A 135,523-nucleotide genomic window follows, 5' to 3' on the forward strand; every position below is an offset into this window, starting at 1 on the left:
GAGCCATGAGTTCTTCCGTTAGGGTCAACGTTGACGGTGACCGCGACCAGTTCAGTTCATTGTCATAATTACTCCATCCGTTGCAAATTGTAGTTCGTTTTTGCAAATCTAGATGTATAATTTTTACCTCATATCTAAATATAGTGTTAGATTAATGGCAAAATCTATGTGTCTAGATTTGTCAGATGAATTTACTATTTGGAATAGAGGGAATATAACTAAAGGCTTCTCTACTGCCAGTTACTTCACAGAAGTATATCACCATGGAGCATAAAAAAAGGTGTCATTGTGATTGCCCGTTAATTTGCACTAGGCACTTTGGCTCGTGATTCGGTATGTTCTCTCTCTTGATCTGTACAATTCTGCAGTAAACTTTGGATATGAGGAAAAAAATTCTGGTACTGAAACCCACGAGGCGTCGTGCACGGGCAGTTCGTCCATGAGTGAAGATTCATGAACATTGGCACTTGGGAGTGAAAACCAGCTACAGATAACAGCAACTAGCCCTGTTTATGAACTGACACGACTGAAGAGTATTTATGTTGGGAAACAGCAACTAAAGAAGTTAGGAAACAGGAACTAAAGAAATCGGGAAACAGCAACCAAAGGAATGAACATTTTTTGAAATCGGGCCAATTGTGTTATTGCCCATGTTTTGAAGTGCAACTGTAAATTTACTCTCATTTTCTCAACTTTATGATTCTGTCTTTTTAAGAACGAGATTTTCATTGCCCCTGGTTTGGGTTCCATCAGGTGCAACCGGATTAAATGAATTAAAAGAGAATCGAAATGTGGAAGAAGGATTAAACTGTCCTCCCGTTCACCTTTCACCCATCTGCTCACCTTCTCTACCTCAGTACCTCGTGAAGATGCACCGGCCAATGGTCGAAATGTGGAAGGAAGGTTAAACTGCTCTCCCCTTCACCTTTCACGCTTCTGCCACCTTCTCTACCTCGTGAAGATGCAGGGGCATTGGCTATGGTGTGGATGAGCCATGTCCTGAGTTGGGTATTGGCAAAGCAGCTACATCGGGTTGGCGCAGGCTCACTGTGGCCTGTGGTATGGGGCAGGTGCAGTTTTGCCAACCCAAGGCACACAACAATGTGAAAGAGTGCATACAGCAAACACAGAGTGCTAGTACTGAAACTCAGGAAGTGCCGTGCCCTAGCAGTTTGTTCATTAGACTGAAGATACTGATTAAAACTGGGAGTGGAAGCGGGCTAAAGATGGCAGGTAAGTAGCCCTGTTCAATGTTCATGGTACTGACACGATTCAAGAGTATAATAATAGGTTGGAAAACAGCAACTAGGAAATGAACATTTGCGAGTATTATAGTCTTTTTTGCAAAGGTCTGCTACTGCCAGTCTATGAAACTAAATCAACTACACTTATAATGTAGTTTAGGTTGGGGGAAGTAATATTCATGCACGAGAGCTAATAGATCAATTGAAGAATATTCGGTGGAAAAGCAGAAAGACATGAACGGGCATTCATAACTCAAAAGCTAGGTGCTCTCACTAACAAGACAAAAGAAGAGAAATAACATAAAGAACAAGCTTTTCCTTAAACTGGTATGGGACTAAAATATGACCACTACAACCTAGTCATGAAGATTAGACCCATCATAACTGGTCGATATGGTACAAAGGGTGTCACATAGATAGAAGAAAGGGGGTAGTTTTGTAGTCCAAATCATAATCAAGATAAAGTGAATCAGTCTATTGTGTAATAAAAGGAAACCAGCTGTTTGCTGTGGAACATGTATACATTTCGAACGGCCGGCTATTTAGGCGTCAATAGAGGAACGAAAAGTAGCCAGAACTCTGAAGAAAAACATATTGTCTACTCATGTAAACTCTCTACATATATACAACATGAATTCATAGAAAGTTGGTTCAGCTTTTGAGCAATGAATTTGGCATATGTAAATGTTTCTGTTGAGGGAGACATTTAGTCTTAATGTAAGTCCAGAAATTGATTATTCAGTTTCCAGTGAAACAGTACAAACCAGTAGATAGCCTTATTTCATAACATTTATATAGAAACTTCATGAAGCATATTGGATTGCCAATTTAGGAGCCCTTGGAAACACATATTCTACAATTATTATGGTAGGAATGTCCAGAATCTGGAAGAATTTTGTTATCTCAACTATAATACCTCAACATCGATGAAAGAGTGGTTGCTAAGCAGCCATCAAGGAGCTAAAACTTCTCCTAAAAAAAAAGAATCAGCAGCAAAAACATTTGAAATGAGACAAATAACTAGGGACTAAAAAGAGCAGAATAAAAGGAACTTACCGTCCAACAATTTTATAGATCCACCGAAAGAGTAACCAGCTATGGACGGATTAATCCCGAGTCCCATGAAAAATAGAGAATGAACAAGCAAACGCCATATATTTCGTCTGAAATTCCCACTCGCTCATAATACAAGGAGTATGTGATGTCTATAGTCTATCTGTGATATAACTGTTGTATCATCCATTTATTTGCTCCCCTATACTTATTACTGAAATTATATAGTATTTTTCTAGCTACTAGTTACCAGGAATCAGACCAGCAATGGACTAATAACTAGGGACCATCTGATCCTCCCCGTTACCCCTTTTCACTTCTTGATCCGGCGAACCTTCTTGGCGCCCCAGACCTCCATGCGGCCCTTGGGGCAGCCGCAGGGCGCGCGGAAGATGAGCACGGTGCGGCCGTTGGGCGGCGCCATCTTGCGGAGCTCGGCCTCCAGCTCCCGCTGCTCGTCCCCGAGCTCGACGGGGCGCGCCCCCGCGGCCGCGAGCAGCGCCGATCGCGCCGCGGGCCCGGGGCGGCCGCGCACGCACTCCTCCGTCTCGAGCTGGATGTCGAACTCCACGGCCTTCTTGAGGCCCCTGCACCTGGGCTTCCCGCACTTGCGCGCGTGGTGGCCCAGCAGCTCCCACGCGACGACGGCCGCCGCCACGGCGACCGCGGCCCCGAAGAAGGCGGCGGCCGAGAGGCAGGACGCGGCGGGGTGGAGCAGCGCGCCCACCTCGACGAGCAGCAGCCTGAGGTACGGGATCACGAGGAACCCGAGCGCGGCGACGACGGCGAGCAGCATGACCGCGTCGACCACGGCCATCGGGGTGCTGTCGCAGAAGGAGGAGGCGCCGGCGCCGGCCGCGCGGGCCCGCCTGGATCGGGAGCATGCGGAGGCGGAGCTGTCCGCCGCCCTGCGGTGGTGCTCGAACGCGCGGAGGAACTCGATGAGGCTGCGGCACTCCGCCATCGCGGCGACCGGGGAGCTGCTCCCCCCGCGGCGAGCCGGGGCCGGCGGGCAACTCGCCACCAATTTCCGGTGCGAGTTCGGGAAGGGGCCGGGGGGGGGGGGGGGCGACCGGGATCTGTGGGGAATTGGCGGGGGGGATTTGCCGATCGGATCGGTGGTGGGGTTGGGGGGAATGGGGGACTCGGCACCGCGTGCGGACGGGTGGTGGGTTCGGCCCTCTTGGTCTTGGGGAGGAGGGGTGTTTGGCTCGGTCGGCGCCTCGTTCCGTGGCGTACGTCGCGTACTGGGGGGGGGGGGGGGGGGGGGGGCAGGCCGCGTACGGGGGAGGAGGTCACGTCCGGCTGACGTGTGGGGGTGGAGAGACTATGGGCTTGGCATAGGGATGGCAATTCCACCCGCGGATGCGGGTATCCGCGGATTTTAAACCCGATGGATGCGGGTGCGGGTCTGATATTTCATCCGTGGGTGGATCCGCACCCGCATATTGCGGGTGCGGGTGCGGATTTGAGATTCCACCCGCGGGTGGACCCGCATCCGTCCGGGAAAAAAAATCACAACCCAACCTACTTAGATAAGGTCCATCCCAACTATCCTAACTACAAAATAAGCATATAACTTATGAATTTATTGTTAGTTTGTCCTTATTACTTTGAACTAATGGATTTGTTGCTAGTTTGCTCTTATTACTTATAGAAATGTGTTATTTGACTGTTTAAATTGATGAATTTATACATTTTTATTATATCTGTTGTTAGATCCGCGGGCGCCCGAAATCCGCGGGTGCGGGTGCGGGTGCAAAAATGCACCCGCGGGTTTGCTCGCGGGCGGGTTTTTTCCAATCCCGCGGGTTTGCCTGCGGGCGGATTTTCGCCAAACCCGCACCCGCACCCGCGGGTGCCATCCCTAGCTTGGCAGAGCAGAGGGCGGCACGGCGGCACCCCACGGATGACGCAACGCGTAGCCGCCGGCCGCACTGTGGAGATGTCAACGCCGCCGGGCGCGCCACGGCACCCGTAGTGGTGCCGCCGCTGAATTGCTCGGGTCCGTTCGTGCTCTCTCGGCAGTCGGCACCGGGTTTGGTTTTCCCTTGTCCTGCGTTACGGGAAAAAGGCGTCGTAGCGCACGTCTCTGGCAGGAGGAATTTGAGCCACCAAGAATGGGGGCTCGGCGACTTTCTCTGGTTTGGGGGAGTCGTCGTCTCCCGTAGGCCGTAGCCCCATCTGACGAGCAAACTAGCCGCCGGCTCGACGTGTCCCTCGATCGACGCAAATGGGCATGATCTCTGGTGACACTCCACGGTCATGTACGTGCGCGCCATCAATCGAAGATGAGGAAACGGAAGATACCAATGACCAAACGCACCTTCTCTTCTCTCCCTCTCTCCACTGAAACGGGAAGAGTTCGGCTGGGCCTTTCTTTCCACGGTTGGTCAGATGACAGAGTCATGGTGCTGCTGCTGCTGCACATCGTGGAAGGAGAAAATAGCTCGTTGTGCCAGTGAAAATCAACGGACGCGTGATCTCGCATGGTCAAGCAAATTGATTAGTGGAGGCACGCACGACCTCATGACCGGAGAAAAATTCCCGCCCTTTTCACATGACATGGGATCGACCCGCCTTTGATTCCCATCCTCGACCGTGCTTGTATGCTGAATGTAACACCTGACTCGCGGACAGTCCGCTCGAGTCTGGCGGACAGTCCGCGAGGCATCGCCAGATATTTATCTGGACGGATGTGGGACCCGCTGGTCAGTTCTCTCTTCATTCTCATTTCGTCCAGAGCCGAGCGAAGCTCGACCGCTCGCCTCAACGTCGCCACTTTCCCCTCGATCTCCCTCCTCCGGCCATCCTAACTCGATTCCTTGCGTGAGTACCTTCCCTAGCCCCTCCTCCACTTTCCCAAATCTCCAGACCGACTCCTCACGGCCGGAATCCTTCCCACCACCGCCGGGCGCCATTGGAGGTGTTGAAGCTTAGTTCTCCGCCTCTCCGGTCGTCCTCCGCTCGAACCGACCGTGGGAATGAGTTCGTGGTGAGTTCCTTGTGCTTCCCAGTCTTTTTCCCTTTTCTTGGCGTGTCGCCGGCGCCGGAGCACGGCCGCCGCCGTCGCCGCCGCCCTTGCTGCCGCCTGGGGCGAGGGTCAGAGGTTAGGTATCGCGGACGGTCCGCCTGGGAGGCGCAGACGGTCCGCCGGTCGGGTTAGTTTTTGTCCAGAGACGATGTTGCCTCTGGTTGTTTTTGCAGGATTTATTGCGGACAGTCCGCTATAGGGGAGCGGACGGTCCGCCGTTGAGGCTTGAATTTGTTCCAGAGACGATGTCGTCTCTGGAGGTTCGCAGGGGTGAACTGCGGATAGTCCGCCACTTGGGCGCGGACAGTCCGCAGTAGAGTCTAGGAAATTGTCCAGAGACGTTTTCATCTCTGGTGGATTGAGTACTTGAACTGCGGACGGTCCGCCAGGGGTGGCCGGACAGTCCGCAGGTAGAATGAGAAAGAGTTCCAGAGACGTTGTTGCCTCTGACGGGTTGGTAGGATAGTACGGCGGACAGTCCGCCACTTGGGTGCGGACAGTCCGCAGGGTATTTCAGTTAAAGTAAACTAGTTACATTTTTGGGCTGCACTCATTTATTTCATATGCATACGTGTAGCATCCGCTTCTGAGGGCGCCATCTTTGAGGCGATCGCGGCACCACAAGAGCAGACGACACAAGCCCAAGAAGAGAGGTGTGAGCACCCGGCCCAAGGCCCGTCTGACCCCCGTGTTGAGCAGCAAGCGCAAGGCAAGCCCCGGTGCACATCCTAGTATTTTAAATTATGACACCTATGTATGTTTCTACTCCTTGTGCATTAAGTTCAGGAATTGCTTGGAACCATAGTTGCATGATCCATAGGATTCCCTGAGTTGTACTAGTATGTATAGGACGATAGAAGTGCTATGCTTAATGATTCCGGTAGAAGACGAGTGGTCTCCTGCGCTCACGAGATGTAGGATGTTAGGAGTCGAGTAATTTCCGGTTACCCGCGAGATATATATATTCATATTCCAGTACATGAGTTATTGATGTCGATATGGAAAATTTAGACCGGACGGGGAATGATGAGAATGTTTAGGGAGGGCAGCAGGACAGGGTTTCTGGGTGCCTTAGCCCCGTCTGTGTCGTTTAAGGACTGGTCGTTGTGGCAGTGTTGATCGGGGATTGAATTGTACTAACCGCATGCCGGGAGTAGGAGGTAGTCGAAACCGGTAAGCCTAGTACTGCCTTGTTTCGAAAGTACAGGACTCCATCTCACCTCCTGGGGTAGTCGAGTAGTCGCAGAGAAATGGGAATGCATGTATTACTTTTGGTGGTCTCATGTTGAGCTCGGCTGACCATATGATGGCGGGGCGGTCCTGTAGTTCGAGGCGGGGAGGGGAAGGGTTGGTGCGTGTGGTCCGACGGGGCTTATACGTGCCGTGTTGGTTAGGTCCACCTTGCAAGGTTAAATCGGATCGATTCGCCGTGTCTCGCGGTTATGAGGGCCTTGATCTCTTTGTCACCTCGTAGGAATGATTTAGGAGTGTTAGTGATAAATGATGGAACTATTTTGAACCATTATTGTATTGCTCCAACATGATTGAGTAGACGTGCCAACATTAGATGAGGGTCGTTCCATATAAAACTTGTAGCTAAAATATTGAAAGTAAGGATTCCTCCCTAGATGCTTTTTCTGCAAAAATTAACCACCAGCCAGAAGCCTTGCATGTCTAGCTATGTGGGCTAAGTTATACCCACTGGTCGGGTAAGTCTTGCTGAGTATTAGAATACTCAGGGTTTGTTGCCAACATTATTTCAGGACACGCAGACATAGACTTCTGCCCTTGCTGCGCCAAGTTCATCCGCCGGGACGCTGCGGGTTGGGAGGTTGTGGAGCCAGATGATTAGTTGGGGATCTCCCTAGGGCACGCTTATGGTAGTTGTAGGTCCTTTCCTCTAGATGAAACCGGATTTCAGTAATGCATAGTTTGTAAATTATTTAGGATTCGAACTTGGGTTGTAAAACTTAAGATAAAGTCTCATGTATATTTGTTGTATTTTCAAATATGTGTCGTGCTTGTACCATCTGCGCCCACCTTCGTGTGGGTCTTTCGGTGATGTTTCGATCGGGACGTGGGTTGCGAAAGGATCGCCAAATTAAGCCGTTAAGCTAATGAGCCTGATGTGTTCAAGTGACGGCCATTACGCTTAATTAGAGTTTTAATTTGGCGGTTCCGTCACACTGAAGACAAAAACCAAACCGCTACAGCCTACAGGATATGTTTGGCACTTTGGATCCCTTTGGTTGTCACTTAGGCATGTCACGACCGAAGAGTCCATCATCGACGAACACTGTTTTTTTTTTTTTAAGAAAATCGACGAACAATGATCCTCGGATCTTCGTGGATCACGCGGGGCGTGCGTGATCATGTGCGGATCCAGATGGCGTTGGAGCCTTGGGAGACGTGGTCTCTGAACTTGGAACCTACCGTTTGTATATTCTTCCGAGCAGGGTTCTGTGATGGACCCGGTAGTGAAACCGACTCCTCCTGGGGAATGAGTCAGAAACAGAGAATAGATTAGCGTAACCTGCCGTCAAGATCGTCAGTGAAGTTGAAGGATCCTACACCTGAGAGTGACAAAAGAAATGAAGCTTCTCCATCACAAAAGTAATCTTTGGTTGACACGTTACAGTGACGCACGGCGAAGGTACCTTGAAGGCACGGACGACTAGGCGAAAGACGAGCCAGGAAAGCGACAGGGGGAAACACATTCTGATTGTCCCGACGTGACCATTTTTCTTTAATTATTTATCTCTGTTGCTGAACAATGTGTGCGTGAAAAAAAGAGAGGAGAGACTGCTAACAACTTCATTACGGGCCATGCATGTTCACATCAGGCTAGATCCCAACTGCGATCACACCAGGCTAGATCACAACTGCCCCGGCCCGTACCCGTCGCCACCGACTACATGTTCCACCCGTCGCAATGCTCCAACAAGAGCGAAACACGCCTACCACGGCTACCATACCAAGCAGACGAAACAACCAGAAGAGGGCACCACCCCTGATCGATTCCCGTGGCCACACAAATTGGGATGGGATAGGATGGCCACACCCCTGATCGATTCCCGTGGCCAGACGGATCAAACCGGCAAAATCCCTCACGCGATCCGTGATCAGCTGCGAGGGTTTCAGTACCGGGGGGGGGGGGGGGGGGGGGGGGGGGGGGCTTCCCGTTTCCATGGCATGTGAGCTCACATGGGTGGACAAATGGAGTTCGAGGTGTTGATAATGGCAGGTCCAAGGGATTAAGTTTCTTGATTGGGTTTTTGACACCGGTGACGTGATACCCCTGGTTCTCTGGGCTTCTGGCACGCCAGCAGCGGGAGGTGAGGTTTCACGTGGCTCCGCGCCCTGACTGTTGGCTGCGCAGGGAGATTTGGTCCGGACCCGTCGCCAGTCTCGCCATGACCAGTTCGTCGTGGCCGGCCGGGACGTGCCGGCACGGTCGGTCAGAGAGGATGTGGGGGTAGAAAAGGACCGGGTGCTGCCGAGTGCCAAGCGCAGCATGCAGTCAATGGGTGGGAAATTTTGACTGGGTCGAGGCCGGACAGTGCAGCCCAGTTGCACTGAAGTTTTAGCGTAAGATGGTGGGGATAAAGACGTTCACTTGACCGATTTGTAAAGGTCAATTTGTATTTCCAGGCCAAAGAAAAGAAAGAGGTGATTTTTTTTTGTGTGGTGGTTACCCGGAAGATAAACTAGATATATTCCCTCGTGAAAAAAACTGGGCTACCCAGCTCCTGCGAACTGGGCTGCACGGTTTGTGCTGGGACGAATAGGAGTTTGGACTTGCATGCCTCGGTCCGTGAGCGAATGATGATGATTTCACAGATTCCACACAGTCAAGCGTCCGTTGACAACTTTTTTTTTTGCAGCAATAGTTCTGCTTTGCTACAAATTACCCAGCACATTTTGGCAAACGTGCGCCGTTTACTTACCAAATTTTTTTGGCAAAAATTTTTGGCACATTTTTCAACACTAATTACGAGTATTAAATATAGATTAATTATTAAACTGATTACACGGATGGACTGAAAATCACGAGACGAATCTATTAAACATAATTAATCCGTCATTAGAGATTGTTTACTGTAGCACGACACTGTCTAATTATTATATAATTAGGTTCATTAGATTTCTCTCGCGATTTCACCCAGAGTTATGAAATAGATTTTGTCAGTTATCTTGGTCAAACGTGCGAAATTACTGTTGCGGGTGAAAATTTTTGGAAACCAAACGGGACTAGAGTAGCTCCTTAGCCGGGCCCAATAGATAAGGACTGGCTTGTTTTTACATGGATAAGAAAACACACTGGGCCGAGTGGACCCATCGATGCCAGCCCTGCAACTCGCGAACAGTGAAACAGCGTCATCTCCAAAATCTTTCAATTTTTTAAAAATAATACGGAATAAATCACCTTGCCTAACTCTGACGTCGTACGCTGGCAATCAAGATGTCACGAGACGAGGCGAACGTTGCTGACCATCCAGCTTTGATCGGTTTCAAGGACTCTGAACTTACATTGCAAAAAAAAAAAAGGACTCTGAATTCTGAACTTAACTTGGCGAGTTGAACAGTGGAACACTGCCAGACGTTCGAGAACGGTGCATGCTTTACCGGGTAGCCCCCCCCCCCCTCTCCTCTTTAGGGCAAGTTTGGGGAGCTAGATAAGATATTAGTACTTTATTATACAAATTTAATCAAATTTGAAAATATTTTGACTCTCTAAACAAACTTGAACTTGGAGGGAGTAATCATTTTTGGGCGAGTTCACGATCCCCTGGAAATGGAGCGCGGACCCCGGTTTTGATGCAACCACAGGAGCGTAAAGCGAGGAATTTAGGACAGATTTCCTTCAATTTGTCCCGGGCGCCAGCTTCTCTCCCTGGTCGTCCGTACACGACGGTTGTGATGGCAGGATAACGAGAGCTCAACCGAGCCAGTGCAGTGTTAGCCGCCACAAATGCTCCATCAGCTCCTGACTGGCTGAATGGCAACAACCAACAGGATCCGCTGTGCTCAATGTTCTGATCGCCTGTCTCATCATTTCCCAACTCGACGATTAGCAAGTGGGGCGGCCTATGCAAATCAATGCAGGTTTCTCGATATATAGTGTAGAGCTAATAGAAGCTAGTAGATGTTCTAAAAGCAGCAGCTGTTAAAAGAGAGGAGAGGAGAGTCGCACAGCAGTGCTAGTATATATATTAGCACAAAAAATGTCAACTACCCCGTCCCAAATCACGTGATTACTTTCCGGTGCCAATTGTAGGAACTGGACGAATGTTCCCTATTTTTTTTTCCTGCCGAAAACAGCGTCTCGCCATCGTCCCAAGACGGAATAGGTTTTTGTATATGCTTTGCTTGATTGCTTCGTTTGTGGTCGGCTGCCACTCGCCCATCAGACCGATCGATATCCGTGAGTTTCTAGCATCTGGTATTTAGTAACTAGCAAAATTGGCGCGCTAACGCCGCGCCTGCAGGTAATGTGCATATATGGTTATGTGGCTTGTAGAGCTTCTTTGCTGCAGTAGTGGAACTGTAGAAGGAGCCGGACATAGCAAAAGGGATGGTGGGCGTGAGCAATGGAGACGAACTACGTAGAATAAGGACACGGCAAAGCAATAATACATCCGTTCGGCCGGTACATAAGCCGGCTGGTTTTGGCTGGTTCAATAATATTTTGTGAGAGGAAAAAAATTGAAAAAAGAACAACTATAGACCAGCAGAACAGAATGCAAATAGAGTTCATATGTACACCGCATGGTTACGAAGAAGAAAAAAAATCCTTTCTAAACGGGCAGGTGAAATAGAAAAGGAGAGAAAAAATATAGCCAGAAATATCTATAACATAATAATATATGTGCACAATGGAGAATAGTAAAATTTGTTATTGATAACCTAACCTAGAGTGCATACCAGCAAGAGGCTAGAAGACCATAACATAGAGCAGTCGGATGGATCCGGAGAAAGAAAAGGAGAAGACACATATACTCGGCGACTCAACCGAGGAACTCTAGTCGGCGGTGCAGGCAGAGGAAATGGTGCACAAGTGGAAGATGATCGATGTTCATATAGAAAGTATACTATGCCCAGTAGGGATGACAATTTTATCTACAGGTACTGGTACATAATTTTACCCGTGGATAGAATACGGGTAAGAAATCAGGTACCCAACTGCTACCTGGTGATATCCGAAATACAATAATTATAATTATTCTCAAATTTTATGTTGCATTTTCTTGTGATTATATGAACTACATAGACCTGTTAATAAGATTATGTGAAGTAACTTATGTAAAAGTAGCATTGACATTTTGCTTATTGTTTGTATTGAAGTGTATGCATCATTATTGCATTTTTAGATAAAATACCTAGCGGGAACTGAATTCATTTACTTACATACAACTATAAAATAAATGTTGAATATAAGAAAAAATGGTGCAGAATTAACCGTTTGCTTTGCATTCGCTTGTATGGGTGATATAACTACATAGATAGACTGTTAATGAGATTATATGAAGTAACATATATGAAAGTAGCATTGACATTTGCTTATTGTTTGTATTGAAGTGTATGCATCATTATTGCATTTTTAGATGAAATATTTAACTGGAACTGAATGCATTTACTTACATATAACTAAAAAATAAATGTTGAATATAAGAAAAAATGGTGCACAATTAACGGTTTGCTTTGCATTCGCTTGTATGGGTGACATGATAATCTGTATGGCCAAATGACGTGTTTGGCAATGAGCAGCAACACGGACAGCAATTAAAAAGTGCTGAAATATTGGCCAAACAGAAGCACTAAATGGGCACGGCAATGAGCAGCAAATTTCTATGGGTCCCACCAAGCTCTGGCACACGTCACACAGGCACAAGGCAGGAAGGAAATCTGACCACGCAAGGGACACGCGGTGAATTGGCGCAAAAGTGCAGAGGCCTCCGGAGGCCACGCAGCAACGTCCGATTTGGTTGAGCGATATAGATTTACTTACATACAACTATAAAATAAATGTTGAATATAAAAAAAAATGGTGCAGAATTAACCGTTTGCTTTGCATTCGCTTGTATGGGTGATATAACTACATAGATAGACTGTTAATGAGATTATATGAAGTAACATATATGAAAGTAGCATTGACATTTGCTTATTGTTTGTATTGAAGTGTATGCATCATTATTGCATTTTTAGATGAAATATTTAACTGGAACTGAATGCATTTACTTACATATAACTAAAAAATAAATGTTGAATATAAGAAAAAATGGTGCACAATTAACGGTTTGCTTTGCATTCGCTTGTATGGGTGACATGATAATCTGTATGGCCAAATGACGTGTTTGGCAATGAGCAGCAACACGGACAGCAATTAAAAAGTGCTGAAATATTGGCCAAACAGAAGCACTAAATGGGCACGGCAATGAGCAGCAAATTTCTATGGGTCCCACCAAGCTCTGGCACACGTCACACAGGCACAAGGCAGGAAGGAAATCTGACCACGCAAGGGACACGCGGTGAATTGGCGCAAAAGTGCAGAGGCCTCCGGAGGCCACGCAGCAACGTCCGATTTGTTTGGCACGCAAGGCCGATCCTCTTTCCCACCGCGTCAAGCCTTCTGCGTCAGATGCACGTAATGAAATTGCACACGTGGCCAGCAATGCTAGTGAGGCAGCAAGCAACGGCGCGATTGGGCACCAGCACATCACGGAAGCCACGCGGGAAGCTAGGAAACGCCGAGCACTGGATGCTCTCCGTTTGGTTGAGCGATATAGATTTACATATATGCGCGGACGGCAGTCGCGATCCACAGCCACTGATTTACTTGGAGATTCGGAACAGAACAAACCAGCGGATTGCTCGATCACCGCTGCACCTCTAAGATAGGGCGCTGTTCATTTCTCAGGGCATGTACAACCGTGCAAACAGGTGCCGTCTGTAATAGTTTAGAACACCGCACACAGAAAGCTATAAAGACAGTCTGTACAGTGAGATGTCTGTGAGTCTGTCTACGAGTTATTTAATACAAACATGGATACATAACACAAGATGATTTAGTCTAAATTGGATCTTTGTATGTCTTTTTGTTGCATGTATGAAATAATATTTTGTGCACCAAATGAATTGAATTGCGCATGGTTCCTGTGTGGCTAGAACACAAGATGACGCGCACGTCAAACAGGGAGCCTCGCAGGCGATCCCGCAGCGTCGTCGCTCCGAAGAGGCGATGTGTGCAACGCAAAAGGATTCGTCGATTTGTCCTTGGAGCACGGGCCGCGGTCGTCGCCTCACGAGACGACGGCGAGCGCTGTCTTTTGTTAAACCACATCATTAATCGGGAAAAACCGTATATAGACGGTTTAATTAATGGCGTTGTACATGCCTAGGCACGTTTGGAAGCGACATCTATCCTAGCACGTTTTCCGAGTAATTAGACCACTAACATTCGACCAAAAGATGTTTGCTTACGCAACTCCTTCGCTGGCTCGCGAGCCGACACGGTTGAAAGTGGCGTTGTATCCATTTTACAGCGACGTGCCCGGCCGTGCTTTCTACTTTGTGGCCCCAGAAGGTGGCAGGTAATAAGGTCTCGGGCGAGCTTTCTGCAGAGACAATGATCAGACAACACGACACACACTGTAGCGGATAGCAAGGATGTCAACTCGCACAGGCATGAAACAACACGCGGCAGTGCTGCTGCAGTGGTGCCCAGTAGTTCAGAGTGCAGAGATCGCTGCTCGGCCGTGTTTGCTTACACGTCAAATCAAATTTATTCAAAAAAACGAATGTAAATACTAAATGAAATCTATTTCTAAATTTTTTAGAGATATGTGTAATTTTTCGCGACGAATCTAACGATATTAATTAATGATTTGCTACAGCGATGCCACAGTAATTATCTTTTAATCACGCGGTCAAAGACCTCATTAGATTCGTCTCGCGATTTACACGGAAGTAGTGGAGGTGGTTTTATAATTAGACTTTATTTAATACTCGAAATTAATAGTCAAAGATAAAAAAATTCACGAAATTTTTTTCAGGCAAAACCAAACACGGCCTAGACCGATGTGCGTGTGCCGTTGACATCAAGTAGTAGCGCGAAACAAACATGTACTATACGCTGCCAAACAGAGTCACAGACACGGACTTGAGACTTACATCAACACATATGCTTATACACGTAGAAAGACTTGAAAACTTCTTTCTCTTGGGTCGAGATCGAGGTGCAGCCAGAGAGATCGACTAGCTCTGTCCACTCGGTCGACCTGACAGTGGGCGGCGATCGACGACGCCGGCGAGGACCCGGACCCAATACGCTAGCTAGCTCAAGGCTCGATCCATCGCCACCGAGACGTGACGGCGAAACTACCGGACAAGACTCGTTAACCTCTACAGTTTATAGCTAGCTAGCAGTGCTCCTACTGATCGAAACCCCTCAAAACACCATGCTCTCTTTAACTAGCATATTCTTCTTCTTCTCCTTCTTCCCCACGCCGACGCAGAGGTCTCAAGCTCTCCCGGGGCTCCTGGGTTCGTGGCGGTTGTTGGCGCCGGACCCAGGGTAGTCGTTGACCTCGATCGCCATCCTCGCCGCCACCTCGCCGAGGTTTCGCTCCGCGCCCTGCGCACACGGCCGGATTGGGTTTTTACAATGCTTAGGATAGGAAGATTCTATTGCGCCAGAAATAAGCACAAGTTTATGAGATCAAGCATTCGAGTGTTTTTTTTTTCTTTTTGGCAGCTTGCTAGTGAAGTGCTCATTCTTGCACAAACGGGCCGGGTGTGATCAACTGAGTTTTTTTTCTTTTGGGGGAAAGGCGTCGTGAGTGGGGCACGCAGATGCAACTGTGCGCCAGTGGCCATGCATGTGAGCGGCACTATGGCCGGCCGGGCCTAAGCTAGGATTGCATGTGATGTGGGTGGAGCTGAGTGCCGAGGCAACCACCGGTTCTGTTCATGTGCTGTCTGCCTACTGCTCCACCGAGCATCCAAAGGGTCGCAGCAACAAGCTCACGTGCAGCTGATGTAGCGCAAAAAGGGAAGCTACGCACTAGAAGCTTGTAAATCTGTGGGTAGTTTATGTCATCTGCTGAATCGCTTGTGCGCATGCAGAGCTCACTCTAGCCTGTGATGGATGAGTCCTTAGTGGCATGAACTGCGGATGGCAATAGGTATAGTATAGCCTACAGGAGAGCACTGAGCCTGTTAGTGCGCGGAGTTAGATGGTCTGTCCCGTCCTAGTGCCGGCACGGGAGCTGGTGGCGCACGTGCCATGGCACATTGGAATTGGATGCGGCTGCTTTGAGAGGTCGCCACGAACAGGCAAGCGGTTCTTGCATCAGAGCTGAGAAGCACGTGAGCGTGAAGCGTGCGTGGAGACTGGAAAGTGCTATGTGCGGTATGCGGTGAAGGAAAACTTTGAAGCAGATCGATGTCAAACGAGCGAGAGAGAACGAGGCAGACCTGAAGAGGGACCTCCACATCGGCAGGGTCCGGGAGCCGGTGGTTCGCCAAGGACATGCTTCCTGAAAACATAACAAGAAGGGCCGCTACTAATAAGGAACAAAGCATGCAACAGAGAGAGAGGAGGAGCTGAAGAGGCATGGATTTGGTAGCTGCTTACTGGACAGAGGCGCAGCAGAGGAAGCCAGAGGAAGGAGGAGGAGGCAGGAGAACGTGACGAGGACGAGCAAAGCCTTCTTCTTGGGGGTGTGCTCCATCACCACCACAATCACCTCAAACCGCAGTACAGACTACAGAGCAAAGAGAAGAAGAGGCTTCTCCTCTATTGATCGAGCGACTCTCCCACTCTTCGGCAATGGTGCTCTAGCGCCAATGCTATAGGCTTGCAGTGGATGGCCAATGGCCACGCGTGGGTGGGGGATTTTATACACAGGACAGAGCTCGCTCGCCCTGTCGTTTGTTTGTGTGTGCGTCTGAAAGTCAATTCGACACACCTCGTTTTGCTTTATTCAGAGGGAGGACAGACCGATGATGGATGCTCAAGGCTGTGTGTTTAGTTGATGAAAAAGTTTGAGTTTTGGCACTGTAGCACATTTCGTTGTTATTTGACAAATAACATTCAACCATGGATTAATTAGGCTTAAAAGATTCATCTCGTGCTAATCAGTTTGACTGTGTAATTAATTTTTTTAACTGCATTTAATGCTTCATGCATGTGTCCGAAGAACCGATGTGACGGGTGCTGTGTGAATTTTTTTGGAAACTAAACGGGGCCATAGTTTTTTTCTTCCTCCCCGGGGCATCAACTTTTTTGCTCAGTTTCTTGGCCCTTGTTTAGTTGTCTTTAAAATTCCAAAACTTTATAAGATTTCCCATCACATCAAATCTTTGAACACATATATAAAGTATTAAATGTAGCTAAATAAAATAACTAATTACACAGTTTATTTGTAATTTGCGAGTTGAATCTTTTGAGCCTAGTTAATCCATAATCGGATAATAATTAACAAATACAAATAAAAGTACTACAGTACTCTACGCCCTAAAGTTTACGCAACTAAACAAGGCGGTTTCCCTCTGACATCCACCTCGGTCCTCTTCTTGCGCTGCTGACACTGACCCGTGCCGGCGAGGTGTCGCATGCGTAGGCCTGGAGTGTGGACGTGGGCGCGGCTTCGCATGTGTCTACCACTCCCCGCCGCTGGAGCACTGCCGCTGGGCGTTCGTGCGCGCGTGGGAATGGGAACCCCACCACCTACCGCCCGCACCCGGCCCCCGCCGGCCGCCGGTCAACGCCGCAATGAGGGGCGCCCGCCCAAGATCTTGGCAGTGCATGGTGCGCGCTAGTGCTCGGCACCGGTGGTGGATCAGTGCTCGTGTAGTATAGTATCCTGTGCGTGCACCGAGGTGTTCTGGCCCTGGGCTGTCGAATGCGCTGTCTCTTGCAGAGACTTGCACCCGCAAAAGAATGGGAGGAATGCGACGTCTTTTTGCAAGTGAACAATTGGATAGGATTATAGGAACAGATTGGCGTTGCTGCGCATTGCGAACCAACTGTGACGCAGCAGTTGCCTCGGTTAGGTTAGGTATCTAGGTTCATGCCCACTCGCTCGCCGGAGATCGGTGATGTCTTCCGATTCGGATTGCAAAGTTACGTTCCCCGCCGCTGGATCTATCACGGCGGAAAAGGGGGCGATCGTGCATGGAAAACAGAGTGAGAACATGCACACGTACGGAAGATCGATCGTGTGATCCACCCAGGAATTCCACGCCCCGCGTCGTCCTTGTTTTCCCACCGCAGTGCACGTACCTAACCTAGTAGCTAGCTCCTCCAGCGTCGTGGTCGGGACTCGGGAAAGGAAGAGTATATGCTTTCCCTCGCAGAATGAGCTGACGATCCTTCGTGCCGTTAGACGAGGAGAGCTAACCACGACGTACGCTGACCTCGGCGACTTGACATCTGACGAGTTCCGCTGAACCAGGCTGACGTACGTGTTAGAAATTATTAATGTGTGATTAATTAGTTTAAGCACGCGCATTAGTTAGTTAATCCCGTCATTAGGGTCCACTAATGACAGGACGCGTCTGCATATGAATGGGCCGTTCGGAAGGGGCGTGTCCTTCCGAACAGGCGCGTCGGTGCCCCTTGAGCACATATAAAAGTGTAATCACTGTTCAGTTATCATTAACAAGAGAATCATTACATCCAAACCAGATTTCCTTTTAACACGTTATCAGCACACGCACTCGCTCGGTTCGCAGGTTTGGATTTCGCCGAGAACGATGAACAGGGGGAGGCCCTGTGGCCTTCACGAACCGAAGGTGAGTACGAACATGGCGCCTAGAAACTCACCCGTGAATCTTCTTGTTCGAGCCTTCTGCGATGTCCTTCGCCAAGTGCGTCGTCGCCCCGTCCTCGGACTTCACCGCCGGACTCATCCGCTGCACCGTGGCCGCCGCGACATCCGAGTCCAGAACGCTGGAGTCCGTCCTCCACACCGCAGCCATGCCCTGCCTGACGTCGGCAACCGCCTCGCTGGACCTCTGCGCGCCGGAGAACCTCGCCGTGGTAATCGCCGCTTCCTCGCCATGAGCGTCGGCGGTCGTCGTCCACAGCCTCGACGTCCAGCGTCGAACCACGACGCCGCCGGGCCGAGCAACTGGCGATTCGTCGCGGCCCCGGAACCGCTTCCGGTTCCACCGCGCCAGGCCGTCGCACAAGCACCGCGAACCCCCACCGTACCGGACTGCGACGCCGGCGCTACCCACTCCTGCACCGTCGCCGCCGCCACCGCTCCAGGCCGCGGCCCCTGCGCCGGCTGGTGCGTCTTCATCCGTGACGCCGAGATCACGCCGCCCGAGCCCCGAGTACATCCCGGGACTCCGTCTTGTGGCGGCGCGTTCCCCAACTCCGGCACCCCCGGCCTTCGGTGGACGCGGGAACGGCGACGGCGGCCCTGCGCATGGTGTCGGTGGAGAGTGTCTCCGAAACAGAAGCGCACTACAACAGCAGTAATGAATGAACATGTAAAACAAGGAGGAAAGATTCTCACTATTTTATCTGTATCATCAATGGGCATGACAAGAAGTATTTACAGGTGACGTTACAACTTATAGATACAATTATGCTTTTGCACTCTTACAACGGTCATATTCTCGGAATATTCCTAAATGTACATGTAATTTTGCTAGGGCAACATGAGTGTGCTACAACTCAGACGGGCCCGTACTTCCCGCCGGTCCTCTTCGTCCATCTCGTCGAAGGTCATGGAATCCACTTGATGACTCGCTCAGACAGTTTCGTCGCCGGGTCTTCGCACATCTTCGTCTTGCCACCCGAAGATAAGCGAAGATGGATGTCCTCTGCGTTCGTTCCTGGCGTTGGCTTCAACGCATACGCCGTCTGGTCTTCGCGGACCTTCGGCGTCCGATCCGAAGGTGGTGTCCCCAACAGTAGCCCCTCGGAGCCTCGGCCCGGCCTTCGGGAAGGGCACGGCTTCGACCCCGTGGGCGCCATCAGCGCCCCGAAGCGCCACCCTTCGGGCTGGGCCCCGCGATGGTGTCTGGCGAAGTACAGTCCGTGTTACCCTGTAAAAAATGTTATACTTTCGCCGAAGGAGCAAAGATTTCAGAATTGAGCCGTTAATTTGTGCTCAAATTATCGAATTAAAAATTCTTGGCGGGGAAATTTCTCTTTGACTCGTGGCTTTGAAAAGACCAAAATGGCCCCTCGGTTCTCTAATCTTAGACGCGTAGCGCGGGGTACCGCCGTCTTTCCACTTCGCGGCGCCGCGCGTGCTGGGTCTCGCGCTCACCCCCCTTTTAAATAGCGGCGTCGCGACAGCGCTAAGCTACTTCACGTTGCCTTTGCTTTCAAGCCTCCTCGTTTGTCATCTCGCGGAGGTTCTATCGGAGATCATTTTTGTTCGAACTCTATTGGTAATACACTTCAAGAGTGGCGACCGCGGAACAATCTGGATCTTCGGATATGGCTCCGAAGAAGAATCACTCGGGAGGTCCGACGACCACCGTACTTGGCTTGTCGAAGATGACTCCGTCCCTCCTCGATGATTTGGCTCGTCGAGGCTTCGTCTCTGCGGACGATGTCCGCGCTCCTCCGACGGGTGAGACTGTTGCTCATCCCCGCGCCGACGAAGTGATCGTCTTCCGTGACTTGTTCACCGCCGGCCTTTGGATGCCCTTGGACCCCGTGGTAGTGGACATCTTTTGTCTGTTCAAGGTGTACTTGCATCAGATGACACCTACCTCGATCGTGCGGCTGAACCTGTACATGTGGCTGGCGAAGACGTGCCGTCTTTCTCCAAGCGCCGAAGGCTTCGCTCGTGCCTTCAGGGTGCATTATCAACTGAAGAAAATTTCTGTGCAATCAACCGGAGGTGCGGAGATATCAGCCATTCCCCAATATGGCTGTTACACCTTCGCCTTTCACAAGAACCTTCCGAGTCCAGTCACCGCGAGCAAGAACAAGTGGGCCAACGATTGGTCATCGTACTGGTTCTATCACAAGGTGACATTGGACCCCGTCACGAAGACCCATCCCCTCGTCGTCGACCGCATTGCTGCTCTTGGCGATGTGCCGAAAGCCGCCTGTCATGTCCGAGCCGATGATGAGGCTCTTCTCGCCCTGCTGCGGAAACTATCGAAGACCTTCAGCACGCGCGACATCATCGAAGAGTTCGTCGCATGCGGCTGCTTTCCCATCAGGGTCGGCTGGGACATATCCAGCTGGTTGGCCGAGGACCGCTGGATCGAAGGCATTCCGGTACCTGATTTCGTGACCGTCTTCAGCCTTCGAACCGACCGTGAGTTTTCGTGCTTAAGCTCTTGTTATGGATGTCTATGCTTCGCTCTTTTGCTTACACTTTGTGCCTCTTCGGCGATGCAGGGGTGGACCCTGTTGTTATCAAGAGCCGGGCCGACGAGATGGTCGGGTCGGTCTCGAGGGACGAGTACAAAGCCCTTGTCGGGAATCTTAGCGGGGCTCGACGGAATCGGGTGTTCCACGTCTTGGGCCTCGCCGCTCCTCAGCGGGCGCCCGAGTTGAGGCTTGCTGAGGGCCAGGGCGGCCCGGAGAAGGCGAAGGCGAAGGCTTTGGAAAAAGCAAAACTGAAATGGGCGTCTTCGTCCGCAGAGCCGAAGAAGAGAGTCCGGCTCCTCGACGCCATCTTGCAACAGTCTCCCCTGCAAAGCAAGGGGGACTCCGAAGACGACGGGAGCGAAGACAGCAACCCTGCGGCTGCCGAGGCGCCACCCTTCTCTGCTCCTAAAGAGGCGCCACCCTTGAGGGCGGTTCCTTCGAACCTGGACCTTGAGTTCAGCACCGCTCCGAAGAGTGATTACGAGGAAGGCGACGAGGAGGTGAACATCGTCATCGACTCCCCCCGTCGCTCGTCTGCGCCGCGCGAAGTCTCTGCCTCCGGCAAAGATGCCGAGAAGTTGCCTGAGCACAACACTGCGTCCAGCTCTGGGACGAAAAGGAGTGCTGGCGAAGAGTCAAGCAGCACGTCGGACAACAGCAGCTTCTTCGTGCGCAATGCTGATCCCAAAGCTGTTGCCACGGAGCTCGGAGCGAAGCCCACGACCGTGCATCTTGGCGGACCGTGAGCGTGAATTACTGGCGGAGGCGAGTGGCTCGTTTTGCTTCCCTCTAATGGAAAAATACCTGATGGTCTTGGCGGACCGTGAACGTGAATTACTGGCGGAGGCGGGTGGCTCGTTTTGCTTCCCTCTAATGGAAAAATACCTGATGGTGAGTGGACTGACGAACATGCTGGAGAGTGCACAAGATTTGTCGCTGAAGGCCTTCGTGGCTGCGCGTTGTGCCGCTCGACAGTTGGCGGCCGAAGAGAGCTCAAAGGCTGCCGTTGCAGATCTGGAGGCGAAGGTGGCTACACTGGAGAAAGAAAAAGAAGCACTGCAATGGCGCCTCGACAAATCTTCCGAAGAAAAGGCGACCCTCACCACGGAGTTGCTGGCGACAGCTGACCGGGCGGTGAAGGCGGAGGATGCAGCGAAGGCCGCGAAGTTGCTCGAAGACGCCGCCGAAAAGCAGCGGGCTCTTATGCACAAACATTTCCATTCCTTCAAGGAGTCGGTGAGAGCAGGGGAGACCATGCTTTAGAAAGAGCTTCCAGATATCTTGAAGAAGTACGGGCTTGATGCTCCTGATGTATCTTCGGGGGACACCGTCGGGGTGGACGACTTCTTCAAGTGGCTCCGAGTATGTATTGCTATGCTGGACGCTGGGGCTCATTTCAATGAGGATATTAGCACTGTTGTCACCGTTCGCACACTAAGTGCTGCGGTGTACAGCTTATTCCCTTCCGAAGCTGCCAGCGCCAGCACTGTGATGAAAGCCCAGCTCCGTTGCCAGCGCTAGCACTGTGACGAAAGCCCAGCTCTGTTGCCTCTTGCGAAGAACATTGCCAAAAATTTCATGGACCACTTCTTCAAGGGCAAAGGCCACGCGATCGTGCATCACGAAGTTGATCGAATGAAGGCCCAGGTACTTTCATCTTCTTTTTGATGCGCCTTTTCTTCGCCCTGAAATGCATCTTTACATCTGTGGGAATTCATGTTTTTTAGCTTCAAGCCAAAGCCGACGCTGTTGCGGAGCCCATCCTTGCCGAAGCTCCGACTGCTGATGCCGAAGGTGGTGGCGACCACGCCGGCGGAGGCGCTACGCCGCCTTCTGGCGATGATGGTGACGAGGTAGCGGTCGGCGATGGAGGAAATGCCGGCGGCAGTCGTGGGGCCACCGACCGAGCCCCGGCGGTCGAAGACCAAGCCATGGGGGGCTCTTCTCACCCTGCAGCTGGCGAGGTGTGAGGGCCGTGGTTGTGTGACAGTCCACTTTTGTGTTGTAATTATGATTTTTTGGAAACTAACACCTTCGGTGCCTGCGCAGGACCCTGCGTTGGCCCCTGCGCAGGTGACCGAAGGCGTGCTGCCTCGCCAGCTAATGCGAGGGAATTTCTATGTTGCTGGTAAGTCCTGGGCGAAGTTCCATATTCGTTACCCTTTGGTTTCATTTGAAGAATTTTGGGCAGATAGGGAGCGTGTTTACGATCTTCGGAACGCCGATACGAAGCATTTTTTTTGCCGAATTTCAGCGTGATCCCGAAAAACACGCGAAGATCCTTGCTGACCTCATGCTTCGTCGCGAAATAAAACGGATTCTCGATACCGATAGGCCATATAGTGCTCTCGCCGGTCTCCGTGAGCCGAAGCCGGAGCCGGTGGACGAAGATCCCCTGTCGCCTCATGAATTTATGTACTGACTCAAAGGCATCTTCGACGAGAGCTCTAGTTAATTTGCGTTGCCCTCGGTTTCAGGGGACGACTTCGAAGCATTTCTTCGACGGACAGCCGAAGAAATAATAGATGTGGCGGTCCGGGAAATCATATCTGAGGTGGACCGCCTAGTCTTCGAGGAAGAAGCCTCAGATGTAACTATGTAATTTATTTCTTCGTGCCTTCGTGCGAAGTGTATCTTCGCAGTGTAATAAACTTGTATCTTCGCAGTGTAATAAACCTGTACTTTGTGCGGAATAAATTATGTAATTTTTTGGCGTGTATCCTTCGACTGTGCACAAATATATTCTGCGAAGCGCCACCCCCCCTTTTGCGCGGGCGAGGTTACAAACGCCTTTTTGTTCGTTCATCTTCACCGGCGTCGTGTGTGTTTCTTGTTTTGCGAAGCGCCACCCCCCTTCGCTCGACTGGCGGGGATGATGACTGTGAAATGTCTTTTAGCCCCTCCGGCCTCTTGTTTTAATTATGCACGCCTTTGCCTTCGGCTTTGCTCGTGAGGGCTTGCACAGGTTTCTTCGGCTCTTTAGCCGGAGAGGTTCGCGCCTAGCCTTCGGCTTTCGCGCGACAGGACTTTCCACCCTTCGCTTTCATGCGACGGGATTTTGTTAGGGGACCTTCAGCTGTTTAGCCGGAGAGGTTCGCGCCTAGCCTTCGACTTTCGCGCGACAGGACTTTCCACCCTTCGCTTTCATTCGATGGGATTTTGTTAGGGAACCTTCGGCTCTTTAGCCGGAGAGGTTCGTGCCTAGCCTTCGGCTTTGGCGCAACAGGACTTTCCACCATTCACTTTCATGCGACGGGATTTTGTTAGGGGACCTTCGGCTCTTTAGCCGGAGAGGTTCGAGCCTAGCCTTCGGCTTTCGCGCGACATGACTTTCCACCCTTCGCTTTCATGCGACGGAATTTTGTTAGGGGACCTTCAGCTCTTTAGCCGGAGAGGTTTGCGCCTAGCCTTCGGCTTTCGCGCGGCAGGACTTTCCACCCTTCGCTTTCATGCGATGGGATTTTTTTAATTTCTTCGGAAGTGAAGCTAAGAGGAGCGAAGCCCTTAATCGGGGTTGCGCCTCGTGCTTACTTCTTTCAAGCGTTATGGCTTGTACTTCACGCCTATGACTCCCATCTTCGCTTTGACAAAGGGGGATAGACGCTTCGGCGCCTTTGCAGCGTGCCTGTACCTTCGACTCTTTTGTGGGGGCCTTGTTTATATTTTACAAAGGGTTGCATAGGGTTCCGCCTCGTTAAAAACCTCACACCTTCGGCGCCCGAGTGGACACTCGAAAGCTTCCCCCGTGAGGAAAAGAGTACGGGCCCTTCGATACATTGTGCGAATTTACATTGAGAAAAAGGAAAGAATTTGCCCTACAAGCCCCTTCGGTTATTTTCCTCTGGTGGCTTTTACACATTTTCTACACGTAGTACTTCTGTAGCATGTCCTTATTCCATGAATAAGGGTCTTTGGTGCCTTCTAGCGTGCAGAGCCTGCAGGCCTCTGGCCTTGCCATAGATGCGACGATGAATGGGCCTTCCCACTTGCTGTGCATGTTGCCCTTTTGCTTGGCCTTCGGTAATCTTCGAAGCACCAAGTCGCCCTCTTTGATGTTTCTGGGCTTCACTTTCTTATTCTTCCACCTTCGTGTTTCCTCTTGATATTTTCCCAAGTAGATTGCTGCTTGTATCTTGCCAGCTTCGATTGTGTCAATTAAGGGCTTGATGTCTTCTTCGATGTTTTCTGCCCCTTCGGCTGTTCTCCAGGATTTGAGTTTGATTTCCTCGGGTGTTACGGCTTCTTTACCATATAGGAGCTTGAAAGGGGTGAACTTCGTGGTCCTGGACTCTGTTGTGTTATGAGACCATATGACCCTCGGCAGCTCATCCGCCCATTTCCCCTTCGGCAACTCAATGATCTTTTTCTTGATGCCTGCGAAGATGATGTCGTTGGCCCTTTCCACCGCGCCGTTGGACTGCGGGTGGTAGACCGAAGCGAAGCATAAGTTGGTGCCAAGTTGAGTGGTGAACTCCCGGAAAGTTGCGCAGTCAAACTGCTTGCCATTGTCCACTGTAACCTCCTTTGGGACCCCGAAGCGACAGACGATGTTCTGCCAAAATTTTTTTTGTAGGGCTCCTGCTGTGATATCCCTGAGTGCCTTGGCCTCGACCCATTTGGAGAAGTACTCTACCGCCACGGCAGTGTACTTGTAGTTACCTGGAGCTGTAGGCAGTGGTCCGACAATATCAATGCCCCATCGTGCGAGGGGCCATACCGGAGGCAGTAGCTGCACCTCGTCGGGTGGGAATTTGCTGTATGGGGCGTGCCTTTGGCAATTTGGATATGTGCGAACCACATCGTGAGCGTCTGCCACGGCCGATGGCCAATAAAATCTTTCGCGGAAAGCTTTGCCGACCAGGGCCCTAGTTGCGCTATGGGAAGAACACATCCCTGCATGTATCTCTTCAAGCAGCTGTTTGCCCTCTTCACATGAGATGCACTTTAGGAGTGGTGCGCAGACTCCCCCTCGGTATAACTCTTCGCCTATGATTCTGTAATTCCTGGCCCGAAGTTGCCATTCTCTTCTCCTCCTTCTCGTCCTCCGGGACGAAGTGTCCGCGAAGATAGGCCATTATGGCGGGGCCTCCAGTCTTCGCTGGTTATGGCATTGACTAATTTGGCTGGTTCTTCGGCACAATTGACGGAGGCCTCTTTAATGTTTTGAAGAAGACATCTGGCGGTAATGGATCGAACTGCGTTGCTGCCTTCGCCAGTTGATCAGCTTGCTTATTCTTCGTTCTGGAGAAACTACGGATACTAAACCCGAGGAAGTATTTCTCCATGCTTCGAACTGCTGCCAGGTACTTCGCAAATTCTGGCTTGAGAGCCCTATTTGACTTGTTTATTTGGCCTGTGATCCACTCTGAATTAGACCTGATCGTTAATGTTCGTGTGCCCAGCGCTCTTGCTTTGCGAAGACCCAAGAGAAGTCCTTCGTATTCTGCGACATTGTTGGTGCACCCATTGAAGTCAAGTCTGACCGCGTACTTCAGTTGCATACCCGAAGGTGCTGTCAGGACTGCTGAAGCTCCTGCTCCGTCTCTCTGGTAAGCCCCATCACACTCAAGTTGCCATATTGCTTCTATCTTCGGGTGCTCTTGCGAATGTGCGACTGGGGTCCAGTCTGCGATGAAGTCAGCCAAGACCTGTGACTTGATTGCTGATCTGGAGACGAAGTCAATGGTGTGCTCTGCTAATTGCGTAGCCCATTTGCCTATCCTGCCGGAGGCTTCTCTATCCTCGAACATGTCCCGAAGTGGGAAAGAGGTTGGAACCTTGATTTTGTGGCTCTGGAAGTAGTAACGAAGCTTGCGTGCTGCCATGACCACCGCATATGCCATTTTCTCCATTTCTGAGTATAGCAATTTTGACCCGTTTAGGGCTTCGGAAACAAATTATATAGGCACCTGTGTCAATGCCCCTTCGATCGCGCGCTCTTCGATGAGAGCAGCACTTACGGCTGCACCTGATATGGAGATGTATAACAGCAACTCCTTCTCCGAAGGGCTGGACATGACTACCAATTTCTTAATGTACTGCTTGAGGTCTTCGAAGGCCTTCGCCTGCTTTTCGCCCCATTCTAAGTTGCCAGAGCCTTTCAGCGCCTTGAAGAATGGGAGGCACTTCTTTGCTGACTTCGAGATGAATCTGTTCAACGAAGCCAATATGCCTGTTAACTTTTGCACCGTCTTTCTTGTGGTAGGCGGCTTCATCTGCCTAATGGCTTCGATCTTCTCCGGGTTTGCCTCGATTCCCCTTTCGGTGATCATGCAGCCCAATAGTTTGCCTCTTCGCACGCCGAAGACACATTTCTCCGGGTTCAACTTGAGGCCATGGCGACGAACATTCGCAAATGTTTCGCAAAGATCTTGGATATGATCCTCCTTCTTTTTGCTTCTTACAACCACGTCATCGACGTATGCTGAGATGTTTCTCCCCAATTGATCCCCCAATACTTTTTTGATCATTCTGTTGAAAGTGCATCCGGCATTGCGAAGGCCCTCCGGCATTCTCACTTAGCAATATGTCCCGAAGGGTGTGGTGAAACTGGTCTTCTCTTCGTCTGCCTTGTTCATGAATATCTGGTGATAACCTGAGAAACAGTCCAACATACTGAGCATCTCCGAGCAAGCTGCTGCATCGACCAGGGTGTCAATTCGTGGTAGTGGGTATTCGTCCTTCGGGCATGCCTTGTTCAAGATTGTGAAGTCAATGCACATTCGCCACTTCCCGTTCTTCTTCGGTACCATGAAAACATTTGCTAGCCACTCCGGGTACTGGACCTCGCGGATGACGCCCGTGTCTAGCAATTTTTGTACATTGACCTTTGGCCTTGCTTTACTGGTTTTGCCTTTGGGTTCACCCTGAGCTCATGCTCGATGACTTCTCGATTGACCCCTCACAGATCCGAAGAGGACCAAGTAAACACATCTTGATTGTTGCAGAGAAACTGTATTAGCCTGGCCTCTTCGGCCTCTTCAAGCCCTTTTCCGATGATCACCATTCGGTCGGGCACATCTTCGCACAATGGCACCTTCTTCGTGTGTTCCGCTGGGGATACCCCCCTGACTTCTCTGGCTCTTCGCTGTTTACTACCTCATTGTCTTCATTTGGGGTTTCAATGACATGGACATTCTTGCTTGCGGTTGATGCATTGTCTTCACACATTCTTGCATCTTCCTGGTTGCCGAAGACTGACAATTCCTCCAGCCGTAGGCAGCTTCATGCATAGGTACGACTGATGGATTACTGCTGCGGATTTGACCAAGGTGTTCCGGCTGAAGATGGCATTGTAGGGATAGTTAATGTCGACCACATCGAAGGTTATTGCTTCGGTTCTCTGCACTGCAGCTTCGCCGAACGTGACATTGAACTCTATCTTTCCAAGAGTTTTGATTCTCTTGCCTCCGAAGCCAATGAGCGGATACTGTGACTTCTTCAGTGCTGTTTCTGTGAACCCCATTTTGACGAAGCACTGCCACACGAGGATATCTGCAGAGCTCCCATTGTCCACCAAGATTCTTCCTACATCATTCCCTGCGAAGTGCACTGAATTCTTGCCGATGTTTGCCCTTATGATGAGGGGGTCATTATGTGGGTAGTGTTGCAGCCGAAGGTCTGCCTGCGTGAAAGATATTGGGACATGCGACCAAGTTGTTCGGAAGCATCTGCCCTCGCTGACGTGGGAAACAGTTCTAAAGTATTCTTTGCGCTGCTTCTTCGTCTCATGTACCGGTTCGTTGGATCCTCCGGAGATGGCATTGATGATGTTGACCCTGCTGCCGGAGGGTCCCTCGTTTGCTCTTTCTGGTAACTGCCCTGGTTCGAGCTTCGGAGGTGGGGGTAAAGTTGTCGGGTCGTAAGACTGTGGCGTGGAGCTCCTCGACCATGCCTGACTATAGTGCGGAGGTGGTAGCATTGGTACTGATTGTTGCGAAGGTGGCGCATACGGTAGCGGATTGTAGTTGAAGACCGGGTATGACACCGGCTAATTTGGCGTAGGAGCCCAAGTGGTTGCCGTCGTCGAAGACTGAGGTGGCAACTGCGAGGTATGATTGACTGGCTTCGCTGGCTGGGAATTCTGCCGATCAAACTCTTCTTTTCTTTCAATGGCGAAGGGGCATTCATTTGTCCAATGGCCTTTGTCCTTGCCGTGGAAGAAACAGAATGAAATTTTCTCTCTTCGACCGCCGCTGTCTCTTCGGCCTTTGTTGTGTCATTCTTTGCGATGGTGACGATCATCGCAGTTGGATCTTTCTTCGTGGCGGTCCCTCTCGCCTTTGCACCTGTGATGGTGTCTGTGCTCTCGGGAGGGTTCTTCTTCGGACACGTTGTTCACTGTTCTTTTCTGCTTTGGCTCGTCAGCATGTCATGGTTTTGAATGGGACCTCTTGCTGCTTCGCGACTTCTCTTCTGCTCGTTCTTCTCCTCGAGCCTTCTCTTCGCACGGTCGGATATGTAATATTCTTGCATTATTTCGAACAGCTTCGTGACTGTCTTCGGCTTGCACTGGGATATGTACTCTCTGCATGGTCCCAGGTTGATCCCCTTCACCACCGAATCGATGATGCTCTGGTCGGCAACATTAGGTGCTCTTGTGTGAAGCATCATGACACTCTGAAGATATTCTTGCAAGGTCATGCTTCCATGCCTTAGATCGTGAAAATCGCAAGATGTGACTTCATCGGGCCTCACGGCGCGGAAGCTCGCACATAACTCGAAGCGAAGCTGCTTCCAAGACAGAATGGTTCCTGGTGGGATGTTTGCATACCATCGCTGTGCCAAGCCCTTCAATGCGAGGACGAGCGCCTCCTCCTGATGCTTTTATGGTGGCTTCGTATTTGAGGAGGAACTCTTCGGGGTCTGACTCCCCATCAAACTGCGACAATATTGCTGGGTTGAGGCGATGAGGCCACTGCACCTCCTCCAGCTCTTCGGATAATGGTGATATTCTTTGATGCCTTCTTCGGTAATGCTCTTCGACGTCTGACTCAGAGTGGTCAGAGATCTCTTCGACCGGCACGAGCTTTGGGCGGAACCTTGGTGGTTCTTGTTGCCGCGGGTTGACCCCGATCATCTCTTTCTGCGGTGGTGGTGGTGGAGGTGCCTGCAATTTCTCGAGCTGCAGCCGCTGGGCACGGAGCTTCTCCTGCATCGCCTTGCAGCGAAGCTCCTCCTCCCCCAACTTGTTGTACTGCTCTTGATGTTCTGCTTCGGTGAGCATGGTCTGCTTCCCCTTCGCTCTTGTTGTCATCTGTGGCTCCGAAGGTTCTACTTCTAAGGCTTGCTGCTGAGCCCTTCGCGCCGCTTCGATGCGAGCGTCGATGCGAGGCATCGCCGCGATGCCTCTTCAAGCTGGCCATCTGCAAGGGCATTGACGGATCGCCGCGACTGTTTTTCTTTTGTTGTCGGGCCAGGGGTGACACTGTTAGCTTACTGCTAGCCATACAGAGCGGTTTTTTTAGGGAGCCATACAGAGCGTCTGTATCTGCGCCCATAAGCATCAGTCCATTTCCTTGGAACAAAGTACTAGATGGGCTGTACTAATAAGCCTGTAAAAGAACAGTGTGCGTCTGCGTCTGTGTCTGGGCCTGGCACCGTTTGAATCCGGCGTTTTTTTTATTTTTATATTTTTCAAAATCGTTTTTTTACAGAAATATATTTTCGGTTTCATAATTTACAGATTTATACCTCTACCGCCCGGCTGCGGGGCGGCCGGCCCCCTGCCGCCCTCCTGGCGGGCGGTAGGGACCTTAATATAAATAAAATTTATTTTTAATCTCTTTTTGACCCTTGAGGGGAGGCTGCCGCCCAGCAGCCGGGCGGCAGGTACCCGCCGCCCGGTGGCGGGGCGGTAGGCCCCTCCCGCAGGTTAAACCTTGACCGTCAGTGCAGCAGTGCGGCATTAGACACGGGGCCTATGGCGACAGCAGAAGGAACGCAAGGGAAATACATAATCCGTAGCCCGAATTTATCATGTTCTTCTTATTTCTATGAATATTTTAAATAATTTTAACAGTTTACAGGATCGCACCACCAGCTTCTTGATATGAGTCCTTCTTCGTATCCACCACCAACAGATATGTATGATGAATATGTACCCAAATATACGACTTATAAGACGATGATTAAGATATCTTAATAGCTACTGCATAGGAGCCACACAGGATACCTTTGAGGCGAGCTTCAAATACTAGAGTCGGTTATTTTCTACACCTAACCAGCAGGCCGATCCTACCTTCCAGACACCTGTGGCCACCGGACGTCTAGGTAGAGACGTAGGGCCTCTAGACCGACACACCTACCCTACAGACCACGTCCATGCACAGCGCAAAAAGAGGTCGACATGGACGGGGTGGTTAGAAGGTGCTTCTAGTTGTTTCTGTATTTTTGTTATGGACATGTCGTCATGTTATATTTATTTCGTTCTCATGCATCACCTATTTCGTTCTCAGTTGCGTATGTGTATGAATTGCTAAGTTATACTTTTCATATTCATCTATTTTACTAACAGTTTTTATTTCTATCCAAAATATTTAAAATCACATCTAATGCCGCACTGACGGTCAAGGTTTAACCTGCGGGAGGGGCCTGCCGCCCCCTGTCGGGCGGCGGGTAGGCCTACTGCCCTGCCACCGGGCGGCAGCCTCCCTTAGGGGCCAAAATGTGATTAAAAATAAATTTTATTTGTATTAAGGTCCCTACCGTCCGGCAGGGGGCCACCCCGCAGCTAGGCGGTAGCGGTATAAATCTGTAAATTATGAAACTAAAAATATATTTCTGTAAAAAATAATTTTAAAAAATATATATAAAAAAAGCTTGAATCCGGCCGCAGCCTACAGGCTGAAGGCCCAGTTCGGTCATCCAGTTACCGGCGACCACAGAATACTAGCCGTCCGATCACAGGCCAGATATTATCTCTCCAACCTCCGTCCGGCCGTCCGCCGCACCATCGCCGTTCGGCTAAACCCGGCCGCTGCGCCCCATACCCACCAGTCCGGAGCGGAGGCGCAAAACCCTCTCCGGCTCTCTCCATTTCTCCCCGCTCCGGCGCCATGGGCGGCGCCTCCAAGCTGCTATCGTCCCTCCTCCTCACCTCCTCCCCGCTCCGCCTGCGGCCCACCACCGCCGCCGCAGCGCTCTTCCTCTCCCCGCCATACGCGGCTTCGCGCCGCCTGCTCCTGCTCTCCTCGCGGTCCCCACCGCGCACCCTCTCCTCCTCGTCCGCCGCCGCGTCCTCCTCGCTTCCGCACGGCTCCAGCTCCGCCTCCCCGGCGCAGCCGCCTCGAGCTCATTTCCCCGAGTGGTCCCGCCTCGTCGACCGCCTCGCCGCCGCTGGGTACGCCTCCCGCGCGCCCAGCCCCGCCGACGAGCTCGCCCTCGCCTCCGGATGCGGTCTGTCGGACGGCGCAGAAGCCGTTGTCTCCACCTGCCTCGCTTTCGCGCGCGACCGGCCTGACCTCCTCAGGTGAAGTGAATCGCTTGTCCGGCTAGCTGATTGATTGGGCTTTGGCGGGGGTGAGGGAGTTTAGTTGCTCACAAGTTCCGGTGTGTGTCCAGGTCGCTTCCAAGGAAGGATGTGGAGGTTCTGGTGGCCAACGCAGTGCCACTTCTGTTCAAGGATGGGGAGGCTTCAGCGCAGAGGCTGCGACGCTACCTTGCCGGGGAAGAAACCGATGTGAGTTCTTTCTATTTCCTTGGTTGGTCGCATTGCTTCATTGGCGGTCTGCTCTAGTAAATCTTAGTTCAATCATCTATTATTCATCAGTCTGCTCTAACATGATCTTCCTGAACTCTAGTTACTGTGTGAGTAGGGATATGGCTTCTATTGGTTACTACTATGTTTTCAATAAGACACTGAGATGCATAATCAGTTTGCAGCCAGTCCCTGCAAAAAATTCCAAATAAAATTTCTGTATTTTGGGCACATTTTTATTTCCACACCTCGATGTTCCTATGACAGTTGTCTGCAATTGAAATTACTTCAACTCTAGCTTCAGTAAAGATGAAATTTCCCATTCATACTATGGCATCCAATCTAATTTGTTCACAGAAAATATCAACACACTAAAAACACGTGAAAATTTTGCCAGGTCATTGTTTCAGAGAGAGCTGAAACTGTTGATATCTTTCGATATCTGTTAAGTTACACATACAGTTCTTCTGACAGCTACTCAGAAGACAAGAAGCTTATTGATTCAGCTGTGAGAAATATCATGGCTGAGTTAGTAAGTTTTTGTGGTCTTTCCCAGTCTTCGAGTTTTGTGGAATCAACTCCCAAGCAAAGTTCTTTGAGTCAACATGGACGAATTTCCAGGCCTCCTGGACAAAATATCGAAATGAAGCGAGGTGACTGGATTTGCACAAGGTATTCCGATTCTACTATTATATTTGTTATTTTCCAGTTGTGCTTCGCTCATTTCCTTTCATTAAAGCGCCAACCTACGAATTAATTATTTGTAACTAGATATAGACATGTACCTAAATGCGTACTCATATGTTTTCCTTCTACTGTTGCAAAGTAGCCCAGCACAGGTTTGCACCTATACAATCAGTTTATTTTTTACAACATGTCACTGCTCTCACACTAGCTATAACTTTCAACCTGTTTTTCTCTAATTTCTTTACTCTACTAATTTTGTGTGAAAACATTCTGCAACTTTCAGATGCAGCTTCATGAACTTTGCAAGAAATGCTAGGTGCCTTGAGTGCAATGAGTTGCGGCCAAAGAAGTTGCTAACTGGTGGGGAGTGGGAATGCCCTCAGTAAGATCTGTCACTCTAGTTGCTAAGTTTTCTGAGTTATATATCTTTTAACACCACTGACTTTGTTTTGTCCTTTTGGTAAGGTGTGATTTCTGCAATTATGGAAGGAATATGTCGTGCGTAAAATGTGATTGCAAAAGACCAGCAACAATCCCACAAAATCCTTCATCTGCTGGTGCTGGTTTAGGTGGCGTGGCACAGCTTCTTAATGTAACCAATGTTGGTAAATCTGAAATTGAGAGAAAACTTGCTGAAAATGATGAAAAGGCTGAAAGATGGTTGAGCAAAGTCTCTCAACTCAATGATTCTGCTGATTTAAGTAGTCTAGCTGAAGATGAGGATTTTCCTGAGATTATGCCTATGCGCAAGGGGGTGAATAAATTTGTGGTTAGCACCCGCAAAACACCACTTGAGAGAAGGTTGGCAAATGCACAGTACAGTAACAATGGCCCTCAAGCTGCATCATCTGACTCAAAGATCAGTCAAACTTTGGACAGGATACTTGGGCGTTCAAATTCTACTGCAGCCTCAAACAATCAACCTGGAACTGGAGATGCTCTGAAGAAATCAACAGACCAACTTAGCAGTGTTGATCCTGTTCTGTTTGTGCCCCTACCTGCAGATATGTTTGCTAAACCACAGTGTAATAATGGACAGGGAAATCTGGATGACCAAATAAATGCAGAAGCTGATAGTTCCATGGAGAATCGCACAGTGCCTTTACCTGAGAGCCAATGGTCCAAGAAAGTAGCAGAACTTGACAGCATAAATGATGTCCCAAGTGTGACTTCTAATGAAAATGTCCCTGAGATTATGCCAATGAGGAAAGGTGAAAACCGGTTTGTGGTTAGCAAGAAGAAAGACCGCTCACTGACATCACCACAGTACAAAAGGCGTAGTTTGCTTGAGCATGCTGACAATTCTGATTTTATCCCATTTGTTCCATTTCCTCCTGGTTACTTTGCTAAGAAAGATAAGCCGGTAGAGAGTACTGCAGAGACAGGAATAGTGTCAGAAGGTTCTCCATCATCTGAAAACCGTATGGAAACGAGTGCTTCATCAGAAAAGTTCGGAGACAGATCAAATACTTCACAGGTGGTGGGTAGTCAGCCCAAAGGTAACATGAATATTGAGAACTGGAACAGAAATTACTCTCAGCAAAACTCTAGTTCTGGTGTTTATGGTGAAAGCAACAACTATCAGCATCAGTCACAATCTCATGGGGCACAATCCTGGCCTAGTGGTACTGCAAATACCGGTACTTGGAACACAGGCCATTCGCAAGGGCACTTTAATGAGAGCGGAGGTGAATCTACTTACAATGGAGCTAACTCTGCACAGCAACCTTATAATTCAGGTTATAACAACAGCAGCAATTCTTGGAGCAGTGAGAACAATAACAGCAACACTGCTTGGACCGGCAACAGCAATTATAACAACAATAGTGCTTGGAGGGGCAACAACAATTATAACAACAATAATGCTTGGAGTAGTAATACTTCCTATAGCAACAGCAGTACTTGGAACGGCAATGACAGCTCTAACAGCAGTACTTGGAGCAGCAGTCACGGTTATAACAACAATGCAACGTGGAGCAACAACAGCCACAATGCGTGGAGCAGCAGTTACAACAATAACCAGGGTGGCTCATTTGCTGACAATAGCAATGCCACTAGCAGCAGCAGTTCCATGAACGCTAATCAGACAGTTCACAACTCAGGTGGTTATGGAGGAAGCTCAAATAGAGGTTATGCTGGAAAGAGCTTAGAAGGATCCGCTGTGAAGGATCCTGATCCTCTGGACATGTCTGAGGAAGCCAAGGCTGAGAGATGGTTCAGGAGAGCAGCCCAGATAAAGGACATTTCTGAGCTTGCCAACATTCCAGACGAGGACTTCCCTGAGATAATGCCGATGAGGAAGGGGGTGAACAGGTTCGTGGTAAGCAAGAGGAAGACACCTCTGGAGAGGAGGTTAACATCTCCGCAATACAGAAGGAACCTGCCAGTTGTCAGTTCTGAACCGGAGAGGGATGGTAGCTGAAAACACAGACGTCATGACTGCGTGCCTACGTCAATCACGGCCGCCATGCAACTGTGCCATATTTACACCAGGGTATTCTTTGACACCTCTTATTAAAAAAAATTGTTTGACACCTAATCGTGACATTATAAGCCAGTGATTGGAAACAGAGATCGTGGAAAGAAAGCCCAGGAAAGTTTTTCTATAAGGTAAAAATTTTGTCCGCAGCGGCCAGGGATCTGCTGCATTTTGTTTGTTACGTGTATCATTATACGAATGTGTTTTGTACTAATACCTTCAATACTAAGCATGTGGTCTGTGGATGAGATGATCAACGTTTTGGCTTGCCCCTTATAAAAAAAAGGGTTTGGCTTGTCTGAGTTTACACATGTTGTATACTTGCATTCCTTCACTGAATTTGTCCGTTAAATTCGTACCATAATAATGTATTTTAGCTTCTGGTTTGGACGAAGCAGAATATGCCCATCTTCCGGGTACTAAATCTCTACCTACGATTCCTGCACCAAAAGTGGGCAAACCATCGCGCCACGTCACCGTTAGCCCTCTAACCGTTGGATCCAGCAAAGCAAACTTACGATATCAGCCGTCCGATCATCGCCGTCGCGGGTCTCTTACCCGTTATACCACAAACCCGGACGCTCGCGAATCCGCTTGTCCGCCCACCGTCCTCAGCCTCTCGGTCCTGCCGCACCTCCCTCCGTCCTCCGTAGTTCCGGCTACTGCACCGGCCACCGACCGACGCCGCGTCCTGCGTTCCGGGAACGCAAAGACCAGCGGATGCTCGGGTCGTGACCCTGTCGTCGTCCCTGCGGCGTCGCGGTGGGTCAGGACTTATTACGCGGCGGCCGCAATGGCTGATGCGATCCGCGGACAGAGACTGCTCGATTTTCCGGTCAATTTGTTTCTTGGTCTGCGAGGCCGCGCGAGTCTCAGGTAGAGCACGAAGGCCGGCGGCCGGCGGCTGGCTACATCCGGCCGTGAGCACCTGTAGGAGGTGAAGCGGCGGAGGAGTCGAGGACTCTGATTGGAAGGCAGCAGCCGGCCGTGAGCACCTGGAGGAGGTAAAGCGGCGGAGGAGTAGTCTAGGACCCTGATTGGAAGGCAGTAGGCACCATCCAAGGCATTAGATTAAGGATAATTATTAATACTAATCAAGGCATGGTATCTTATATAGTAGAATATATTCAACACTTAAAATAATCATATGATAAACGATCATATTTAGGTGAACCAAAATACCAGTGTAAATATTGTGGAGCTATATTACCAATGAATGTAACTAAACCGAGAGCCGGCATATAGCAAACAAATTATATACACAAACTATTGTAAAAATGGAAAAATAAAGATACCACCATATAAAGACCAGATACCACCATATAAAGACCCTCACGGGTTAATTAATGATAAAAATGGCACAAAATCGAAGCATTTCTTATAAAGAATAAGGCAACACAATAGTCTCTTTGCCTTCACCTCAATGAGAGCAAATATAATAAAAGACATTAACAAAGGAGAAGAATCATATGTATTTCATATTAATGGCCAAATACATCACCTTATAGGATCATTAATTCCAGAACAAGGTCAAGCACCACAATACGCTGAACTATATATTTTTGATAAAAAATGAAATTGAAAATAGAATAAAAGCTTTAGACAACCTAGAACATTTGTACGCATGGTATCACAACGTACATGATGAAATGGTAGATTCTAAGATACCTATCTTTTGAGGAGAAAAGTTAGATTCACTGGTGTTGACAATTTCTCATTTACCACAATGTTATACCTCGCTTCACCAGAGGAACAAGAAAAAAATGAGAGGTCAGACACTGGCGGTGTTGATAATTTCTCATTTCTCACAATGTTCTACCTCGCTTCACCAAAGGAACACAAAAAAAGAGAGGACAGACACTGGCCATAAGCGGCAACGCCGCGAGCATTTCTAGTGTGTTACGATTGTTTGCCAAAACACCAATACGGACAGGAAAAAAAACTCAACTAAAATTGAGAAAAATTGACTTTTTTGGGACGGCCTATTAATGCATGTGGGCCTCATTAACAGGTACAGATAGCCCACTAACCCAAAAAATCCTCTCCCAGTCCACTTCCGAGGTCATCAAAACCCTACCCCTTGCGGCAACCCATCCTCCCCCCAACCCTAGCCGCCGCGCCGCCGCCGCTTCTCCTCCTCGCTTGAAGGTATCTCCCTCTCGCTCTTCCCCTCTCGTGCTGCTCCTCTTCCGTGAGCTCGTAGATTAGGTCTGGCGTCAGTCGATTCCTCCCGTTGCTCGGTACTTCTACGGGTGTCTCTTTTCTTCCTGTGAGTTTCTTGTTAGTTTCATCTGCTGCTAAGCCTCTTCGGCTCTTGACATAGTCTGGGTTTATTGCTGCATTTCTCTCTGATCGTGATACGGTCGTTCATGCCGAAAAATGCTTACTCGCGCATGCCCGTTCGGTCGTTGTCATGGATCTTGGAGTTCTTGTTCGAGTATTGTTTTTGTTTTTCTGTTATCTGCTGCACAAGGAAATCCTATTGGAACTGTAGCTTACTGTATGATGTACATAATCTCTTGCACAAGGACTGAGGTGACGCAGATAGCTCTAATTCTGTGCTGGCCTAATGATTACTGTGCAAGAGAGACACGGGTACGCAGTTTGCAGCTGTTGCTTCTTTGTGTTTCTGCTGCCAGTAGTTATCCAACAATCACCCTGTTTATTGGCTTCTGGTGGTTAGTGTTACTGTGTAGGTAGCTTACCGCTCTGAAAAAACTTGTTGTTTTTACTAGGTTCATTTGGATCAGAGCACAAGTACTGAGGCGCTATTGCTATTTGGATTGCATAGTAGCCTATTTTTTGTGTGTGCTAGAATGACAAGGGAACCCGCTTTGCAGTAGAGATTTTAACTCATGTTTTTACTGCCAGTAGTCGCCCAATAATTACCTGTCTATATCCTGAATTTGCAAAGTTTTAGTTAATGGAGGGTTGTGGAATTGTCCTAGTTAATTGTTTTTTACTCAGTTTTATAGAGATAGAAGTGTTTCTCATGTTTATTTCTTATGGCATCCAAGCAGGAGCTTGTGAAGGGTCCATCAGACTGAGAAGATGGTTCTTAAGTAAGTTATTAAGTTAATTCATTTTATTAAATTGTTGCAATGTGTTTTTCATTGTTGTGGTTAATTAAACACCTTTATTATCCCAGGATAACATAAGTTGCACAACAGCCAATGTTTTTGTTAATTATTACTAGGTGTTACATTTAGCATTATTCTATCTTGGCCACAATGATCTCAGGAATCTCTTTTCTTTGTTTGCAGGACTGAACTTTGCCGTTTTAGTGGCCAGAAGATATATCCAGGGAAGGGTATTAGGTTCATTCGTGCTGATTCCCAGGTACCTTATTTCTGACGGTGGGTTTCGTAACTACCATTACCAATGCTTGGAAGATTATCTAAAAGATTTATTTTCTTTTCCCTTTGGTAGGTTTTCCTTTTTGCTAACTCAAAATGCAAGCGTTACTTCCACAACCGCCTGAAGCCTGCGAAGCTTACCTGGACAGCTATGTACAGGAAGCAGCACAAGAAGGTATTAGTTTTAGCTGTATACTCCTATGTTTATCCTTTTTTTCTAATATGCATTCGATGGATCCATCCATTTTATATGGCTGACATATCATTGAGATGGTTTTGTGGTGATTTACGTTATTCAACGTTTGAAGCAGTAACAAGCTTAATTAGCAATTGAATCATCATTTTGACAGACCTCTGGCATTTGTCATTTGGCATTCCTCCTGTTGGAGTTTTCAGTTGATCACTAGACATGTTTTTTGATTGCCAAAATTTGTTCTTTCTCGGGTGTATTTCAAAAATTAGATATAAAGTTCAGTTTGGTTGAATTTATTTGATGGCTGTGCAATAATGCTGAGTTAGCTGCAACGGGTGACTAGAAACATTGTTTGTTTCCGCCATGCTGTTTTATTCCATAGATGCTGTAATTAAATGTGTAACTGCAGGACATTCATGCTGAAGCTGTGAAAAAGAGGCGTCGGACCACCAAGAAGCCATACTCACGCTCAATTGTTGGTGCCACTTTGGAAGTTATTCAAAAGAAGAGAAGTGAGAAGCCTGAAGTTCGTGATGCTGCTAGGGAGGCTGCTCTACGGTATGTTTTCCATCTTTCTACAGAGCTATTCCTTACAATTTTATTACTCCAGGAATTTTGTATTAGTAAGGCTGGTATTGCATATTGGTCCTTCACCACATCGTTTTAATCCTTGTGAAAAGCTATTTTGCTTCAACATCCCTCTTTTAATGGTCCTGCATGGTATTTATTTGGTGTGTAAATTTGTAGTGAGATAAAGGAGCGCATTAAGAAGACCAAGGATGAGAAGAAGGCCAAGAAAGCGGAGGTGGCGAAATCTCAGAAGACACAAACCAAGGGTGCAGCACCGAAGGTTCCTAAGGGCCCCAAGATTGGTGGTGGCGGTGGGAAGCGCTGAATGCCCATTGCATCATAGAGATATAGTTCTGTCAACTAGCCTTCTCTCCCATCCTATCTTAGACATTGGTCAAATTAGTCTGCTGTCTTGAGTTTTCACCTTTCTGATGAGATTGGTGTCCTGAATGTTTTGGATTGTTTCTTGAGTTGATTTAAATTGGCACTTATGTCTATTGTTGTTCAGCAAGTTTTGTCATTGATTGCCGACAAGTGAGATAACCAAATGATTTTGCATGCCGTCTGAAGACTGATGAGATTGATTTCGTAGCCTGTGTTTTTTTTCTCAACTGATGTATACTGATGGTGTGCAACAAATGATTTTTGGGGAAGAACACAAATCACATGGTTACAATCTGGTGAATTTCTCCAAAACAATCAAACGGCCGTATACTGATGGTGTGCAACAAACGAAGTATCCTGAGTTTTGTCAGAAAAGTAGTGGAGTAGGGGACAATGCTATCTATTCTCATAGTAATGAAATGATGATGCAACCTGAGCTGATTAGTGAATTAAACAGCACTGCAACTCTGGCAATACTGGTCACAGACCTCATAATAATACTAGCACGACAATAATATGCAACCTTATTCCTCAAGCTAGCTGGATCAATAACACTGCAAGCCGGCGTGTAGTGTTGATGGTCAATCACATCGATTATTACTCGCCTAGGTTTTGCTCAACAGCAGCGTGTAGTTCCCGCTGTTACAGGGGCAGGTCACTGAGTTTCTTGGTGACCACCTCCGCAGTACCAACATCACATCATCATTGTGTCTTGCACGCTCTCAGCAGAATTTCCAAACCACAGGGCCAGGAGCAACAGGCACCTCAATGCCAGCTGATCAGCACGGCCGATGAGATTGACCATGCACCCGTAATGCTTCATCTGTGGTTCCAAGTTGTGGACCGATTTCATGCTTTCAAAGTGGTCAAGACATTCCTGAACTAATTGCCTGTTGGCACTGGCGATCAGCACGCCGAGGAATGGAACCTCATTTAGTCTGAGAGCTTCAGTGAGCATACTGCAAAAAATGTTACTGTGCATTTGGTCTAGTATGATTGAGTTCCATGACAGGGTGTCCTCTTTCAATTCTCTGAAGACTTGTAGCACCTGCACGGTGCGCACTCCCGCATTGCATACATGCCAATCAGAGGGTTCTCCACAATAATGTCAGCTTTGATCCTGTTGCTCACATATGAATCCACTCACCAATACCGATTACCGAGTGCACCCAAGTGTGTGCAAGCATAAAGTAAATTAGCAATCACAACTGCCTCTGCTTTCGCCTTGGCGCTCTGCATCTGCCTGAAGCGCTCCATAGCATCAGAGAAAGCAACCAGCCAGTGAGTACGTACATATCATAGAACTCCATGAAATCAAATCTTTTTACAAACTTTGATTGAATAGTTTCTTTGTTGATACCAAACTCCCTCCTTTCGCGTATGTGGTGATCATTGCATACAGTGTCATGTTCTTATCCTTCATGTGAAAGCTGATTGCACCTGCCCACTTCTACCTTAGTAATTGATCAAAGTATTTCTCAGGTACACATCCACCTCAATACAATATCCCTCTATTTGCCTAACCATGCAATCTGCCATGTTTCAATCTCCTAGATTGTTATAAAAAAATAATTCTCCTGGACGAGTGCAAGCTGAAATCTCCTTGATGTATTGACCATTGTAATCTTATCAGCTTGCACTTCATCTTGCAGACTTGAATTGCCAGAACCTCTTTTAGTCTATGTGCTGGCAGTATCCACCTATCAAGGAATTCCATTACACTACATCCTTAACTAGCATCTCAGCAAAGACAGATATATATCTGATCACCGCAAACAGCATATAGATGAATTAGTTGCAACAAAATGTAGAGAGCTTCTTCCAATAATTTGGTTCTTATTAGATTCACAACTGATGTTAACTACCGAATTTCACCAACCAAAGCAAGCCCAGGAACCTTGACGGTTTTCCTCTCATCTAATAGCTTTCGTGCTTGTTCAGCATCGCTGAACCAACCAAGCTCATTAAGCATATTAGACAACACTGCAAAATCACCTCCAGATTCTCTTTCTAAGTTCAGTATCTTCTTTATCGCCCTCTGCCCCATCTCAACTTCTCCATACTTACTGCAACAACCCAACAGTGTCCTCCATACAACTACATTAACCTCCATAGGCAAACCCTCTATTATTTGCTCAGCCTCACTCAATCGTCCAGCCCTACCTAGCATGTCTATGATGCACCCAAAATGCTTGACCTCTGGATTTATATTATACTCATAAACCATGCTTTTGAAAAATGCTAATCCTTTCTCCACCAGCCCCCCATGGTTGCAAGCATTGAGAACACTCAAGAAGGTGATTCTGTTGGGTCTAATCCCTTCTCTTCTCATCTCTGCAAACAGCTCAACTGCCTCAATTGACAGCCCATGCATTGCAAAACCTGAAATTATCGATGTCCATGACACCAAGTTTCTTCTATCCAGCATTTCATTGAACACCTTTAGTGAGTTTTGCACAGAGCCAATCTTAGCATACATGTCTATGAGTGAATTCCCGACCCAGACATCTGACACGAGACCATTCTTCTCACAATAGCCATGCAGCATCTCACCCATAAGGATCCCTCCAAGATTAGATATTGCAGGAATCACCGCTAAAACGGTTATCTCACTCGGGCTAAATCGGCTAATGCCTCCTGCTATCATGTGGCGGAAGAGAGCAACCGCCTCCCCAGAAAGGCAAGCACGTGTATATCCATCAATCAGTCCGGTCCACGAGACAACATTCTTGCAGGGCATATGCTCAAACAGAATCCTTGCATACTCAACCTCACCCCACGCAGCAAATCCAGTGATCATCACATTCCAAGTGACCATATTCTTCGTGGGCATTTCGCCGAACGCCCTTCGAGCTTCCTCCAAACACCTGCACACAACGTACGCACTGACAAGGGAAGTATGCACGTAGGCCTGAAACTCAAATCCCTTCCTGATTACAAGCCCGTGGAGCTGGGCGCCGGCTCGTCGCCACCCTAGACCCGCGCAAGCTTTCAGAGCGAAGGCAAAGGCAAATGTGTCATCAGCCAGGTACCGGCGCGCGTGCCTGAAAAGGTGCAGGGCCTCCTGGGGGTGAGGCCCGCGGGAGTAGGCCTTGAGGAGGACGCGCCACGGTGTGGGACTTTGGCCGAACGCCTGGTGGGCAACGAGCTGGGCGTGGATCTGGAGGAGCTGGCGCCTCCCGTCTTGGTGCCCGAGGAGGAGGGCGATTAGGCTGTGCAGGTGGGGACTGGCGGCACGGAATGGTGGCCTTTGTTGCCCCAAGAGCTGGGAGGGAGGGAACCATGTCATGGAGGCAGTAGAGCCCTCTATCCACTCCCAGACCTATGAGCAAGACACTCAATGTTGTCGTCTGCCTTTTCTACCAACAAGCCGTGTTCAGAGAGAACGGCGCATCAATTACCTGGCATGGCAAGCGGCGGCAGGCTCCTCGTCGATGTTGCGCAGGCTCCTCGCGAGGGCGATCCGCCGATCCCACTCTCCTCCACCACAGGGTTGCCCAAACCGCTAAGCCCGCCTCTTCTCGACGGTGCCTCGCGCGTTGCAACTTTTTTTCCGGAGACAACGTCACAGATGGCGGTGTCGGTGGGCGGCGAGGATGACCCCTTCTCCTTCCCTGATCACCACCACCAGAAGCTCCCGCCCGACGTCGCCTGAGGGGTGGACGCCGTCGTCGAGGCGGCCGAGGCCAAGGCCTCCAATGCGGCGGACGCTGCGCGGGGGCCCTGGACCGGTGCTGCGCCGAGGCGTCCGAGCCCCTCGTGGTGGCCGCGCTTCCGCAGCAGTCGCGGCGCCGCGCACGCACGCCGCGGCGGAGGCCGGGTACGCGCCGGGGGGGCGCGCCTCCCACTCCATGCTCTTCATCCTCCCCAAGCACCGCCGGTTCGACGACGCACGCGCCCTGCTCGATGAAATGCGCCGCGCGTCGACGACCTCCACGGCCGTGGTGCTCCTCCTCATCCCGGTGCCACTGCGCTGCGCGGGACGTAGCTGGTGCCGTCACCGCGTTTCTCAGTGATGCCGAGCTTTGGATTCAGTCCTGACATCGCCGAATTCCACTGTCTCCTGAGCGTGTTTTGCCGTTTGGGACGTGGAGCACCTGCTCACGCACAGCTAGAAGGAGTTCTCCTTGGAGACCAAGAGCTTCAAGGTCATACTCATGGATGGTGCAACATTGTTTGCAGCGTGCGGGAGGCGAAGAGGTTTTGGAATGCTATGGAGAATTTGGGCATTGGCAGGGACGTTCTGTGGTACGGGACTACAGGAGCATGATCTCATGCTTCTCTAAGACTGGGAAGCTTGGACTCTGTCAACCGCATGGAGGTTGGCATTGCACTAGATCAGAAAGTGTACAATGCAGTTGTGCATGCGCTTGCAAAGGGATATTGTGTGGAGGACACAAATATTCTTGTCTGGACTATGGACAAGAAGAAGGTTGCACCGGACACAGCCACTTCTAACTCTCCCTCCCATTGGTCCTCTTTGCAAGGTTGGTCGTGTTCAGGAGGCAATGGAAATGTTTGATGCTATGTTACAAAGGGGAATGTCTCCTTTGATGAGCACCTTTCATGCGCTGCTTAATGTGGCTATGAACCCCACTGAGGTGTTTCATCTGTTGGATAAGATGAAAGAGTTGCAATGTGAGCTATAGATGGACACCTATATTATGTTGATTAGGAAATTATGCCACTGGAGGCGTCAAGAGAGTGCTTTTTAGAAGCTACGGAGTGCAATGCCTGCAGATGGGCAGCCTGATCAGAGTGCTTACATTGTTTTATACACCCGGTTCTTCCTAAAGGAGCCAGTAAAGTATTATAAAGAGATGAAAGCCAAGGGGCTTTTACCAAGACTCAAGCAACATACAGGCTTGGCTTGCAGGCAATGAGCTTGCTAAAGCGTCAACTTCAGTTTACTCTAAGGGCGGTTCGGTATCTCTTCGACTTCCCAGAAAGTGATAAGGTTAGGGTTACCTCTAAAAGGCGACTCATAAAAAGAAATGAATACAGGATATGATAAGTAATATTTCATTTGATTGATAAGTTGAAAATTGGAATTGCAATGCCAAGCCATGTTCAGCTTGTTCAAACATAGGTGGATACATGTGATTTGTTGTATTTCTTTGCACGTACCCTTTTTGTCTGCACTGACTACATTTTGAACTATTGGCGCACAACGCTTTTCATGAGGCATGGAGGGTTATGCCCACATGAATACTTCCATTAATGTCGAAGGGTCAGTACATGTCATTTTGCAAAGGGAAATCTGAGAAACTGAGATGGAGAAAGGAACAGCTTGATACAGCTTTCTTATTTGAAGATTTTGCTAGATGCTTCAAACCAAAGCTGCAGATACCATCCATAGATCCATTCATTAGTCAGTAGATTCCATGGACAGTACCGGGTCGAGCTGCTACCGAAATCGGACTCGCTCCACATTGTACGGGGAAGTGATCTTGAGGACATTACAAGCAGAAGGGGTTAGTAACTGTGTCCACCCTACGTCTGTTGTTTAGTTATCAGGAACCCCTGACTCTTAAATTGTAAGCAGTTTCCACTTTCCAACATGTTCATACTTCCTCTTATTATACATCAGTTGAAACTTTTTTTATTGGAAGAGATTAATTGCTGTCGGAGGCATTTATTGACTGTCTGAAAATCTCTATCGATCAAGAAGGCTGATTTTTTGTTTGGATAGTAAATTTTTAAGTATTCTAATCATCAAGAAAAATCCATAATTGAAGTCTATTTTGCTGTTCGTATGCTTTAAAAGTATCTGTAGTATTAGGGTTTCTGTTGTAGTGCTTATGCCTTGTGGTTTCAAAATATGCAAAGACCCACCTCTGATTCCATTGATTTGGTATTAGGGTACGGTCTAGAGGCAATTTTTTTACTAGACTTGAGGTGTGAAATTTGTTTACGGGGTTGTAGGCAAACCCTATTCATGTATTTCATGCCTGCAGACCATACCCTTACTCCTGATTGTACTGTCATTTGTGAACTACTATGTAGTATGTTTCCCATGTTCATTATATTCTTACAGCCTTTCCATTTGGAATCAGCATGTCTTTCACGCACTGTAAAATAATAGCTTTATCCACACTTTCATTTGTTTGATTTGATACATAAAGCATTGCGATGCATTGAAGGTACTAAGATCACACGATCATTCACCTCCATATCAGCAACTTAACAAGCATTTCTATTTTCTTCATCTACTATACCCACGTCATGGTGTGGGCCAGATATTGTACATACGTGGAGTACAAGATATTTTCAGCATATAAAGCTAAGAATCATCTTGCAAGCATTACAACACCAGCTATCACATTGCTGTTTTTTTTTGTTTGTGGCTGAGAAATGAGGATACACAGCAGCATTAATCACTAGCAAATCCCAGGAGCTGCACCCGCTTCTCCACTCCTAGAAGCGATGGTAGAAATGGTGGACATGCAGCAACAAAGAGTCAATATGTGTGGTAAACCACCTTCTCCCTCGGCTTGACAACAGCAAGTATCCAGTCACAGCTGCCAAGCCACAAGCAACACCTAACTCAACAGACAGAACATCCCAGTTTGCAGAATCATTGTCGCCGTCATCTCTAATTCTCGACTCAGGCCTGTGGCACTGACGAGAAAGTCGACTCCCACACAATCCGTTGTTCCCTTCATAGGAAGTGTTCGGGAAAGTCAAGAACTGACCAGACTGCGGAACCGGCCCAGACAAATAATTGTAAGAGAGGTCCAATACCTCAAGAAAAGTAAGGGATGCCAGGCCCGAAGGGATCTCCCCTGAGAGATAGTTGCGTGAGAGGTCCAGTGATTCCAGCTGCACCATACTCGATATCCGGGAAGGGATCTGATCTGCAAATGCATTCCTTGATAGGTTGAGCACTTTGAGAAGCTTGAGGTCACCAATTTCACTGGGTATGGTGCCATCAAAGCTGTTGTTCGAGACATCAAAGGATTTGAAGGTATATAGGATCCTTACAAGCGTCAAATCCAGCCCCTTGACCATCACAGTTACAGAGTTCTCGTAGTATGTGTCAATCGCATACTGGTACCCAACTGTCCGGGCCTGGCTTTCAACTTCAGAAGAATTAATCATTGCTTTCAGTCTCTTCAAGTACTGTGCCGGTATCCCACCATTGAAACCGTTAGAAGATATGTCAAAGACCTGTAACATGGGAAAGAAATTTGTTCCATCGAGAACGGTAATTGGGCCATGGAACCTATTTGATCGCAGAACAAGCACTCTCAGCTGAGGGAGATCTCCCAACCAGCCTGGAAAAGTATCCACTATCTGGTTGTCCCCAACATCTAGAACCTGTAGCATCTTACAGTTCACCAGAGATTCTGGCAGCTTGTCCTCCAGCTTGTTGTTATTAAGATTTACTGTCTCGAGTGCGCATCCTCTACTGATATTTTGGGGCAGTGGTCCCCGGAAGATATTGCCTCTCAAGTTTAACACAGCAATGCTCTTGTTCTCCTGTAACAAGCAGGGTGGTATTAAGCCACCCAAACTATTAAATGAAAGATCAAGAACCTTGAGATTGCTTGCATTGCAGATCATTGGTGGCACTTCTCCTGTGAGCATATTGTTTGAAAGTGACAGGAAGTACGCGTAAGTCAGGCGTGACAGAAACTTTGTTGGAATCCAGTGAGTGAAATGGTTGCTGGAGCAGTCCATGAATGAAATGTTCAGTGGGGGGTTCGGTAGTGAGCCCTCAATCATGTTAGAATGGAGATCTAGATAAAGGTATGCAGGCGCTAAGATATTCCCCTGGATACTGGTGAATAAATTATGGGAGAGATTGACGTAGTAGAAATCATTAGCTCCAGCCTTCCAAATCCAATCAGGTATGGGCCCGGCAATGCTGTTTTCTGAGAGGTCTAATCTTTCAACTTCATTCAGGTACATCAAGAATGCAGGCAGCTTTGTTAAGTTGCACGATGCCAGCCCCAAGGACACAATATTGGGATATCCAACATAAGACCTGGCATCACCTTTCTCAAGAACAGACAGCCTGTTGCGGGATAGTTGAAGAATAGAGAGGTTCGTCAAATTCTTGAGCAGACTTAGATCCATGGTACCCGTAAGATTGTTGGACGAGAGATCCAATTTTGTGAGTCCTGAGAGCTTGGACAATAACTCCGGAATCTGTCCTTGCAGATTATTTTCGCCTAGAAAAAGATGCTGCAACCTAGAAGATGCATTTGGATGCAACAGAAGGTGTCCAGTGAAATTATTGTGGGTGAGGTCCAACTCCAGCAAACAAGGGTGAGAAAACAACTTCACAGGTATCTCACCAGAGAGTGAGTTATTGCTAAGATTAATCCTGGTGAGGTTATGCAGAGCACCATACCCATCCGAAGGTAACGATCCAACGAAATTGTTATTTGACAAATCAATCTCCTGAATCATCGTCCATTGAGCAAAGGACGGCAGAGCTCCATAGAAGAGGCAACTGGAAAGGTCCAGTGTCACGAGATTATGGAGGTTGGTAATAGATTCTGGTAAGTTTCCAGAGAACATCGTGCTGGAAAGCAGCAAACTCTGTAAAGCACTGCCTGGCCTGAACTCAGGCAGCTCTCCATGCAGCATGGTGTTTCCTGACAAGTCGAGCACTTTTAAGGTCTTGATGGAAAATACCCTTGATGAAGGAAAGGTTCCCATCAGCCCAGAGTTACTGAGGCTAAAAACCAACAAGGAAGACAATTTTTCAACCCCGGTGAAGGAATTCATCATAGGATGGCTAAATATACAGTTTTCAAGGATCAGTTTTGAGAGCGACCGTAATTTTGGAACTAGAGAACTTGCAATAGGCCCGGTAACCCAGCAGTATGACAGCTTCAGCTCTCGGAGGGAATGCCTGGAACTGGAATTATTGACATCAGAAACAGAAATGTTAACATAATCGATGTAAAGCCTCCGGAGGCTGCTCAGGTTGGTGATCAGGGTGTCAAAAGTATGTTCTTTTAGCTCCAGAAACGGAGTCGCTTGGTTCTGTACAGTGTCCCAGGTGAAGGCACCAGCGAGATGAAGGGTCTCCAAGTTGGTCAGGCGGGCAATGCTACTGGGCACTTGTCCGACGAAGCCACAATCGGAGAGGTTGAGGTACGTGAGCCTGCTGAGCCGCTCGAATCCGTCGCTTGGCAGCGGGATTCCCAGGAAGTCGTTGTTCGCAAGGCTAAGGAAGCGAAGCGACGTGAGCTCGAAGAGGTCGGAGCTGAGGTTACCGGAGATGGTGAGGTCGGCGAGGTCCAGTGAAACAACCACCTGGGCGTCTGGCGTGCCGGCATCGCCGCATGTTACGCCTTGCCAGGTGCAGCAGTCGGAGCTCGCCTGCCAGGAGGGTAGCCCCGAGAGCGCGTTGTCGAAGACGAAGCCCTTCTTGAGGCGGAGGAGAGCGTCCCTCTCGTCGTGGCGGCATAGGCCATCTCCGAGTTTACTGGCAACAACGATGATGATGGCGGCAACCAGGAGAGGGTAGCTGCCGCGGCTGCGAGGATAATAGCAAGGCATGGCTCCGGCTCCAACTCGTAGAGGAAAGCGCCACCGTTATAGTGTTGTCTTTCTGGATCATCAGATGTCTTCCTAAGCACTACACGCCTACACCTGCACTGTCTGTCAGGCGTGGTGTGAAACCTCGATTTGCTAGGTGGACCAACACTAGTAGTGTAAATGCCGTCTCTGCTTTTCCACTCCTAATGAATTGGACATATGCACACGTTTTATAACTTTGTGTCCCATTCACTGACTTGGTGGTAATTTCATGGCGATTTCGTCAATAAATATGGTCCTTCCTTCCAACTATAGTTGCCAAGTCGCATTCTTGAACACTTTTCAGAAAATGAAATGCTTCATCCGTTCTAAACTATAGATTGTTTTGGAGTTTGTAAATATATCTAAATGCAAGTAAAACACTATGCATCTTAAGAAAAAGTTAAAACAACCTATGATTCAAAACGGAGGGAGCATCTCCCCCAAGTAATTGAGAGAGGTCGCTGCTGTAACACGGTCAAAACCCACAACCTATTGCATCGAGCGAACTCGCGAATATGCTGCCGTCGCTGGGGCACCTCGCAGACGGGTTGCACCATCCGGGGCTTCTCTCTCTTGCTTCTCGCAGGAAAGTGGCACGCATGGCCAACAGTGTCATGTAACACACCGCCTCCGGACGGTCCGCTCTGGAGCGGCGGACGGTCCGCTCTGGAGCGGCGGACGGTCCACCCAAGCAACACCCAGATATTTATCTGGTTGTGGAACCCGCCTGTCATCTCCTCTTTTTTCCTCCTCATGTCGACCAGAGCCGAGCGGAGCTCGTCCGCTCGTTCCACCATCGCCCCCTCCCTTCGATCTCCTTCCTCCGGCCACCGTATCTCGATTTCTTGCCCGAGCATCTTCCCCAGCACCTCCTCCACCTTCTCCAACCCCCAACCCAGCTTTTCCCGGTCGGAATCGCCCCCGCCACCGCCGGTCACCATTGGAGCCCGCTTGAAGCCTTGCTCCACCGTCGATCCGCTTCTCCGGTCATCCTCCGCCCGAACCGACCGCAAGAATGGATTCGTGGTGAGTTATTTGTGCTCCCCGGCCTTTTCCCCTTTCGTTGTGCGCCGCCGGCGCCGGTGAACGGCCGCCGGCGCCGGTGAACGGCCGCCGCCGCCACCGCCGAGCTTGCTGCCGCCTATCGTGCGATGTTAAAAAGACGAACCGCGGACGGTCCGCTCAGGGGGGCCGGACAGTCCGCAAGTTAGAATAGAGTTTGTCTAGAGGCGTTGTGTTTCTGGTAGTCTCGCGTAAATAAACCGCGGACGGTCCGCCAAGAAGGGCCGGACGGTCCGCCGGTAAGATTAGAAATTTGTCTAGAGACGTCGTTGTCTCTGGTGGATTGACAGAGTGAACTGCGGACGGTCCGCTAATGGGGAGCGGACAGTCCGTCGTAGCGCTTGAATTTCGTCCAAAGAAGTTGTTGGTTCTGGTGAGTTTGCAAAGGTGTACTGCGGACAGTCCGCTACCGGATCGCGGACAGTCCGCGGTATAGTTGTAAGTTTATCCAGAGCCGTTGGTAGTTCTGGTAGGTCGGCAAGGTTGAGCTGCGGACAGTCCGCCAGCTAGTTCATTTTTTAGTATGATTCTTTTGTAAGAAGGGAATTTTAGCTGCACTAATTTGTGTCATATGCATGTGCATTAATTGGCATTTCATATATATTCATGCATATGCATTATTGCACCTCATTTAGGTGTGCTAGATATACACGTGTGGACGTGAAGCACGCGGTGTTGGAGTCGACCCACAAGACGGTGTTCGACGGATATCGCCAGGAGATGGAAGGACCTGCTGAAGCAACCAAAGACCCGGCCCAAGGTCGGAAGGGCCCAAGACCTTAATAGCATTAACACTGATTTAGTGTTACCCCAGGCAAGCCCCGGTGCACATCCTATTATTTCAAATTATGACACCTATATATGTCTCTATTATTTGTGCATTAGTTTTAGAAATGATTTGGAACCCTAGTTGCATGATCCCTAGATTTCCTTGAGTTATACTAGTATGTATAGGACGATAGAAGTGCTATGCTTAATGGTTCCCGGTAGAAGACGAGTGCTCTCTTGTCACTCGCGAGATATAGGATGATTAGAACTCGAGTAATTTCCGGTTACTTGCTGAGATATATGATATATTCATATTCCAGTACATGAGTTGTGTACTCGATATGGAATGAATGGAGAATTGAGACCGGACGGAAATGATAAGGATGTGTAGGTATGACAGCAGGACAGGGTTCCTGGGTGTCTTAGTCCCGTCTGTGTCGATTAAGGACTGTACCGTTGTTGGCCCTGCTAATCATGTTTGAATTGTACTAGCCGCATGCCGGGAGTAGGAGGTAGTCGAAACCGGTAAGCCGAGTACTGCCTTGCTTCGAAAGTACAGAACTTCTACCCACCCTGTCGCGGGGATTTTCAGGGGTACCCACAGCCGGGTGGCGGAGCGCACCCGCCTATTCCCAGTGAGGGAGTACTCGGGGAAGTACTAGGCGATGGGGCTAGATCTACGCTGAGATTGGGACTCAGGAACACACGATTTAGAGTGGTTCGGGCCGCCGGAGCGTAATACCCTACGTCCACTGGGAGATGTATTGTCTTGGTTGTGTGAATGAATCTATCCTCTGCTGGTCTTGGCTCTTACCCAGCCTGAGGTTTTCTAACGGCGCTCTCCCCTTTTATAGATCAAAGGGGGGGGGCGGATACATAGAACGTTGATGCCCCGACAGGTGGGCCCAACGTGACTGTGGCTACAGTGGTAGCGAATCTTTCCTTCCATATGCGTACTGCTGCTCTTCTGACACAGGGGGTCTTCTCTTGTCCCGTCAGCGAGGCGCCCGTTGGAGTAGCGTAGCTTGCGGCGTGGCCTGCTGAGGCTATTATGTAGCGTCATAATGGGTGAAGCCGAGCCGTCGTATCCGACTGTTACGGCAGACTGGCAGACGCGGCATGGGCGGCGCCATCGGCTCCACTGCCTTGGTAATACGCGATCAATAGTGCCCCCTGGTCAGTCAAACGCCTCGGCTTCCACTATATCAAAGTGGACGTCCACCTACCGCAATAAATGCGAAGGTAGGTGGACCTCAATATGGAGACCAAGGGCCTCATACACGTGTCGGCCCCGGACCACCCTGAGGCGGGGCGTCCAAACTTTCCCTTGGAGAGGGGTCCGGTTGCTATCCAGGACCCTATGAGGGGTCCGGGACCCCGCGGGGGTCCGGATTCCTTGGGAGGTCCGGAGCCCTGGCTGCTTGCGCTTGAGCGCCTGTTTTTCCTGGGACACGTGGCGTTCCCAGACCTTCCCCGGCCGTGGAACAGGTCCGGACCTTTGTCGGGAGGACAGGACTTCGGACTGCAGGGGTCCGGCTGTTTGGTTGTAGTCAAGGATGACTACAAAGGCTCTTGCCTAGTCACAGCAAGAGGGGGTACCCCAGTCCTGGGGTACCGACAGTGGCCCCCGGGCCCACCTCGGGAGAGGTCCGAACCCGCGGGTGGGGCCACCACCGTGATGTGTTCCTACGCAACTTGATTGCGTTGGTGTGCTCTTGGAGAGAGTGGGCATCCCGGACCCCTGAGGCCGGTATGCTTGTTGCCTGGTTTAGGTACTAGAGTGCTCTCCACGGGGCGACGAAGGTGTAGGCTTAGGGTACGGAACCAAGCTAAGCGGCTACACGGACTTCGGATCGCTCAGGGGGTAGCACTACTTCCCGGACCCGGCTTTTGTCGACCGTGGCGAGCGGTCTCCGCCGGAGCGGGCCACCGGAGTGGACTTGGAGCGACCGGGGCGAGCGGTCTCCGCCGGAGCGGGCCACCGGAGTGGACTTGGAGCGACCGGGGCGAGCGGTCTCCGCCGGAGCGGGCCACCGGAGTGGACTTGGAGCGACCGGGGCGAGCGGTCTCCGCCGGAGCGGGCCACCGGAGTGGACTTGGAGCGACCGGGGCGAGCGGTCTCCGCCGGAGCGGCCGTTGCTGACAATCCGATGAAGCATGTTACCGGACCTCATAGTAAGGTGCAAAGAAACCAAGCCTTATACTAGAAGAGAGCCCGGGACCTCTAAAGTCAGCAGTCCTGGATACTAGAGTACTTGTAACAGGGTAGTGAAGTACGTAAACTTAGGGTACATTACCAGGCTAAGCCACGCGGAGCTTCTCTACCCCAGGATACAAATACCACTTCTCCAGAGCAGGTCCCTAGGGGTCCGGACTGCCTTCCAGCTAGAAGGGGTGTCTTCACCTGACCACAAGCCAGCAACTCAACTTGGATTGTTAGCAACAATGGTAAAGACTCTGTTTGGGAGGAAGAAATGGTCAACCGAAAAAACAGCCATCCAGAATGAATGAATGTAACCGGGGTGGAGCCTAGATAAGGTCAAGAAAGAAAATCTCCTTTATCATTGTGGTTATCACGGTATACATCAGAGGTCGGGATTACGAGGTCGGACCTCCACCGCTCCAGACCGCTTTTGCCTGTTTGTGTGATAGGGCCAGAGGCCGGGTTTACAAGGTCGGACCTTAACCGCTCTGGACACACACATAGACACCACGCTATTACAAAGGAGAAATTCTCTTATTCCTTTCTTAGGAGTAACCTACGGCTGCATGCTATACAGCGTGTTCTTCGGAGGTGAAGGCACCTTGGACGTGCCTGAACCGCATCATCCAGGATCACCTCGGGAGCTCGGGGGGCCCCTCCTTGCCTAAGAGCTGTCACATGCTTACATGGCATGAGACAAATTCTTTGGCCTTGAATGGAAGAGGCCCCCTCCCCCTGCCGTCGCCGTTGCCGATGGAAACCAGAACCCTTGCGCAGCAGATGGACCGGTGCGACGCGTGGAGAAGTGCGGTCGTTCGCCGGCTTGTCCTTGGTGCTAGCGCCAAGGGCCCCCGCGCGAGGTGGCGGGGTCCTGCCTGCAGCAGCACCGAGCAACGCTGAGGTGGATCTCCGGTGCTGCTGCGGCAGGAGGTCTCAGTCAACTTCCTCTGGGATGGCTGTCGGCTCTAGACTCCAAGTTGAGAGAAAGCCTTGAGCCGACGTCATGCCATCGCAGAGGGGGCGTGGCCGTTGCTTGAGAGAAAACCTTGAGTCGACGTAGGAGCGGCGGCGCGCAGCGGCGCCTCCGCTGCATGCTGCTACGCCGGCTCTGAGGTGTCGCGGTGGCGACACACAGCAGACGCCGCTGCCGTGCGCCGCCGCACCGAGGTCGTCGGAGCGCCGGTGCCATAGCATGCGGAGTGAGTGTGCCTTCCTTCATCTTCAAGTTTGCCGTTGCAGAGGGAGAACGCAGCCCAGAGGCCTGAAGATCCAGCCAACGCCTGTCTTCCCCACGGACGGCGCCAAAATGTCGCGGGGATTTTCAGGGGTACCCACAGCCGGGTGGCGGAGCGCACCCGCCTATTCCCAGTGAGGGAGTACTCGGGGAAGTACTAGGCGATGGGGCTAGATCTACGCTGAGATTGGGACTCAGGAACACACGATTTAGAGTGGTTCGGGCCGCCGGAGCGTAATACCCTACGTCCACTGGGAGATGTATTGTCTTGGTTGTGTGAATGAATCTATCCTCTGCTGGTCTTGGCTCTTACCCAGCCTGAGGTTTTCTAACGGCGCTCTCCCCTTTTATAGATCAAAGGGGGGGGCGGATACATAGAACGTTGATGCCCCGACAGGTGGGCCCAACGTGACTGTGGCTACAGTGGTAGCGAATCTTTCCTTCCATATGCGTACTGCTGCTCTTCTGACACAGGGGGTCTTCTCTTGTCCCGTCAGCGAGGCGCCCGTTGGAGTAGCGTAGCTTGCGGCGTGGCCTGCTGAGGCTATTATGTAGCGTCATAATGGGTGAAGCCGAGCCGTCGTATCCGACTGTTACGGCAGACTGGCAGACGCGGCATGGGCGGCGCCATCGGCTCCACTGCCTTGGTAATACGCGATCAATAGTGCCCCCTGGTCAGTCAAACGCCTCGGCTTCCACTATATCAAAGTGGACGTCCACCTACCGCAATAAATGCGAAGGTAGGTGGACCTCAATATGGAGACCAAGGGCCTCATACACGTGTCGGCCCCGGACCACCCTGAGGCGGGGCGTCCAAACTTTCCCTTGGAGAGGGGTCCGGTTGCTATCCAGGACCCTATGAGGGGTCCGGGACCCCGCGGGGGTCCGGATTCCTTGGGAGGTCCGGAGCCCTGGCTGCTTGCGCTTGAGCGCCTGTTTTTCCTGGGACACGTGGCGTTCCCAGACCTTCCCCGGCCGTGGAACAGGTCCGGACCTTTGTCGGGAGGACAGGACTTCGGACTGCAGGGGTCCGGCTGTTTGGTTGTAGTCAAGGATGACTACAAAGGCTCTTGCCTAGTCACAGCAAGAGGGGGTACCCCAGTCCTGGGGTACCGACACACCCCTTAGGGCGAGTCGAGTGGCCGCGGAGAATTGGGATGCATGAGTTTACTTTTGGTGGTCTATCGTAGGGCTCGGCTGACTATATGCAGGTAGGGCGGTTCTGTAGTTCGAGACGGGGAGGGGAAAAGTTGGTGCGTTGGGTCCGACGGGGCTTTTGCGTGCCGTGTTGGTTAGGTCCACCTTGCAAGGTTAAATCGGATCGATTCGCCGTCAGTCGCTCTCGGATATGAGCACCTTGGTCACCGAGTCACATCATAGCGTATGTTGGGATGATAAGTTACAAATATGAGGATTATTACATTGATTTAATACTTGTTGCTCCACCATGTTTGTTATAGTTAGTTTATGCAAATGATAGATTATGGTTAATTTATATAGAATCTAGGGCTAAAATGATGAAAGTAAGGAATTACTCTAGTTGCTTTTTCTGCAAAATAACCACCAGCCAGATGCCTTGCATGTCTAGATATGTGGGCTAAGTTATACCCACTGGTCGGGTAAGTCTTATTGAGTATTAGTTGCTCAGAGTTTGTTGTTTACCCTATTTCAGGTATAGGAGCTAACTAGGCTTCACATCGGTGGTCTCGATGTTGCGCCTTGTCTTCACGTTTTGATAGTTCTCGACTTATTTAGTTCGTTTTATCCATTCTCTAGTAAACATGTGCTCTGTAAGTTAGATTCTCTTCCGCTGATATCTTTTCTTTTGTAAGTTTTAAATTTAAAGATGTTTTGCAAAAGCCTTAATATTATTTACTATTTTGTAATATTTTATCATGCTCGTATCTTCTGCGCTCGCCTTCGTACGAGACTTCTGGTGTGTTTCGATTGGCCTGTGAGTTGGAAACAGGCTGTCAAGTTACGTTTAATTAAGCTAATGCGCCTGATGTGTTCAAATGATGGCGGTTACGCTTAATTAAGCATCTTAACTCGGCGGGTCTGTCACAGCTGGTATCAGAGCTGAAATGCACCAGGGGTACCAGCAATATTATTTTGGTGTTTTCAAAACTAAAAATAAATTTTAGAAATCTACGTTTCTTTGCGATTAAGGGAGTAGGAGAGATTAGATCGTAAGCCCTATATAGTGTAGGTTATATCAGGTGGCTAGATATATATAATAGCAACTAATTTCCAGGCGATTATCATTTTTAGATATAAATATTTATATATGATGTGATTCTTCTGCAGGTACACTAACCCCGCTTACGTAGGAAAGAATTAGTAATAGACGGCTAGTATATAGGGAGAGTACGTATGGTGCCACCGCAGGGACCTCTGTATATTGCCATAGTTTGAGTGGCAAAAATTTTATTTTTGTGAGGACGTATAGGTCATGCATATATCATATCGTACGTACGGTTTTTGCTTTGAATAGTTATTAACATTTTATCATATTGATCATATTGTTTTGCTTCGGGTGTTATTAGTAAGTTTTGTATAAATTCCTTCACACCCGGCACATCTCCTTTCAGTAATTTCGAACTATACATGATTAGAAAAACCTGAAAATCAGTGTATCGTGCTTGAACAAAACGTATCTATTTAATTAAATAGTTGAAATGCGAAGTACAAATATAGTAGTGGTTAATGTTCTTCGTTTCCGATGATGAAGCCTTCTGATTGATCTTGTCATCTTGAGAGTTAAAACAACAACGTATAGGGCGTGCATGCATCATGTTAGTCATTTAAATTCATGCACTATGTCATTCATTTAAATTCATTTCTTGTGTTTTGTTGGTTGGTTAAAAATTTTGTGCTATGCTGCCATTTGCGGTCCCCACCATTAAGATCATTTTAATGATAGGAAGTTTTAGGAAGTGTGTTGATTAGGACTCTATTTTATAAAAATTTGAATAAATTCATGGTTTCAAAGTTGTAGGTAACTCAGTTTTAGGTGTTGTCAAGAATTGTAAATTTTTAGATCCTTAGTTTGTGGGTTCTGAAATTTGACTACTCCGCATCGAGATGTTAGACAAAATTAGTACTCTGCAGGGTGTCTACAATTTGGCCGTTTCGAAATATGAAGATGATACGAGAAGAACCCTCAGTAGTGGTAGACCTCTTCGATACCTTTTCAATATAGACTTTTTATTCCGTGTTAGATTATGATCTAGGAAAAATAGCTAAGATCATACTATCTGTGGTTCATTGACCATTCCAATTTATTCAAGTATTGATATTCCTATTGTTGGTCAATGTTAATTTGTCTCTAGGCTATTCCTTCAAATGCTCGAAGATCACCCATCCCGATCATTCTTGATAACTAAAACCACCCTGTTATTCTCCTAGTATGAGTATTCGTTTATTTCTAATCGCCTTGATTCCTATACCTAGAGTGGTTCCGCTTGCATTCTTGCTTAAATAAATATAAATAAATTAGAAACTTGAGCACATTCAGTATAGTTATCCTGCATTAATAAGGTTCCATGTTTATTGCATGGCAACCACACTATTGCATCACATCATATTGCATTGTTGGGTCATGCAAGGTTAGGGAAAAATTTGGTGGTAGTTTGGCTGACCATGTGGATTTCATGCTTTTGAACGTATTTTCTGGCTGCTCTCTAATCTCTTTGTATCCAATCGTGTTATTCGGATTTCTATTATTGGTTTTTATATGGTGAAGATTTGTCCCACACCCTATAGTGCTGCGACGGGATCTAGGGCCTCGCGTGTGCGGCCGCCACGCGATTGTGCTCCTGGGAGCGCGCCGGTGCTTAAGTGCATGTGGACGAGACTACACCATCATGTCTTTTTGTGCAATATTTGGAATTTAATTTCTCCTGTGTTTATTCTTTAAGGGGTAGGCTCTCTGAGAGTATGCTAACGGGTTGTTTGACGTTTGAATTTCTGGGGATCATAGCCATTAACCTGCATAGTAATATGTGCATCTTGCATCATACCACCTAGTTAATAAACGAAGTTGAGCAAGGATGTAGTCTTGGTGCCCTCTCTTTCTGATTTCCATTAGTTCCTCGAAGCTTTCAATGTGTAGGTAATGATTTATGTTCCAACCAAGCGAGAATACACTTCCTTTAAGAATCGACTTGATCTATGGTTATTAAGAGTAACATCGTGTTCTAAAGGTAAAGAAGGATAAAAATATGCCGAGGGTTTAACCATGGTAAGGTTGAAGTTCATAGTAGGTGACCCATTAGCGAATCCACCACGAGAAATGTACACCGGTTTTGTTGAAGAGAGACGGCAAGTAGAAGAAATCAGCTTGACCTAGCTTAGAACCTTTCTTCTTTACAGGATCCTATTAGACAACTGGCCCCTTTTCAGCTGACTTTGATAGTGATTGAGACCACACATATTATCCCCAGTCACTCACTGCAAAAGCTGAAATATAGGAGCTACACAATTGATTACTCCACTCCGCGGCACGGTTAGTCTCCATTTAGGTAATGACTGTCTGGTTGCTAGCGAACTTATGTCCTCCAGAACCATATCAAGTAAGAAATTATCAAATCAGCTGAAACTTAGAAATTCACTTTCGCCCTTTTTTCCTTTCCCCTTAAATCTCGGGATGAGATTTCTTTAAGGAGGTAGGATTGTAACACCCCGCCTCCGGACGGTCCGCCCTGGAGCGGCAGACGGTCCGCCCTGGAGCGGTGGACGGTCCACCTAGGCAACACCCAGATATTTATCTGGTTGTAGGACCCGCCTGTCATCACCTCCTTTTCCTCCTCATGTCGACCAGAGTCGAGCGGAACTCGTCCGCTCGTTCCACCGTCTCCCCCTCCCTTTGATCTCCTTCCTCCGGCCACCGTATCCCGATTCCTTGCGCGAGCATCTTCCCCAGCACCTCCCCCACCTTCTCCAACCCCAGCCCAGCTTTTCCCTGTCGGAATCGCCCCCGCCACCGCCGGTCACCATTGGAGCCCGCTTGAAGCTTTGATCCACCGTCGATCCGCTTCTCCGGTCATCCTCCGCCTGAACCGACCGCAAGAATGGATTCGTGGTGAGTTATTTGTGCTCCCCGGCCTTTTTCCGCTTCCGTTGTGCGCCGCTGGCGCCGGTGAACGGTCGCCGCCGCCGAGCTTGCTGCCGCCTGTCGTGCGATGTTAAAAAGACGAACCGCGGACGGTCCGCTCAGGGGGGCCAGACAGTCCGCAAGTTAGGATAGAGTTTGTCCAGAGGCGTTGTGTTTCTGGTAGTCTTGCGTAAATGAACCGCGGACGGTCCGCCAAGGAGGGCCGGACGGTCCGCCGGTAAGATTAGAAATTTGTCTAGAGACATCGTTGTCTCTGGTGGATTGGCAGAGTAAACTGCGAATGGTCCGCTAATGGGGAGCGGACAGTCCGCCGTAGAGCTTGAATTTCGTCCAGAGAAGTTGTTGGTTCTGGTGAGTTTGCAAAGGTGTACTGCGGACAGTCCGCTACCGGATCGCGGACAGTCCGCGGTATAGTTGTAAGTTTATCCAGAGCCGTTGGTAGTTCTGGTAGGTCGGCAAGGTGGAGCTGCGGACAGTCCGCCAGCTAGTTCATTTTTTAGTATGATTCTTTAGTAAGTAGGGAATTTTAGCTGCACTAATTTGTGTCATATGCATGTGCATTAATTGGCATTTCATATATATTCATGCATATGCATTATTGCACCTCATTTCGGTGCGCTAGATATACACGTGTGGACGTGAAGCACGCGGGGTTAGAGTCGACCCACAAGACGGTGTTTGACGGATATCGCCAGGAGATGGAAGGACCCGCTGAAGCAACTAGAGACCCGGCCCAAGGTCGGAAGGGCCTAAGGCCTTAATAGCATTAACACTGACTTAGTGTTACCCCAGGCAAGCCCCGGTGCACATCCTATTATTTCAAATTATGACACCTATATATGTCTCTATTATTTGTGCATTAGGTTTAGGAATGATTTGGAACCCTAGTTGCATGATCCCTAGATTTCCTTGAGTTATACTAGTATGTATAGGACGATAGAAGTGCTATGCTTAATAGTTCCCGGTAGAAGACGAGTGCTCTCTTGTCACTCGCGAGATATAGGATGATTAGAAGTCGAGTAATTTCTAGTTACTTGCAAGATATATGATATATTCATATTCCAGTACATGAGTTGTGTATTCGATATGGAATGAATGGATAATTGAGACCAGACGGGAATGATAAGGATGTGTAGGTATGGCAGCAGGACAGGGTTCCTGGGTGTCTTAGTCCCATCTGTGTCGATTAAGGACCATACGGTTGTTGGCCCTGCTGATCATGTTTGAATTGTACTAGCCGCATACTGAGAGTAGGAGGTGGTCGAAACCGGTAAGCCGAGTACTGTCTTGCTTCGAAAGTACAGAACTTCTACCCACCCCTTAGGGCGAGTCGAGTGGCCGCGGAGAATTGGGATGCGTGAGTTTACTTTTGGTGGTCTCTCGTAGGGCTCGGCTGACTATATGCAGGTGGGGCAGTTCTGTTGTTCGAGGCGGGGAGGGGAAAGATTGGTGCGTTGGGTCCGACGGGGTTTTTGCGTGCCGTGTTGGTTAGATCCACCTTGCAAGATTAAATCGGATCGATTCGCCATCGGTCGCTGTCGGATATAAGCACCTTGGTCACCGAGTAACATCGTAGTGTTGTTGGGATGATAAGTTATAAATATGAGGATTATTATATTGATTTAATACTTGTTGCTCCACCATGTTTGCTATAGTTAGTTTATGCAAATGATAGATTATGGTTAATTTATATAAAATCTGGGGCTAAAATGATGAAAGTAAGGAATTACTCTAGTCGCTTTTTCTGCAAAATAACCACCAGCCTGATATCTTGCATGTCTAGATATGTGGGCTAAGTTATACCCACTGATTGGGTAAGTCTTGCTGAGTATTAGTTGCTCAGGGTTTGTTGTTTATCCTATTTTAGGTATAGGAGCTAACTAGACTTCACATCGGTGGGCTCGATATGGCGTCTTGTCTTCATGTTTTGGTAGTTCTCGACTTATTTAGTCCGTTTTATTTATTCTCTAGTAAACATATGCTCTGTAAGTTAGATTCTCTTACGCTGCTATTATTTTTTTTGTAAGTTTTAAATTTAAAGCTATTTTGCAAAAGACTTAATATTATTTACTATTTTGTAATATTTTATCATACTGGTACCTTCTGCGCTCGTCTTCGTGCGAGACTTCTGGTGTGTATCGATTGGTCTATGGGTTGGAAACAGACTGTCAAGTTACGTTTAATTAAACTAATGCGTCTGATGTATTCAAATAACGACGATTACACTTAATTAAACATCTTAACTCGGCGGGCCTGTCACAGTCAAGCCCCAAAACGAAGGACGACGGGATATTGCGACCTGCTGACGTCGACCCTTGCGCCGGATCCGAACTGCTTTCTCGCCGAGCAACCACACGAGACACAGATCTCAATTCTCGATGGAAGGGTGAGAGGCTGCGCCTCGTGCTGGTTTCTTTGAACGTTTTGCCTGATTTCTTCTCTCCTCTATTTAGGCCCAACTAGCTGCTCTGATTTTTATTTTGAATCTCGCATGGCTGGCCTGATTTGCTTCACACGTTCCCTCGTGCTCATTGATGATTGCCCAATTCCTCCAAGATATCCCATGCTGTGATTCTGCTCCCTGCCGCGTTGCCATTGCATTCTGTTTATCAATTGCACGCCCAATTCCTTACCAGATTATGCATTGCTGCCCCCAATCATGTCCGTTGACAATATTTAGGGTGTGTTTAGTTGGTGAAAAAGTTTGGGTTTTGATATTATAGCACATTTCGTTGTTTTTTTGACAAATAATATTCAATTATAGACTAATTAGACTTAAAAGATTCAGCTCGTGCTAATCAGTTAGAGTGTATAATTAGTTTTTTAACTGTATTTAATGCTCTATGCATGTGTTCGAATATTCGATGTGACATGCAGTGTACAAAATTTTTTGGAACTAAACAGGGCCTTAGGTTACATAGATTAGCTAACTGTGCTTAGTTCGGTTGGATACATGGATAAGCTAACCATGATGGAGGAATTGAAGACCTTGCACATATAGTGAGCAGCCCATTTCCACCAGGCTCATCCCAACCTAGCCTTCCCGATTTTAATTTCATCATTCAATGGTTAGAAATCCTCATCCTCAATGCTTAATCACATCTCCTCTATGGCTTCCCCACTTCTATCGAAGCTCCTCCATGCCCCTTGACGCAACTGCGTCCAAGTCCTCTAAATCCCCGTACTACGACCGGATCGGACCAGCGGTCTGACTAGTAAAAGACCAAACCGAAGACTATAGCAGTTCAATTCGCTTCACGAACCATCCATACAATCGAACCGGTAAAAACTAATTGAACTAGTCACTTTTGTTATAGAACCAATGAGACCGGTCGGGTTCAATTGAATCGGCCGGTTTTTTCATACGGGCTCCCAATTAGACAAATAGTATGTCTGTTTTGATTATTTCGACGAGCTCATTACAATGGTGCACTTCATTTTAGCATTGGATGTTGTTTTACAATGGTGAATCTTGGAATTAAGTCTTTTTTTAAGAGTAAAATGCACTGGGGGTCCTTAAACTAGTGAGGGTGTGTCAAGTAGGTCCACGAACTCCGAAAATGCAGATTCGGCCCTCTAATCTATTTAAATGTGTCACTGGAGGTCCAAAACCTCTTTGACCGGGTCTGACCGCCTACGTGGCCTGCCACGTCGGTCCTACCTGGACCAGTTGGCGAGGGCGGAGCTCGGCCCGGCGGCGGCCTCTCTCTCCCTCTTGCTCCCACCTCTCCCCCTCCCGGCCACGACGGCGCCGGCGGCCGGATCCGCGCAGGTCCGGCGGCGACGGCGGCGCTCCGAGCTCGGGCCCGTGGCCATGGCGCCCGTGTGCGCCCCGCGGGGCTCCCTCCCCCTCCCTCGACGGCGGGGCGCGGGGCCATGGCGGCGGCGCTCCGAGCTCGAGCCCGGGGCCATGGCGCTCGCGCTCGCCCCGCGGAGCTCCCTCCCCCTCCCTCACCCGAGGTGCATGGCTGCGCGTAGGAAGGTGCATGGCCGCCGGACCAAAGAGAGAGGAGGGGCGGATTTCGGCGGGCCCTGTCGGCACCGGAGCTCGGAGCGCCGCCGCCGTCGCCGTCGCGTCCAGCAGGCCACCCTGCCGCGCATGCCGACCCGCCCCACCTCCATCGTGTCCAGCAGGCCACCCTGCCGCGCCGGCCGGCCCCGCCGAGCAGTCCGCCGCACCGCGCAGGCCGAACCCGCCGAGAAGGGAGGAGGCAAGCCGGAGCTACTGCCGGGCCTCCCGCGTGCCGCCGTCGCGGAGCGCCATCGCCAGTCTCCGCCATGGCCGCCGCCGAGGAGGTAGGAGCGCTGGATCCCGCCGGGTCTCGTCCGTGCCGCCGGCCTCGTCGCATCTCCCTCTCCTGCGTCGGGCCAAGAGCGGCGGCCAGATTATGAAGATTATGAAGAGCAATCCAACAGACATTCCAAATTCACTTCTATTCCTCTCCCTCGTCTCCATCCTCCTGTGCCCCTTTCCTTCCTTCGCACCCTCCTCCAAATCCTGGGCAGCCATGGCGCCTCCACCGTCCACGGCCATCGGCGACGGAAGCTTCTGGCGGGAGGGGGTGGCAACACGCGGATCCACACCCGGTAGCCGTCGGACCAGCAGGTGGCGAGCGCAGCGGCTGCCTTCGGCCGCGGACGCAGGGGTGCGTCGACCACGCCTCGCGCGCCTTCCTCAACCCGGCCACCGGCGATGACGTGGGCATGGTCTTCGGCTCAGGCCACCTGCGCCCCCTTCCTCCCTCTGCTCGCTTCTCGAGTAGTAAGTTGCGAGCTGGAGCGGGAGCGAAGCGGATCCACCGGCGGGGCGCAGAGCAAGCGGTGGGGGCGGCGCGGAGCTCTTGGCGGGAGCTGGGGTGGTGCGCGGGACCGCCGGCGGTGGTGCGGAGCAGGTGGCGCGGGACAGGGCGGGGTCGGCGCTCGCTGGCGGCCCAAGACAGCAGGGGCGGTGCTCGGGGGCGGCCAGGGACGGCGGTGGCGGGGGTGGGGGCGGTGTTCGACGGCGGCTCGGGACGACGAGGGTGGGGGCCGCGCTCGCCGGCAGCTTGGGACAGCAGCGACGGTGCTCGGGGCAGCCCTGGACGGCGGTGGCAGGGGCAATGCTTGACGGCGGCCTCGGCGCCTCCCCGCGCCAGCCATCCTCCTCCCCGGCGGCCATCCCCACGCGCGACGGAGCAGGGGCGGAGGAGGCGAGCAGGGGCCGCCCTCGCCAACTGTTGTGTCCAGGTAGGACCGACGTGGCAAGCCACGTAGGCGGTCAGACCCGGTCAAAGGGGTTTTGGACCTCAGTGACACACTTAAATAGATTAGGGGGGCCGAATCTGCATTTTCGGAGTTCGTGGACCTACTTGACACACCCTCACTAGTTTAAGGACCCCCAGTGCATTTTACTCTTTTTTTAATTTATAAATGTACATATATTATCTTTTCATGCATATTTTTTTCGGTATATCCCGTAAAACGGCTCTAGAGCGCCAAATCTTATGAAATTTATTGAATTAAGACATATCTTGCTATGATGCATTATGAAACATCGTTATTTTATTAATATATTATATTTTGGCCATCATATTATTTGAACTAACAACCATAGACACACAAAATGTTAAATTATGAGTATTTTTGTGGACTTGTGGCTAGATTAGTTGGAATTTCTTTATCCGATTCTATTATTTAACAATTTATTTGTACATGTGGTCAACTCTACGTTGCTAATTATCTATTTTGATATCATACAGGTTTGAAGTATTTGTGGGAGGTACAATTCATCCTATTCGAAACTATCAAACCAACTCTTTCTTTGTTCCGCTATCCCCAACTTTCCTCCCGTTATGAAAGAGGAATTCAGCCAACCCTTCCTATCCTTTTTTGCTCAGTCTATTTGGACCCTTTTGTATAACTTTCTAGTTCTTCAAGTAATGCACTCAGTATAAAATTCGTAGGTTCTTTATGATTAGATTAGACCAGAGAACTACCAAACTGTAGATTCACCGGCTCGATATCCGGTCCTGTCCGAATAACTATGCTATGAACCCGTTCAATTATTCAGCTCAAGCGACATCACGATGTTCTACACATGAGCGATAAACTGGGGGGCTTTTCGAAATTGTTCCACGGCGACGCCTGAACAGCCGGCACGAGCCGGCGCCGCCGGCGATGTTGCGCAGGGTCCTCGCGCCTCGCCACTTCTTCCGGAGACCACGTCACAGATGGCGGTGGCGGCGACGGCGAGGATGACCCCTTTTCCTTCCCGGACCAATATCAGCAGCAGCTCCCGCCCGACGTCGCCCGTGGGGTGGACTCCGTCGTCGCGGCGGCCCAGATCAATGCCTCCAATGCGGCGGACGCCGCGCGGGCCCTCGACCGGTGCGGCGCCGAAGCGTCCGAGCCGCTCGTGGTGGCCGCGCTTGCGCGCCTCCGCAACAGCTGCGCCGCTGCGCACACCGCATTCCGGTGGGCCACGGCGCAGCCCGGGTACGCGCCGGGCCGGCGCCCGTCCCACTCCATGCTCGCCATCCTCGCCCAGCACCGCCACTTCGACGACGCGCGCGCCCTGCTCGACGAAATGCGCCGCGCATCGACGGCCTCCCCGGCCGCGGTGCTTCTCCTCATCCGTCGCCACTGCGCCGCGCGGGACGTCGCTGGCGCCGTCGCCACGTTCCGCGCGCTGCCGAGCTTCGGATTCTGTCCTGGCGTCGCCAAGTTCCACGGCCTCCTGAGTGGGCTATGCCGGTACAAGAACGTTCAGGACGCGGATCACCTGCTCATGTCCAGCCAGAAGGAGTTCCCCTTCGAGACCAAGAGCTTCAACATCGTGCTCAATGGTTGGTGCAACATTATCGCCAGTGTTCGGGAGGCGAAGAGGTTTTGGAATGCCATGGGGAATCTGGGCATTGACAGGGACGTTGTGTCGTATGGGAGCATGATCTCATGCTTCTCAAAGTCTGGGAGTTTGGATTCTGTCATGAAGCTCTTTAACCGCATGAAGGAGGCTGGCATTGCACCAGATCGGAAAGTATACAATGCAGTTGTGTATGCACTAGCAAAGGGATGTTGTGTGGAGGAGGCGAAGATGCTTTTCCAGACTATGGAGGAGAAGAAGGTTGCCCCGGACACAGCGACTTTTAACTCTCTCATTGGGCCTCTTTGCAAGGCTCGTCGTGTTCAACAGGCAATGGAAACGTTTCATGCTATGTTAGGAAGGGGCCTGCCTCCTTCAGTGAGGACCTTTCATGCATTGCTTAATGTGGCCCGACCCAGTGATGTATTTGATCTGTTACTTTGGATGAAAGAGTTGCGCTGTGAGCCAGAGATGGACACTTATATTATGTTGATCAGGAAATTCTGCCGATGGAGGCAGTATGAGAGTGTGGAGAAGCTATGGAGTGCAATGCCTGCAAATGGGCTGAGCCCTGATCGGAGTGCGTACATTGTGTTGATACATGGATTATTCCTAAATGGAAGACTAGAGGAGGCATCAAAGTATTACGAAGAGATGAAAGCTAAGGGCTTTGCACCAGAGCAGAAGACTCAAGAAATGATACAAGCTTGGCTTGCAGGTAGAGAGCTTGCCAAGGCATCAGCTTTGGGTCGTTCAAAGGGTGGTTCAGTGTCTCTCAGACTTCCCAGAAAGTGACAAGGTTAAAGTTAGCTCTGAAGGGCAATTCATAAAAGGAATCGAAACAGGATAGAAGGGGTTCCTATTATGATTCCCGAAGAACTGCTGCAAGTTCAAAAAGATACTTGGCTGCACAGAAAACGGGGACTACTGTATGTTTTTTTGTAGTTATTTGCCACTTGATTGATAAGTTGAAAACTGAAATATGCCAAGTCATTTTCAGGTGGATGCATGCTATTTGTATTTCTTCGCATTGAGCTTGGGTACTGACCAGATGTTCAATTATATTTTTACAAAACTTCTCCTGAGCCATGTAGGTTTTAAGCCCACCTGAACGCTTCCTTTAATATCAAAGGGGCACTAGAGGTGATTTTGCAAATAAAATCAGGGCAAATTGAGATGGAAAAAGCAACAAGCAGATTAACATAGCTTTCTGATCTGATGATTTTTGACATTCTTGCTTCAAGCAAAAGCTGCAGATACCATACAGAGATCCATTAGGCGGTAGATCCCATGGAGGACAACAGTGGGGACTGAGCTGCCACCAGAATTGGCCTGACTGAGGACATTGGCAAGTAATCTCTGAGTCTCATTTTACAAGCAGGAGGAGTTAATACTTGTTTCCACCCAGCTGCTGTTCTGCAGGACCACTGACCACGCATCGGAAGCCTACTTGGCACTTGTATTGTAAGCAGGTTCAACTTTCCACCATGTTCATTCCTCTCATTCTGTATGGTCGGAAACTCAAAACTTAATTCCTACGTTCCATACTATGATGTTTCAGTTTCAGCAATTTCATTGTATATGGGGCCCACTGACATATCATATACCGAATTGTGTTATCTTGTTCTTCTGGATGATACATAATGCACCACTATATATTTCTTTCTTTCTTTCCTCTCGGGTCTATTGCAAGTTTGCAGCCGAAACCGATGTAGTCATTGCAACAATTTCTGCTGGCATTGCTTCTTTGCATGTGCGTATGAAGAATCTGACGACAAGATCACATTGGATTTGAAGCTGGGAGTGGGTGCCGCCAGCCTGCTATTAATCAATGGCCATTATGCATGGATTTATTCTGACGATAGGGCTCATCTCGTCTCTGATATCTGAATACATCTAATCTATCAGATACCCTTTAGATTGCTACCTTGTGGCTTAAAATAATGCCCTAGGAGCTGGCTGCTTAGATCAGACTTCTGGTAGCATGGTCCAAGTCAAAGAGCTTATCCTTGTACGGTCTGAAGACCTTTCTATCATATTCCCAAAGATATACCGATGCTGATCGCAACTGGATCTTTAACGTATATCTTCTTGCACGCATGAACTCTTCTGATATGCACTCCAGAGTTTGGCGTTATCTTGCAACCAGATGCAAGTTGCTTTAAACTATACTATGTAGATGATAGATGACGCATTTCTTGAGGAAAACGATATCACTTACTGTGTGCGACTCAACAGGCTTATCGCATATATGTCTTTTTCATGGTATCTCTCTAATCTATGCAAATGCAAGTGTCACTAACTCGTATGGGTCATGAGTCATGGCATGATGACAACGGACAAAACTACTAGCATTAGTGGAACGGAACAGTGAATGGACCGTCTCGGTTTCAGAATTAGATTTGGTTGTTCGATATCACTTCTCTCATATGCAAAAGATACTACTAGGAAGATAAGGAATATGAGGTATTGAGGTTATCCCACAGTAAAACCAATAATAAAGTCGTATTTTGATCTCAGGCTAAAGTAAACACTAGACTGGTACATCTGTCTCTCATCTTACTCGTCCACAGAATAGCACCATGAGATAAAGACCAAACGAATTCCAGGACCAAATGTGCTGTAGAATAATCCTTAATAAATTTCAGTTCAGACTGAACATATATATGACAATACTACTAGCTTCAGACTTACTTTGCTCAAGAACTGAAAAGGTAGATGCTTTTTGCAGGTTAACAAATGCATAGATAGATCTCAATCTAACGAATGAATAAACAGTACAAGACTACAGCAACAGTTATGCAGAATCATACCCTCCAAACTTTCAATTTGTTGTTTCTAGTCCTGTCTAGCCACTCCTATTGCCCATTATTTACAAGAGCATGTCTTTCCCTTTCCATCTCAACTCTCAGAATGGTGGCAAGATTGTCTGCCACATCTTCATCGACGGCGAGCTCATCGACTGCAAGTAGCCATGGCCTTGCCCAGCTGCCAGATTCATCGTCTGGTGGACCGGGATAGGATTCACCATCTGCGCCATGCTGTAAGGCGCCTGCAGCTCATCCAGGTTCGGGCCGGTGAACCAGTCGTTGTCCTCCTTCACCGTCACGGGGCCGAGGCCGTTCCGCATGGCCTGCAACCCCTGCTGCGCCATGTTCCCGAAGCTGTTCTGCATGCCGGAGGCGTTGTCGATGTCCGAGTCGTGCGTCTGGAAGCTGTCGGACATGGAGTCGGCGAGCGCGTCCCTGACCTCCCCCGCGCTCTGCCGGTGGTGGCGGTGCGGCGCCGCCTCCAGCTTCTCCACCTTCACCTTCTCCCAGTTGTTCTTCTTGTTGTACAGCCGGCACAGCACCCACTCGTCCAACTGCGAAACAAAAAAGACGTCAGCGATTCAAGTACCAAGAGGCCAAGTGGGAACGCACGGCGCGCAAACACCGAGCACCACCATGGAACGCAACCGGAGGAATGGAGTGGCCCATGGCCGCGCACCTTCTGGGATCCCTTCTTGCCCGGGGCGCGGTCCGCGTCGGCGAGGCGGTACTCGTGCATGATCCAGTCGGTCTTCACGCCCCTGGGCGCCTTGCCGGAGTAGAACACCAGCGCCTTCTTGATGCCCGCTGCCCTGGCGCAGCCCTTGGGCGTGATGGGCTTGTCGGCGCCGGTGGCCTTCCAGTACCCCGTCCCGGCGGCGCGGTTGGGGCGCGAGCCGTTCGGGTACTTGCGGTCCCGCGGCGTGAAGAAGTACCACTCCTTGCGGCCGAACAGCGCCTTCTCTGAAGGAAGAGAGCAGAGCAACACACCACCGAGGTCATTCGGTTCGATTCTCCAAATACTCGGATAAACGAATCACCCATAAACAACAAGAGGGCGAATAATAAACTTCCCCTTTTCCGAGGACAGAAAATAAGTGCAGATTTTCCTTGAATCCATGATGATAAATAAAGAGAATGAAAAAAAAACGAACAGAGGAAAGCAGAGGAAGGAGAGGGGCCACGCACCTGGGAGATTCCAGGGATCGAACTTGTAGAGGTCGACCTCGGCGATGATGGGCACGGGCAGCTGCTGCCGCGCCACCTTCCGGCAGAGGTAGTGCACCACGAGCTCCTCGTCGGTGGGGTGGAACCGGAACCCCGGCGGCAGGTTGAGCTCCGCCTCCGCGTCCCTGTGCCCGCTCCCCTCCGCCGCCGCCGCCGCCGCCGCCATTGCCATCTTCCTCCTCCTGCTCCTACTCCTCGCACTCAAGCAATCAATCCCCCAAACAGCCTGATGGATGGATGGATGGATGGATGGATGGGGCGCTCGCTCTCGAACCAGGCTCCAGACGAGACCGCGTCTCCCCCTCCTCGTGTCCGGTTTCGAACGGCGGCTGGCTGGCAGCCGCTAGATAAATCCTCGTTGCCCGTGAGCTGTTTCCTTGACGACCAAGGCGGGTGCCCCGCCCCCGCCGCCTTTTATATGGGCTGCGCGCGCGGCCCAGCTCGGTGGCCGACTGGCCGCCCCCCGAGCCTGACGTGGGCCCGGCGTGCCCCCTCCCCCTCCCCGCCTCGTGGGCTTTGGATGAGGATGGGCGCGGCTGCCGCGAAGGTTCCCGCGTGGAAAAGGGTCTGACCCTGTTCGGCGGCGCTGGTGGCCGTCGACGACGGCGGCAACCCCCGTAGCACAAGGGGGTCAAAAGGAGCGGGGCGCGGGTCGGGGCTTTTTCCGCGCGGAAAACTGTAGAAAATCCTGGCGATCTGCCGATCTCGGCGAATGGGACGCCGGGGTCGCCGTGACGGCTCCATTGTTTCTGACTCTTTTTGCACGGGGTGGCTCGGCTGCCGCGCGCCTCCAGCTGCCGGCGCCGTCCCCCATCTCGGGGGTCCGCGCCACGTGCGGATAGTGTTATGCCTTGTGCCTGGCAGGTGTTCACGAAGTATCCTGCCCGCGACAGAGGGAGTGACACGTGTGCGGAGTTGCTCGATAGTTTTGGGTTGGAGATTTCGTCAGGCAGCAGGCGTTGGGGGCTCGGTATCACCGTATCAGGTCCGTGGAACGGAAGAAAATGAGAGTAATTTGATTTGATCTGCATTGAACGCCTGAACGGGCGAGCAAGGATCTGTTTAGTAGAGTTCCATTCTAATTCTCTGTAAGCTGATTCTCCAAAAGAATTGATTCTGTGGCTAAAAGTGATTTTTTTTTATTCTCTACGCCTAAATTTTTGAAATTAGAATAAAGAATCATTTCACAGAATCAGAACAAGTAACTTTTTTCAACTCTTAGCCTCTTCATTTTGTAGGATTAACTTACAAAATCAGTAGAGAATCACTTCTCTCTTAAAAAAAACTGTTTGGCAGAGTTGCTGACTTTAACATACAATCAGCTCTAGAAGATCTGACAAACGCGCTATAATATCTCGCGCGACGCCACATTAGCGACAAGCGCTCAAAACTCTCGGAATTCCCGGTCCAAACGTGATGGTGCTCCATCCGTCATCTCCCGGTGGACACAGCTCCCTAATCATAATTAAATGTGAGTGATGTAAGCCGCGTGCTCCTTCCGATTTGATATGAATGCGATGAGGATCGATGATGCTGCTCTGTCCACGAACTGTTTCCATCCACGGACCATTTGAGATACAGGCGCATCTGACCTCTGCAGCCAGCAGCCCGTCGACAACACAGGGATATGCTTTGGAATATTAAAAATCCACTAGCATCAGCACGCATACTTTCCAATATATCTAGGCCTTGATTGGATGAAACACAAAAAAAATTTACGATGGAATTTTACTAATTTAAAGTACTAAATGAAGTCTATTTACAAATTTTTTTTGCACAGATGGGTTGTAAATCGCGAGACGAATCTAATGATGCTAATTAATCCATAATTAATTAATAATTAGCTGATGGTTACTGTAGCATCACTGTTGCAAATCATAGATTAAGTAGGCTCATTAGATTTGTCTCGCGATTTACAGTTTATCCATGCAAAAAGTTTTATAAATAGACTTCATTTAGTATTTCATGTATCTGTCTAAATATTCGATGTAACGTTTTTTTTTACGGGATTTACATGATCTGATCTAAACAGGCCCTAGTACCCTGTACGTTCATACGGACGGCCCCCATGCGTCCACCTATTTTTCTCGCACTCGCAGACAGGCCGCCAGACAGCCAGTGGACAGTACAAGGTAGGTTCATCTCCTCTCTTCTGCTGCTGCTACGAAAGGAAGTTGCCATTCAGATTCAGAACGTGCCCGGTGGATCAGCCCGCCTGCGCTGGACGTACGCTATCCTATCCAGGTGCGGTGAACCCTGCCGGGGTCCGGTGCGACTGCCGGCAACGGTGGCGAGCACATCCGGCGGGGGTTGGTAGGCCCGCCGCCGCCGCCCGCGCGGCCTCGTCGCCGACGGCGGATGCGTCGCGATCGATCGCCCGGCGGACTGTGGCATGGAATTCGAGTGCATCGCCGCTGAAAAGGACGGACTGCTGGACGGAAAAACGGGGACTGAAAGCGATTTTTCCACCATGCTCGTCTGCTTCTTTTAGGAAAAAAAAAGAGGAGCGTGGTACTTGGCTGCAGTTTTCCTTAATTAACAGCTTTGTGTGCTGAGATGTCTGCTTGGCGTTGGCGAGATGATTTGGTAGTGCTATTACTCGGTTGTCACACGTTAGAGCATCTCCAAGAGTTTGCCATATTTTACTTGACATATTTTGTGTTTTGCCAATTTCTAAAAAGATATGCCAAGTAAAAAAAGAGTTTATCTCCAACCGTTTGGCATAATTCACTTGCCAAATCCAGATCTAACTTACATCAAAAACCCTGAGAGAGAAACAAAATTATATTTATGCCCTTTCACCTCTTGAAAACTTAAATCAGGAACTCTTCTCTGTTATTTATTTTTTTTTCACCCTCCCACCTGACTAGAAACCACGATGCCAACCGCGCGCCGTGCACGTATATTTACGCGCTGGAGGCTGTTTTTTCCCAAGTTGCCAAAAATTGCCAAGTCTTTTGCCAAACTGCTGGAGGAGTATTTTTAACGTATTTGCCAAAAATCAAAGATGACAACTCGATTTGCCAAACTGCTGGAGATGCTCTTAGTAAAAATTTGATTAGATTAGAGGGTCTGTTTGGATAGGTTAAATTCGAATGCTTAACTTTAGCACCTATTAACATTTATTTTTTCAATAAACTTTTTATGTTTTGGCTAAAGCTTAGCCCTCCCGTTAGCATTTATATTTGGATAGAATAGACTGATTAGTGCTAAACGTTAGCACTCTGGGATATTAGCACGTGTATCTAAACCACTTTGCAATGTATATGCATATGGTGCCAGGAGTACTAATTTTTATTGTTTAAAAGAAGAATATATTATATACAACGTGTAACTTCTAAAACCATGTGTAGACCACTTAAAATAGATTTGTGCGTTCCAAAATATGAACATCTAAATATAGGTTTTTTAGAAACAGGAAAATCTCGATCTTGAGCATTCACAAGAGAATGCCTAATCTGAATATATGTTATTTCCTTTATCATTGGGGTTAGATTTCTTGATCTGTGCGTAAGGGGGGACAAAGAAAAGTATTGGACCGCGACACAACTTCAACAAAGGGACACCCGCGCACTTGTTGCCTCATGCTTGTGATGCCCATTTCATCACCAACTCGAGAATGATCCCATTGTTGTGGTGTGTGGTGCGCTCAGAATCGATCGCTGTCAACTCAAACCAAACAGGAACCGGACCGAACAAATAAAAATGCCTTTCTAAAGTTCCAGGTTCTCACAACCACCGCAGAATGGCTGAGGACGACATGATCCGCCGAGGATCGAAGGTCAGAGATATCCACCGGTAGGGATATCCAGGGTCTGCAGCCTGGCTTTTGGTCAGAGTCTAGGCCGCCGTAGGCATATCTAGGGAGGGGGAATAGATATCGACCGGACGGCGGGTGACGCCATTGCCGACGCGAACCCGGCCCGACCAGCATGTACTTTGTACATTTTAGCTTTTTTTGCAAAAGAAATAATAATAATTGGATTTTTAGAAAAAATAATTTATATTTTAAACCTCGGAGTCAGCATCATGACCCATGACGCTGAGATAACACGTTTCGATGCCATCAATCATGATGGAGCCTCATCATGTGAGCTGTCGCCTATGTGATCACGAGCTCGGCGACAGATCTTAGCGCCGAGCTTGGTGCCAAGTCATGGCGCCGAGCTCGACGTCAAGATTTGCGGCGGCTACCCTCTTTCCTATACCGCATCGATTTTCAATCTCTGTGTTTTCTCTCTCTGTCGCTAACCACCGTCCGCCTCTGCTCGATGATGCAGCGCCGCCTCTTCTCTCCTCCCACGCCTTGGCTCTCGCTGCGCTCTATCCTAAGTGGCGCTCTCTTTATGGGATGCATTTCCGGCCGCCGAAATCTAGCCATATCAGCGTCATATCATTCTGCCATGTAATATCCGGCCGAGCGGCGCCATGATCACGGTGCCCACTCTAGGTCCAAAAACGTATTTAGTTTTTTAAAGAATCTAAATGTGAATGTGTTTCTAAAAAAAACTAAATTGCAAAAAGTACGGCGGCCAGCTGCGCTCGTTGTCCGTCCACCGTCGTACTGATTCTTTTCCTTGAGCGCGAAGGCGTCACCGCGGCCGTGCATGCGCGGCTGTGTCCTTGACCGGACCAAATCCTGGCAGAGCCTTTCTCCCAGCCGGCCAACCGTACGTGCGCGCGGCCCAGTCATCGCGTCACGTGTGCGCCGCTGCGTCGCAATTGCCTGCGGGCTGCGGCTGAGGTGTCGACCGGCGAGCCGCGAGCGGTGTCCCGTGACGCCCTGGGGCTGCGGCGCCATCGGTGCGTCTCGCCCTGAGGGAGTCAGCTGCTTATCCAACGAGGACGCGCCTGTGGCCCTAGTCTGTCCAACGAGGAGGACACATAAGGTGCATGCGAATTAGCATGGCACGGGCCCTCACGGGCCCCCGCGGCTTCGCTCTGCGTATTATCAATGGCAAGACGCATGGCGTGCGTGGATCGTGCATGCGCGCGCGCTGCAAGGACAGTTCATTCATGCATGTTGCGCACAAGGGCTTGCCAGCAGCCCGTGGAATAGTCCATCCAACCAGCCATGAGCCATGTGACATGCGATGAAGTACTACTCCTAGTACCAAGTAGACAACTAGGCGGGGATGGTTAGTGTGGTGAGCTGACGTTGGACGATGAGTCGATAATCAGTTTTTTTTTGTAACAAATTTTTAGAGACTGTTAGCGTGGGTGGTTTTTTTCCTCCTAATAGTTTTTGCTTGTCCCAAAATAAGTTTATTTATGATTCAGATTTTTTAGACATTCTTGGGAAGACTCTAAGAGCCTGATTTAGAGGATACATTAGAAAATTTGTCCTGCCTCTCTACCAGTTTCATTTGAAAATTATGAGCCCATATTACGAATATTGATTTGAATACACCTGGAAAAAACACGACCAACTTTGAAATCTCAAATAATAAAGCTACTTACGTAAGTCACAGCCTCTGATAAAAATATATCACGACTAAGCTAACAAAATTTTCCACACCAACAAAAACACTAAATTGTAGGTTGTTCGGACTTTTCTAGATTTATAGCCAATGCTATAACATATATTATATCCCAACGCATAGCAAACACCGAATCTAGAAAAGGAAAACAACCACATTTTGACACGGAGTATTATTATGGGGCATCATACTGTATATTTCACAAGTACATCTCGCAATTAATTTAATAAGCCAAATTCTATTGCTGTACACCACACAAAAAATCAACGCAGTGCTGCAAAATGTGTCAATAGTCAATACTAATTAGCCCTTGCTGGAGTAGGTACTACAAAGAAAACATCTGGCTAACTCTCACCTAAAACGGCACCCAAAGGCTCTGCAAGAATGGGCTGACCTGGCATGGGGGTTACGAAATGTCGGCCCCAAGCCGTTTAGTGCATCCGACATTCCTATATCTACAAACAACAGCATCACTATGCCTCAAATTTACAATGAATTACAATGGTTGGTATTTCTGAGTACTGTTATCGTATCTATAGTGGCTCCAAAGACCCACTCTTTAGCCTCTCCATCCGTGCTTGCAGCCCAGACAGAGCTCGTTCATCCATGGGCGGAATATTACTTTGTTGCTGGGGTTCACCATCCAATCGTGTTCCCCCATGGAGCATGCTACTTCCATTCATACTTGCCAGTGGCCGAGCCTGAGCACCATCGAAATGACCTACAGCTGCGGCTTGCATGCTTTTCATCCTTTCCCTAAGAGCATCCAATGTCCCTGCTGGTAAAGAAATAATAATTCCAACAATCAGATGGCGTAATCATTGACAGCATATACACAAATATCCATGCAGCTGCATTGAGGCAGTGTAGGATGGGGACCTGAGGTCTGGTATCTGTCAGTTCGTTGGTCCATAGAATGTAGTCTAGCATCATCTCCTTGGCTTCTGAAGGCCTGTTGTGTCCCATCATCTTCATTGGAATCTGTTTTGCTACCAATCGATTTTGTGTGAACAGGAGATGGTGCAAATTTTGGAGAGGGTATGGCTGCTATTGGTGGAGGAGTGGATAATGGAAGACTAGAGGGCGTTCTTCCAGCTGCCGCATTTTTCTCCACCTGCATTAATGAAAATGTAAATTAAATTGGATCTCAAACAATACTGTCAAAACAGGCTCAAACTCCATGACAGGATTCAAACCTGAGCTAGCCCATCTCTGATATAGGTTCTAAATGCTTCACTTGCATTCTGAAGCTGAGCAAATATGTCGACCTAAGAGTGATGTGCCATCAGGTAGGAACATAATAGAAAACATAAACCATTATAAAATTCAAACGAAATATGCACTGTACATGATTAAAATCATCAATGTAAACCGAACTAGTTCAAGAGCATATCAATGTTGAACATTCTCTGGATGTAACCGATTGACAATACCTTTGGGTAGAGCTGGGTTATTCGATAAAGTTCATACAGACCAATTGTACATGTCAGCTTATCACCAATTTTCTTGAAGACAGCAGCAAGCTCTTGCTGTTCATACAGACCAGGAAGATAAAATAGCGTGTCAAATCACCGCATTAATATTTTTGCTTGAAAAAAAAAAGTGCAGCTAAGAAAAATTGGAGATGGTTGCACCTTCAATTGCGCATCAGCTGAGTGAGTAGATGGGTTTGGATTGTTTGATGCAGCGTCACCCCAGTGAGTTTGTCCCATAGGTCCAGATGGTGTCAACATTCTAGCTGCTGCAAGGGTCTAGGATGACCAAACAATATGCTTAGCAAGGGGAAAAAACACTGACTGAAGCTCATGGTAATGGTGGGTCTGCATGTTCTACCTGAAGATTAAGATCAATGTATGCTAGAATTATTGGCTGAGGTTCAGCATCTATAGGAACCATTGAAAGGTGACCTTTAATTGCTGTCCCTCGAAGCTTGACAAGTTCATGCAAGACTGTTTTGACCATTCTTAATGGCTTATCATCAGCACCAGCCCTACAGATTTTACAAAGTATCTATATAAACACAAATCCCAAAGAAATAGTAAAAAAGCTGGACAAGACAGAGCAGACCTTCTACGTATTTCTTCCATTCCCAGTTCTTGTAAATAAATATGGATGCTCTGAAGAATTCGATCAAGATCAACTTCATAAATTGTACTCTGAAGAACCTGAGATGAAATACTGACTGTCAGAAGTAATGTCCTGTAGAGATTAGGGCAGGCAAATAATCACGTACCTTTGTCAACTTAATTAAACATTTGACAACTAAGTCTGAAAACTTCTGATTCTTTACAGCAAGAGATTCAGTTGGTGTAGGCGACGGCCATCTTGAAGGGTCCAAAGGCCTCAATAAATTAATTAGCACAACAAACGAGGATGTTCTTTCAGCATTATCCTGTTGAAAACAGAACCATTGAAGAAAGCACAGATGACGAGCAAAGGAAAGCATGAAAAAGAAATTTTACATACCAGGATCTTAAGCATTAAGACATTTAGCGCTTTGAGTAATTGACTGCCATCATCCATAAGAGGAACTCTTTCATCTAAAAGCCAAAGAAGTAACTCCGTAATAAGGTTGTCTAGGGTACTCTCCTTCACAGCATGAGCAAGACGTTTGATCTGAAACGTCTGCCAAAATAACCAAGATTTTAGATAAACAAGATTAAACATTGGAGAACAGCAAAGGGCCAAACAAAAACATGTCAACAAACCTGCATGAGCGTATTTAAAACATATTTACAGGACCTTGAAGATGCCCCAGACAGGCTAAAATTGAAGGTCTTTGGAACCTGCAAGAATTCGTGATGAAAGTAAAAGTTAGGAGAGTGAAGTATGTACTCCATGAAAATGGAGAAAATGTAACATGAATAGCACAGCAAAGACTAACCATAACTGCCAAGCATGAAACTAATCTGTCAGCTTCCTTAATTAGATCTTCAAGCACCGTGCTTTCAGGATCAGCTGCCTGAGTTAGCTCATGGCATACAACTTTCATTCCTTCAACGGACTGCAGAAAACTAAAGGTCTCAGGCCAATGTCTGTGTTTACTAAGTGAACGTAAAACTATAATGACACTAGGTTTTAAAATCTTGAAACCACTACACATCATATGAAGACAGATCAAAACAGGGCCTCAGAATGATGGGCAAAAATGGCTATGGGAAATGAGCAAAAACACGACCTGCTCAGGCAAACCCAATGCAACAATTTCAAGAGCTTCACGCCAGTCTGCAGGACCAGTTGCAGCTGGCATCTGCCTAGGAACCATATGCCTATCCATATGAGCATCAGCATATCCGAAATTGTCCCTATTGACAGACAAGCATAGACAAGTCGTGTTATGTGATGGTATATAAAATAAGTATGAAGAGCAAGATAAGACACCTGGAGCACCTTGAGATCATTGATGCTGCAACTGAACGGGAAACCACTTCTCCGCTTTGTTCTGCTATGTCAGACCTACATCCACAAAATGAAAGTATGAATACTTAAAAATAAAAATAACATCAGCTTTAAAATCCGGGATAAACAAATGGCATGATTCAGAAACAAAGACAAACCCATTCTCTCTAACTGAACGCCTCAAAGCTGCTCGAGCATCACCAGGCCTTCCTTCTCTCCTTTTATCCATTTCTCTAGCCTGACATACCATCAGATAGAATATGGTAAATCCTTTGGTTGTATAAAGTGGTTATTGTAACTTTGTGCTAAAAAATAGCAAAATCTGTATGTTGTTGGCTCATAGAAATAAACCTTCCATTTAAACCTATCATCAAGCATGCTTCTTTGGGCATCTGAGAGTTTTCCAACATATCGCCATACATCATCCCCTGTTTGGTCATAGTAATACTTGAGACGCTCGAGCAATAGTATAAAGTGTTGCAGAAGAGACAAATCCTCCTAAATTCAGTATACGCAGTGATTTATTGCTTGTGCAAATACATGAACACTCATCTCAAACCAATCAAATAAATTGACTGGGATTATATGAAAGCATGCAAATATTTCGATCTTGGACTGGCTAAAAAGGGACCATGAAACTGCAAATTTGCAAGCCAGCTAAAGGGTTCAATTGGGAATGCATCAAAAAGGAGGTTATAAGCATACAGTGAAATATCAGCTACTCAAAAGGGCAAGAAAAAACATGGGTCCATACCGAGGTTTTTGTAGGCAGTTGCAAGTGTATTTAGAGCAGCTTTCCTGATCTCACCATCACGCTCAGCTGTCAGTGCTGCAACAGATGGCAAGTTCTTCATCAACCCACCAACCTGCATGACAGAAACAAGTATCTGCTGTAAGTAACACAATAACATCTAACTGGCACAGGGAAGGGGCAGCTATTCAGACCTCAGTCCCATGATGGTCAATGAAGTATCCAATAATATCCACACATTCTATCCTCGTCCGGTTATTCTTGGAGCGGAGTCCCTCCAAAGTATATGGGAGTAGTTTGGGAAGAGAATAAATGTTGACCATTTGCTTTATCAGCTCCCCCATTTTTTCCCTAACTTTTTCAATGTTATGACCAGACTGCAATGCACAAAGAATTTGGTCATGAAAACGAACTGTGATAGCATATAGTATGACATTTTTTAACAAACAATTTTTGTACAGCTTAAGTATCCACGGTACCTTCTCTACAAGGCAAGGAAGAAAAATTGCAGCTTCAGCTTCTGTTAACATGTAAGATTGGTCTTTTAGAACATCAAACAGCTCAGGAAGAAAGTCAAGGACCTACAGGTAAATGTAGAGCACAGTATAGAAACCGATTAGGTTAGAGTGGTGCAACAAAAGCAGAAACGGCCAGCATAATTCTTAACAAGGGTGCTATGCATTTACCTTCAGCAAACATGTTGTGTTAGATTCACAAAAGCGTAAGACAAACCACCTTAATAGTATGTCAAGAAGCTCAATTACTTCTTTCCCACTCGAAGGAAGTGCCTGCCCAATTGCAACAGCATCATGAAAAAAAAATTGTACAGGAAGAAGCCATGTTTAATCACTTGCTCTTATTCAATTTCTAACCTTTTGTAGCAATTCGATACCATCTATTTGCCTCTTAAAGTCTGAGTTCCACAATCGCAAACTTACATCTTCTCGGAAATGCTTAAACAAATCAGTCTGCACATACAATGTTATTCCAAGAAAATCAGCTGATATGTCCATGCAGTAATAACCCATACCACATATGACAAAACCGGGGGGGGGGGGGGGGGGGGGGGGGGCAGATGTGTAAAATCATGCTGCCAAGCGAAAATCAAACAAACGCATCAAAAAAATGTGCATCCACCAAAATTGCTCTAGCAGGATAGATGCATACTTCCAGATAGTATATTCACAGCCAAACATAGTATGTTTCTCTTCGACTAATATAATTATCCACACAAGCAGAAAAAGAAAACAATCAGTGACTATCTGGCACTTGTAACTTCAATAGAGACCAATTGTTCTCCTGAGAACCACCTAAACTGTATATCATATCAATCAATTAAAATCCAACTTCATTGAATAATTACAATCTTGATTCTATAAATTTCCAAAAACTGTCAGGGTACTGATGGTTGGTAACCAGTTAGGCACAGGTTTTTTTTTCATGCTATGGTGTATGGACCATGGAGTCAGCCTTTGCAACATTATCTAGTACTACATCACAATGCTTTAAGACTTTGTTTCTTATGAATCTTTTATAATGATAAAAAAAAAGTTCAGAACTCCGCTTCTGCTACATAACTATACAGCATCTACTACCCTGCATGTGATCAAGTTCTGTACAATTGTTACCATAGGATTTTGTACGCGAGCATGGAAGTGTAACATTTACTGTACTAGCCTAGTCCTCATTGGCTTTTTAAGAGCATTTTGCTAGATGCAACAATTCTCACAAGGAAAATGCCAGCAGACAAGCACTCTACTGGAACAGTCCAAAGGAAGATAACAGGACTTAAATGTAACAATGTTTGAGCAGTTCCCTTCAACACAATACAAACCTTTAACTCATCAATCTGCTCTCGGCGCGGTTCTTCAAACTTGAATTTTCTAACCAAAACACGTCTCTCCCGCTCTTCCTGAAAAGCAGACTTGTATGAGGCCAGAGCACAACCAGATGTGTTTTTTAAAAATGAACAACCAAGAGATGTCGCATGGCCCTATGGTTGCTAACCTTGTTTGAGTCCTTTATGTTAAATAATGACTGGGATTGTACATGATCTTGCGTAGAAACCATAGTAACGGATGCTCTTGCTGGAAGACCTCTCTGATAGTGGAGCATGATAGTTAGAAAACAGGATTTTCCAGGTGCACATCGGGTGAAAATTCATCAAGAAGCATTCATTCAAGTTTCTAAAAGTTTTGAAACGTGGCACATCCATAGTTCATTTTATGACATAGTTCAGATCAAAATATGCTGGACAAACTATCTAGTGTACATTCACCAGGAATTTGCCGTTTTGTATGAATTAGACAGAATTACTTTGAACCTCAACTTTAGCGATGAGTTATATAGTAAGATGAACTGTGGATGTGCCAAGTTTCATTCTTTTTATACTTCAAAGTGCGCTTTTTAATGAATTTTCACCATTTCAAAAACTAGCACATTTTCAGTGAAGCTGAACTCCTTGCCACAATAACAAAGAAAGTTAGGAAACATACCTGAGAGACAGGTTTGGCCACATTAGAACCACGATCGTTACCACCATGTTTACTGCTCTTCAAACCTGCTTTTGATGGCAAGCTCATGCTTGTTGTCACCATCTTGACAGATTCAGAAAATCCTGATGTAATGCAGCAATAACAAGTCAGAACAAAAAATTCAATGATTACAGAAAAATAACTACATTGCAAAACAAGATCTGTTGGGCACGACCTTCATGTATAGTAGTCAGTTTCAACCTCTCTGCTACAATGGCCAAAGTAGGTGATGGCAAATCTTTTAGGTTCCTTCCAACCTACACCAAACAATGAATTCAGTTGAAGGAGAAAGCACCAGCATTAAAAGGAAATATGGATTAAAAGGAACAGGCAGATGAACCTTACCACTTCTTGGCCACATGTTTTGAGAATTTCATTCATAAAGGATTCAGCAGCTTTGCGGACTTCAGAAGATTTATCCTTTTAAAAAGAAAGGTATACCATTATATATTTCAATTGGACCATAACTATAAAAGTATAGATCAAGCAAACGCTACTCAAAAGATCATTTTCAACTGGTACCATCAAAGAAGATGCTGAGGGCTTCAACAAAGGCAAAGCCTCAGATGGATCGCCGACTTTTGAAACATGCTTAGATAGCCAATCAAAAAGATCTTTTCGCCCTTCTGATCCTGTTTTCTGATCACCCAAAGTCACTATAATATATGGAACCATCTTGTCGAGTTGGGCAGCAGCAACCCATGAATCCAAAGCAGTCAATGTGCACTCTCGCATGTGCTTCTTATTGTCACCAAGGCACTTCAGCACATCTGCCAAAATACCCTTCATAACAAACAGTTCTCAGTTATCATAACAGCCAAAATATGCATTCAGAAGTACAGAGATAACATGAGAGTTAGTTCCAAACCTTGCTTGATTTTTCAACAGAAGGGCCCATAGCATATGCAAGGCCACCAATGGTGGACAAGGTTGCCATTACTAAATTTTTGTTGCTGTCATAAAGACGGCCTCTAAGTGCAGTGAAGAGCTCAACTGCAGTGATAAGATGCCCAAGACAATTTAGTACAAGTTAGGTGAATATAATCCAACAGATACACATTTAACAGTTGATTGATATAAATATAAACGGTAGACCTGTTCCTGTAGGCTGGATGCGTTTATGGGCCTCCTCCACAATTTTGTTGACTGCATCAATGGACTCCAGCCGTACCTGCCAATTCACATAAGTATAATATAAAATATCACAATAAAATGCTAGACAACTTAGAGAAATCAAATAATTTAATGAGAAACCAGATAAGTGGCCAATACCTTCCAGTCAGGACTGCCCAAATTCTTTAATAAAGTAGGTGTTATTTTAGCACTAATGTCTTCCCGTGGCAGCCCATCAGACGGGCCAGCAGATGTAGAAGATGAAGTATCCATAACTCTTACTGTTCTCTTCGGAGCAACAGCGGCACCCTATGAATTGTACCAACTTGGTGTCAATGAAAATCGAAATCACAAAAAGGACAATTTTCCAAACAGTAACTGAGACACAGCATACCTCAAAAGGATTTTTCTCATATTCAGCATCCAGGGCACTAAGAAGTGCAGGTTTGACATCACTTAAAAAGCCCTTGATGTCTGCAGGAAGGTTTATTTCAAAAACATGATCTTGCAATATTAACATGATGAAATTCGAGAACATTAAGATAACCTGGTCCCACAAACTTATGTAGCATCCCAATAAGTTTTATAGTTGCATTTCTTGTTGCAGCAGCACTAGATTGAAGACCGATGTCTTTGCAAAAATCAATCATGTCCTGGAAAAACTAAGACACATAAGACCAAGAGAGTGGTAAATCTGCAAGCATAGCACAAACATGTAGAGGAATGTGCACCTTTAGCTTCAAATTAGAAATCCCAAAGTCTTCTACAGCAGAGACCATCCAAAGAATACCCTCACTAAGAACCTTGGGATTCTTATGCTCCTTCATTATTTTGTATAGCTACAAGAAAAATAATACATATAATTATAGTGGTTGCTAAACATCATCCAAGTAGGGGCTTCGGTGCATTCAATCAAAGCACAGAAAAAAAATGAAACGACATTCTACAATGTTATCTCTTACCCTGTCAAACACAAATCCTGGACCTACAGCCTCACAAAAGGCAGTGAGGCATTTCATTGCATGGCCCCGTGTTTTAATATCAGCAACCCTTTCACTTATGCCTGAGAGAAAACAGCAATTCAGGAAGTTAACAATTTTACTAAAATCGACATTGTATGACACATGACCAAGAAATAAAAGTGCAATATAAATTAATAAACAAAAATATGATCAATAGATCAGAAACAACAAAGGGTATATGGAACCAAAGATAGTGCATCTTATATGCTGCGCAGCCGATACAAGAACCCCCAAGTTATATGTGAACATTATCAAGAAGAAACTGCACACGGTAGTAGCTACATGTTACAATAGCTCTGAATAAACCATCCCTCCGATATTACAGTAAAACCCATAAATAGAATTTCATGAAGCCCCGTTGACTGTTTGATAGGTAATGGTTTAGAATAGAGATCAAGATCTGCTGAAATTAAATTCCGTCAGATACTCTTTTCTAACATATGGTGGGAAATAACTTCAAATTATAGTTCAAATAAAAAGGCTCGTAACATCTGATGTGGGCATTTAACTTTGAATTCACACATTGAATTTGAGAAGCCGCCAGAAAGCCAAAAGAGAACACTATGACCTATGTCAAGTGAGCAGCTGAAGCATCTATACAGTGATCCTAAGAATTCATAAATAAGGTCTTAAGCCTCAATGTAATGTCCTTAGCCTGTATTTATGAGCCCACCAGCAAAACTAGGGAAGAGAATAAACTATGCTTCAACCAGCAGTGACATCATGATTCACAGCGGCACCAAGCTTACAAACTTGTGGTTTCAAGGTGTTGTCACGTTCTTAAGCCTAGGTGGGCTCATGCTCTGACAAAGACAAACTCAATCTCAACTTTGTGCAAGATACATAGCTAAAGTTCTGGAAAAGAAGAGGAGCTCATACCAAGAAGGCATAGAACCACACATCGCTTAGGAAATTTGTTAACAGTCGAGGAAATATGGGTGATGACCTCAATAACTTGTTGTTGAACCTGTTTCATTCAAAACTTACACGAAATTACTTCCTTAGCGAAGGGATATTTCACCCAACGAAAAATTAGTTAGCAAGCAGTAGATACCTGAACATTCTTTTCACTCCATCCAGGCACAGCACACAACAAACGAATCAGAAGTTCAGCAGACTTATCAAGTTCTGTAAGACTTTCCACCTCCTGCTTGAGCATGCCAATAGCTGCGACTCATAGCATCATTACCATATATATCAGAAGGTTGAACAGAAAATAGAAGCAACTTTATTTCCAGAAGTAAAGGGATTAAACATAGCTGACAGACGAATCAAAATGTGTCAACAAAATTTCTCCAGTTTAAATTTAGAACCAGCAGGAGAATTGTGTATCCTAGTAAGCTGATAAAAACAGTTATCAGATACAGAATCGAGTTAACAGGAAAACAAATGAATGCACCTAATGTTATAATCTCACTGCAGATGTTAGAAGCTTTAAAGCTTCAGAAGAGAAAATAGACGCAACTTTTATTTCCAGAAAGGAACAAAACAAAGGTGGCAGCCAAATCAAACTGTGTTACAAGATTTCTCTGTTTTTTTGGTTGTCTCAAACAAGCAGGAGAATTTTGTCATTCTACTAAGCTGATGACCAAACAAAGGAAGGGAACATTACTACATATACTAGGATACAAAGAAAACAACCGCATGCACATTACCGCTCATGCTAGGACATTGGCTCCGCACACGCACACTCCTTACTCAAACAAGATATCCTAATTCAAGATGAGCAAACAAACGAACAGATGGGGCATAAAAGAACAACAATAGTTGGCCTAGGCCAGAGATGAAAACCAACAAAAGGCACAGAAAAAGGGATATCAGATTAAAAGGGAAAGAAGAAATGATTTAAGTTAATCCTTCCAAATAAATAAAACAAAATTAAAAAAACTATAGGATAGGCAACACAAGGTTAACAGTAACCTTCAAGGCGCTCATCTCAGTCGGCTGCAAAATTAAATGATACATGAGTTGTGTATACTATCCACAGCTATGGGTTTCATCCATTGTTTGAGAAAAAATCCAACACGAATAGACTTAAATCAATTGTAGTATCTTTGGGCCAAAATAAACTATTCCCCAATGTTCAAAAAAGTGACATTAGGCGGCCGCCTAGGAGCGACTAGGCGCTAGGAGCGTTGTAGCGGGCGGGCGCGGCCTGGACAGAGGGCAGAGGCGGTGGCGGGTGGAGGCAGAAGATGGGGAGAAGTTGAATGGATAAGGTGGGAGGGGAGTGAGATCCGGGTTGCGCTGGTTTGGTGGGCTCTCTGTTCAACTTTAGGCCCACTAGTCTCCAGTTTTTCTTTTCTTTTAGAGATACAATTCATGTGTATTGCAACGTAGAGCACCGCCTAGCAAACGCCTAGGCTCGCCTAAGCTCACCTAGGCTCTAGGCGATGGGTCACCGCCTAGAAACTGCCTAGCGCCTTTTTGAACATTGCTATTCCCCCAGTTCAAAATGTTTTTTATCCACTTTTACTATCTTCAAAAATACTTGTTCTACAATTTCTAGGCAACTTCAGTCTATTTATTCCAGTCTTACCCTTATTTGCATCATTAAAAACTTTTTGCACCATGCATGCGAACATTAGAGAAGATAAATTGAGGGTAAGGTGATAATGTTGTCTATCCCAGTAGCAGTTCCCAACTCTAAAACATGTATTGTGGATCAAAGGAAAGGACTGCTAAAAATTTCCAAGAAAAAAATGACCAAATGCTAGTTCTAAACTAACAAGCTAGGTTTCTTTCAGTAAAGGCAAAATTATGCATATCATGGAAGGCATATCAAAACACGGATGGTTGGATTCCATCAAACAAATCACCTCAACGTCCTCAATCTCAGGAGCAGCAGATGTCTTTGACTGTGATCCACCATCTGTCTTTTTTGCTGCAGTGGATTTTGATGTTCCAGACTTCTTAGAAGCTGCCTGGAAACAAGAAAAACAATCCCCCACATAAGTGGCACGCAAATTCAAAGACTAGAAAGTTACGAATCAAATATATATCCAACAAAACCAACCGCTGCCTGGACAGGCTTCTTTCCACTAAGCATGCTTGCAGCAGATCTCTTCATTGACAAGCTATCTGCCGCCTATAAACAGAAAAACCATGCTTCAGTTGTTAGACATTTGATCGACAGAACAGATCTTGAATAAACATTATTCAACTAAATAAGGTTGATAAGAACTAGTGATCGTTAATCTGCCAACTTGAAAGCATTTTTAAGAATTGCCCACAGTTACTTTAAATAGGCACTTGGGAGAGGAATGCTGACAGATTGTAACATATTATTATTAGAAGACCAACAACCATACCCCGCGAGCAGATGTGACAGCTCCTGAAGTTGTGATAGGCGCTGGAAAAAATAAAGTTTTTGTACAGAAATTAATCCAAAATAGAGACATTTGAACCATTTAAAAAAAAAGTAAAACTACAAAAGAAAAAGCAAAACTAACCTGTCCCCGAACTCAAAACTGTCTCACTGGCAGAACCAATCATATCTGACAGTTTCTTTTTTCGCACATCATCTAATTTCTCAAGCGATCGTTCCAAAGGTTTCATACCAACCATCTATACATCCAGACTTTAGAGATACATCTTGAAATATATAAATAAGTAAAGAAAAAGACAAGCTCTGAAAAAGGAAACCTTGGCAATGGCAGTCAAGACAGAAAATGAGGCATCTCGTACTTCTGGTGTACCATCATTCAAGCACTGAATATCGATGAAATACAGATCAGTGCAAATACACAACAGCAAATAAGAAGACCTATCACTGGCAGTATGAAGTTATTACTCACCTCCATGCAAATAGGAACATATTCCTTGTGCAACTTTAGTACTGTTGCTTTATTGCTTGTTTCAATGCAAAATGCAACCCAGGTCAGTGTTAAGGAACGAACAAGAGGGACCTTATTTTTTACTGCCACCCGAACATCTGCATCATCAAAAGAAAGTATTTTTCTTATTCAAATTTGGATCCAAGCTGAAAGGTAGTCTTGGAATTTAAAAGGAATTTTATATACTCTTTCCCCCTAGTTTCACTAGCTTACCGTTGATATTACTTATTGAGCAGATTATTAAAAAAATAGCTTACAAAATGTCAGCATCCAAAAGTTACCAGACATCGAAATTGCAAACTGGATTTCAACAAAGCAATGACACACAGTTTTGGGAATTTAAAGGCGTAATCCTCAAGTTCAGAGAACGACTGTAGAAATCTAGGGACCTGTCGTGCTCTTTAGTGAAACAAATGTGGTTACACAACAAAATGCTTTCAGACTGAAAAATAACCACAACAACAATGAAAATAATGTTGCAGACATAAACATGGGAGACAGATTCTGCCAGAAAAATTACAAACCTTCAATCACATCAATAAGGGTAAAACAGCCAGATTTGTGCATTGCTTGAAGCGTTTGAGATAGTGCTTCCGTCATTGTTGGTTTTTTTTCTTTCAATTTTTCCTGTTTAACAGAATCATCAGGACAAACAGAAATATATAAGCTTCAATGGACACCCAAGTTCACATGGTGAAAAAATAAATATGCTTATTATTAAGAAATACAAAACATATCAAAAACAACAAAACAATTTAGTGACAATGTACAGTTCAATAAAAAGTAATATAATATTTCTTACAAGTAAAACTGGAAGAAGCATCCGTGCATTTCCAGAAAAATGGGCTCTTAAACCTCTAGCTAAATTCCCTATTGCCTGAGTAGCTTCCACTGAGACAGCCAAATTAACATCTGTGATGAGCTGCAGTGCCAAAAAAAACACCATAGGTAAGAATGGAGTAAGAAAATATAGGATACAATAACACTTAACACTAGATCAAACTGCTAATTTCTGTGCCAATACGAACCGGCAATTAATCATGAGACTTCAAAAGGAAAACAATAACAAACTTCCAAAGATGGTAGGTGAATATTTGGATGATTAAGATACGACAGGGAGTTAGAAGATCACGCATTGCCAGTGAAAAAACAATCTCAGAGATTTAACCTTCTTCAGTGTCCGGCAGATTTCATGAAAATCACCAGGAGCAATTTTTTTGGCTGAAGCAAGCTTAGTTAGCTCCGCCACAGCATCCCTTCTCTCTGACCATTTAGTCGCTTTCTGGCAACAAATATCAACAATATAACAAATACTTCTTTTCATATGATGGCATGACCAATATATAGTGCATTCAAGATAGACCACATACCACACCATCCCAGAATCCAGATTTTTCTAGTGGGGTTAAAATGTCTACAGGATCAACAAGGTCGTATTCATCGATCTCCACGGGGACTGAAAAGAAGAATTGTGTAAATATTCACATCTTAAATTTAACAAACTATAAACCACATATAGGAAATCAAAGCATAAATGATTTTTAGAAGAACACACCATCTGCCACAGCCTCTTCAGAAGTGTTAGCCCCGGTTGTCTCCGCCACAGCCTCCTCCTCAAGCTCCTTTTCTTGTTCGGATCTAGAAAACAATGTCAAATCACCATTTTCAATTCATCATGAAACAAGACAAAGAAGCAATATATCAATAGTCTTCTGCATTAACATTGTTGAATAGGTGATTTCCAACAGATTTACAGCAGATCAACAGTACAATCTACACAGTTCTTATGACCCATATATTACATAGTACTCCCTCCATTCTCTATTGATAGTCCTATTTCACCTTGACACAATGACCAAGGAGAAACAATCTTGCTTATCATCTAATTAATGTAACATAAGACTTTTTGCTAGTCCTCCAATGTCTTTGCTAGAAACTCCTTGTTACTAGTGCTATTTATTGCCATGGTCCTTATCAATAGCAAATAGGACTATCATTTGTGAATATTTGAATTTTGGAAATAGGACTATCAAAAGAGAATGGAGGGAGTATATCACATATATTACCCAGTACATACAAAAGAAGCAAATACAACTAAAACAGAGCATCTCCAAAAGCCTAGTCAAATCTCACTCTATATTCCTATTTAGGTATCCACTTAGCCAAGATCTCCTCTCTACATGTGGCTAAACTCCAACAGACTAGTCAAATCTCAGTCTTCAACTCTTCATATCCAACTCTCCTCTCTCCTCTCCTATCTCCAACACACTGACGCGTGGGTCCCACAACATCATCTACTCCTACTTCCCATCCATGGCGGCGGCAGCAGCTTCGCCGAGAGCCCCCAGAGCCGCTGCTGGATGCACCACCACACCCCATTGCCTGACGCGTCGCCCAGGCGCTGGAGCGCCGCATCGCCGAGCCGCCGCCGGATCCCAGGGAGTCCGACGGGGCAGCGAGCTCACCCTCTGCTGCCCTCCGCCGGGAAAGAGGAGGGGAAGGGCGCGGGAAAGAGGAGGGGAAGGGCGCGGGACACGCGGGAGGAGGGGAATAGCGAGGGCGATGGTTGCTCGGTAGTTTTTGCTAGCGAGGCCGACCAGATGCCGAGCCAGATAAAGAAGAGAGCCAGATAGAGTCTGTTGGATCCTGTTTTCAGGGGTGTTTCTCTTTTTTTAGCTAGCCAAGCCAGGATAGCTAGGCTTTTGGAGATGCTCTTATGGCCCAAAAACAAGCATGCTTCACCAATTTCAAAAAAAAAAGTAGTAGTAAGACAAGGTGTGTGTTCTTCTATTCTTCAAAATTTTCCCACCACACAACCCTATGATAGCTCAATCTCAATCACATATATGGGAGAGAAACATGTAGTGGCCAAATCAATGAGCTGAAAATTCGTCATAAAGGGCATACATACTTAAGATTTAAATTTTTCAGTTAAAATACACAGATGCTAGTGAAACAATGTGATATCATAAATGAGATGCTTACATTACATAAACTGTCATCATGTACATAACAAAAACGGATTAACACACAAGCTGCAGGCTATCTAGCGAAGCAAGCAATGATATTCAAACATAAATAGCACTACAAATAACTTTTTTATCTGGCATTTCAAATGGTTGTGTAGAATAGTAGTCCTACAATCTGAACCCATATTATATTATTAAAAGGATACCTTATTTTTCGAGTTGGCTTAGCAATTCCCGAGACGTTTGCCAATTCTGCTTCCAACTCTTTTTTCTGCAAACACAAAGAAGCTTGGTCACATTATTGGTTGGTGGAACACGTTGATCATGCATGTTTCACTTTTAAGAATGGCGTACCATAGTATCTCTCATCTTCTCAAATAAAATAGACTTTACAGGCTCTTTGCCAATCCACCGACAAAGCTCTAGTGTCAAACCCTTAGAAGAAGCCCGGACATTCTGGTCTGGATGATCAAACAGCTCAGGAAGCATCTTCAGAATCTTTTTGGGTGGCACTACCTTTGTTCCAAATTCACTGGTCGAGGAAAGATGTTTGTAAGATTTGATGAAATCTTGTCAAAAAAGGGAGCCAGAGGACCAGCTAGAGACTTACCTGAGTGCTTGAAACATCACATCAATAGCAGGTACAACTGCTTTAGCCACTTTGTTCTTCACAGCCTTCTCCATGGATTCCTGATAGCACAGCCACATGAAGTTTGCTTGAGCATGTTATCATGTATACATGGTTACCAGAGGGAACATGAGACTAAAACAGGTGAGAAATCTTTGGATGGTTTGGACTTTGGGTGAGCAAATATAAAGATCAGCTTTAGTTTCATATGACTCGTGGGGGCAGAGCTTGGTTACAGATGGTGCGAACAAACATATGGAACTGAGAATTGATGCAACTGGCTTATCATCATCATCGATCAAATGGGCACATGTTTCCCAGATGCTAGCTCAGGAAGAACACTCATGTAGTAGCTAAACTGTTTTTAATGATACCAATAAACCTGTGCATGCTTTTGCAGGATGCCCATGACCACAATGAAAATAGAATGGCAAATATGGGAATTCTTTGTTTCGTGCTTTCCGCATTTATTCATGCAATGGTACCTCAAGCCAATTGCCAATTTGACCAACTATTTGCTAAGTGAAAATGAAGACCAAATGTTGAGAGGAATGCAGCACATAATCTTATGTCAAAGGCTTAGCATTTGTAACAATATTTCATCAGCCATTGCCAAACTGACAAAAATACCTGCAACTATATTGACCACAACACCTACACAACTTCTGACATATGCTGTCAAAACCAAGTGATCAAATAACACCATAACGTAGTGAGAGCATTAGTGTACATACATTTCATTGATAGCTCTCATAAGTCACAAGTATAACTATCAGGGGGTTGATGAACAACTTACAAGGAAGACCTCTGCAGCCTCCAGTTCTACCCACAGGAGGAATGCAGCTTGAGCCTTCTCCACAGTCTTCGGTCGGCCCGTAAGACACTTGGCCACGATCGCATCACAAACCTCCTTGGCATATCTGGGATAAGCCAACTCCATAAATCATTGCAGATGATATGGGAAATGACTCAGCACCTAAGGGCGCACACACACCTTGAAGCGTCGGCATCAGCAGCTCGCTGGAATGCGAGAAGGGCGTCCAGCGCCTTCTCCTGCACCGGCGCATTGGAATCGGCAACCGTCTTCTTAAACAATGGCCCTAACCACCACAACAGGACATCAGATCTAGCACCGAAAAAACTCCTTTCATATCGCCAAAGGGAATGCACGAATCGCGCATGGTGCAGATCCGAACGAGAAATGGGGCGGATCGGGAGGCGCAAGGTGGGTGTCTCACCGAACTCGCGGAGGCGGGCGTCCTTGGGGTCGGTGATCGAGTCGCAGAGCGCGGCGAGGTCGATGTTCGCGTCATTCCTCACCTTCCAGTTCTTATGCTGAAGCCGCTCGTCCCACGGAAGCTTCTTCGCCTCCTTGAGGAGCTTCTCGTCCTCCGTCGACATGGCCGGACACCGCCGCCACCGCGGGCCGGCTCCGTCGAACGAGAGGCCCTAGAGACGCCCACGAGCTTTAAAGCGGCCGCCTAGGGTTTCCAATTCGGATGGCGGCGTTCGCCGGGAGTTTGGATCGGAGGGGGTGGGGGAAGGGAGAGAGATCAGGGGAGATAAAAAAAAGGCAAAAAATATTTTTTGGGTTCGGAAAATGGTAACGGAAATTTGAGTGAGTTTGGAGTCCCGTCAGGTCAGGGAGCGGAGCGTATCTTTGTTCGCTCGGGCTCACAAGGATGGATCCGCATGGCTGAACATCCGAATTATCTGTATTCGTATTTATTTAAAATATAAATATAGATATTTGTATTCGTATTTGATTTTAATATAGATATCATATGGATGCATTCGAATTCGATTTTAAGAACTTTTCTCTATCCGATTTCATATTCGTATTCGAGGAATATCCGATCACATCCGTATTCGCAGAGAAAAAGTGACTAATGAGACAATCTTAAACTTATTTTTATACCTAATTACTTAATGATGTATACTATTTAAATTATTTAGAAAGCTAGATAACTAATAATATATTTATTAAAATTAGTAATGATATAAAAATTAATTTTAACTATTTAATATATTTATTTCATGATTAAAATTATTTAATATGAGTCAAATTAATTATTTATTTAATGATAAAATATTTTTATATATTAATTATTAAGTATTTATTTATTTTACATTTATAATTAGTATTATATATTTAATATAAAAGCTATGCATAGATAATTATATTCTTTTTTATTAGCTATCTTCTAATCATTTACTCCCTACTTGTATAATGATTTTGTTCTACTATAAAATTATTGACAAAATAAACTAATACTCATGATAGCTCTATGTTTCAAATCAAGAAAGTATCCAAATTCGAATCCGGATTCGAACTATCCGTTTTGTATTCGTATTCGATGAGATCCGTATTCGCATTCGTATCCGGATTAAAATGTGATAAAAAATAACATTCGGATTCGATTTCATCCGTATCTAATCCAAATCCATCCTTACTCGCACCGGTGCGGAGCCGGTAGGTTCCTGTCGGGTCGGGGTCTAGGTGTACGGGGCCGAGTTACCCATACAGTCACTTTCTGGTGGGCCAGATGACGGGTCTACGCGTCGCTAAATGTGTTGTTGGGTGGTTTGGTGGCCAGCACCCGTTTGCAACGGAGGGGAGTGGGACGGTGTCGGTCCGGTCGGGGGTTTTGAAAGATTTTGAATTTCCGGGGAAGACGGGGATGGGCTTGGAGGTGTACGGTTCATATTAAGTGTGTTTCATCAAGGATGGTGAAGCTAGATGTTGGTTTTTCTTTTCTTTTCTTGAGCACCATCCAGCTCGAACCAAAAAAAAATATATCCTAGTAAGCAAATATACACATGTATTACTAAAAGTCGTGGACTGACTCGCATACGGGATGGACTAAGATCCACCTATCAATGATATAAAATAGACCAAACAAAAAATTAGGTGAAAACGACATGCTTTATTAGAAAAATTGGTATAGATATAGATATGCGAACTTAGCGTATCTCGATTGATTATGTTTCTCTATGGGGAACGTTTCTATCCGAATTTAAGATAATCATTCTTGATTATTTTAACAATTAATAGTGTTATTCTGACGATGCAGTGGACGTGCCCATCGATAATGAGGTTATGCGGTAACATTATCAACCTCAAAATGTACCAGTTCAATCTAGTCATACATGTGGATGTTGTGTACATGGATTTGTAGGTGGGCGGGTATATTGTTAGATGATATTAGACGTGTTTGGACGTTGCCGCTGGCTGACCATTGGCCTACGCTAGCCTAGTTGTTTGGTTCAGCGCCGAATATTGGCTCATGTCCAGATACAGTCCTTGGTGAATGCTAATGTGTGCCAAGCGGAAACCATTGCAAGCTAAAATATTGTCTTACCAAAAATCATAGCATGTCAAAAGAAGTGTTGGCAGGAAAGTTAGGTATTCATTTGATTTAGTACCAAATTGTTGGCAACAAATATTTTTCGAAGGTTTAAGACGTTTCTAATACATTGCTATTGTTTTAATCATAAGTATTGAAGTGCTAATTTTTAGACATCAACCAATTAGTAGCTAAATTTTATTGGCATGCTCTGATTTAAGATTTGCAAAAATTGACATCCAACCAATTAGGCTCAAAGATTTTTTTTAAAAAAAAAGTGCCCGCACGCGGCCAAATCATCGTGCAATATTTGGACAGTCAACGTGTTTCTAGGGAGAGCTGGCGCAATAATCCAAATGAGCTCACTATATTTTGTGGCTCAAATGATCTTCACCTTACAATTATACTAGCCTTCTACTAGTTCTCCATTGGCTTACCTCGATAGGAAAGGCTAGCAAAACTGACTAGTGTAAAAAGAAAAGCAACAAAACATTAAGACCAGCATAATTTTGTTGAATAGCCCATAAGTCGGTGGAACACGTTACAGCTCCAAATTCTAGTCCTCCACAATGTACAAGTGATGCCTGAAAAAATAGGACCCACAGTTGAAAAGGAAGCATCGAGTTGAGATGCTCTAGTGTGCAAAAATTTGGCACTGCAGCTTCATATAAGTAAACTATCATTTCTAGAGCCTACATCAAGTAAATTATTATTTCTTTTGCTAGCCATCTGGTCCTTCCATCGCTTGCAAATACCAACGAGATGTTTAATGAACGGGCACTGGCGCCTTAACTTGCTTTGCTCTATCTTTTCTAGGCATCAATTGAAATTGGCATTGTGAGCCACAACGCAAGAAGCGGCGCCAAAACACGGGAGAGGAGGTTTTGGGCATCACTCAAAGCCAACACTGTGGAGGGCCTTAGTATGAATAGATAGATGGCATTGACGGCTGTACTTGCACCTACTAGGTTAGTACTACATATCAGAAAAGCGAAAATTCTTGGAATACACCAATTTCATTATCGATAAATTTTCTTTCAGTTTTACTCACTCCGTCTCAAATTATTAGTCGTTTTGGTATTTCTAGATGCATAATTTTTGCTAAGCATCTAGATATATATCATATCTAGGTGCATAGTAAAATTAATGTATTAAAAAGTTAAAATCACTAATAATTTAGAATAAATGGTGTACCTTGCATATCCTTAAAGAAAGGTTAACGGTGTGTTTGCGCCTGCCCGTGTGATCCTCGTTCCTATGTACCTCGAGTAGCTTGGTTTCCAAATTGCTCGTTCATGGCTTGTGTGTTCCATTGCGACTTTACCCGAGTGGTCTTGCCAGTTGCATCCCAATGGGTCATAGCCTCATAGGCCACCCACGTCGTCAGTTAAGGTCAAATTTGGTTTTTTAAGTTTAAGTCATAAGTTCTATCACATCGCATATTTAAACACCAATTAGGAGTATTAAATATAAATTTATTAGAAAAATAATTTCATAGTTGTGACTTAATCACAAGACAAATCTATTAAACATCATTAATCAATAATTTAACCACTAATTGCTATAGTAATTATTCGTTAATCGTGCATTAATTATATTTAATAGATTTGTTTTGAGTTCTAGTTGCACCCTGTGCAATTATTTTTAGGGATAAGTCTATTTTACGACCTCGAACTAGTCAAGAAGTCCGTTTTTCAACCTCCTACTACGAAACCGGGTAACCTAGGCCCTCGAACTGTCAAAACCGTTCGAATCACCCCCTCTAGCACTGTAGCAAGTTGTTTTGAGGGCGGTTTTGCTACAGTATATTTTCGAATTTCTGGAATTTCACACCTCTCTCAATTAAATAAGAAAGAAAGCATAGTTAATATTGTCTAAAAATCATGATATTTTTTTTGAGAGGTAGATAAAAAGACAAAGAATTTATTTTGGCTAGATGTGATACATTAAACATAATGAAATTTGAATTATAAAATTTTAAAAATGGGTAGAATTCAAAATTTCTTGAATTTTTGGGTTAGCTAAACCTTTGATAAAAATGAAATAAAAATATGATAATTCATAATTTTTTATTTAGTTTAATAAGGTATTTTTTATTGGCCCAAGTTTTTATGAAAGTTTTTGAATTCCTTCGCAATGCTCAAATTTGAATCAAATTTGATTCCTCAAATTTTAATTTATGAATTTTCTATAGAACTTGGGCCAATAAAAGTACCTAACTAAACTAAATAAAAAATTATGAATTATCATATTTTTAATGCATTTTTATCATAGGTTTAGCTGACCTAAAAATTCAAAGAATTTTAAATTCTACCTATTTTTAAAATTTTATAATTCAAATTCCTTTATGTCTATTGTAGCACATCTAGCCAAAATAGATTCCTTGTCTTTTGATCTATCTCCCAAAAAAATATCATGATTTTTAGACAATATTAACTATGTTTTCTTTATTATTTAATTGAGAGAGGTGTGAAATTCCAGAAATTCGGAAATTTTACTGTAGCAAACCGCCTTTGGCTGAGCCAGGGTTGTTTTTCAAACGGTTTCGTTAGTTGGAGGTGTAGGATGTCCGGTTTCGTAGTTCAAGAGCCAAAATCGGACTAGCGTGATAGTTCAGGTTGAAAAACAGACTTTACATTTGAACATTCAAATTGATACCAAAATATTTGATGTGATAGCTACTTTAAAAAACCAAACCAGACCTAACTTGAAAGAAAAGACAGCCCGTATTATTGCATGAGGTGACGAGTCGTGGCGCTCTTCAGCTTCCTCGCGGTCCCCACTCACCAACCCGTCACCACATGCAAAAGCCTTTCCCCTTGGCTGCGCTTTGCTTCGATGGATCTGCCAACGCCTGCCAAGCTGCAGTTGAGCCTTCCTCATCGAGGTGGCGAGCGCGCCGTGCATGCCTGCAGGCTGCGGCCTGCCTCACTGTTTTTGTGGATTCTGATTTTCTGAACCGTGGTTAGTTTCTGAACCATGGGATGGACGGCGACGCGCTGGAGTCTGAACTTTTCAGTGTCTGCCTCCGCGGCGGATCCGTCAGTCCACATCCATCGATTCGGGGGGCGTGGGCGTGGGCGTGGTCCTCTCGCCGAGGCCGAGTTGGTTCGTGTATCGCTGTTGCCTTCGCTGCTGGCCTCTCCGGTTTCGCCGAAAATTATTCGGCACCAGCGCCGGATCACGTCTTGGTTCCGGTTCCGGCACCCAGCGAGCGGGAACTTTCGCCGTCGGAGACAAAAGCAAAAAGTGGGCGGTAACATCTCACGTTGCCGGCGTTAGTGTTCGCACTTTGCGCTGCCCGGCCGCTCCCTTTTGAAGACGACGATCCATTTATGGTCGCACAGGAAATCTTCTTTAGACTCGCGCTGCAAGTAGTGCGAGATCCACGAAATTCCAAGACGAATTTGGTCGGTTTTTTAAAATATATGCCCCCCTGCGATGGAGTTGAGACCCCTTTTTTTTTGAGTGGGCGACGGAGACTTTTGCTACGCGTCGAGCAAGCTGTCACGGCTAAAAGGAGCGTCACGAAACGAGCTGTGACCCGTTGGGCTGCATGCTGCACCGTGGGGTGGGGGAGGGGGGTAGGACGGCATGTGGCTGCAAGACGTGCAACGCCTGCCAGGTTCAGGTTGAAGGCTTTCCTCGCCAGCTCCGCCGCGGATCCGTGGCCAGCCGGCCGGCAATTCGGCCCACGAGCGGGTGGCGTTCCGCGGGCGCCTGGCTCGTCCAGCGACCGGTGCGGGTGGGCGGCATGATAGCTTGGCTCCCTCGTGGCCGTGGCTACCCGTAAAGCCACTTGACTTCGCTTCAAGCAGTAGCCAGGAATCCAGACGGCTGCTTTATATTGTTCCTGCGCAGCTGAATGACGAGTAGCAGGAAGGCAAGGCTGGAGCTGAGCGGCCGAGTGGCTCACGGCCGCCGTATGGGCGATGCGATCGTACACGGAGAAATGCGGGCGGCCGGTGACCGACCGCGACGGTCACACACGGATGCCGTCCAGAGCATAGCAACGACAACATGTTGAGCGAGCGGCGGAGACGACACGAGGGAGGAAGGGGACAAGCAGGTCGCGGGTCGTCAACAGGACAACATGCTAGCTAGGTCGTGTCGTGCCAATGACTGGCCGCCGGTGCGTCGTCCGATCAATCAGCGCGCGGGTACGGGGGAGACAGCGAGAAGATACGTGCATCGGCAGATGGTTTTAGGTGATCGACGGAGGAGTGGTTAGCAACAACCAATCCCCCCGCACCGCCGCACGGGATCGTCCTGTCCTTGTACAGCTCGATACGAAATTACTAATCCAGCGAGGAAATCGTCGGTGCCGCCGTTCATCGCAAGCCTTCGGAGCCGTACGACTGTACAGTACGAGGCGAATCGATCTGCGCCCACACGCACGGCGGATCATCGATACTGTTTGCGCCTAGGCAAAGACGCGGCACGACTGCATTTATGGTCTGCTTTTATCGCTCATTTAAGCCCACGGTCTCCCGTGAAACGCGCTGTCGCCGATGTTGCAACGGTATTCCAACGATGCCGGGAAACTATAGTCTACGGGTAGGTGCGTATCCTACTACTCAAGATCAAGAAAAAGGCTAGAACTCGGGTTGTCGCGGAAGCCAGGCACCTCTCTGAGCTCTCTCCCCTTCTGGAGGGGGTTTAGGATCTCATTTGGATCTGTTTAGCTCTTACATGTTTTTTTCTTGTACAGTTTCTTCCTTTTTATTCTCGTATAAATAGTCCGCCGGAACTATTTATTTATACCTTCATCTATATCAATAGAAATGACGCAGTATACGGCCGTTGGTTAAAAAAAAAGAAAAGAGAGGTGTTTACTACGGATCGGAGCAGCTGGGAGCCTGGGACCAGAGATGTCTAAAATTGCATGCGAAGGCTCGCGCTCTCACATTCTGGGCTTAGTCCTCGACGCGATCCAGTTGCTTCATTTCGCTTGGGCTGAACCAAATGAAATGGCCCAGCAGGCTTGGCCATACAACCACACGCTTTCCCTTTTTCATTTGGTACAGCTGGTGATTTCAGTGGACATACAGAGCCAAGTTCATTTGGTCCTAATCACCACACGCTTTCCTAATCATACGGTGATTAGGAGCTGGTGGTGAATAGGACCAAATGGAAGGGAAAGCATGTGGTGATTAGGAGATGGTGAATTGGTGATTCGCACTTGTGTGATGCTCTCCTAATCAGCTGGTGATTTCTGTGGCCCGGAGCCCCGTATCGTTCCCATCTCTGAGTGCCCAAAGCTAGCCAACTGTGACTACTCCGAGTCTCTCTCTCTCTCTCTCTCTCTCTCTCTCTCTCCTTTTTTTTCTGAAACGATTTTTTTCTCAATTCAGGGCTTCTTGCAAATGATAGATTAGCTGCTACAACGATTGAAAACGCCTCGGTCTCCGCTTCAGGCTTGCGTCGTTTGCTCCCTCTCGGAAGCGACCTCGTGCCAGCTGCCCATTTGACAGGATCAGGCCTCAGCATGCCGCCAATTGGCATCACGCCGTGCTGCGCATCTTGTTTATCTCTCCCTCGCTCGTGCCCCCCTGAGCGTGTCTTCCGGCCGGCGGCTGGAGCTCAGGACGCCGGCCGTGCCGGCAATTTGGCTCTATCTATGCGCAAGGCTCGCATCGGCTGCATTTTTTCTGGTACACGCCAGGGGATCATTGGGCCGAAATTCGTATTCCTTGTGAAGCTTTCGACAATGCCAACAAGTGACAGAAGCTGGCCAGGTGCGTCCAAAGCTTCGCCTTCCTAATCAATTAAAATTTCCCGCTGGTGGACAGACAAGTGACAATGCAGTGTGCATCTGCTGCCAAATTTATTTCATTTTAATTTTTTAAAGATCGTCGAGTTTATTTCCCGTGGGAAAGGAGCTGTTGGTGCTTCAAGTGCCAATCTTGTTCAGAAGAACAACTCCCACAAGAACAAGAAAAAGCCACCGCAGAACCAACCAAAGACTAAGAAGACAACCACTTTTAAGAAGAAGAAGAAGACGGGAGCTTGCTATGTGTGCGCTAGTACAGATCATTTTGCTGCAAAGTGTCCGAACCGCAAAGGCAACGACTCCGCCAACATGGTTATTAGCGAGCCTGGAGGAACTTCGGGGTACGGTAATTTATTACCTACTGTTCTTTCAGTCTTTGGTTCACCCGAGTGGTGGGTTGACACTGGTGCTAATATTCATGTTTGTGCTGATGCTTCTTTGTTCTCTTCTTACCAGACCGGCGGGACTTCCTCCTTGCTGATGGGGAACGGATCACATGCGCGTGTTCTTGGTGTTGGTACGGTAAATCTGAAGTTTACTTCGGGGAAGACCGTGCAGCTGAAGAACGTGCAGCATGTCCCCACCATCAAGAAGAATTTAGTCAGCGGCTCTCTACTGTGTAGAGATGGTTTCAAATTAGTCTTTGAGTCCAATAAATGTATCTTGTCTAAGTTTGGTACTTTTGTTGGAAAAGGTTATGAAAGCGGAGGCTTGTTCCGTCTTTCTTTGTCAGATGTTTGTAATAAAATTGCATACAATGTTATTAACATTGATGAAACAAATGTTTGGCATTCGAGGCTTTGTCACGTTAATTTTGGTTGTATGATGCGCTTAGCTAATTTGAGCTTAATTCCAAAGTTCACTTTTGTCAAAAATTCTAAGTGTCATGTATGTGTTGAATCAAAACAAACTCGTAAGCCTCATAAGACCGCGGAGGCAAGGAGCTTGGCACCCTTAGAATTAATTCATTCCGATTTGTGCGAAATGAATGGAGTGTTGACAAAAGGTGGTAAAAAATATTTCATAACTTTGATTGATGATAGTACTAGATTTTGTTACATCTATTTGTTGAAGTCAAAAGATGAAGCTTTACACTACTTTAAAATCTATAAAGCTGAAGTAGAAAACCAACTTGAGAGAAAGATCAAAAGAGTTAGGTCAGATCGTGGTGGCGAGTATTTCTCAAATTTATTTACTTTATTCTGCGAGGAACATGGTATTATTCATGAAAGGACGCCTCCCTATTCACCTCAGTCAAATGGGGTTGCCGAAAGAAAGAACCGCACTCTAACGGATTTGGTTAACGCCATGTTAGATACAGCGGGACTTTCCAAGGAATGGTGGGGTGAGGCTATATTGACTGCATGTCATGTCCTAAACCGTGTTCCTACAAAGAATAAAGAGATAACTCCATTCGAGGAATGGGAGAAGAAAAGGCCAACACTGTCATACTTACGTACATGGAGTTGTTTGGCAAAAGTGAGTGTGCCAATAACTAAGAAACGTAAGCTTGGACCTAAAACTGTGGATTGTATCTTTCTAGGTTATGCTATTCACAGCGTTGGATATAGATTTTTAATAGTGAAATCTGGAGTACCTGACATGCATGTTGGTACTATAATGGAGTCCAGAGATGCTACATTTTTTGAAAACATTTTTCCCATGAGAGATGAAACAAGTTCATCTAGGCAAGAGTTCATCGAGGATGATGGCTCTGCTGAGCCGATAGAACACAATGAACATACACTTGTAGAAAATCCTGAGGAGGATAACAATGATGCTCCGAGAAAGAGCAAGAGACAAAGGACTGTAAAGTCTTTTGGTGATGATTTCATTGTATACCTCATAGATGATACATCCAGAACCATTGAAGAGGCATATTCATCTCCTGATGCTGACTATTGGAAGGAAGCAGTAAGGAGTGAGATGGATTCTATTATGTCTAATGGAACCTGGGAGGTCGTTGAACGTTCTTATGGATGTAAACCGGTTGGATGCAAGTGGGTGTTCAAGAAAAAGCTTAGGCCAGATGGTACTATTGAAAAGTATAAGGCTAGGCTTGTGGCCAAGGGTTATACCCAAAAAGAAGGAGAAGATTTCTTTGACACTTATTCACCAGTTGCCCGATTGACCACAATTCGAGTGTTACTTTCCCTGGCAGCCTCTTATGGTCTTCTCGTTCATCAGATGGACGTTAAGACGGCTTTCCTCAATGGAGAGTTAGAAGAAGAGATCTATATGGATCAGCCGGATGGGTTTGTATCAAAGGGTCAAGAAGGAATGGTTTATAAATTGTTAAAATCTTTATATGGTCTCAAGCAAGCGCCTAAGCAGTGGCATGAAAAGTTTGATAGAACTTTGACCTCTGCCGGCTTTGTTGTGAACGAAGCTGACAGATGTGTGTACTATCGCTATGGTGGGGCTGAAGGAGTGATTTTGTGCTTGTATGTGGATGACATACTGATCTTTGGCACTAGCCTTAATGTGATTAAGGAAGTCAAAGAGTTTTTATCTCAAAATTTTGAGATGAAGGATCTGGGAGAAGCTGATGTTATCCTTAATATAAAACTGGTAAAAAAGATCAATGGTGGGGTGATTCTTACACAGTCTCACTATGTGGAGAAGGTGTTAAGTCGCTTTGGTTATAGCGACTATAAACCTGTCTCAACACCATATGATGCCAGTTTAATTCTTAGAAAGAACAAAAGGATAATGCGAGATCAGCTGAGATATTCTCAGATCATTGGTTCATTAATGTATTTAGCGAGCGCTACAAGACCTGACATCTCGTTTGCTGTAAGCAAACTGAGCCGGTTTGTTTCAAACCCGGGAGATGATCATTGAAAGGCTCTTGAAAGAGTAATGCGCTATCTGAAGGGGACAATGAACTATGGAATTCACTACACCGGGGACCCAAGGGTACTAGAAGGGTATAGTGATTCAAAGTGGATTTCTGATGCTGATGAGATAAAGGACACAAGTGGATATGTGTTTACACTTGGTGGTGGAGCTGTTTCCTGGAAGTCTTGCAAGCAGACCATCTTAACGAGGTCAACTATGGAAGCAGAACTCACAGCATTAGATACCGCCACTGTTGAGGCTGAGTGGCTTCGTGAGCTCCTTATGGACTTGCCGATAGTTGAAAAACCGTTACCGGCAATCCTAATGAACTGTGACAATCAAACGGTAATTGTCAAGGTGAATAGTTCAAAGGATAACATGAAGTCATCTAGATATGTGAAAAGGCGGTTGAAATCTGTCAGAAAATTGAGAAACTCCGGAGTTATAGCCCTGGACTATGTTCAGACGGCTAAAAATCTGGCAGATCAGTTTACAAAGGGTCTTTCACGAAATGTGATAGACAATGCATCTATGGAATTGGGCTTGAGACCCACGTGAGTCATTCTATAGTGGAAACCTGTCCTATGTGATCGGAGATCCCGTGAATTAGGATGGTGAAACAAACTAAAGTCTGACTGTGAGAAGAGAACCTTTGTGAAAATGGCTCATTCCGTGTATAAGGTGCATTTCTCTTCTAATCTGTATGGCAGGTTGGTCTATACCTTAATGTGTGCCAGGTGGTTTCTTTTAAACAAATGAGTTGTTTTCTTGAAACAAAGATGTTGTCCTACAGAACATCTGAAAGGAACACACCTATATGAGTTTGACCACTAGTCATGGTCTATGAGAATTTGGTATTCTCTAGAAACTCATGAAGGGCCTGGAGTATGACTTATAAGCTCCAAACCGCGGGGATGCTTTTGCAGCCTAGTACCAGTATAGGGCTCTGGTCAAACTTGTTTGCACAAAACTGGCAATTCAAGGCATAGTCCATTGCACAGTTGTGAATAAGTGTAGCCTTTGTCCTAGATGGAAGTTCAACTTAACAGTCTCTGTCGAATACTGGTATATCAATGAGGGAATGAGGGTATTTCTAGTGTGGCTTGAATTTCTTGGTGGGGATTGATGGAGTAATGGGCTTGGCCCATTACTTCTAAAGCATTAAAAGAATTTAAAGTCCACTATTAATGCTAGGGAATTAATGCTTAATTCCGTACCGGGAATTGAGGAGGATCTCAACCGACTTAAAAGGTGGACTTCGTGTACACCACTTGTGAAGCCGGTAAGAGGAGGACGGTGAACCACACGCGCGCGCGCTCGCTCGCCTCGCCGAGCCGGGCCGGGCCGGGGCCGGGGCCGTGGCCGAGACGAGGCGAGGCGAGGCGAGGCGCGGTGCGGCCGGACGGGCGGTGCGGTGCGCGTGCGCGGCCGGACGTGACGTGCAGGTGCGGTGCGACGTGATGTGCTGAGATGAGAAGGATGTTTTGCAGTAAAGAGTATTAAAACAGAGGGTTAATGTCGTCACTAATGACCGGACATTGAAGGCTCTTTACGACGTCCAGGTTCGTTGAACCTGAGGCACATTAACTGCCGCTCATCAAAGCCATTCATGATGTCCAGGTTCGTTGAACCTGAGGCATATCGTGCCTATATAAACCAGCACCCTCTCCTCTCATCCTCACTCATCTCAAGCACTCATCCAGGTACTCCTCTTCAGGAGACCTCTCCCTTCTCCCTCAGCTGCTTTCTGCCTTCCCCACCGCTAGCACTGCGCGCACAGGTCTAGCGAGAGCAGGGCCTCCGGAACCTCTGCTCGCTGAAGGTCCTGCACGGGACGCGGGCAATTAGGTTTTTGGGGAGCGTCTTGACGCGACTGCTCGCTCCCTGAACGACTCCTTCGTCTACTTCCCGGCGTAACCGCTCGTGCGAACGACTACTTCGTCTACTTCTCGGCGTAACCGTTCGTGGGACTGCACTGCGAACATCTTCCTGCATCGACATAGTTCGGCTACTTCGAGCAAGACCAGTCGAATAGCATGTCTATTCCAGCTGGTAACGGCGCAACCGGTGCCTCCGGCACTGGTCCCGCCTTGGGGTACTTACTAAACCTACTCTGGTTTAATTCTTTGTTCATGCTTATTAGTGAGAATAATATGAACACATGCACATATCTTGTACACACATTATCACTCATCTATATCATGAAATTGATTTTAATATTTGGAATTAAAATATACCGAAAATTGCCTAAATATCTAACATGTGTAAGCTGTGTTCTTCGTTAACGTTAGCTAATTTCCTATCATTTGTACCACCTCACTGCTTTATGTATAATTATCAGGTATTTTCAGAACAACAAATTTACTGGGCCAATCCCAGAATCTCTTGGGCTTGTCCAAACACTTCAGATGATGTAAGTAACAGTGAAAACAATTTTTTCATCAGTCTTGCAGACACTGCTAAACAGTTTTGAATTTCTTTTTGCATGCCAGCCTGCTAGATGACAACCAATTCAGTGGCCCGGTTCCTAAAAGTATCAGTAACCTACGTAACTTGACGGAACTGTAAGTAACTAATGACAACAAAATGAGAATATCATTGTGCTTCAAATTAAATTGCAAATATCTGTTGGTTGTTGCAGGAACTTAGCAAACAACCTACTGAGTGGGATGGTGCCAGATCTTAGTAATGCAACTCAGCTACATTATTTGTAAGACAAATATATCAGGGGTTCAGGCTGATGATTCTTTTCCGGTGTTAAAGGACTTCTATTTCTTTGTCTGAGCAGGGACCTAAGCAACAATGACTTCGCAAGGTCACCAGCACCAGAATGGTTCTCAACGTTGATATCCCTTCATACTTTGTGAGTTTTATGAGGATCACTGAAGTGAATATGAAATGGATTTAGTTACCCACAGTACATTATAACTAACTCTTATGCTTTGAGCGGATATATAAAGATTAATGCACAATGATGGTCTGACCGGAACAATCCCTAGTGCTCTGTTCAGTCTCCCACAGCTCCAGCAAATGTAACTCTTCATGGCCTGTCCAGCAAATTTTTGAATAACGTATCTATACCCCAAATAATTTTGTCCTTTTATTGGGAATTGTATTGCAGATCACTAGCCAATAATTCACTCAATGGGACACTAAGTATGGGAAGTAACATCAGTCCACTACTGCGTGTGGTTAATTTGACAAACAATCAAATCACTGATGCTAACGTAGACCCAGGATACAACATCAGCCTCGTGTAAACATCTTTCCCTCTCTCAGAAAAAAAAGATTGTTCACTTGTGCAGCTAAGTGGTATGCATTATTAATCATCTCAGTTTTTTTTACAGATTATCAGGCAATCCTATATGCTTAAGCGACATTAATATCTGCAAACTCAAGCAACAGCCGCAAGGTGGCCTAGGTCCATGTGGTGCCGTTTCATGCTCCCACAACCAGTCAGCAAACCCTGAGACTTCACAGAAGAGCGCAAGCATCAGGTCCACCCAGGGTTCGATGCTCTTCATAGTTCTTATCATGCACTCCATGTTTTAGCATGTCATTTGGACTCAATGTTATTTTGTTTTCTGATAGTCTAGTAACAATGCTGCTCCTGTAAATCTTGGAATCCTAGCATTTCTGCTATGTATAAGAATAAAGAGGGCCGGTGCCTTTCGTCAAATGCTTGCGCCATTGTAATTTCTTAAGCTTCTCCGGTTCCCGACTAAGATGGGACGAGGTCACGAGGGGCTCGAATCGACAGTTCCCTTTCCCAGGCGACGGCCGACGGCTAGCAACTAACCAAATGCTCGATGCAAGCGTTGGACGGGGTACCTGGCGGAGGAAGGCACGGCTGAGCCGCTGAGGTCACGGCCCCGTGGGATAGCTCGCGAGGTCGGCATGCGGTGGCGCGGTGGCGCTTCCTGTCCATCCGCCACCCGCCCACCCCAATCAAGCTCCACTGCTCCAGTTTCTGTTTCTGTACCTACGAGAGACGCCTCCATCTCCGGACGCCGAAGAAACGGAAGAACATTGCCTTTTTTTTTTTACCATTTTCGAATTACGGGATATTCCGTCTCCTGGTCCATGAGCACAATGCCTATGCAGTGTGATTTCGAGTTTAGTAATGCATTTGTTGACTGTGTAGTACTCCCTCAAAACTCGAAAAGAATGTTATTTTGGATAAAATTTAGGTCAAATATTGGGAACATAAATCATGAATAACTTTTAAGTTGTTGTGTTTCAAAATACAAAAATCATATGAATAGATTTGTCTTGAAAAATACTTTCATAAAATTATAAATATATCACTTTGTGATAAATATTTTTATAAAAATAAAAAATCAAAGTTAAACTTTGGAGACCGTGTCGCTGTCCAAAACGACATTCTTTTTTTAAGTATAGAGAGAGTACGTCCCTTGAAAATGGGGAATAGTACAGCAACTACATGCTACATGTATTTTTGCAAAAAGAAATGAATTTGGGTGTTTTTTTGTTGCTTGTATTTGTATAGTACCGTACCTCCTAAAGCCACTGGAACGTCACATTGACAGCGAGAACGCGCCCGATAGTGACCTACTAGTAATTTTTTTTGGGAAGCAAGTGGCCCAGTTAATTAACAACATGGCCTGCCATAGAGAGCTCGTGGTGTCATTTTGACAGGCAGGCGTGCGTGCCCAGCGCTTTGACTCCGCCTCGGCGCGCATCTCATCTGCAGCAGCCAGCAGCCATCGTTCGATTCCCTGGCGAGCCGCTGGCGTTTGACCTGAGCTGAGCAACTGGTTAGCTAAGGATTGGAGATGGCGGCCGGCCGGCGGCTCAACAGCCAATTCGCGCCTGTTCCCTTTGGTCCAATGCGAGTAGCAGTGTTGTTGCCTTCGAGATGGAAGCTCCCAAAACACTAATCATCAGACCACCTGCACATTTTTGTCATTTTTTTCTTGTGCCAACTCTCCCACTCGCCGGTCGTCGCCGTGCGGTGTGATCGCGAGCGATGAACTTGAGCTCGTTAGGAAATACTAGGCGAGATGACGGGGGAGGTGACATGCGTTCTCCGGTAGCAGGTTGAGCTATCAAAGTAAAATTATTCTCAGCACCATTGAATTGATCAAGTGTATAGAAAATATATCAACAACTACAATACCAACAAATGCACTATCAAGAAATATTCCATGGTGGATCTAACGAAACTAACTTGATATTGTAGATGCTTTTTTCTATAAACTTGGTTAGAGCTATAGAAGTTTGATTTAGGATAAGTCTAGAGTAACTTACATAATTTGAAACCGAGGTAACAAGTAAATGGCGCATGCCTTTATCATTGACCCTTCATCATCCTGCCCAGAACCGCATTGCATCATCCAAAAAGAACTAGTGGCATAAAGGAGCTTCGTCAAACTCCGCTCAACCACATCTGCAAAAGGGTCATATACGACGAGCACACTGCGGATCAAGCATAGTCCAAAATCACAATCACGCACCTAGGCTAGAAAATAAGGACCATTTCTCTAGAAATCTTTCATCGGGCAGTGCTTGCATCAAACTGCCGGCCACACTTTGGCTCCACGCGGAAAGACCCTTCGGCGGGCAACGTAACCCGTCCTAGGTGTTGATTCGGCTGCATTATCTGGAGCAGTCATGCACCAAAATTTATCTGTCTTGCAAAGTTTTGGCAATCCCAACAACAGGAAGCAGTTGAGCAGGTGCATCCAAAACTTGGTCCTCCTGATCCATTTCAATCAAGAACATATAACATAGTAGTATTGTTCCGCCTCCCATCAAGATCAAAACAAAAAACAACATAGTCAGACCCAACCAAATAGGTTTGATTAATAAGCGTGTTGAATAATTTGTGTGTTACCGAACCATCTGCTGAACTTCTAATGATTCCATGGAGAGTATTTAGCATTCTCGCTGCCATGCGTTCAAAGACTCTGGTGTCCCTGAGAAACCTGTACAGTAAGATGCCATGTTTAAATTTAACTGAGATCACCTATCAGATTTCAAACCATTTCGGGGAAAAACAGATTTCTCAAGTATGCAAAACCGATTCATGATCAAACAACAGGTCATTCAAGGGAACGGGCAGCATACTTGCATAATATCCTTGCCATGATGCCATATCCACATCAGCAGGGCTGGCTGCGAGGTGACAATAACTTGGGACATCAAGATCTGATTCTCAGCTCCATTGGCTGACCTGCACAAGGGGTAAAAATGTTACAACAGTTGAGAAGCATAACGCGTTTATGAACTGTGGACCCACGACACAAAAGTCCAACTCTTGGCCGACTTTGTTAATCAATAGCAATGACTGGATCAAAGCTCAGTAAGGAGCAATTTTTAAGGTATCACCCGGATGAGGCCCAAGCCGCAAAAAGCAACTGCCCCCACTACTAACGAGGAACGTTTTCATCAAACATTTCATGTTTTGATCAGTTCAACCTAGCTCCTTGTAGACTTATTTAAGGCCTCCCACCTTGCATGCGTGCATTCTTATGAGCATATCCGTTGCTTGGACCAGGTAATCATCTTAGTCAATAATTGATGAGAGATTCTTCTGAATCTGGTTATGTAAAGATTGTTTTGCTCTAAAGGTTGTTTTCTTTGCCTGGTTCCAACCTCAGGAAAGGAGGCGGCACCATTTGGTAGCTGCTGGCTCGTCCATTAACTACTTCGTGCATAGGCTTCTCCAAGGACGGCCATCGGAGTTGGCTGTGATCTGTTGACACTTCGATTTGTGTGGAGGCCTAGCCTGGAGGGTGCTGCACAGTGCTGATGCAGTGGCTGCTGCTTCTGTTCTTGCTCCTGGTAGGGCTCCGGCCAAGCTTCAGCCAGACAAACTCCCAAGATGGTAAGCCTTGATGTTTTGCATTTCATCAGGATATAGGAAGCATGCCACCTTCTTTCAAGGATACAATTGTTCACAGTGTCTGTTGACCTGAAAAAAAAGAGGTCGAGCTAGATTAGTTCTACCAGGATTATAAGGTGAGATTTTTCCAATTACAATGAATATCCAGTTTCTACCGAAAAGAAATCATACAAACCACATTCAGCTACATCAAATTATGTTTATTTTCAAATTTGTCGATCTTTTTTAGAATTCTTTTCATTTGACAAAACAAGTAGATTGTACGATACAAGTCAGTGTGTTGCTTTTGAATTAATGTTTTTGAAACAGTTCTTTAGTCAAGGTGAGACAAAAACTGAAACGTAATAATATCCACATGAGTTCAGTGATCAAACTTAGAAAGCCATGCTACCATATGAAGTATGTTCCCAAGTTAAAAAAAAAAAGATGGTAAAACTGAACACCAAACGCTCTTTTTTCTTTTGCTGGTACAATCCTTTCTTAGACTGAGCGAGCTCTCTCTTTGAATTCTCTGAAAGGATGAACGAGCTCTCTCTTTGAATTCTCTGAAACGATGAGTAAGATTCATGTACTCTATGACCCATAAGATAGAAGTGAAACTGAGATCTACTGGTAGAGTTGCCCCCCACCACCCCCAACCAGCAGGACTGCCTGTCACTAAATTAAGCAGGGATAAAAGAATCAACTACTACAGCTGTTAATGCAAAAATGGTCGACTAATGTTAGCTGATGAATTTTGCAGTTGCCGCACTTCAGGCTTTGATGAATAACTGGAAGAATGGACCACAAAGTTGGACAGGTTCAACTGATCCCTGCAGCTCCTGGGATGGAATTTCCTGTTCTAATGGAAGGGTGACAGAAGTGTGAGTGCTCAACAAACCTTCTTCTATTAACAAATAATCAAATACTGTGCTGAAACCTGATTTTTGCAGGAGATTACCAAGCATGAACCTGCAAGGTACATTAAGCGAAGCCATAGGCCAACTATCTGCTTTGACGTTTCTGTGAGCCATATGCCCTATTATGAAAATAACTCAATTTAGCAAAAATAGCACTTTAGTATTTTCCCAAGAAAATACCATCACAACACATAGGAGTACAGTCAATAAGATTTTACTTAGCAATTTACCTTAGAGATCAAGAACAGAGAACAAATGTTAATCTACTGACATTGCATGCAGGGATCTGTCTAACAACCTAAATCTCGGGGGTCCACTTACTCCAAAAATTGGAAATCTGAAGAAGCTTACAACTCTGTAAGAAATGACACTTCGTGATGATGATAAATGCCACATTTGTTTTCTGAGCAATCTGCAAAGATCACCAAATATAAAGTAGAGAAGGAAGGCTGACAGTATCTTGCTTTTCCCAGGATTTTGCTTGGATGCAGCTTCAGTGGTAATATCCCAAGAGAGATAGGCAACTTATCGCAGCTCACATTCCAGTAAGAAATTACTCAGATTTGGAAGATATTCAATGGACAATATTCTGTTCATCATGTGAATTCAATTAATTATCTCCTTGTGCAGAGCACTAAACTCAAATAAGTTCACTGGTGGAATTCCACCAACACTTGGCCTTCTTCCAAATCTTATCTGGTTAGACATGTCCGCAAATCAGCTCACAGGACAAATACCCGTTTCTCCAGGGTTGAATCAACTCGTCAAAGCTAAGCATTTGTAAGTTCTGAAATGTTGTACCAACTCTAGAATAACAAGAATAGAAAACAAATTTGCTAATTCCATATTGCATACATGCAATGCACAGCCACTTCAGTGAAAACCAGCTGACAGGCCCAATGAGTGAAAGCCTTTTCAATGGCAACATGAACCTTGTACATGTGTAAGCTGTGTTCTGCGTTTGAGTAGCTACTTTCTGTTCATTAATGCCACCTCAGTACATCACCGCTTTCTGTAATCAATGCCAGGATATTTGACAACAACAACTTTACTGGACCAATCCCAGAATCTCTTGGAGAAGTCATATCACTTCAAATAATGTGAGTACCGGATCCATCATATTTGGCACCAGTCTTGCACAGCGTTTTGAACATTTTCACAATTTTATTGCATGCCAGCCGACTAGATCATAACCGGTTCAGTGGTCCAGTTCCTGATAGTATTGGCAACCTAAGTAATCTGATGGAACTGTAAGTAACTAAATTTTAATGATCATCAACGATATTTCATGGTGCTTGAAAATGACATTGCAAACAACCCTTTGGTTCCTGCAGGAGCTTAGCAAACAACCTACTAAACGGGACAGTGCCAGATCTCACTAGTGTAACTCAGCTAGATTATGTGTAAGAAAAATATATCAACATTCAAGTTAATAATTCTTTTCTGTTGCTAATTTTTTTCTTTCTCCAAGCAGGGACCTAAGCGACAATAACTTCCCAAACTCACCAGCACCTAGATGGTTTTCAACGTTGACATCCCTGAATAGCATGTGAGTTTAGAGGATTAACAAAGTGAATATTAAACTTAATGATACAATACAGATAATATTTCTATTGGATATGCAGATTTATGGAAAATGATGATCTCACTGGAACAATCCCTAGTGCTCTGTTCAGTTTACCCAACCTGCAGCAAGTGTAATTCATCAATGCTTATGCAGTTATACCACGATTTTCTTGAATAGCTATAGAAAGTTTCAGCTGACTAATTTTTTGTGCATCTTGTTATGTCATAACTTGTAACGCAGATCACTAGCTAGGAATGCATTCAGTGGGAAACTTGATATGACAGGTAACATCAGCTCACAGTTGCGGGCTGTCAACTTGACAAATAATCAAATCATAGAGGCTGATGTAACAAGATACAGCAACAGCCTTATGTAAGCATTGTACTCTCAAGACAAAATAGTTCCATGCTTGCATGCTGAGTGGCTTGTATTATTAACCATTTCAATTTTTGTTCTTGTCCAGATTATCAGGGAATCCAGTATGCTTCGATAACACTAGTTTCTGCACACTCAAGCAAAAGCAGCAAGTGCCATATGCCACTAACCTTGGCCCATGTACTGCCATTCCATGCCCCACTGATCAGTCAGCAAGTCCAGTCACTTCACAGAACTGCGCATGCACCAACCCCTTTCAGGGTTTGATGATCTTCCGAGCACCTGCCTTCTCTGATGTCACAAACCCCACAATGTTCCAAATTCTGGAGTCAACACTTTGGCTGAACCTCAGCCTGGCACCAGGATCAATTGCCCTTTCAAATGTAGAGTTCAGTCCAGGAGCACCTCTAACATTCACAGTGAAGATTTTTCCGGTCAGTGGAACGAGCTTCAATCGCTCAGATGTTATAAGAATCAGTACTGCCCTGGGCAACCAAATTTTTAAAGCCCCAACTGCATTTGGACCATACAGCTTCATAGCAAGCACTTACTTTCCAGGTATGTAAATAGTATACACTGCACAGGCTTGTACCATCTTTTGTCTGCCGCATCTTGAATTGCTAATTATCCATTTCAGGTCCCAGCAATAAAAAATCCTCAATGGGCAAAGGTGCAATAATTGGAACCGCAATCGCGGGCTGTGTCCTTTTTGTCGGATTTATTCTGGCAGCAATGTACGCTCTACGACAGAGAAGGATAGCCAAGAAGGCAGTAGAGCGAACTACAAATCCTTTTGGTATGTACTATTTAACAATTAAATTTCAATCTAATGGAAGATGCATCACGTATATCCATTTTCAGCTAACTGCTACAGTTAATTCTCTGCATACCAAGGATTAGAAAGATAATTTGTTCTTCTCAATTATTTGGTGCCACAGCATCATGGGGAGCTGGTGGTACAGACAACGGAGATGCACCACAACTGAAGGGTGCAAGATACTTTTCATTCGAGGAATTGAAAAAATGCACCAATAATTTCTCGGAAATCAATGAAATAGGATCTGGTGGATATGGGAAGGTAATTCAATTTCCATGCTGACCTGCTCACATGCAGAAAAAAGTGTTTGTGAAAGCATTTAATGCCATACCTACTCTGTTAAAAGGTGTACAAAGGGACACTCGCAAACGGGCAAATAGCTGCAATAAAACGAGCACAACAAGGATCCATGCAAGGTGTAGCTGAGTTCAAGAATGAGATAGAACTGCTCTCCAGGGTTCATCACAAGAACCTTGTGAGCCTAGTGGGTTTCTGCTACGAACAAGGGGAACAGATGTTGGTTTACGAATATATCCCTTATGGGACACTAAGGGAGAACCTCATGGGTATCATCTACATTACTCACTTTAAGTAACACCCCATTTTACCTAACAACATGTGCCTTCGCGATAACATAGGATATAACCATGAAGTGACTGCAGGTAAAGGAGTGAGCTTGGATTGGAAGAAGCGCCTCAGAATTGCCATTGGCTCAGCAAAAGGACTAGCATACCTCCACGAACTTGCTGATCCGCCAATCATACACAGAGATATCAAATCAACCAATATCCTTTTGGATGAAAGTCTCAATGCAAAGGTTGCTGATTTTGGTCTTTCAAAACTAGTATCTGACACACAAAAGGGTCACGTTTCTACCCAAGTAAAGGGAACACTGGTATGCAATATGTATTTTGGATATTCTATGGTTACAATTTCTTTTGGAGATTTTTTTTTTGCTGATTTCTCTTGCATTGTTGGTAGGGCTATTTGGATCCTGAATATTACATGACACAACAGCTTTCTGAGAAGAGTGACGTCTACAGCTTCGGAGTTGTGCTGCTAGAACTAATAACTGCCAGGCAGCCCATAGAGAAAGGCAGGTACATTGTCCGTGAGATCAGGACAGCAATAGATCAGTATGACCAAGAATACTATGGCTTGAAGGGCCTAATTGATCCAAAAATTCAGGATTCAGCTAAATTAATTGGCTTCAGGAGATTTGTGCAGTTGGCTATGGAATGTGTGGAAGAGTCTGGTGTTGACCGCCCAACAATGAATGATGTTGTGAAGGAACTTGAGACCATCATCCAGAATGAAGGTGCACAATTGTTAAACTCAGTATCTTTATCAGTTGAAAATTTTGGAGATGCAAAGTACCAAGATCCTTATGCAGAACATTTGCCCATGAATGATGAAAGCAGTAGCAACACCTTTGATTACAACAGTGTATATTCATACTCAGCTGTTCAACCAAAGTAGATATCAGTCTCTACTCTGTTTTTGGTGCATAGTCCAAGTGAACTGAACATAAGGGATGTATTGTACAATAATCACCTTTCCTGTCTGTTGATAAATTAGCGCATGAATATTCATGAAACACTGTGTCAAGACTTGCTTAAGATGAAACGATAGTGAATGATCTGTCTAAGTGTCTATAATACCATTCATATGACTATATCTTTTCTACGTGCCAAGATAAACATTCTCCTGTGATCTAAACTGTTTCTCCTATGTATATTGCAATTTCATATAGTCATCGGATGTAAATCCAGTCATGTAAATCCTACATTAGATTCAAGACATCAGTCCACATGGTTAGAAACTAGCTACATTTCTTGAACAATTAATGTCCTCTGATTGGCCAATTGGATCAAGGAATAATAGCTAGAAGTCCAAGATACTATCAGAGAGAGGCCATGAAGTTAGTCAATGGCAGGTGATATCTGAACACATCGAAGGGCTACGAGGGACAATATTATAACTGATGATTGCCTTTTTGGTGACAACAAAATGGTTGAGAAGAGGTGTTATGGCAAGTGGAGCCGGTCCAGGGCCCACGCGGTACTGTACCGCGTGAACAGTAATGCGTGAACAGTGCCGGGGATAAGGATTAGATGGGTTTGTTAGGAAAGAGATAAGTTATATTGATTCGGTTAGGATATTGCTTAGGGGTCAAGTCAGTCGTCTCTATAAAAGAGACTATCATGTATCAATTAGAGGCAAGCAAGAAGAACTTTAAGAGTAGTCAGAGCCTCCAAGGGAGGGCGACGAACAGGTTCTTCGTGCTATCCCTAGATCTACCATATCATTTGGTATTCAGAGCCTTCGATCTTGCGACACCATCCATTTCAGCCACCACCACCATAAATCCCACCCAACTATCGGGGAGCAGCAGCCCCTACCCGTCATGGATCCGTCGCCGCCTGGCGAAACCTCCCTCATCGGCGCGCATCCTCATCAGCAGGGTATCCGCTCGTCGCGGATATGGCTGCCCCGTCCGCCGCGGCGTCCATCCCCCATCACGATGGATCCGTCCCCGCCCGTCGCGCCCCCGTCCGCGGCTGTATGCGCCTATCCGCGCTCGTCGCGTGGTGCCCGTCCGCGCACCTCCATCCGTGGCCGCCCGCGCGTCGTTCGCGCACCTCCGTCCACGGCCGCCAGCACGCCGTCCGCGCGCACCTCCGCCCGTCTATAGCCGCCCGCGCGTCCGTGCGCGCCTGCACCCGTCCGCGGCTGTTCGTCCACCTGCTACCGCCCATCGAAGGTTCTCCAGCGCCACGAGCGGCCTCGGCTTTGGCGTCTCCATCGCCTGCCGTGGCCCCGGCGACCCAAACCGCGCCAGCGCCTACGGTCGTGCCCACTGCGGCAAGTGCGGCCCTATCTTCAGCTTCGGCGGGCGCGCCTCCTCGTTGTTGGCTGTGCCGCCTCACCTGCTCCCTTCGTCGCCCGCATCGGCATCAACGGCGACCTCCTACCGCATCTACGGCAAGGCCGATGACGACTTTGCCATCAGCGTTCGCGAAGGCGTCCTCTGCTTCCTGGACACCTTGGTGATGTCTAGCGCCGATGAAGCGCTCGAGCACATGCTGGTGAACGTCCCGAAGGAGAACATGGGCCACAGCTGGCCTGAACAACAACCTCGACATCATCTTCGCCGTGGCATCCCCTCTGCTTCTCTGCTGCAGCTACCACCACCCACCACAGCTCGAGGACGAGCTGTCTTGGAAGGGTGGAGTAGTGTTATGGCAAGTGGAGCCGGTCCAGGGCCCACGCGGTACTGTACCGCGTGAACAGTGCCAGGAATAAGGATTAGATGGGTTTGTTAGGAAAGAGATAAGTTAGATTGATTCGGTTAGGATATTGCTTAGGGGTCAAGTCAGTCGCCTCTATGAAAGAGACTATCATGTATCAATTAGAGGCAAGCAAGAAGAACCCTAAAAGTAGTCAAGAATCTCCAAGGGAGGGCGACGAACAGGTTCTTCGTGCTATCCCTAGATCTACCATATCAAGAGGCATTGGCCAATAGCCATGTATGCATAAATGTCTTTCTTTTGATTATATAACCAGTAATGAGGATAACTCACAGTCATTACTTTGTCTCTACTGTAATGCATGTTTGCTGCACTTCTGTATTGGAAATAGCAGGGACAAGTGTTATGAAAAGTGCACAGTGCATTTAATTGAGTCCCATCTGCCACCAGTTGGGGACATTAAATAATTCAAAAGGTATGCAGGCGCAAAAGCTAATGATACAAAAAAACCCTACCATCAAATAAATTCGAAGTAGGATGTGGGTAAAACAAGGAGTACCTTGCACAAACAATGGAAGTAATTATGTCATTATCAGAGCTTCCAAAGCATTGACGTTGTTATTTCAGTCCAACCCATCATATACTGGATCGATGAAAAGAGCATCAACAACTTGACCTGTAAATTATCATAAAATTATATAAAAAATATTTTATCCCAACCAGACTGTAAGCATGAACAGGCTACAATAATTTAAATAACAAAACAGACACAAGTTGTCACAAGCACATCCAAATTCAAAAGTTTAAAGAAACATGTTCTTTGGACAGCATTGTGACATGCACCAAGCCATCAGTCATCACAGACCAAAGCAAAGCAAACTTATATCTGAGTTCTCAGACAACAGGCCATTTAGGGATACATGGAAGAGTCAGTAATCCTTATGCAACTCTGTTGTTTTACATGCTTTTCCATATCCTTGGCTTGCTCTCCAGTTTGACAAATTTGCAGCTGGTGCAAGTTTCATGAGGAATATGCAAGCAAGAGCAGATTGTGCTGACCTGTTCCTACTCAAGGGAACATTCATTAAACGAGTAAGTCTTCGGTGTTCAGTTGTTCACCCTAGAAAGCTCCACCCTTTGGCTTCTTGAGAAGAAGTATTCACAACAGCTTTGTGGTACCCAGAAGTTTTTTTTGCTTTTAGATCTCAGAATGAAGGCACCGTCCATTCCTCTGATGCTGGTCATGTTTTTGGCCAGTCTTCCTGCAGGATTCTGCGATACAGATCCTCAAGATGGTAACCATTATGAACCTGGTTTCTGAAACTCTCTCCTCTTATTTCTTAGTTTTAGACTAGGCTCCCTGCGAAGTTATAGCTTAAGCATCTTGAAAGTGATAAGACACACAAACATGTTTGATGGAAAACCTTTTATATGCCACACTCAATGTTCAAGCAACAATATTGTTCTCTACAAATAAAAAGTTTCATGTTTTAGCTTGCCTTTATCTTCAAAGTATATATCCAATGAAATATTTCTATCATAAGCACCATATCAAATGAATCAGTATCTTCTCTATTTCCCTAGTTGGTGACCTTTCCAATTTTATCTTATGTAAGTAGCAAACTAAGAGCAGATACATAACTCAATCCAGTGCAATATAACTTCTGGGTTAATCATAACATGGTTACAAATTGTCAGTGGCTGCGCTTCAATCTCTAATGAGAGGGTGGCAGAACTTCCCATCAAGTTGGAAAGCATCAAATGATCCCTGTGGTGCACAATGGGATGGGATTATGTGCAACGATGGGCGAGTTACATCAATGTGAGTACCAACTAATAATCTTGTGATAGTTTAACTTTCACGCTTAATCTAATCAAAATCAAAATTCATTTTTCCAGGAGGCTATCAAGCATCAACCTTCAAGGCACATTAAGCAGCAGTATAGGCGAGCTCAGTGAGCTTGTTTACCTGTGAGTCATTTCTGCATAAATATTTGAAGTTTATAGACTATCATTAGTGATCAGCAGTATGGTGCTGACCCAGGATTCGAACCTAGGGTAGGCCTGGCCAAAAATTCGAAAATACAAGGCTGATAACCCAATCGCAATTTGGCAACAGTACAGTATAAAATAACCAAAATAGTAATGAAACAAAAAAATAGCTTGAAATAAGCACCATTAAAACTGAAAAATGCGCAAAGACCATCAACATCAAAACTGGAGGTGGTGGCTCTTCTAAGACAGATACTCAGATAGCCTTTTCATCCACAACTGGAATAGCTGTAGATGGTTCTCTTTCTCATTCAAGACTAATATCAACCGACGCTTCATATTATCCACAATTGTAGCCACAGTTGTTCCTGTTATTTCTTCTTCACAGTTCAAATCAACCGCAACTGGAATTGGTGAGAAAGGAGAAGCTTCGTTGCCTTTTGCCTCATGTTTCCGGAAAAAAAAAGAAATGCCTCGATTCAATCTACAACAACAGCAGAACCAATGGATAAAATAACTAGTAATTAAATCGTCGATTGGGGAAGGGAATCGGGATGGAGATGAAGTAGGGCGACTTGCCGTGAAGCCATTCATCGATTAGGGAATGGGGATCACTGCTGCGGCGTGCCGGCGTCCCCTTCGTTGTGACGTCGTCAGTCATCCAGGATCTGCCTCGTGCCCCTCGGATCGGAGCGGATGGGCGCCCGGCGCCGGCGGGCAGCTCCGTAGCAGGCCTCTTCGTCCTCTGTCGAGGCGAGGGCGAGCCAATGGCGGCAGGGAGGGGGGCGTCGGGGCCTCGGCTCGGAGCCTCCGAGTCGGAGGTGGCTGCAGTCGTGGACTCGTGTCTCGTGGAAGGGGCGGTTGGCATTCAAGCGGACAGCGGGACAGGCCCACAGGACTTGTTGGGCCACTTCTTCTTCCATTTGAGCTACGGAAGCAAAGTGGTAAACTAATTTTAGGCCCACTAAAAAAAACTAATTTTAGGCCAAAATTTGAGCCTACCTAGACTACTCACTCATCGGGTCTGCTCAGAATTTGATTAAAAAAAATACGTCAATCAGCCCATCGCCACTTTTGTTTCCGTGTATTGGAAAGTAATTATACTCTATGTATCAATCCTAGAAATCATTACGACAAATTTAAGCTATATACAGAAAGATTTTGGCTTCCTGATATTAGAAGTTAGTCTGTTCCAACAAAGCCCAGCCAGCCAAGATTCCTGTCATACTTCCACCCTATACGTCTACTAGAGTTTATGGACAACTTTCCTAATTCAATGGTAACATGGATTACATGTGTGAACTAGATATTTAAACATGTAATATTTTAGTTCATAGCGTGAGCGCCTCCCAGTGTCAAACGATGTGTGGCATATGAAAAGGCACTTGCTAATTTACCCCCAGAAATATTCACTTATATGTTATGTTGCATGCAGGGACCTCTCCTCCAACAGTCTTCTTAGTGGCCCATTGCCCACTTCAATTGGCAATCTCAAGCAGCTTACAACACTGTACACCCTAACCCTAAGGGCAAATTCTTAGTCATATAACACTCCACGAATCAATGAAGCTGACCCAATGCATTGTGATATGCAGAATCTTGGCTGGCTGCAGCTTCACAGGAGGCATACCCCAAGAATTAGGAAACTTGGTGCAGCTCTCATTCTTGTAAGAGCTTCTAGATTGATAAGAAATCTTAATCACAACTTCATACTCTTTGGCATCGCTCAGCTGCTGCTGCTGCTGCTGCTGCTGCTTGTGCTATACTGGTGACGAGAAATGAACTATCGATGAAATACACTTTGCAGGGCCCTCAATACAAACAACTTTACAGGCAGAATTCCTGCTTCAATCGGCCTACTCACCAACCTCTTCTGGCTAGACTTGGCAGAAAATCAGCTTTCTGGTCCAATTCCAATTTCATCAACCACTTCTCCAGGACTTGACCTACTTACACACGCCAAACATTTGTAAGCCCCTACATTTCTTCCTTCCCAAAACGAAGAATGGATGATCAGTATGCGTGCTTTTACTCGCTTTCCTACCATGGTGATACTCTGTTCTAATCAATTAACAGCCATCTCAATAAAAACCAATTAACTGGTACGCTCAACGGCCTCTTCAGCTCTAGCATGAGACTCGAACACATGTAAGATGAAGCTGATTTCTACTGATAACAACTCCTGTAGACATGTTATAGTATTGTACTGACCACTTTGTTTACATTCATCAGATTATTTGACAACAATCAATTGTCTGGTTCGATCCCTGCTGAACTTGGTAGCATCACCAGCCTCCAGATTCTGTAAGTATCTTGGCATTTCTCTTCCTCCCAACCCTGTTCTCAGCAATAATGTTGTTTCCTTCATCAGCCGATTAGATAAGAACAGATTCACAGGAGCAGTTCCGCCCAACATCAGTAACCTTGTCAACCTAAATGGGCTGTAAGTGTTGTGTGATTTTTGAACTCTCAGCCAATTGAGACATTTACATGAGTTATCAGATTATAGTGTATCTCATTTGAATAACTACCTTGTTCAGGAACTTTGCAGACAACCAGCTAGGTGGAACACTGCCAGATCTCAGTACCCTAACAAAACTTAATGCCATGTAAGATCTTGCTCTTGCTTTATTTTTTCTACACTGTTTTCTGATATAAAAAAAACTGTGACAAGCCCTGATGAATGCTTCTTTTCACACCCAGCGATTTAAGCAACAATTCATTTGATCCGTCTGTCCTACCAGCCTGGTTGCTGGAACTGAAAACACTTACTTCAATGTGAGTTTAAGACATGCACTATTTGATCATCTCATGTATCTCAGTGCTATCTTTTCTCCTTCAGTGAAACCATGTTACCTTAAGACCCTTATATGCAGAGTGATGGCTTCTGGAGGATTGAATGGCCAGATTCCCAACGGGATCTTTACCTTGCCAGAATTGCAGCAAGTGTAATTTTCTAGCAACATGTAAAAAGAAGAATATTAATAAAAGTATAGAAGTTTCTCATATTTGCTTGTTTTTTCCACTGATCAGACAGTATACTAAGCAATAATGCCCTTAACGGGACACTTGACATGACTGTTCACATCAGCCAACAATTGCAGAGAGTAAATCTCCTAAACAATCGTATAGTTGAGGCCAATATAACACAAAGCTACAACAGAACACTAGTGTGAGTACTTGCTCTAAACCCAAAGATTATGTATTGTTTCTCTTCTCCATTTACTCACTAGAATTGCCTCTTCCTCTATCGGCAGACTTGTGGGGAATCCTGTGTGCTTGGATTCTGAATTCTCCAGTAGCCGCTTTTGCAGCATTCAGCAAGACAGCATAATACCATATGTTACTAATATAACCAAATGCGGTTCAACTTCATGTTCCAGTGATCAAAGCCTAGACCCTGCGAATTGTGGCTGTGCCTACCCCTACATGGGTACGATTTTCTTCAGGTCACCGCTATTTGCAGACTTGACAAACAATGATCACTTTCAGCAATTGGAAACTAGCCTATGGACAGAGCTGGGACTGCAGGCTGGTTCAGTTTTCCTTTCTGATGTCCGTTTCACAAGTGATGATTACCTCCAAGTTAAAGTGAGAATGTTTCCATCTTCCGGAACATCCTTCAACGTGTTAGAAGTAACAAGGATAGGCTTTGATCTTAGCAATCAAACATACAAGCCACCACAAGGTTTTGGACCTTATTTCTTCGTCGCAGATCCATATGCGCACTTTGCAGGTATTCAAATAATCAAATAGAATCATGTAAAATTATGTCTTTATGCAATTAATATGTATGAAAAACATTGCGCTTGCGCTATCTTGTCTCAGGAGCAGATGACAGTGGAAAATCAAAGATAAGTACAGGTGCTGTTGCTGGAATTGCAGTAGCATGTGGCCTTGTTCTGACTGCCCTAACTTCTTGGGCAATATTTTCTTTTTTACAAAAGAGAAGGACAGCGGAATTATCAGGACAAACAAATCCTTTTGGTGAGGTTCCAAAGAATATCATTGACAACTATACAGCCCTAAAAGCTGCCGGGTACTTTTTAAGAAGAAGAAAAATGACATTATTGGGATGTGTTTACCATGGTCGCCATTTAAAGTACTTTATTTTTAGTCAATAAGGCACCCCAATAAAAGTATAAAACTAATAAATAAAGGGGCGAAGCTACAAAATCTCTAATTGGTCAAGAGAAAAAGGGAAATGTATATTCGATATATTTGATGAGAATTGACAGTAACACTTATACAGTACCAATAATTTGCTACAGCTGTTACAGACTTCCAGATCTATTACAAATACAGCTTATTGGTGCTAGATTTGTAAAACAAAGTTTACTTCGTATAAAATTTGTGCATATTATATAGCTGTAATTAATTAGGATTCAAGCTAGTTAACTACTCCCTCCATTCCAAATTATAGGTCATTTTGGTCTTTTTAGCTAGGTGCATAGTAAATGCTATGTATCTAGAAAAGCCAAAATGACCTATAATTTGGAACGGAGGGTAATATGGTAGCCAATAGGCTAACCTAGAGATACGGTAGGCATATATTGCAGAATTGACAGAGGTTATGTGTACTAACTATGTCGGATGCGAACCAGTCACCCTCTTTTCCATTCCTATTGTTACATACCCCTTTCAAAGCTTACAAACTGTTAAAGAAAATGTGCCTATAACTACAAAAATATAGTGATCAAAAGAGTTCAAGCAATAAAAATCCAGAGAAAATGTATTATAGCTTAGGATTTTGGTTTCCTTGGGCTCAGCACTTGCTTCTTCTACAGTATTTTTATTCTTTTCCTTTTATTAATATATGTACCATAGTACGGGGTTTTCCTACTGTATCCCCCCTAAAAATGGAACTGTAGCTGGATATAACTTTGCTGATTATTTACCTCGTGCATATTCATATTTTAGCTTCATGGGGAACTGCTCAAAAAGGCAGCGGAGGTGCCCCACAGCTGAAAGGGGCAAGGCTTTTTTCTTTTGATGAACTAAAGACTTGCACCAACAATTTTGCAGAAAACAATGAAATAGGATCAGGAGGTTATGGAAAGGTAAACAGCTATATATACTGAAATTATCACCTATCAGCATTCCTTTAAGGGGTTTTGCACAGACAGCTACACATAGTGATTCACCTCTGCATGTGAAAGGTTTACAAGGGAATACTAGCAGATGGAACAAGTGTGGCAATAAAACGAGCAGAGTATGGATCGAAGCAAGGTGCATTGGAATTCAAAAATGAGATCGAGCTGCTATCCAGAGTCCATCACAAGAACCTGGTAAGTCTGATAGGATTTTGCTATGAAAAAGGGGAGCAGATGCTGGTATATGAATATGTTAGCAATGGAACATTAAGACAGAACTTACAAGGTATGTACACAGAATCTAATAATTACAAATCCAAAAGGGTTATATTTTTCTTTTCCTTTCATGTTTTACTATAAGAAATATACTTATGCAGCAAGAGGAATTTACCTGGATTGGAAGAAAAGGCTTAGGATTGCTCTAGGATCGGCCAGAGGACTAGCATATCTTCATGATCTTGCCAATCCACCTATTATCCACAGAGATGTCAAGTCCACAAACATCCTTTTAGATGACAACTTTAAAGCAAAGGTTGCTGATTTTGGTCTGTCAAAGCTAGTCGCAGACACTGAGAAGGGCCACGTTTCTACTCAAGTCAAAGGAACACTGGTAGGCTATCTGCTTAATAATGCTTGCGTAGTTCAATTAGTTACTCCTGTCGTTGATGATCTCTTTCATATAGGGCTATTTGGACCCAGAGTACTACATGACACAGCAGCTCTCGGAGAAGAGCGACGTGTACAGCTTTGGCGTTGTCATGCTTGAGATACTGAGTGGCAGGCTGCCCATATCAAAGGGCAGGTACATTGTCCGGGAATTCAGGATGGCCATAGACCCCAACGACCAAGACTACTATGGCCTGCAAGGCATGGTGGACCCAGCGATCCATGATGCCGCACATACCACGGGGTTCAGGAGGTTCGTGCAGCTGGCAATGGAGTGTGTGGACGAGTCGGCCTCGAGCCGGCCCACCATGAACTCTGTGGTGAAGAAGATCGAGGCGATGCTGCACGACGAGGGGCTGAGCTCGGGCAGCTCATCCACCGTGGAGTTTGAGCACGCAGGGACTGCCTCCGCTTCGCACCTGTATGGCAGGCCGGTGGTCACGGCCCGCTCGAACAGCAGCGGCAGCATAGCGGAAGAACCACCCCACCCTGAGCTTAAACATAGCGAGCCGTAGAGGAGATTGCTCGATCTGCTGCCTTTTCCCAGATCATTTTGTTGTGTCAATCACACACTACTTTATTTGATCCTTGTAATGTACACAATTTTCCTAAGGATTGAGAACTGCTGCTACTGCGCAGAATTTTACAGAATCATAGCTAGATTAGGATGTGGCGAACCCAGGGTGGAGAGAAATTTCAGAATTTGACACCCAATTCGCACGCCTCACATAATTTGACACTCAATTCGCAAGCCTTTCGGAATTTGACACCCGGACTGCGAATTGTTGAGTGTTTCTCATCTATTTTCTCAAATTTCTCTCTTTTACATTTTCTTTTCAGTCTCCAGACCAGGTGAAAAGACCGAAATACCCCTGCCTTCCCAGGCCCTTGGCGCACGAGCCCATGCGCAGCCTGAGCACGGCCAAGGTGCCCAGGCGGGGCTGCGGCGCGCGACGGCAAGGCGCAGGCCCGCGCAGGAGGCGGTGCGTGGCTGGTGCAGCACGGGCGGCGGCCGGGCGGCGTTCCCTGTCCGCAGCCGTTGCTGGGCTGGGCACGGCGGCGGCGGCGTTCGTGCTGCGGCGAGGGCTAAGGAGCCCAAGCGAGGCTGCGGCGCGCGGCGGCAAGGAGCAGGCCCGCGCAGGGGCAGCGCGCGGCGCGTGCAGCAGGGGCGGCGGCTGGCCGGCGGCGTTCCCTATCTGCAGTCGTTGCTGGGCTGGGCACGACGGCGGCAGCGGTGGCGGCGTTCCTGCCTTGGAGAGGGCCAAGGCTCCCAGGCAGGGGGCAGCGCTCGGCAAGTGCAGCAGGAGGGCGGTGCGCAGCGAGCGCAGCACGGGGCGTGCGGCGAGTGCAGCAGGGGGGCCGACGGGTGCGTTCTTCATCCAGCAGAGAGGAAGGGAGGTGAAGAGAGACGCATGAGAGAGAGAGCCCGTGGATTAATTCATGGTGAAGGGATAAGACTAGGGGCAGTAACGCCTTTTCCCATAGCTTGTTGATTAAAAAGGAAAAAATAAGAGAGAAAATGAAGAAAAATGGTGAGAAACTCTCAGTCTCGATGTCAAATTCTAAAAGACTTACGAATTTAATGTCAAATTCAGTGAGCCACACAAATTGAATGTCAAATTCTGAAATTTCTCCAGGGTGGAAGTGAAATCTCCGATCGAAGCTTCAGAAACTGCTTACCGGTACGAATTGTTTGTGGGTGGGTGGGTTTGTGGGGTGGGTGCAGCGGCTTGGATTCGAAACCGTTGATGAATTTGGGCGAACGTGAGACTGAGAGGGCGAGGAAATGCAGGCGAACCTCCAATGCGGCCGACGGAGAAGTGGCCGGCGGTGGCGAAGGGGACCGCGCGCTAGTCCTATCCCACCCGCCCTCGCCGACGGTGTTGCCGCCTCCGCCTCCGCCCTCCGCCTCCGGCTTCCGCCATTGCCTCTCCCTCTCCGCGAGCGGATTGTCTGGGCCGGGGCTGCTAGTGTAGCAAGTTAAGCAGGCCGCCGAGGCGATTGAAAGTGATGATTAATGCCCACGGCCCACCGGACGGCTAGACAGCGCGGAACCGCCACCGTGTCCTGCAACAGGAGGAACGGGTCAAGAAGAGAGAGAACGTCCGGTGGGGAGGCAGCCAGATCGGCGGTGGCGGAGCGAGCGGACGCGCGGGCAAGACGGGCGGGGCCTTTGCCGTTGCGGGCAAACCACCGCGCCACGGACAGCGCGCGCACCGCTCCTTGGAGTGGGCGACGGACCCATATAAGCCGTCGCCTCCCGCCTCGCCGTCCCCACTCGCTCTGCCCGCCCCCGCCACCGGCCGGATCGACAGCACATCGCCACCTGACCGCCCGCGGCAGCTCTCACCGATCCACAGGGCGCGCACAGCAGAGGGGGGCCCGGCGAGCGAGCAGGGATGGTGTGGTCGGCGATGACAATGCGCGGCGCCTGCGCCGCCGCGCTGCTCGTGCTGGTGGCGCTCGCCGCCGGGGCGCGCGCGGAGGACCCCTACCACTTCTTCGAGTGGAAGGTGACGTACGGGACCAAGAACATCTTGGGGACGCCGCAGAAGGTGATCCTCATCAACGGCCAGTTCCCGGGGCCTACCATCAACTGCACCTCCAACAACAACATCCTCGTCAATGTCTTCAACATGCTCGACCAGCCGCTCCTGTTCCATTGGTACGTGAACGTGCCCAGCCTGCTGCACGGCAGACGACAGGTCTTTGTAGAGTAGTACTATTATCTATCCACTGCGCATGGTCATGGATCGCTGGATCGATCTGCTGCAGGCACGGGATCCAGCAGAGGAAGAACTCGTGGCAGGACGGCTTGCCGGGCACCATGTGCCCGATCCTGCCCAACACCAACTGGACGTACCACTGGCAGCCCAAGGACCAGATCGGCAGCTTCTACTACTTCCCCAGCATCGGCATGCAGCGCGCGGCGGGAGGCTACGGGCTCATCACCGTGCACAGCCGCGACCTGATCCCCGTCCCCTTCGCGCCCCCGGCCGACGACTTCCCGGTCCTCGTCGGCGACTGGTACACCAAGGACCACGAAGTCCTGGCCAAGAACCTCGACTCCGGCAAGGGCATCGGCCGCCCCGCGGGGCTCATCATCAACGGCAAGAACGAGAAGGACGCGTCCAACCCGCCCATGTACAACGTGGAGGCCGGCAAGACGTACCGGTTCCGCGTGTGCAACGTCGGCATCAAGGCGTCCCTGAACGTGCGCGTGCAGAAGCACATCCTGAAGCTGGTCGAGATGGAGGGCTCCCACACCGTGCAGAACACCTACGACTCCCTGGACGTCCACATCGGACAGTGCCTGTCCTTCCTGGTGACCGCCGACCAGGCGCCCGGCGACTACCTGCTGGTGGCGTCGACCCGGTTCATCAAGGAGGTGAACACCATCACGGCGGTGATCCGCTACAAGGGGTCCAGCGCCCCGCCGCCGCAGCAGATCCCGGAGAGCCCCAGCGGGTGGGCGTGGTCCATCAACCAGTGGAGGTCCTTCCGCTGGAACCTGACGGCGAGCGCGGCGCGGCCCAACCCGCAGGGGTCGTACCACTACGGGCAGATCAACATCACCCGCACCATCAAGCTCTCGATCAGCCACGGCAAGGTGGACGGCAAGGAGCGGTACGCGCTCAACGGCGTGTCGCACGTGGACCCCGACACCCCCCTGAAGCTCGCCGAGTACTTCAACGCCACCAACGGGGTGTTCCAGTACAACCTCATCGGCGACGTGCCGCCGGCCGCGGGCACGCCCATCAAGATGGCCCCGAACGTCATCAGCGCCGAGTTCCGCACCTTCATCGAGGTGGTGTTCGAGAACCCCGAGAAGAGCATCGACACCTTCCACATCAACGGCTACGCCTTCTTCGCAGCCGGGTAAGTACTGCTAGTGCTTCTATAATTAAGCTGGCTAGATCGATCGATCCATCGATCTGACCGTACCGATGCCGCCGGTGTTCTTGGCTACTTGCTGCAGCATGGGACCGGGCACATGGACGCCGCAGTGCCGGAAGACGTACAACCTCCTGGACACGGTGAGCCGGCACACCATCCAGGTGTACCCGAGGTCGTGGACGGCGGTGATGATGACGTTCGACAACGCCGGCATGTGGAACATCCGGTCCAACCTCTGGGAGAGGCACTACCTCGGCGAGCAGCTGTACATGAGCGTCGTCTCGCCGGCGCGGTCGCTCAGGGACGAGTACAACATGCCGGAGACCAGCCTGCGCTGCGGCAAGGTCGTCGGCCTGCCGATGCCGCCGTCCTATGCCGCCGCATAGATCGCCGCCGGTTCCCTTCACGATGGCCCGCCCGGCGCACGGTGCTGTACCTACACAAATTAAAAGGAGCAAGAGGCCGGAAAGAGACTACATTTTCCCCCCGTTTCCCTTCCCTTTTTGTCCCCCCTCCACGTTTCTTCTTCCTTCTCTCGACTCGTCCGCTGCTTCATTTTTCGCTTCCGAGGAATAACTAACCAAAGGGGGCTCATCAACAACACTTCATGTGGGCACTGATCACCAGGAGCCAGGATGATGCATGGAAGGTGGCGAGGAGAATGAAGGATGGATTATTAATTGTTGGCCAGCTGCGGATGCATGCATGCAATACCACCAGCTCGAGACGCCCTCTCGAATCAATGTCGTAGGGAGTTAAGTTGTTTAAGTATATGAGTCTGTCTGTCCAATAATAAGTACCTCACCCAAAACACTATTACCTCACCCAAAACACTATTCTTTATTATATATATGTATATGTACATGCATATGTCTCCTGAGTCCTGATTCAATTTTGATGTGTTTCTCTTTCGGTTCCAAACTTGACTTTGTAAGTTGATATGTGGATCAATAGATTGTAATCTCCATATATATATGACTTCCGGCTGATAAATTCGTGAGATGTTGTGGGATCACGTTAAGTTTGTGTGTAGTTTTAATTTATACGGTACCATCGATCGAGCTCATACTGCATTTCTAGTCTTTTTATTCATCGACACACTAAAGCAGGAATACAGATGCTGTACAACTTTTTCAAGATATATAGCTTGTTTTATAGTTTTACTACTTATCGCCTGTAGTTTTACAAAATATAAAACCACTAATGTTTAGAATATCATGCTTTTAGAGGTGGTAATAGATCATGGCCCATTCATATGCCCCTTCACAATCCAACTTATCTCTTAATCATCCTTAGCTCAAAAATATATAAAATATGATCAGTCCAACACTTTTGCTTCATCCTTAAATTTTCTAGGCTAAATTTTTAGGTCCAATAATATACTTTCGTCATTTGAAAATGAACGCACCTTCCAATACATATCTCCCGTTAGCAGCTTTGACGAGAGCTTAGGGCTTCATAATTGTGTTTAGATATTTTAGGGCGACAAGATATGACCATGGGCGACAAGCTAGAGAGTCACAACAAGTGTACTTCAATCATCCTAAAATGATGTACCTTACGGGATGGCGCCACTGATCATGCATGCACCTCTAACGAGGTCACGTTTCATGTCTTACGCTTTGTTCGGCCGGGAGATTCAGCCAGCCACAACAGTATTTTTCTCTCACGCCAAATCAACCAGCCAGCCAACCAGCCAACCAGCAATGTTTTCCTCTCATGCCAAATCAGCCAGCCATCTAGCCAGCCAACCAGCCGAACAAGGCATTAGGATCAGAGTTATTGGGCTTAAAGAGATGAGCATGCATGCATGGGCAATAGGCTTTCACCTGAGAGATGGGATGCATCTTATAGAGTCGACGGTGCTCTATATATGCGAGGTTTAGGGCTTAAAGGAATGACCATGGGTAGCAAGTTAACCTGACAGTGATGGCAGACATGGTGGTAAGAGTGGTGGAACAATAAATATGCTGTTTGTCGTAAGAGGCGTCAGAAAGATGATCAACGGTATTACAAGGGAGATGAGGAAGCACGAGTTAGCACAATTGGAGTGCACATGGGATGACCTATGATGACTAGGAAGACACAAACAATCCTAACGGCCAAAAGGTAGAAGGCAATGCATGTTGGATCCCTTGAATCGCCACGCTCCATCGACAGGAACACATGATCTGCTTACATTACTAAGGTTCAACACCTGACCACACGATTCCACTAATTTCATTAACAAGCTTTAAATTATTTTTCACCAAATTTACATATTAGATGTAACACCCGAGTGTTAAAAACTGGGCTTAACTGATTAATTAGTGATCTGGGTTAATCCGTCGCAAATCAATTCGAAACTCTGCTCAAACTCAGTTTCATTTCCTGGAGTCTGGGGAAGCCGGAACTTCCGGAAATATCCGGATACTCCGGGTATTGAACCAGAAACTCCGGATTAACCCGGATACTCCGGGTATTCTTCCGGATACTCCGGACCTGGAGTGGTATATCACGTGTTTTGGGTTTGGCGACTGTTCCCAAACGTTATAAACCATTATCACTCTCTCCCGTGCTCTCTCTCACTCTCTCCCGTGCTCTCTCTCACCCCAAACCCTAGGGGTTAAAAACCCTCTCTCTACCCTTGATTCAAGGCCCACGGGAGCTTCACTTGGGTGGTGGATCATCTATCCCGCGTGCTCCATCCCTGGACGGCTTGGGTTCAAGCCCTTGGTGCAAGGAAGAGCTCACCCCCAAGGTAAATAAGCTAGGGTTCGGCAAGTCCCGTGTTCTAGGGGGTTTGAATCGATTTCCTCCGGTCAATCATCTTCTTAAGGATCAATCTACTAGGGTCTATGTGGGATTCGATTTTCGAAGGTTGGTTTCGCTAGAAATCAGAGTTTCAGTTTTGGGGCCGAAAGTTGTGCCAAACCCGGATACTCCGTGTATTATCTCGGATACTCCGGAAATGTCGTCCCGGAAACTCCGGGTATTAATCCGGATATTCCGGGTTTTGCAGGATTTTTGAACGTCGGGAGGTTGGGTAGCAGTATTGGTGATCGGTTAAGGTTTATTTCAAAGTTTCAAATTATATTGCATACATTCTCATATCATATGCATACGTGTAGACGCCGCCGCTGAAGGAGTCGTGTACGAGGTGGTTGCGGAGCCACAGGAGCCGCAGGGGCAAGCCCCGCAGCAGGAGGGTCGCGAGGAGTCGGCCCAAGGCCCAACTCACCCCAGTGTTGAGCAGCAGACGCAAGGCAAGCCCCGGTGCACATCCTTTTATTTCAAATTATGACACCTATATTTATGTTGCTATTCTGGTGCATTAGGTTTAGGAAATTGTTTGGAACCCTAGTTGCATGATCCCTAGGTTTCCTCAAGTTATACTAGTATGTAGAGGACGATAGAAATGCTATGCTTAATAGAATTCGGTAGAAGACGAGTGATTTCGGGTCACTCGCGAGATATAGGGTGTTTTAGTTATTTTGAATATGTGGGATATTGAATTAGGTAAGAAAGGAAAAGAATTTGGAGACCGGGCGGGGAAAAGTTAGCCCCGTCTGTGTCGGTTAAGGACCGTTCGTTGTCTGGTCCTGTGATTGAGTTTGAACAGTACTAACCGCATACCGGGAGTAGGAGGTAGTCGAAACCGGTAAGCCGAGTACTGCTTTGCTTCGAAAGTACAGGAACCCGCACCCAACTCCTGGGGCGAGTCGAGTAGTCGCGGAGAATTGGGATGCATATGTTTACTTTTGGTGGTCTCACGTTGAGCTCGGCTGACCATATGTCGTTGGGCTGGTTCCTGTAGTTCGAGGCGGGGAGGGAAAAGGTTGGTGCGTGGGGTCCGACGGGGCTTTTGCGTGCCGTGTTGGTTAGGTCCACCTTGCAAGGTTAAATCGGATCGATTCGCCGTCAGTCGCTCTCGGATATGAGCACCTTGATCGCAGCACCGCATCGTAGTAATGCTATATGGAATTTTAAGTGATGTTTGGAAATGACTATCATGAATTATTATCCCATGTTTGTCATGATTTGCTTAGCAGGTGCAAATACTAGTTAATGATTTTTGTATATTAAATTTGGAGCTAAAAGTGGAAAAATAAGGACTTATTTTAGAAGCTTTTTATGCAAATTAACCACCCGCCAGAAAGCTTTGCATGTCTAGATATGTGGGCTAAGTTATACCCACTGGTCGGGTAAGCCTTGCTGAGTATTAGTATACTCAGGGTTTGTTGCCACCATTATTATTTCAGGACACCCAGACGTCGATTTCTGCCCCTGCTGCGTTAAATTCATCCGCAGAGATGCAGAGGGGTGGGAAGTGGTGGAGAGAGGCCCTTAGGCTAGGGCTTTGTCGAGTTGTACCCTTGGGGCTGAGTGTGCAGCCTTTGTGTTTTGCGCAGACCGGTCTAACCGGTGGTGTCGGCAGGTAGGGCCGACCGGTCCGACCGGTTGGGAGAACCGGTCTGACCGGTCTTGATAGATCAGAACCGGTGAAAGCTAGAGTAGTTGTTGGATCTTTTATATTCGAACTTCACTCGTATATATTGTAAAGTTAGTCTTGTAAATTACTTATGTATTTGAACTCGGCCTGTAAAACTTAATGTTTCGTGTCGTGATCGCTCTCGTATTTTTAAGTATTATGTCGTGCTTGTACCATCCGCGCCCACCTTCGCGTGGGACTACCGGTGTTGTTTCGATCGGGCCGTGGGTTGAGAAAGGATCGCCAAATTAAGCCGTTAAGCTAATGCGCCCGATGTATTCAAATGACGGCCATTACGCTTAATTAGAGTTTTAATTTGGCGGTTCCGTCACATTAGGTTTCTATCTAAACAATTGAGTTCATCACAATTAAAACTGTTAAAATATTTAGTTTTTCTATTATTTTTTTCGGGGGGGGGGCAACAGATGGGACCCGCATGGAATTGTCATATGTACATGTAGGTATTTTTGTCATTTAACAAATGGCCAAAATAAATCTGGTTACGTCCTTTAATTTGGTTGTGATTAAAATCTGGTTAAAATAGGCATCACCTAATAATTTGTTATTTTTTTGGAATTGACAAGTAATTTTCTGTTTTAAAATTAAATGAAAGGTGGGCATCGTAAAATTGGTTAGGCCATCTGCCTATCCGTCCAAGCAATCCAAGGCCACATGGTCGGTCCACTAGACCACTACTCCAGTTGGGGCCTTGGTCGCAAACTGCCAAACCGCACTTCTTGCTGTTCTGTGTTCTCCCGGCCGGCGGTGTGCACACAGGTACCAAACCGCAATGGGGGGGGGGGGGGGGGGGGGGGGGGGCATGCGCGCGATAAAGGCCAAGGTTTATATCAACAATTTGTAAACATGAAAGATGAAATAGAAAAATCCATTGAAAAATGGCTACACGTATATTACAAAAGCATGATGGTATGCAGTAGAGCAATTTTTCTATTTTTTTTGTAAAGGACTAATCCATGAAAACTATAATCCATAACAACAAAGCCATATAACTTCTGCAGATTTAAAACTACTTGAAATGTGCCTTGTTCATAGGCAGTAGCCTCTGTTGATTCCGCGCAC

At 46.8% G+C, this 135,523-nt stretch overlaps 12 protein-coding genes, 1 long non-coding RNA gene and 3 pseudogenes across 16 annotated transcripts; 9 read left to right on the top strand and 7 right to left on the bottom strand.

Annotated features, from left to right (window-relative positions):
* Nucleotides 1-2,296: 2,296 nt before the first annotated feature.
* Nucleotides 2,297-3,455, bottom strand: LOC120676117 (uncharacterized protein At5g19025-like). The gene has a single exon (XM_039957338.1). It carries the CDS (start codon nt 3,259-3,261, stop codon nt 2,611-2,613), a length of 651 nt encoding a protein of 216 aa, XP_039813272.1. The 5' UTR covers nt 3,262-3,455; the 3' UTR covers nt 2,297-2,610.
* Nucleotides 3,456-14,437: 10,982 nt separating this feature from the next.
* LOC120675837 lies at nt 14,438-16,274 on the bottom strand. Its single transcript, XM_039957045.1, has 3 exons — nt 15,968-16,274; nt 15,808-15,869; nt 14,438-14,965 (listed from the first exon to the last, which is right to left on the bottom strand). The coding sequence occupies exons 1-3, from the start codon at nt 16,062-16,064 to the stop codon at nt 14,852-14,854; spliced, it is 273 nt and encodes a 90-aa protein (XP_039812979.1). The 5' UTR covers nt 16,065-16,274; the 3' UTR covers nt 14,438-14,851.
* A 5,321-nt stretch (nt 16,275-21,595) lies between these two features.
* LOC120675026 (myristoylated alanine-rich C-kinase substrate-like) lies at nt 21,596-22,656 on the top strand. Its single transcript, XM_039956115.1, has 2 exons — nt 21,596-21,922; nt 22,414-22,656. Exons 1-2 carry the CDS (start codon nt 21,596-21,598, stop codon nt 22,654-22,656), a joined length of 570 nt encoding a protein of 189 aa, XP_039812049.1.
* Nucleotides 22,657-31,626: 8,970 nt separating this feature from the next.
* On the top strand, nt 31,627-35,861 carry LOC120672391 (zinc finger protein VAR3, chloroplastic-like). The gene is made up of 5 exons (XM_039952765.1): nt 31,627-32,156; nt 32,249-32,366; nt 32,782-33,056; nt 33,355-33,453; nt 33,537-35,861. Exons 1-5 carry the CDS (start codon nt 31,744-31,746, stop codon nt 35,491-35,493), a joined length of 2,862 nt encoding a protein of 953 aa, XP_039808699.1. The 5' UTR covers nt 31,627-31,743; the 3' UTR covers nt 35,494-35,861.
* A 1,725-nt stretch (nt 35,862-37,586) lies between these two features.
* On the top strand, nt 37,587-40,244 carry LOC120672170 (60S ribosomal protein L24-like). 3 transcript variants are annotated; one of them, XM_039952463.1, is made up of 6 exons: nt 37,587-37,698; nt 38,567-38,612; nt 38,814-38,889; nt 38,980-39,081; nt 39,509-39,657; nt 39,847-40,244. In XM_039952463.1, the coding sequence occupies exons 2-6, from the start codon at nt 38,602-38,604 to the stop codon at nt 39,992-39,994; spliced, it is 486 nt and encodes a 161-aa protein (XP_039808397.1). In that variant the 5' UTR covers nt 37,587-37,698; nt 38,567-38,601; the 3' UTR covers nt 39,995-40,244. The 3 variants fall into 3 exon arrangements, with proteins under 3 accessions (XP_039808397.1, XP_039808395.1, XP_039808398.1); XM_039952461.1 differs by having other exon boundaries at nt 38,571-38,612; XM_039952464.1 differs by lacking the exon at nt 37,587-37,698 and adding an exon at nt 37,769-37,819 and having other exon boundaries at nt 38,571-38,612.
* Nucleotides 40,245-40,430: 186 nt separating this feature from the next.
* On the bottom strand, nt 40,431-43,342 carry LOC120675027 (annotated as a pseudogene).
* A 31-nt stretch (nt 43,343-43,373) lies between these two features.
* Nucleotides 43,374-46,348, top strand: LOC120672169 (annotated as a pseudogene).
* A 122-nt stretch (nt 46,349-46,470) lies between these two features.
* Nucleotides 46,471-49,572, bottom strand: LOC120675028 (receptor like protein 27-like). The gene has a single exon (XM_039956116.1). The coding sequence runs from the start codon at nt 49,570-49,572 to the stop codon at nt 46,471-46,473; it is 3,102 nt and encodes a 1,033-aa protein (XP_039812050.1).
* A 15,079-nt stretch (nt 49,573-64,651) lies between these two features.
* On the bottom strand, nt 64,652-65,134 carry LOC120675029 (neural Wiskott-Aldrich syndrome protein-like). The gene has a single exon (XM_039956118.1). It carries the CDS (start codon nt 65,132-65,134, stop codon nt 64,652-64,654), a length of 483 nt encoding a protein of 160 aa, XP_039812052.1.
* A 969-nt stretch (nt 65,135-66,103) lies between these two features.
* On the top strand, nt 66,104-68,436 carry LOC120675030 (pentatricopeptide repeat-containing protein At5g15010, mitochondrial-like; the record flags this gene model as incomplete). The annotated part of the gene is made up of 1 exon (XM_039956119.1): nt 66,104-68,436. A coding segment is annotated over one exon (1,509 nt), but the record flags the coding sequence as incomplete, so codon positions are not given.
* Nucleotides 68,437-69,420: 984 nt separating this feature from the next.
* Nucleotides 69,421-71,240, bottom strand: LOC120675963 (NAC domain-containing protein 68-like). The gene is made up of 3 exons (XM_039957163.1): nt 70,816-71,240; nt 70,307-70,590; nt 69,421-70,181 (listed from the first exon to the last, which is right to left on the bottom strand). The coding sequence occupies exons 1-3, from the start codon at nt 71,024-71,026 to the stop codon at nt 69,726-69,728; spliced, it is 951 nt and encodes a 316-aa protein (XP_039813097.1). The 5' UTR covers nt 71,027-71,240; the 3' UTR covers nt 69,421-69,725.
* A 5,266-nt stretch (nt 71,241-76,506) lies between these two features.
* Nucleotides 76,507-94,213, bottom strand: LOC120676008 (annotated as a pseudogene). Its single transcript, XR_005675587.1, has 53 exons — nt 93,825-94,213; nt 93,581-93,686; nt 93,383-93,506; nt 92,569-92,648; nt 92,313-92,490; nt 92,165-92,229; nt 90,545-90,627; nt 90,360-90,445; nt 90,158-90,271; nt 89,792-89,911; nt 89,514-89,616; nt 88,951-89,087; nt 88,799-88,864; nt 88,606-88,720; nt 88,465-88,505; nt 88,170-88,241; nt 87,973-88,077; nt 87,074-87,097; nt 86,208-86,320; nt 86,033-86,120; nt 85,094-85,194; nt 84,863-84,970; nt 84,679-84,784; nt 84,526-84,605; nt 84,291-84,440; nt 84,114-84,189; nt 83,887-84,011; nt 83,541-83,801; nt 83,364-83,438; nt 83,194-83,275; nt 82,980-83,101; nt 82,492-82,584; nt 82,319-82,396; nt 81,357-81,452; nt 81,171-81,272; nt 80,964-81,065; nt 80,679-80,861; nt 80,488-80,599; nt 80,085-80,161; nt 79,892-79,971; nt 79,725-79,790; nt 79,513-79,639; nt 79,219-79,338; nt 79,043-79,120; nt 78,801-78,959; nt 78,568-78,726; nt 78,402-78,499; nt 78,168-78,324; nt 77,969-78,085; nt 77,768-77,863; nt 77,531-77,602; nt 77,214-77,448; nt 76,507-77,109 (listed from the first exon to the last, which is right to left on the bottom strand). The product of XR_005675587.1 is annotated as a protein MOR1-like (transcript).
* Nucleotides 94,214-112,177: 17,964 nt separating this feature from the next.
* Nucleotides 112,178-116,713, top strand: LOC120675031 (leucine-rich repeat receptor protein kinase HPCA1-like). Its single transcript, XM_039956120.1, has 16 exons — nt 112,178-112,278; nt 112,348-112,419; nt 112,597-112,671; nt 112,788-112,859; nt 112,945-113,094; nt 113,183-113,257; nt 113,343-113,414; nt 113,493-113,564; nt 113,940-114,011; nt 114,122-114,253; nt 114,345-114,814; nt 114,894-115,052; nt 115,195-115,334; nt 115,420-115,639; nt 115,736-115,968; nt 116,055-116,713. The coding sequence occupies exons 1-16, from the start codon at nt 112,178-112,180 to the stop codon at nt 116,550-116,552; spliced, it is 2,613 nt and encodes an 870-aa protein (XP_039812054.1). The 3' UTR covers nt 116,553-116,713.
* Nucleotides 113,650-114,249, top strand: LOC120672872. The gene is made up of 4 exons (XR_005674364.1): nt 113,650-113,717; nt 113,789-113,863; nt 113,940-114,011; nt 114,122-114,249. It is a non-coding gene; the product is annotated as an uncharacterized LOC120672872 (long non-coding RNA).
* Nucleotides 116,714-117,557: 844 nt separating the features above from the next.
* Nucleotides 117,558-126,604, top strand: LOC120675032 (leucine-rich repeat receptor protein kinase HPCA1-like). Its single transcript, XM_039956121.1, has 10 exons — nt 117,558-117,760; nt 117,847-118,162; nt 119,318-119,416; nt 119,593-119,619; nt 123,809-124,052; nt 124,145-124,180; nt 125,237-125,376; nt 125,476-125,695; nt 125,787-126,019; nt 126,093-126,604. The coding sequence occupies exons 1-10, from the start codon at nt 117,558-117,560 to the stop codon at nt 126,588-126,590; spliced, it is 2,016 nt and encodes a 671-aa protein (XP_039812055.1). The 3' UTR covers nt 126,591-126,604.
* Nucleotides 126,605-128,474: 1,870 nt separating this feature from the next.
* On the top strand, nt 128,475-130,955 carry LOC120675521 (L-ascorbate oxidase homolog). Its single transcript, XM_039956723.1, has 3 exons — nt 128,475-128,740; nt 128,851-129,954; nt 130,055-130,955. Exons 1-3 carry the CDS (start codon nt 128,475-128,477, stop codon nt 130,356-130,358), a joined length of 1,674 nt encoding a protein of 557 aa, XP_039812657.1. The 3' UTR covers nt 130,359-130,955.
* Nucleotides 130,956-135,523: the final 4,568 nt, after the last annotated feature.

This window comes from Panicum virgatum, chromosome 5N (assembly GCF_016808335.1).
Source record: "Panicum virgatum strain AP13 chromosome 5N, P.virgatum_v5, whole genome shotgun sequence".
In the NCBI taxonomy this organism is placed as follows: domain Eukaryota; kingdom Viridiplantae; phylum Streptophyta; class Magnoliopsida; order Poales; family Poaceae; genus Panicum; species Panicum virgatum.

Bases quoted from the DNA above. Each gene is read 5' to 3' on its own strand.
- LOC120676117 (XM_039957338.1), bottom strand. From the start codon at position 3,261: ATGGCGGAGTGCCGCAGCCTCATCGAGTTCCTCCGCGCGTTCGAGCAC.
- LOC120675837 (XM_039957045.1), bottom strand. From the start codon at position 16,064: ATGGAGCACACCCCCAAGAAGAAGGCTTTGCTCGTCCTCGTCACGTTC. The intron at 15,870-15,967 runs GTAAGCAGCTAC...TTATGTTTTCAG, and splicing joins CTCTGCTGCGCCTCTGTCCA to GAAGCATGTCCTTGGCGAAC. The intron at 14,966-15,807 runs GTCTGCCTCGTT...CCGTGTGCGCAG, and splicing joins ATGTGGAGGTCCCTCTTCAG to GGCGCGGAGCGAAACCTCGG.
- LOC120675026 (XM_039956115.1), top strand. From the start codon at position 21,596: ATGCTGGAGAGTGCACAAGATTTGTCGCTGAAGGCCTTCGTGGCTGCG. The intron at 21,923-22,413 runs GTGAGAGCAGGG...CATGTTTTTTAG, and splicing joins TCCATTCCTTCAAGGAGTCG to CTTCAAGCCAAAGCCGACGC.
- LOC120672391 (XM_039952765.1), top strand. From the start codon at position 31,744: ATGGGCGGCGCCTCCAAGCTGCTATCGTCCCTCCTCCTCACCTCCTCC. The intron at 32,157-32,248 runs GTGAAGTGAATC...GTGTGTGTCCAG, and splicing joins GACCGGCCTGACCTCCTCAG to GTCGCTTCCAAGGAAGGATG. The intron at 32,367-32,781 runs GTGAGTTCTTTC...AAATTTTGCCAG, and splicing joins TTGCCGGGGAAGAAACCGAT to GTCATTGTTTCAGAGAGAGC.
- LOC120672170 (XM_039952463.1), top strand. The intron at 38,890-38,979 runs GTACCTTATTTC...TCCCTTTGGTAG, and splicing joins TCATTCGTGCTGATTCCCAG to GTTTTCCTTTTTGCTAACTC. The intron at 39,658-39,846 runs GTATGTTTTCCA...GTAAATTTGTAG, and splicing joins GCTAGGGAGGCTGCTCTACG to TGAGATAAAGGAGCGCATTA.
- LOC120675028 (XM_039956116.1), bottom strand. From the start codon at position 49,572: ATGCCTTGCTATTATCCTCGCAGCCGCGGCAGCTACCCTCTCCTGGTT.
- LOC120675029 (XM_039956118.1), bottom strand. From the start codon at position 65,134: ATGGCCGCCGGGGAGGAGGATGGCTGGCGCGGGGAGGCGCCGAGGCCG.
- LOC120675963 (XM_039957163.1), bottom strand. From the start codon at position 71,026: ATGGCAATGGCGGCGGCGGCGGCGGCGGCGGAGGGGAGCGGGCACAGG. The intron at 70,591-70,815 runs GTGCGTGGCCCC...CTCTTCCTTCAG, and splicing joins CGATCCCTGGAATCTCCCAG to AGAAGGCGCTGTTCGGCCGC. The intron at 70,182-70,306 runs GTGCGCGGCCAT...TTTGTTTCGCAG, and splicing joins GCAAGAAGGGATCCCAGAAG to TTGGACGAGTGGGTGCTGTG.
- LOC120675031 (XM_039956120.1), top strand. From the start codon at position 112,178: ATGAATAACTGGAAGAATGGACCACAAAGTTGGACAGGTTCAACTGAT. The intron at 114,815-114,893 runs GTATGTAAATAG...TATCCATTTCAG, and splicing joins AGCAAGCACTTACTTTCCAG to GTCCCAGCAATAAAAAATCC. The intron at 115,640-115,735 runs GTATCATCTACA...AAGTGACTGCAG, and splicing joins ACTAAGGGAGAACCTCATGG to GTAAAGGAGTGAGCTTGGAT.
- LOC120675032 (XM_039956121.1), top strand. From the start codon at position 117,558: ATGGCTGCCCCGTCCGCCGCGGCGTCCATCCCCCATCACGATGGATCC. The intron at 119,620-123,808 runs GTAACCATTATG...GATCACTTTCAG, and splicing joins CGATACAGATCCTCAAGATG to CAATTGGAAACTAGCCTATG. The intron at 125,377-125,475 runs GTAAACAGCTAT...TGCATGTGAAAG, and splicing joins GATCAGGAGGTTATGGAAAG to GTTTACAAGGGAATACTAGC.
- LOC120675521 (XM_039956723.1), top strand. From the start codon at position 128,475: ATGGTGTGGTCGGCGATGACAATGCGCGGCGCCTGCGCCGCCGCGCTG. The intron at 128,741-128,850 runs GTACGTGAACGT...GATCTGCTGCAG, and splicing joins CAGCCGCTCCTGTTCCATTG to GCACGGGATCCAGCAGAGGA. The intron at 129,955-130,054 runs GTAAGTACTGCT...TACTTGCTGCAG, and splicing joins TACGCCTTCTTCGCAGCCGG to CATGGGACCGGGCACATGGA.